The sequence below is a fragment of the Halichoerus grypus genome, chromosome 2 (genome assembly GCF_964656455.1).
Source record: "Halichoerus grypus chromosome 2, mHalGry1.hap1.1, whole genome shotgun sequence".
NCBI lineage: Eukaryota > Metazoa > Chordata > Mammalia > Carnivora > Phocidae > Halichoerus > Halichoerus grypus.
In genome coordinates this window covers 173,443,108-173,586,827 of record NC_135713.1, presented here as the reverse complement: position 1 = coordinate 173,586,827, position 143,720 = coordinate 173,443,108, and the positions used below count along the sequence as shown (strand labels likewise).

The 143,720-nt window shown below is 44.7% G+C and overlaps 2 protein-coding genes across 3 annotated transcripts; both read left to right on the top strand.

Moving 5' to 3' along the window:
- Positions 1-27,838: 27,838 nt before the first annotated feature.
- LHX1 (LIM homeobox 1) lies at positions 27,839-32,926 on the top strand. Its single transcript, XM_036104753.2, has 5 exons — positions 27,839-28,020; positions 29,959-30,185; positions 30,281-30,558; positions 31,910-32,075; positions 32,417-32,926. Exons 1-5 carry the CDS (start codon positions 27,851-27,853, stop codon positions 32,794-32,796), a joined length of 1,221 nt encoding a protein of 406 aa, XP_035960646.1. The 5' UTR covers positions 27,839-27,850; the 3' UTR covers positions 32,797-32,926.
- Positions 32,927-38,629: 5,703 nt separating this feature from the next.
- AATF (apoptosis antagonizing transcription factor) lies at positions 38,630-139,512 on the top strand. 2 transcript variants are annotated; one of them, XM_036104780.2, is made up of 12 exons: positions 38,631-38,884; positions 39,836-40,027; positions 42,212-42,643; positions 43,088-43,225; positions 72,474-72,588; positions 74,616-74,817; positions 75,766-75,930; positions 77,668-77,751; positions 105,214-105,281; positions 107,132-107,212; positions 115,995-116,066; positions 139,180-139,512. In XM_036104780.2, exons 1-12 carry the CDS (start codon positions 38,800-38,802, stop codon positions 139,241-139,243), a joined length of 1,698 nt encoding a protein of 565 aa, XP_035960673.1. In that variant the 5' UTR covers positions 38,631-38,799; the 3' UTR covers positions 139,244-139,512. The 2 variants fall into 2 exon arrangements, with proteins under 2 accessions (XP_035960674.1, XP_035960673.1); XM_036104781.2 differs by lacking the exons at positions 105,214-105,281; positions 107,132-107,212 and having other exon boundaries at positions 38,630-38,884.
- Positions 139,513-143,720: the final 4,208 nt, after the last annotated feature.

The window sequence follows — 143,720 nt, the reverse complement described above, 5'->3', positions numbered from 1 at the left end:
ATAGCCCCTTCTGAAATAAAGTTGGGGGGGGTGGGGATGCTCTGGGAAGGCTCCTGGAGAAGCGAGGACTGAAATTGCAGGAAGGGAAATAGAAAACTTCCAAGCTGGGGCACCTGGGTGGCCCTGATTTCGGCTCAGGTCATGATCTCAGGGTTGTGAGATCGAGCCCAGCGTCAGGCTCCACACTTGATTCTTTCTCTCTCTGCTCCTCCCCCCAGCTTGAGCATGCACACATGCTCTCTCTCTCTCTAAAAAAAAGAAAAGAAAAGAAAGAAATTTTTCAGGCTGATGATAAGGGAGTTGGGAGAGAGGGAAAGGTGTTCCAAGCGAAGGGAATGGCATATGCAAAGTTTCTGAGTCTTGGAAGATCTTCCTGTCTTCAGATACCCAAAACAGATCAGAAGGGCTTGAGTGCAAAATACCGGGGTGGTGGGCAGCCAGGCAGGAGGTGGAATTGACATCCAGGCTTTTAGGCAGGACCTACCAGGTTTCCAGATGAATGGGGTGTTGGTGTGCACAGGATTTAGCAGGCTTAGCAACCTTCTTTCCCAAAGCCGTGCCCCAGATTGAGAGCTGGAAGAGAAAAGTGTGAGCCATAAATCCCCACCTCCTCCTGCTGTGCCCAGCGCTGCAGAGCCGGGAGTCTCCATGGCTCTCCAGTCCCACCGCTGCGACCCCGGCTAATCCAGCCTCCTGGCCCATCTGACACACACTTCCACTTAACATTTTGTTAGCGACTCTATAAACGAGCTCTCCCTGACCTTCAATCCCTGGCTAATTGCTGGTTTCATGTACAAGACTAGCTTAATTTTACGTGATAATTACCTGAGAGTGGTAATACATATGGCATTGCATGTTGGAAATGTCAGGCCTGGGAAACTACCAAGTGGCCATAGTCGGGGGCAAAAGGAGAAGGCAGCTGGGTGGCGGGGGCCTTGGAGAGGCAGCCAGGGAACGAGGCCACGGGGAGAGGGAGGGAAGACGCCGGGTGCAGTCCGAGCTCTGGAGAACTGGGACCCCCAGGCTGCAGTAGGGCCCAGAACCCACTGCTGGCCCGGCACACCCAGGGGCACAGGCCGGAGGAGCTGCTCCTGCAGTGCTCAGTCTCTCTCTCTCTCTCTCTCTCTCTCTCTCACACACACACACACATCGTGGACAAGCATGGACCAGATCAGAGACACCACTCCTCCACGCTCAGTCACCCACTCAACAGATGCTCACGGAACACCTACCACGTGCCAGGCAGTGTGTGGACCCTTGCACTTGGAGGAGGTTGGAAACAGGTGAAGGGCTTGTTTGGGTTGTCACAGTTATTTGGAGATGGGCTCCTGGTATTAGATAAGCAAGCCAGGAATGCTAAAAATGCTTGCACCTCCCAGTAGCGTCCCATTCAATAAAGAATTGGCCCACCCCAGACCCAGTTAGGAAGCCCCACAGCTAAGCCAGGGCCACAGCCCTGAGGAAGAAGAAGGGCCCCCGCCTTCTAGGAGTTTACAGTCGGGGAAGCACAACCTTCGCAAGGGGCTTGCTGTGCATGAGCTATGAGTCAGGAAAGACGACTCAGGGCGTCTAGCAGGTGAACTCACAAAGTCCAGGGCTCAGAAAAGACGTCCTTCAAAAGGTGCCATCCATGCCCCCAGGGTCTCCAGTTTGTGCCTAGAGCAGTGCCCGGCATAACAAATGGTGTCTCTGTGCACGTGTCTATACCGCAGGCCCGGCTGCACGCACCCAGGGGGTGTGGCCTGGGTTCCTTTTTTCTCATCACCCCAGGGTACGGGGCAAGGCAGGTGGGCTCCAGGGCCCTGCGGTGGTGGGACAGGGGAGTATAGGCCTAGAAGGAGAAAGGGTGCCCCTGGTCAGCTGGAGGGGCCCTTCCACAGGGGGCACACGTGCACACCCACTCATGTGCACACCCACTCACGTGCACACTCAGACACGCACACAGGCCACAGGACAAAGCGAGAAGCACACTCCCCAGTTTAAGGCGAGTTCTAAAAACCCCTTTAGCCTCCTCACCCGTAGAATTGTGGACTCCTGAGCTGTGTTGGAGTAAATTACTTGCTTAATGAGATTTCAATTAACAAAAACAAATTGAAATTACTTTGGTAATTAAGCTGCTGTGAACCTTGTCAGCAGCCCTCCCTCAGACCTCAGATTTCCACGGGGAGGGAGCTGGGAATGAGGGGTCCACTCAGCAACGCTGCTGAGACTGAAGCAGGGCCAGGAGCTCCCTGCCCTGGGGACAGCACCCCAGGGGCTACAGCCTCGTGGAGCCATTCTATGGGCACCAAAAATGCCGGTGGGAGGAAGGGGCGGCACTGAGCAGCCGAAGTTCAGTTCAGATTGTAGTCCTGCCACTTGGCTGTGTGAGCAAGGACACATACTTGACTTCTCTGAGCCTCAGTTCCCTCATCTGTGAAATGGGGCTAATAATTGTGCCCGTATCATTGGGTTATAGGAGAATTAAGTGAATGAATGTATGTACCCAAAGGCTTTTAATTCACTTTTCCCTGTGTGGGGGCAAGCCCTCACAGGGCAATCTTTCCAACCTTGCATTTGCATTGTCCCGAATCCCAAAACGCCCCCCGCAGCTTCCCAGGGCAATCCTGTTTCTCTGTTCAGGTAAGGAAGGATCTACCACCCAGGTCCCCTGGGAGGTGAGGATTCTGCGAGGTTCTGCCCCATTCAGGCCCCCATCTCTTTCCATCAGAGCCAATAGCTAGGATCTGGGAGCTAGAGAGCCTTTTCTTCTCAAGTGGCCTGGAGAATACTCCTTTCCTGGGGTTACAAAATCACCCACACTTCCCACATGAGAAGCCTGGAGAGTTAGTGTAAGTACCCGTAGCCACATTGCACAGATGAGAAAATTGGCTTCAGGACGTACCTGGTGGTTGAAAGAGAAGAACAGTTCTCAGTGCTGGCAGAAATACACATATTTAGTCTCGTGAATTTTTAATAATAAACTTCTGGTTTTAATTTTTGAGTCACTGTTTGCTACTGCCATTCAGAGGGACTGAAACAGACATTTAAAATTTAAAAAGTATTATTCAAAATTCACAAAATTAAATTAAGGCACAAGGGATGTAAAAAAAGTTTTAAGTGATTTCTTTGGTTTTTCAAAGTTTGGAACACTTATACTTTTGAAGTTATTAGAGCAAAAACAGCATTAAGCTTTTTGGGATAGATATTCATGTTACATGTGTGCATTTGATATATATAACATATTTTATTTATATATAAATGTAAGTATACACACGCACACACATACCACACAAATGTTGTTTCCTCTGTGGTGGTTGAAATTAAAGATGGCTTTGTTGTATGTGTTCATTCATTCGTTCAACCAATTTTTTTCCTCCCATATATTATTTAACTCAGCAGCAGCTTTTTCAGTGCCCTTGAAGTGCCAGAGTGAACAAGCCAGCCTCAAACCCTGCTTTCAGGGAAATTGTGGCTTGTTGAGGAAGATGGACATCAGACATGATGTAGTAAGGTGAATATTGCAGAAAAGGAAAGGCAGGGCCTTGGAATCTTAGATGTGGGGGGAGAGGGGCAGTCTGCAGTAAACATTTAATTTTTTGTAATTGGACTAAAAATAATTTATATAGATATTTTAATGAATCCAAGAGTCCCAAGGCTAGCTAGTAACAGAACTGAAAGTAGACCGAGAAGTCTTCTGGTTCCCAGGCAAATGATTATTTTTTTAAAGATTTTATTTATTTATTCATTTGACAGAGAGAGACACAGTGAGAGAGGGAACACAAGCAGGGGAAGTGGGAGAGGGAGAAGCAGGCCTCCCGCTGAGCAGGGAGCCCAATGCGGGGCTCGATCCCAGGACCCCGGGACCATGACCCGAGCCGAAGACAGGTGCCCAATGACTGAGCCACCCAGGCGCCCCATGATTTTTTTTTTTTGATCTGACACACATCCTCTGGATAATTTGAAGAGCATCCCTGTCTTCAGTGAGAAACATCCTAAGATGGGCAAAGGAGATCTCTGACTGAGATGGTCCCACCATCCATGCATCTGTCAGACCACGGAGGTATCCCCCTTCGCACATCAGTGTCAGATAGAGGAGGTCAACATCGACATAACTTTGTCAGATGGAGGAGGTGTGTGTGTGTGTGTGTGTGCACCAAATAGGACTCAGGCTGATGGGTGTGTCACCCTCCAGCATCTTTGAAGGAGGAGGCTGAACACTGCTTGGTCTCAGCAGCCGCACCCTCCCGGCTAGGCTGACCTCTAGTGTGCCCTCTCAACCCACGCTGGGAGCCAGGCCCAGAGAACCTCCCAACAGTCAGACTCTCTCACTCCCTGAGAAGTGCTAACCTCACAGCCCTGACCCCTGCATACCCCTCTGCCCTGGGGCAGGAGAGGACAGAGTGCCATCCTCCAAGCACCCAGCTTGGGGGCGGGCTGTCCCCAGAAGGGGAGTCCTCTCTCTGTCCAGACTTCACATGGTGTATTTTGCACTGACTTCAGGCAACCAAGGGAGGAGGACACAGAGTTGTACTTTCCAAGTAGCTGGAAACCCTTAATCAATGTTAATTGGTTCTAATTAGCATATGTTAATTAATGATATTTACTACAAATTAAAGGTATGAGTGTTCCCAGAGGGTTTCCTGTTCATCCAATTAGTGCCAATTAGTTGCAATTAACACGTGTAAATGAGATTCCATTGAACCCAAAACAAACAGCACAGAATCTCTCAGATTCCCTTTTGCACCTTTTCAGTCAGCTAGGGAGCTGGGGGTGGAGGGTGAGAAGTGAGGGTGGGAGTGGAGAGAGAGACCCTCAGGCTGACCTGGAGCAAGATGCCGACTCTCTGCGACCCACGGAGGAGAGAAGGAAGAGCCAAGCAAGCCGCGGGACAAGCCTGGCTCCTGAGGCACTGAGCGTGCTCCTGAGGCCATGGGCCATGCCTTGGGCCTCCCTGCACCTGCCGGGACCTAACCCAGTGCACGGCCTATAGTAGGTGCTCAGTAAAAATTGGCTGAAGGAAAGGTTGGGTGCTTTGCATCAGGGGCCGATATCTTTAGTCGTAAAATTAAAGGATGAATTGATTAGGAAAATGTGCAGAGCTCTCTTCTCCATAAGGTCTTCCCAGGGGCTCTCCCAAGGAGCAAGATGGTATTTCCCTCTGTGACGTCACTTGAATGTCTACAGAGATATTACTCTAACGCCAGTGTTGCCATTTCCACATTTTATTTCCTTTTTCCTTAACCACTGAGGCCCCAACCTCTGGCACGGTGGTAACTGGATATAAAAACAGCCAGAGGGCACCTGGGTGGCTCAGTTGGTTAAGCGACTGCCTTCGGCTCAGGTCATGATCCTGGAGTCCCGGGATCGAGTCCCGCATCGGGCTTCCTGCTTGGCAGGGAGTCTGCTTCTCCCTCTGACCCTCCTCCTTCTCATGCTCACTGTCTCTCATTCTCTCTTTCTCTCAAATAAATAAATAAAATCTTAAAAAAAAAATATTAAAAAAAAACAGCCAGAAGGGGCTCCCGTGAACAATGAAATGCTACCCCAAATTCTCCACCGTGCAGAGCCTTCTGTGAAACTGTGACGTAAGATAAAGCCCCCAGTAAGTTGTTTATTGCTAACTCGCTTTTGCTACACCAAACTTTCCCTTCAAGTTGACGTTCATCATTTAACAGTATTTATTCGTCGCTGTGTACCGGGCACTATTCCAGGGGCTGGGGATACCGCAGTGAACAAAGCATCTACAAATCCCTGCCCCTTGGAGAGCCCATATTCTGCTGTGTATTATCACCCTTTCACTTGGGATTTTGATGGATCCAGGGTCAGACACACCTGGGTTCCGATCCCAGTTCTGCCTCTCAGCAGCTGGGGAGAGGGGAGGGCTGGGTGGTTAATCTATCTGTGCCTCAGTTTATTTCTCTGTAACATGGGTAGAAGAATACCTATCGCCTATCTTGCGGTCATGTTATTAGGAAATTAAGCTTCCTCCCTTGTCCCATCTTGGTGGGGTGGGGGCAGAATTTGGAGTTGAGCCACAAGGAAGGTAGGAGAGAGGGAAGCAAAACTCAATCTGAGCCTACAAATCCAAGTCTGATTAAGTTTTCTCTACATCTGGATCTCTACACCCAGACAATAGTCCCTCCCACCTGTGCATAGGACATCACAGCTTACAGCCCCCCCCCCCCGGGCAGGAAAGAAACGGGTTCAGATAGGGGAAGAGCTTCCTGGGTCAGATGTAGCTGCTGAGACTGCAGCCCAGACCCTTGGCTCCTTTGGCATAATGTCCTTTATCCATGACCTTTCTGAGTGATGAGAGACACGAATGGGGCCCAGAAAGGGTCACTCCAGCTGTCCTGCCGGGACAAGCCTGTACATCCAGGCCCCAGCCCTCCAGCTCGGCCAGTCCCCCCGCCACACACACACCGGCCCAGAGACCGCAGCACCTGCAGCTTTTGTGCTCCCTCCCTCACGATCTCGACTCTGCACCCCCATGGATTCTCAGGCAGGGTGTTTGATCATTTCATATTGCCTCAGGATCCCCTTTATAAAGCCAGAGAGTCTGCCTAGATAGTCTCTAAAACCCTTGCAGACCTGCTGTTCTAGGATTCTGGATATCCTCTGAAGAATATAGGTCCCACGTCTACAGCCTGTGCCCTGACACTCACAGCTGATGGGCAACCAAACAAGCCGTGATTTCCCGCTTCCTTTGGGGTCCCTCTCACCTGTAATGGCCTAATGGGCCCCCCACCCCCAGGCCTTTGCCATCACTCTCCATCATCCTCCACCTCCACCCCAACCTTCTCCTGCATAGTGATGAACCACCAGACATGGTCCCCAAGACACCAGGCCTCGGAAAAAGTTCTCCTTCTCTCTGATCAAATCTGATGTCAATTTGGAGGCCAGTGGGAGGAATGCAACTGATTGAGTTTAATAAAAAGAGCTCAGCTGGGTTATCTTCCGGGAGGAGTGTGTGGAAATGGAAATCTGCACTGGGGCTTCCTGGGGCTCAGTATGTCTTTCCTACCACTGCACCCCACCCCAGGGCCAGGGGGGTATGTTGCGGGGAGGAGTTCCGGGGGAGGGGGCGCTCTGGAAGCAAGTGGAAAGGCCTTTTTTTTTTTAAATTTTATTTATTTGACAGAGAGAGATACAGCGAGAGAGGAAACACAAGCAAGGGGAGTGGGAGAGGGAGAAGCAGGCTTCCCACTGAGCGGGGGAGCAGGGGAGCAGGGAGCCCGATGCGGGGCTCGATCCCAGGACCCCGGGATCATGACCTGAGCCGAAGGCAGACGCTTAACGGCTGAGCCACCCAGGTGCCATGGAAAAGGCCTTTTTCTGACTGCCCTTCCTTCCAGCAAAAAATAAAAGCAGCACTATTGGATGCCCACCCTGTGCCCGGCACAGCGCTAGGTCATTTACTCAAATTATCGGCACTTAGAGAGGAGGGCATTTGCTCTGAGTGCATCTCCAGGTGCCGTGAGCATCTTGGGCGGGGTCCGGCTAGCTTTGGGACCAGTGATCAGCCAAATCTGGCCACGAAAGGCAGAGCAGGAAGGTTGCAGTGAAAGCTAAGGAAAGTGCAGCCGGCTGTGTCCCCACAGCCCTTGCGGGGGGGGGGGGGGGGGGGGGAGGCGCGGCACGCACACAGGCACGCGCAGAGGCCCCTCCTCTCTCTCCGCCAGGTGGATGCAGGTTCAGGAGCCAACGGAGGATATAGTCCCAGGGGAGGAGGCTGACGCTAGAAGTTCGGATGTAAGAAGCCAGAGGTAGAGCGAGGTGAGGTGAATTCTCGGCTTTCAAGGACAAGAAGGTGGCCTCCAAAGCAGAGTTGTGGGAGCCCCGGAAACTCTGGGCTGAAGCAAAGGGACCCAGGCACAGCATCTGCTCTTTATCCCACTAATACCTCTTGAGAAGTGATATCTCTCTAAAGCCAAAGTTCCTGCGATGAGGCTTAACATGGCCACTTTGGGGAAGAAAAAAAAAAGACCCAAAACCCTCTGCTCCAGGAATGTAACAACAGAAAATAATTAAGGTCTAATAAGGTCAGTGTTCCACCTTAACACCTTTTCAGTTCCAGTTAAAACCTCTACTAATTTGCCAAGAAAAACCAGCCTCACTGGGGTCTTATTATTTGAATCACGTCCTGTCTCTTAATTTAAACGAGAGACTCACATAAGGATTTTTTTTATTTTAAATTACAATGCCGACTTTCTTCCAGTTGATTACGGTATATGACTCTCTGTTGGAAGGCCATTATTTTTTGCTATGATTTACAAAGCATTTAAAGTGAAATCAATGTAATAAATATTGAAGTATTGTAATAGATAATTCTATATATTTAACCAGAGACACAGCACAGCCCTGCTCTGGGCAGCCAGGAGAGGAGCAGGGGAAAAAATGGGGTGGGAGAGTAACCTGGTATTAACACGAAGGGTGACGTCTCGGCTTTTCTCCTGGATTCATTTGGCAAGATTCACTGAGTGCTCCCTAAGGTCCTGCACCCTGGATGTGGGACTGTGGCAAGTTGTGGAGTGCCCCAGCCATGTCCTCCGGACCGCCACAGACTCTGGAGAAATTCCCCTGCAATGGAGGGGACCAGAAGTGGAGACCATCAGAACCTGTGTAAGGAGCTCGGGGATGGGAAAGGGGTTCAACAGAAAGAAGAGGCCTCTGGGGAAGGGAGTGGCGGGACAAGTCAGGAAAGGTTTTCCCTAGCTTCTCCCCTTCTTCCCCTCCCTTACTTAGCTCTTCTTCCCTCTCCTTCTTGGTCCTCGTCCCTCTTTGGGTTGAGCTGTCTCTAGACGTCTGGCTATAGCTCAGCTGGGAGCAAACAACCTAGCATTCACAGCCCTGAAATCTCACGATGGGGGGAGAGGTGTGAAAGGGGAGACGGTGCACCAGTGTGACCTCGTGCTCACCTCCTGGGACAGACCCTACAGCAAGGAGATGGCCACACTCTGGGCTCTTTACACATAGGGAGTCGGATTTGCAGCTTCTTCCTCCATCACTCCAGGGAGCCGGCTGGAGCCCAGCACCCACAGTGCAGGCCAAGACAACTTCCCCAACTGGGGCCTCCTTTACCCAGGGACAGGAGCCTTGATGTCTCTTAAAGGCAAACTTTAAACTGTCCTGCTACCTGCCTCCCCAATCGCAAAAAGTACCCAGAAGCAGGTTCCTTTCCAACTGCCCCATGCCCCATGGGGAGCCCCCTGCTTCTTCCCATCTACAAAGGTTGCATATGGGTCACACATCTCCCAGGACGGCTCTGCTCCCAGGTTCCTGGCTTGATTCTGAAATTCACACCCACCAGTAAGGGAAGCACACAGGGGGCACCAGCCTCTGGGTTGCTCCCCATCGCACAGCTCGAGTGCAGGCAATACACTGTGTCGCAGAGCCATTCAAGTGCCGTGGAGGTCTTAAGAAAGATTTTGTGGTCTATACACTGCGGGCTTGCGATGGAGCATGGCTAGTGCCCGCGCACACACACACACTCGCACGTTTAGCAGATCTCAGAGGAAGAAGATGTATTGTCCCTTGCCTTCCCACCCCAAGCCTGAACCCAAGCCCCAAGTCCCTAGCTCTGGACATTTTCCACCATAAATCCCAGGAGGGGACATGCAGAGGGAAAAGGAGCAGAGAGAAGAGATTTACAGCAAACTTGCTTCCTGACACCTCTTTGGCCCATCCCATAAAATAACAATATCACCAGATAAATCACACAGAGTCTCAGGGGACCTTACCCTTGTCCTTGTGGGGTCTTTGGTGGGAGTCAGTGGGTCATGGTCAGAGGATTCCACCCAGCTGGGTTCTCCCTGACAATATCAGTCCTGTACAGCATGGGGTGGTGGTGTGTGTGTGACTCTGATCTAATCCCTGGAGCATGGGGGGAGGGGGTAGAGAATAGAGTGAGGGGTGGAGAGCATTGTCTATCATCATCCAAGAGAGAATATGGCACGAGCAAATCCCAGCTCGAACTCCTAGCTGTGTGACTTCGGGCAAATTACTTAACATCTCTGGGCCTTGATTTATGTCTCTGTAAATGCAGGTCATAGAATATCCCCCAGACAGGATATGTGTGAGGAGTTATTGAGAATAATATATGTCAAAGTTCCTGGCATACACTCAGAATGTGGTTAGCTATTGTAATCACAAATGTTTTCCCTCCACTAAGATACAAAACACCGTGGCAGTGTTCCCAGCAGGGGGGGATCAAATGTTGGCCCTCTCAAGAGAGACACCAGGCTGCCCCCACTCCTCTTTGGCTATTGTTTCCATGTTAACCTGTGATATTAGAAAGGCAGGGCTCCTTTATACGCAAACAATGGATCACGGAACACTACATCAAAAACTAATGATGTAATGTATGGTGATTAACATAATAAAATAAAATTAAAAAAAGGCAGGGCTCCCCATTAACTCACAATGTGACTGTGAGCAAGTTTCTTCCCGTCTCTAGGCCTCAGTTCCCCATCTGTAATGTGAAGGGGTGGAAAATACTTGATCTTTAAGGCCCTGTCCAACATCACATCATCACCCAACAATTAGGACCAATTCCCAATGGGCACTGGAGCCAAGGAGGGGCAGGCAGGACAGAGGCTGCCCGCCGTGAGGCCAGCTGAGGTGGGCATGGGCATGTGGGCCAGGAAGAAGCAGTCACCATCCTGGGAAGGTGCCGACCACTGGCAGCCCCGACCACCACAAGCAAGAAACCCCCTGATTACAGCCCAGGGCACCGGTCTGGGTCTGTGGCCTCCTAGTGCTTACCCTTCAGCCAGAGGAAGGGCTGCGTTCCCAGAGGTAGAGCTAGGTGGGCAGGAGCCCCCCCTCCAGCATCCCACACACCTGGAGAAACCTGGGCTTCCCTGTAGCAGGTGCAGCCCCCCCTCCCCCAGCCCCCAGCCCGGTCTGGCTCCCCCCACCCCTTAAGTATCTCCCGATCCTCTGGCCCCAGCCCTCCCTCCTCCTTTCCTTCCTCTCCCTTCTCCTTCCCCATGGCCCCTCTTTTCCTCTCCAATGCTGCTTCTTGGTTTTATTTTTCCATCCTCTTCTCCCTACCCCCCCTTCATTTCTTCCATTCTCATCCTCCTCCTCCTCCTGGTTCTCCTGCCTGCTCCTTCCTCCTTCATTTTCTTCCCTCTAGGTCTCATTCCTGGAACAGAGGTGCAGCTGTCGTGAGGGAGTGACTATGTGGAGGGCTGGGGAGCTGGAAGGGGGCACGCTCTGGCCTGACCGACCCCCCCCCCCCGGGGTCTCTCCAGCCGCAGGAGGATCAGGAGTTCACCCGCAGGGCAGCTGTCAGGGACTCCTGAGACGGATGAGTGAAAGTGTAGGGGGTGGGGAGGCGAAGGTGCTGGGGAGGGAGCCGTCTTCAAATAAAAATGAAAGGAACATGCTGGATGAAATAATGGGGCTGTTTAATAATAAGCCCTGCGCAAGGCACCTCTGCCCTAAGACCCAGCCCTCCTGCCCCTGTCCCCAGCCCTGAAGTTTCCCTTAGCACAGAGGCCCATCAGTGTCCCCAATCCTTTGGGTAGGCCAGAGAGCAGGAGACACCCCCCCCACACACACACACACAAGTCCCCAGACCCCTGCCCCCTCCCAGCCTTCCCCATCTTCCACTGAGGGACGGGTGGGATTGGGACCCCTGGCAACCTGTTCCCAGAGTGATGCCTGGGAAGATTAGCACCCCAAGGCTGGCAGGCCTATTAGGAGGCCTTTATTGGGGAGGGGGTGGGGGGGTGAGGAGAAGCGGATTCTCCGTTCTCCAAGCAACTGGATTACACAGTCAGGGGATCAGGGAATAACTTGCTGCCTAAGCTGTGTCTTCACAGCCCAGCCCCTGCCCTGGCTCTCAGCCTCCTGTTCTCAGCAGGGATCTTAGCCAGCCTAGCCTTGCCTGCTTTTGAGGTATCTTTTTCGTGGTCTGAGTCAGCCTTGAGGGCAAAACCAAGTCTCATCTCCTCTTATCCCCAGAGCTATGACACCCCGAAGGAGCTCAAAAGGGACCACCTTGCCACCACCCCCACCAAGCCTCACCTTCCATGAAGACCTCAGGTCTGGAGATGGATCCCGAGGGTGTGGCTCAGAGAGGGGAAGTGACTTGCTCTGAGTCACACAGCTAATAAAGGGCAACCGAGATGATTTCCTGACTATGGCAGGATTTATGGGAGCATGTCTCTGCAAAGTCAGCCAGGTCTATGCCTGGGGCTGGAAGGAGCCCTAGACTCTGATGTTCTTACTAGAAGGGGGTTTGCTCCTGAGCTTTCCTGAGCCCCCACCATGAGCTTTCGAGGGAAGGAAGCCCAGCTCCCATTTGGTTGCTCAGGACCAGACCAAAGCAGGGGGGGAGGCGAGAGGAGGCAGGAAGGAGATTACATTTAAAGAATCCAAAGTCTTAAGGTCTAGTCCCAGCCTTACCAGTAACTTGCTGTGTGGTCTTGGGCAAACCACCTCCCCTCTCTGAGCTTCAGTTTATCCTATCTGCAAAGTGGAGATAACATCTCTTTCAAAATTGCTTTGAAAGTACTGGAAGAGCATCAGGCTTTGCACCTGGTATCTCCTACCTGCTCCAAATAATGGTGGAAGGAGAATTGTATTTCCTTTACCCAGAGCTGTGCCCACTCCCCAGAACAAGAAGCTCCACTGCACATTCAAGCAACTGGTTCTTCCCACTGGGAGGGCAAATCCATCATGTTCAGCAAACTATCGCCCCACCCCGTGTAAGGTTATTGGGGGGTCATGCCCCCACACCCTGTGTCCCCTTTCTAGAAAGAGGCCCAAAGCTCCCCACCCTAGCTCCATGTGGCACCTAGAGACCTCTTCCTGACAGAGGGTCATCTCTGACCTTCCTAATGGCCTATGTTCCTTCCAGCCAGAAAATTCTATGATCCCGTGACCCCTAAAAGCCCTGTCCTGCTAATGGTTTTATGATCTTCCCTAGGCATCCTCTCTGTGCCCTCCCTAACCCCCAATCCCCTTTCAGTAGGTCCTAGTCAAAATAAACAACATTTATGACCAGAGCAGGATTCAAGGTCTGCATTGCAAACAAATGTGAAGCCCTTTGAAGGTGCCTGGGGAATCCATCACGTCCTGGGGTGTGATGCTCCCCAGGCCCAAGGGGAGGTAGGCCCTGGGAAGGGGTGCAGGCGTGGGAAGCTGGGCTCTGGATCTAGATTTAGAATCGGAGGATCTTATGTGGTGTCTGGGGCTCCTAGCAACAGGCCTGCCCCTGTGCAGGAGAAATGAGGGGGAAGGAGGAATGGTAGCCCGGCCCGAGGTGGCCGCTGTGATCAGCAACCTTTCGTGCCCTATGTGCAGGCCTCCCTGGGGGCCAAGACCTGACTTGGCATGTCATCAGGGGCGCAGGGGACAAAATGAAAGAGAGGGGGAAAAAATCAAGAGGCAAATGGAGAAATAGCACGCATGGACGGGAGACGTAGGGCTGAAACCACAGAGGCCTTGGGCCCCATCACGAGCTCCAGTGCCCGCCTGGTACATTAGAGCAACTTCCCTAAAGAAAACTAGTCCAGGGGCGCCCGGGGGGCTCAGTCGGTTAAGCGTCTGCCTTTGCTCAGGTCACGATCCCGGGGTCCTGGGATCGAGCCCTGCATCGGGCTCCCTGCTCAGCAGGGAGTCCGCTTCTCCCTCTCCCTCTGCTCCTGCTCTCACTCTCAAATATATAAATAAAACCTTTAAAAAAAAGAAAAAAAGAAAACTAGTCCAAACACCTTCAGGAGAAAATCAACCCAGCCGAGCCTATCTTGTCAGCCGGCCAGTGGAGCTGAGGAGAGAGAGAGAGTGTGGGAGAGAGAGAGAACAGGCCAGTGCTGAGTTTCTCTGGGGGGGAGGCACCCCAAGCATCAACTCTGGGGAGTGATAGCACGGAGGCAGAAGTGGAAGCCCTCCATCTAGAATGAACCCTCGTCCTCCACCACCCCCCAGGTGGAAGGCAGAACCCCTGCCCCTACTCTCATCAGCATCCCCAGCTGGAGAAGGGGCCCACAGGCAGGCAGCCCACTCGTCCTGGCTCTGACTTCCACCTGCCACGTGGATGAGGAGCCCCAGCTGGGCTCAGCCTCCTCTGGCAGGTGCAGGGCCATGAGCCGATTTGTTTTCAAGGGGGACTGGCTCTGTCTGGGGAATGGTTGTTGGAGAATATTAAGGTAGGATTCCCAAAGGCCCAAGTCTGACAGCAGCTTTCTAGGACACGCAGCTCAAGGCTTTCTTCAGCCACCTCTCCAGCTTCCAGAACTGGGGCATGGGCCGAGGGGCTGCTCCCTGACTCAGAGCTGGGGGAGGGAGAAAACATTCCCCCCCCCCCCGGGGTGGGGGGAATGTGCCTTATCATTTACCCTACTGAAAATACTCTTCCACCCGCCAGGTTGGGTGGGGAGCTAGACATAAAATATGGGCAGGTAGCAAGGTTTCTATCACAGTGATCAGGCACCCGCCTATAGCATTTGCATATACGGCATATAATTAATGTTTGATGAGTGAGAGTCTGAGAGATGGCGGATTGGAACAAAGATAGAAGGAAACAAAGAGACAACTGGGAACACAGGCATGAGTTTTTCCAGGATACATATAGTTTGTGCAAAAATTATCCTCTTCCTAAACTGAAAGAAGAATGATTTTAGTGGCTTCGTAGGATCTTAAGCCGGTAAATCAGAACTTCCAGCAGAGTGCCCTGGTGCCCAGCATGGTGCTTTATATATAAAAGGTCCTCCGGAGCACAGAGTTTTAGGGCTGGAAGGGCCTTGGAGAGTATCTAGGCCAGTGGGTCTCAACATCGGTTGAATATAGAATCACCCGGGGTGCTTTTAAAAAAATAAGATGCTGGGCACCCACCTCCAGAGAGTCTGATCTAATTGGTCTGGGATGGAGCCCAGGTGTCTGTGTTTTTTAAAAAAGCTCCCCAGATGATTCTGTGTACCCAGGGCTGAGAACCACAGGTCTGGGTCAGTGCTTCATTTTACAGAGGCAGAAAGTGAAGTCCAGAGAGCAGGTTACCTAGGCTCACACAGACAAGTGACAGCAGAAACAGGATCACAAAAGCCACTCGGGTATCCTGACGTTTAAATGAGCAAATAAAAGATTGATCTTCTTTTGGAGGCATCCCTAGCTGCAGAGACCAGCTACCCAACCCCTCATCTCATCCCCCCCAGTTTCAGGTTATTGTCATCAGAAGCCAGGCAGCCTGGCATCTTGACCCCGTTCCTTCTGGCCTTCCATTCTGGAGGCCTCAGGGCTCATACAGGGCAAACACCCAATTCAAATACTGTCCCCCAGGTCTGGAGCCTCCGAGAACAACGGGGCAGCTGTGACACCGTGGCCATATGAAGTGTTGTCGGCGGACACCCCAGAGCAAGGGCGTCGGAGGACGTGTGTACAAAGGTGCACGTGTACATAAATGCACACTTATGTCGGAGGCTCGTGCATGGGGGCGCTTGCATGAGAATACTTACATATGTGCATATAAATATCCACCTGTGGGACGGTGTGCGTGTTCACAGAGGCATCCGTTTATGCGGTAGGGTGGGAGACCCTGTGGCCGAATGCACCAAAGACCCTAAAATGTGGGCATATGTGTGTATGAGTAGTTGTGCACAAGGGCAGAAAGCTGGATCTACACTTACAGCAGCGACGTTGACATCTCCCAGTGCAGGCCCGCTTGTGACAGTACGTGTGTGGCTGGCCGGCCCTGGAAATATGTACGACTGGCAGCCTGTGGGCGCGGGGGGCAAGTTTATGCGGCGAGAGAAGAGGTTTCTGCTCCTTCCATCACATTTCTTCCGAGTAATCACTGGGAAATATATGCGTTGGAAAACTCTATCTTTCATGCTTAAATATATCTCGGCATATATAAATGAAACATGATATTCTGCCAGCTGAGATGCTACACATTAATATTGTTTATCATTGATAGAATTAAATAACCCATGCAAGCCCTGGTAGCATTTCTTACAATTTTATTTAACACTGTTTTGGCCGAGCGGCATTTGGCAAATGCCGACCTATACACAGTAGATGACTACAACCGATGCGTAATTTGTGGGCCGTCATATACAACACGCAAGAAGTACCACAGAGGAGGGTCCTCTAACATTCCGACCGCCCCATCTTTCTTTTGAGCTCAACTTATTCCCTTTCTTTCCCCAAACCTGATTAAGACCCAGCCCTTCACACTTCCCTAGGAGGTCTCTGCATGTGCCGTAAAGACAGATAGCATGGAGGGTGAGGATTTGGGGTAGGCGAAGAGATAACGCTCTAAGACCAGGTCTCTGGAATGTTTCTGCTTCTCCCCGGTCTGTCAGAGGCAGCCCCAAGCCCCAGCATGTGTTAAAACCGGGAGACCAAAGGAAGCATTTTTATAGGTTCTGCAGACCCTCGGGGTTGACTGACAAAGTCTTTCGTTCAGAATGAATAAAAAAGAGCGTTGAACTTATCAAATTAGTAGTAAATTCTTCATTAAAAGAGTCACAGAAATGCTTCTTTTTTAAGGGGAAGCCGCTATCATCCCTTGAGCCCAAATGAAAACAGTAGTTACAGGCCTGCCAAACTCACCTTTCAAAATGTGTGCCGCCCCCTGGCCTAGGCTGTTGGCTGAATTATGAATGGCCTGAGGGAAAACAAAACTCAAGACCTGGGAAGTCCAAACTGGAACATGAGCAAGAAAATGGTAGAACCACAAATGAGGCTCATAGAGGACAAAAAGGCGTCTTCCCAGCCACTAGGCGGTGAAAAGAGGTTGCATTTACTTCCCAAAGCTGATGAATAAATGGAATTTGTAGGTCTTTCCACAACTTGCAAAGGCCTTCTTAATCTCCCAGGAACCCAGAGCCAAGATCCCACGTGGGACCTATAAGCCCTGCTCTATAGGATCTCTGCTTATCATCCCTGGGCTTCATTTTGGCGTGGCACCAAGATTGAGCCAAGGAACGCCCTACACCTGCTTTCCTGTGTCCTAAGTTTCTTTAACTTCTCCTGTACTGAGATCCCTAAGGCCTATAAGGTAAAGACAGCCAAAAGCAGTTGGAACAGCTATTCACGCAGCCCTGTTCCCCAAATCCTCTGCCACGCACAGTGAAGCCGCCATCAGAACTACATTTCCAGACAGCCCCCCCCGGCCCCTTTCCACCAGCAGGGATCTCAGCCGACCTGCTTGGGGGCAGCTGCATGCCAGCATCAGAAAGGATTGGGCCATCTTCACACCGCTGAGGTCAGGAAGCTGGGTCTCTGCAGCCTGGTGCCGTGGGCTACCTCCTGAGTACAGACAGAAAAAGAAGTTTCCTAATGTTTGGATTTAGAAGTAGGAATGGTGAAAAGCACCCATCAATGTTTGTGCCTCTCCCCAACACACACACACACACACACACACACACACACACACACCCTGTCCATACACACAAATCATGAATCATCTCCGTGGCTGAACATTTTAGCGTTCAACAATATTCTTGGAGGCCCGAGGTTTTCAGGCAAATCCCAGGTCTGTACACAAGGACACTGCATAAATCCCTCCCCTTATGAAAGGCCAGTCTGAGCAGATGGGACCAGTCTTAAGTAAACGGCAGAGCCCTCCCTTGGTCCACCTCAGGAGGAGCAGCAGGGGGCTGGCCCTACCAGCCCGGACAGCAGAAAGCAGCAGAAGCTGCTGGTTCTGGGGCTCGTGTTCTCATCCCCAACTTATCTCTCGGAGGGGGGCGTCTGTTTGACCACACAATCCTCCCTCCCCTCCCCCAAGGGGAATTCAGATCTTGAAGTCAGACTGGAAGAGGCCACCACAGACCAAGTGGTGGCCAGAGTTGAGAAAGCAAACCTGAGTGCTGGAGAGATGGGCCGGGGCTAGGAGGAGAGAAGAGGCAAAAGGACCCCTCGTACCCAAATGGCTCTGTGCACTGAGTGTGGGGAAAATGACCTCAGAGCTCCTCCACTTTCTGATAATCTGCTTCATTAATATTTATTAAACAAAAGATTAAAAAAAAAAAAAAGGAAAGGCCAGATAATTAAACACTCAGTGGCGGTAGGAGGATTCCTCCACTCTGTTGTCTTGCTGGGCCCCCCACCTGCAGCCTAGGCCAAACGTGTGCACTGTATCATCTCCCTCCCCAGCCCTGCCCACCTCCCCAGGTGTATCAAGAAGACATGAGGCAGGTGGATGGAGAGAGAGACAGACCCAGGCACCCCAGGTGCTCACCAGGAAATGCACGGACTGTGAAATTACACCAGGGCTGGACAACTTACCACCACACTGGCACCCTTGGGAGACTGAAATAATTAACTTGCTAATCAGCTACACCTTGCTCTTTCCTTTCTTCCTGGAAAAAAAACAATCGCAGATCGCCTTCACATCAGGTTCCTATGTCAGTCACTTGGAGACAAATGATGCTTGAGAAGAAATATACTCTCTGCCTCCATGTAGACTGCAACAGGGCGTACCAAGACAGGCCTCCTCTTCTTCCTCACCCCTTTCCACCAGGCCCCGGGGAGCACACAGAGACAGAATGTTTCTGGAGATGCAGGGGTTTTTTCTGTCCACACCACAGAGCTTTTCCATCTCTGCTAAGCTCTCTCGCTTTCAGCCCTCTTTAGCCTGCTTGCTGGTGCTAAACAGCCAAGATCCATGTGGAGAAAAGAGGATTGATTAGAATCGTAATAATAATCCTTGGCATTCGTCCGGCTTTAGCGTTTACAAAATGTTTTCACACATTATCTCATTCGGTTGGAGCTGGAAGGGACCTTAGCAATCACTTAGCCCAATACGGATGGGGAAACTGAGGCCCAGGAAGGTTAAATGACTTCCCCAGAGGCCACAGCTAAGGACAGTGTGGTTGGTTCCCCCCCATGTTCATTGTCTAGAGATCCAGTGCCGCCTCTCATCCCCTGGAAGGAGGAAAAGAGCAGAATCACCTTTTTGGTCCACAGTGGTTATAGACCAAGAAATCACAACTTAGAAGAGGAGGACCTGAGAATAAATACAACTCTTGGAACTCTTGGAAGAAATGGTTTGTGGGGTTGGGAGTAGGGAGACTAGTCCAAGTCCTGAACGGCACACATCAATTAACACACTTCCCTCTCTCTCTTTGTCCCCTCATCTCCCCCTTCTCTCTGGGTTCAAAAATATGAACATTATGCAGTTTGGGATCTAAGGCTTAATTCGGTCGTAGGTCCCAGAGGGAAGTGGGGAGTGGGGCGCGTTTCTCGGATTCCAATCTGGCACCTCCACTCCCAGGATTCTCAGCATGATGGGCTCGCGTGTGCATATGTGTGTCCACCCAAGACATTGGATTTAGCGGTGAAAAACAGGCTTCTTGATCCTTTTCACAGATCAGATGATTTGCAAATTAATAGCTCTTTCCCCCCAAGGCTCTGAGGAGGTGAAAAAAAAAGATTTCTGGTGAAGAGAGGGAAGAAAAGGGTGGAAAAATATAAAACGGGGAAAGGAAGCACAATGAGAGTGGATTCTATAGGAAAACACTTCCCCGCCAAGGTGCCCGTGTGTTTGGATGTGGGTCTCCGCTTTTCCACAGGGCCACCTTGCCCCACCCAACCCGTTGCCCCAGCCTGTCGGAAGGGAAGCGGCTCCTTTGTGTGTTCATTTATTTCTAAGCCCAACTCTTTTCCCTCTAAAACTCCTTCTTCTCCCTGTTGAGCTGACCATGCTTCTGGATTTATGAAGAGAGATGTTTTAGCAGAAATCCCCCAGAGTGTCCCATCAGCCCTAAATCCCAGGCCCGCTCACCCCCCCAAGACCCCATGACACACAGCATGCCAACACGGCCTCCTCTTGCCTATGCATTAGCCATCCATTGTGGCAACCTGACATCTCTCACACATAAAACCGTAAGAGAGAAATAAAATATCTGTCTCTTGGCGAAAATAAAGCTTTGCCTCCCTCCTGATGTATAGGATATAAAATAAAGCCGCGGCTCCAATAGTGGCTTTTCCTTATGCTGGAGTTGCCTTTGCACACACGGAGACAATGAAGACCGATGGTTTGGGACGAGGCCCAGCCTCCTGGGGCCGCCTTCACCCTTTTTTATTAGCGCGTCTCTCCCCACCCCCCCAACCTCTCCCTGCCTTTTTCTTTCTTCTTTACTTTCTTTCCTTTCTGGTTTGGATTTGCCTTTTATATGTCCTTCTCTTTCTTTCCTCTGGAACTTTATTCCTCTCGTTCACTTTCTCTCTACAGCGTGACAGAGACAGGGAGAGAAGAGCCAAGTTTCTCAGCTTCTCAGACATGCCCTCCATGTCTCCCCGCCTCCCCCTTCCCAAACCCCTAGCTCTCTCAGGACTGCCAGCCCCTATGACGAATTTTGTTGTTACTGCTTGGGGATTTGCTTTGGTTAAATGTACAAATGTTCCCAAGGGACAATTAAGAATGTGTTTAGTGGGGGGTGGGAGGGAAGTGGATGATTTTTTTTCTGGGGAGCCGCCCTTCCCTGCTCCTTCTTCTCCCTACGCTAAGCAGTTTATGGATCTCAGCAATTATTTTTTTTTAAAGATTTTATTTATTTATTTGACAGAGACAGACACAGCGAGAGAGGGAACACAAGCAGGGGGAGGGAAGAGGGAGAAGCAGGCTTCCCGCAGAGCAGGGAGCCTGATGCGGGGCTCGATCCCAGGACCCTGGGATCACGACCTGAGCCGAAGGCAGACGCTTAACGACTGAGCCACCCAGGCGCCCAGATCTCAGCAATTATTTATTTAGCCTCTGAGGAGGGCAACAGTGCAGAGTTGCCACCTCAAACGGGTGAGAGTTGACATTCACCTCCCAAACCCAAGCCTCAAAGCTGCATCATCAAACCAACTGTGGGCCTTGGGCCCCTTCTGGCCAGCTCAGCTACCAAGGAGTTGATCCAAGTCTAACACCCTCTCCCCTGCCTCTTTCTCCACTCCTGAGAACTGAGGGTGCTGTGGGAGAAAGTAAGAGGGGCCCCTCCCCATGCTTGCACTGTCCCCCTCACAGTCACTGAGACGCGGTCATCTGCCTGCCTTCCTGCACACTTGACACTCTCTCCCACCCTGCACAGTGTCTACCTTTTTTCTCCTCTGTCCCCGGAGGCCTCACTCTTGCCAGGTGCACGGCGCTCCTCTGTGCTTCTGTATCTCTCCACCTGTGTCTGAGTGGGTTTGTTTCTAGAAGCTTCTTCCCATCCTTGCCCTGGCCTCATCCCTTCCATTGTTCTCCCTCCATCTACCCAAGGCTGCTTCCCAGCCCATTCAAAACTTCACCTGCCCTACTAGGGGCTGCAAGACATCCCAGGCCCTGGGAAGACTAAGTCATGACTAAAAGAAGGGGGTGCAGGGACTGGGCTCCCAGGGGAACAGCAGGGGAGGGGGAACTTTGGTGTTGCCTGAAGGTAGGAAACGTCCTGCAGAGGGGCAGTGGGTGGCTTTCAGCCTCTGAGATTGATGAAAGGCTTCAGTGTATATGTGGACAGCTCCTGGGCACCCCTAATATGAGGAGATCTTTATAAATGCAAACATGGAGAGGCTGGTGAGGCAGCAACATCTATTGAATTCTGCACCCCCCAAAAGGAGAGAGGGGCTTAGAACTGCCAAGTCCAGAAAGAACTCAATCCCAGTCCCAAACGTGGTTAGCTTTGGGGGTCTCTCCCCCCATCTTTGATATCTCACCAGATATCTGCAGTGACCACTACCATTAGGTAAGGGGAGAGTCAATTAGTGAGAGGATTAATTACTCTGAGGCACAAGCCCCGTTTGTCTTCCTTACCGGGTGTGAGTGTGTGTTCAGACAGAGGAACACGGGCACGCACCCAAATACACATTGTTGTCACGCCGTCTTAGACGTTTTATTTATTTGTTGGATTCCTGCCCAGAGCCGCTCACATGCTTTTCCACGGGCGCTGAGTCGCCCACCAAACACGCCGCCTCCTTTTCTCCCGCCTACGAAGGCGACTGTCACACACCCTCGCACCCTCCAGTCCCGCCGGATGTCCCCCCTGCACCTGCAGGGTGCCTGGCTGCGCGCCTCTCCCACCGCCTCTTATGTCGCTGAGTGTCTTTCTGGGTCTCTTCTGTTTCTTTTCCTCTATTCCTCCACTCCTTTCCCCCAATGCATCTTCCCTCCTTTTATCCCTGCTTACTTTTCTGCATTCCTTTTCTTTCCCCTGGTTTTCTGTCCTTATTCCCTTTCCCTGTCCCTCTCCCCTCGATTTCGTCTCTCTCCTGCCTCCTCCACTCACCCTCTCCTTTCCACGATTACCCACCACCGGTCTCCGCTCCGCAGCGCTGCCTTGCATTTGAGATCGCCACGCTTGACCTTCCCCCCCTTCCAAGCCCAGAGTCCTCCCCCCGCCCCCAGTCCCCATGGGAAGCCAGCCTTGTTTACCCAGCCCGAGCGCACACCGTGAAGCCCCGGCCGGATGCTGCCCTTTCCCGGCCTCGCCGTCCCCCATCCCCTCCCATCCCCAACTTGGAAACTACCGCTGGGGCAAAGTACACAGCGGTGCAAGGTGACAAGCCCCCACCCCAAATTTCTCACCTTCCATAGTGCACTGGCCCAGGGATCTCGGGCCAACCTCCTAACTTGGGTTTCTTTCCCGGGAAAAAGGAGTTAAGACTAATCCCCCCTCCCCCACTATGTGGTTCAGGGGAGATAGTGATATAAGCTGTAAAATGGTGCACACAAGTAGGTCATTTCCAGGAGTGAGTGATGGAGTGAGATTAAGGCAACCTGAGTCAGGAGCAAAGGCGAGAGAGAGAGGGAAAGAAGAGAGCGGGAGACTTAGGATCAGATCCAAGGGCCCCAGGCCAAAGTTTCCGCCGTCGCATCTGCGGCGTCCTGCCGAGTCCGTGCGGAGTTTGTGCGGCCTCTCGGACCCCTCCAGAAGACCCGCTCGCTCCCTCCTTCCTCTGCCTGACCCTGCGAGGCTGGTTGCGCCCCAGGCCAGAAACCCTGCGCTGTTAACCTCCTAGAGTCCGCTCCTCCGCAAGCGCCTCTTTTCACCGCCTCACCGCGCTTTTCTGGGGGTGTCGGGCTGCACGGGAGCGCGCTGGGCGAGGAGGGGAGCCGCCAGGGGCTGTCGCCACTCTCGCATCTACAGCAGCTGACGGTGCCGGGCCGGCTCGGGTCCTTGGGCCACGCGAGCCGCTCGGGAACGTTAGGAAGCAAGGCGATCTGGGGCTGGGAACCACGGAGCTCACGGGAGGAAAGCGGATGCAGGAGAGGGCGCCATCAATCCCCCCAACCTGCAGGGCGTCTGGGGAGGACTAGCAGAACCCGCTCCGTCCCCAGTTCCCCAGCGGGGTCCCGCCTCTCGGGACCCTCAAGGCGCTTCTCTGGAGGAAAGCTCGTACTGTGAAAGCCGCTGCCTGGCCCCTGGGGCCTTTTCCAAGAGAACCTGGGGATGCGGTGGAAAGAATTCCGCGGCCACTGAGCGAAGACTTGGCAGCGAAATTGACCCTCACAGCACCGAGCCTAGAGCTTCCGCGCCCTGGGGGCGGTGTGCGTGGTTGTGGGCCTGCGCTACTTGGAGGTCCTTGCGTAGGGAAGCGCTGTGTACTTCAGGCCGCTGGCAGTAAGTGTGGCGGTGAGGGTAAGAAGGGAATGTTGGTGCTCTTCGCCGAGCAGCCATTGGTTTAAATGCAGAGCTGGGCTGAGAGCCTTCAGAGACGGCTAATTTGGAAAGCTGGGTCAGTTTTCTCTCCATGACTGTGCGACCAAATATATTTTAAAATAAAAGCTCAATGGAAACGAAAAAAAAAAAAAAACACATTAATATGGTGTGCTGTCCCCGTGGAGGCGTTCAGTCTGGACTTTAAACCTAGAATCAGGAGCTAAGAGGCGCGCCTAGAGCTGCGCTCCGGGACTCCCTGGTAGACGCTGGGGTTGGTTCCCGCAGACCTATTTACTGAACCATCTGGACACAGGGACAAGCAGAGCCTGATGCCCCAGAGCCCCCGGCCCGTTCTCGTCCTCAACTCCCCTATCCCGTTGGTCCGCCCGCAGGGAGGGGCCCTCTTTCCCCCGCGTCGAGGTCCCAAGATCATAGCACCCCCAAACGGGTGGAGCAGCCCCCTCCTCTCCACCCGAGAGAAGACAGGGGGCCTTGGGTTCAGGAAGGGCCGGCAGCCGGGTCCAGCTGTCGCCCCGTAGGTCTCCGCCGACCGCCCTCCACCCCCGCGGCCCCTCTGCTTTGCATGAGAAGGAGCCCAGCTGGGACAGGGGCGGGGGTTGAGCCACTCGGGACTCTGATGGCTTTAGATTCCAGAAAGGGGCGGTTGGGTCGAGGGCGCTAGCGGGGAGAACCAGGACAGCTGGGGGAGGGGGGGAGCGTGGGGGACCGCTCGACTGGACCAGCCCCTCCCCGCGGGTCTCACCCAATGCAGAGGGCTGGGGAGGCACCTCGGGCTCCGGGTGGAGGAGATGGGGTCCCCTGAGCCAAGCAGCTCCTAGCGCATCCGCGGGAGCTGGAGTACTGGCTACGGATCCGCTCGTTCCTGAGAGCGTCGGGTCGGCAGGAGGAACACAAAAACCTAGTCGGATCTCACGAAGCCGGCCTGCTGGGTTGGAGAACCGCCCTCCCCATCTTACTCCTGACCTGAGCGGGCCCTGAGAGAGGCCCATGGAGGGGGCTGATGCGAGAGAGATAACTAGCCCCAACACTCCGCCCTCCCCGCAGCGGGAACCCCAGCCCAGGTGTTTTTGGAGAGGGTGCGGAGAAGATGTTAGAGGCCCCGCATTTAGAGGTCAGGATGGGCGGAGCGCCAAAGGGGTGCACGCCGGACCTCGGCTTTGGCTTCCAATGAAAAGGTGACGCGGGAGGCAAGGTGGAGGCTGCCGGCGGCCTCGGGGTTGCAGGGTGGTGCGGACAGAAGCTTGAAGGAAGGAAAGGGGCGTTGGCAGAGCCCTAAAACTCCACTCCCGCAGAGCGCAAACCAAATTTTCTGTAGCAGCTTCCCGGTTCGTCCGAAGAGGGTATTCCATTTGCAGAGACCTGGATCCCGGGCCGGCTCAGGTTCATTGCAATTGCGTTTCAGCACGCATTTTCCCCAACTTGGTCCCGGGCCCTTGTGTGGGATGTCTGAGTCCCGCACCATGAGTGGGATCGAAAGGCCAATTCCAAAATACCAGCTAGACCCGGCTAGCTGCCCATCCTTATTTTCTTCCACACTAGGGTTGAATGCGCCTTCTTAGCATCCCCCCCCCAAAAAAAAAACAAAAAACGAGGAGCAAAAACAGGACTGGCCAGCCCTGCCACCTTCAGACCTCACGAGAAATCCCAGTTTGGCACAGAAATGGTGCTATCAAAACGGAATTTGGTATTTGACTGGCGTAAGCCAGGAAACCAGAGTGACTCTTCGAGGCTAGGGTTCTCAGGACCCGGACCTGAACCCCACGTTTGGAATAATCTGCCTCCAGGCAGCGGTCCCGAGGTTTTATTCGGAATTAGGGAGGTAAGGGCTCCCTGAGGGGTGAACTACAGGGGGTGTGGTCTGAGGTTGTCTCGGGAAGCTGTTGCTAGCCCGGAGCCTGGAACAGGGGAGGAGGAGAAGCCGGGCCCACTCAGCCCGTGCGCTGCACACCCGAATCCATTGCAGCCTCTCTGTGGAGCCCCAGACGTCCCTGCTCCCCACTGCCACTACCACCACCCGCCAGCCGCCACTGAAGCCCCGTCGTTTCCCGCCTAGTCGTTTGTTTTTGTATGTAAAAGGTGTCTCCGGATCACAGTTTTCTCACAACTTCTCGCCTGGGTTGCAACTCCTCACCCGAGGCGCTTCCCCACCCACTCCTTTCCCCCTCCCCGGCGCCGCGCCTCCGGTCTCCCCCGCCCCCACCAGGAAACCGCCGGAATCAACTTTCCAAGACCGCGCTGCGGGGAACAGACACCCAGATCTCCCGGAGACCGAGACCCTGTGGACTTTGGATGGACTGGGGGAGGAGGCAGAGAGAGGGACCAGAGGAGGAAGATTCTGTGGCCCTCCCTCCTCCACTCCCGCTAAAACGCGCGCTGTGCTCGGGACCAACTTCTAGGCCAAGAAAGCACGAGGAAGGGAAAAAGGAAAAAAAGAAAAAAGAAAAAGCCCAACACCCGCTGAATTGCAAAGTCAAACAGTTCACCAGGGCCGCCGGGGTTCCCGGACCCTTCTGCACCCCAACCTTCAACAAGGCTCCACCTTGGATTAATCCCACCTTCCAACAGTACTCTGCCCTCCGCCTGCGCCTACTCCCACGCTCTCTCAGTCCTTCCCATCGAAACCGAGGCCTTACCGGAGCAGGAGGGGCTCGGGCACCTTGCTGCCCGCCGCCCGCACCGCGCGGGGCCGCGGATGCGGCCGCCACTGATCCTCTAAACGCGGTCTCCCGGCACTCTCCCCGGCCGGGGGATGCAGAATGGTTTACAGAGGGACCGCGAGCCGCTGATTGGTCGCAGGCCGCGGTGACGTCGGCGGGCGCTGCATTAAGGCGAGGGGGCTTCCAGAGCTCAGCCAACAGCCAGGAGCAGTGACCGAGCCGCCGGAGCTGGGGAGAGACGCGCCAGGGCGGCGGACTGGGCCAGGAGACCAGGGACAGAGGGACGCTTGTCCGGGGACAGCCAGCAACGAACTGCGGCCTGGGCGGCGACAGCAGCGGCCCTTGCTGAGCTGTTCCAGCCGCGCAGAACTGTAGCTGCTGCACCAGGACGTTTTTTCAAAGCTCTCCAAGCTACTCCCCCTCCCCCCGACTCCTCCCGCTGCAAAAGAAAAAAAAAAAAAGGAAGGAAGGAAGGAAAGAGGCTAGAAAGGAAATCCAGATTTGCCACCACAACGAAAAAAGGGGGAAAAGGAAAAGAAAGTCAAGCGACTGTGGGGTTGGACGCAGGCAGCCGGAGCGCGGGCCGAGCGATGCGGGGCTGCGCGCCGGGGCGGCCGCGAGTTGTGACTGGAGCCACGATGCACGGCCAGGCGCGGTGAGGAGCCAGACCGTATCACCTCCCCGAAGGAGTCCGGGAGCAGGGAGGGCCGTCCCGAAAACACGGAGGCCGCCAGGCAGGCCACGGGCCGAGGTGACGGGTCTGGGGCGGTGGGGAGCAAGCAAGCGCACCTGGCTGCATCCGCCTGGAGTTGTCCCTCTGCGTTCACGATTGACACAAACACTTCTCCAAACGGGGGGAATCTAAGCAGCAACAACAATCAACAACGAGATCTTCCTCCTGCCTTCCCCTCCCTCCCTCCCTCTTCCCTTGGCCTGCCCCCGCCCCCTCCCCCCAGGCCCACGGCGGGCGCCCTGCCCGTCCGGACCCGCTGCGCGATGCCGGCAGTTTAGGATCCAAAGCTTCTCCACTCGTTTTGTTCTTTTCTTAAAAAAAAAAAAAAAAAAAAAAGAGGAGGGGAAATCCCGGTCGGTGGCAGGCAGCCCGGCACACACACACCCGCCCTCATACCCCGACAAAAGCAGATGCACTTTGACTTCTGACAGCTCTACCTCAAGCCCAAGAGAACTCCACGGCGCTTTCCCTGCAACCTGAGCTCGCTGCGTCCTCCTCTTCCTTCTCCGACTCCGTTTTATTTATTTCTGTTCCCGTCGCCGTTCTCGGTGACCTTCACTCCTCCGCGTGCTCTGGGCAGAAGAGCCGCTTTCTTGCCGCCTGAGACTCTTCCTCGCCCCAGGAGCTGCAGCGGCGCTGCTGTGCCCCAGGGCCCTGGGACTCCCAGGCTGCACACTCCATCGAGGTGCCCTCCGCTCCCCATCAGCCTCATTTTCACCCCCTTTTGATTTCCTGGTGGGGGTTTTGGCTTGCACCCCCTGTGTGTCTCCTCTTTTTGGAGGGGCTGGGGAGCTCTTGCTGACGTCTTCGGGAGTCATTCCCTAGGCTCTACCTGCTCTTCTCTCTCCCGGCCTCACCCGACCAAACCAAAGACCATGGTGCACTGTGCCGGCTGCAAAAGGCCCATCCTGGACCGCTTCCTCTTGAACGTGCTGGACAGGGCCTGGCATGTCAAGTGCGTCCAGTGCTGTGAATGTAAATGCAACCTGACCGAGAAGTGCTTCTCCCGGGAAGGCAAGCTCTACTGCAAGAACGACTTTTTCCGGTGAGTACTTCCCTGGCGCGCCTCTGCTGCTTCCTCCCTGCGGGCTTTTCCCCGCCAGCTTCGGATCAGAGGTCAGCGTGGCCGAAGCAACCGCGGTAGGAGCAACCTTGGAGAGGGCAGCCAAGTCCCACGGGCACCCGCCTCTTCGCCAGCTGGCGCGCTGGGCGCCCCTGACGTGGCCCTGCTTGCGCCCTGGAAATTGTGGGTCCCGGCTTAGCTGCACGTGCCTGGGAAGAAAGGGTGTGAGTGCGCTTGAGCCCAGAAGCCCCTCCAAGCTTAGAAGGAGGCAGCACAGCCCGGGGCGTTGTAATCCCAGCTCCTGTCTTTCCCTCCCTGCACAGAGCTCTCCAGCAACGGCATTCTCCGAGCCTCTTAGGTTGCTCGCTCTCCAGGCTGAGCTTAGAAGCCCGGGCTAGATCCCTGCCACTGCCTTTTCGTCTCCAAAAGGTCTTGGCGGGAACCGCCGAGGCTTTTGCGTGGAGTGTTTGAGTCCCTTGCCTTGGCGGCGAAAGGGAAAAACTCTGCCCTAATGCCTATGGTGCACATTCCAGGGTGTTCCTGAAACCCCGACCGGCCTGCCTCCAAGCGCCGGCCTGGGCAAACCGCGCCTGCCTGTGAAATGCCCCAAGGCTCCAGCCTCCGGGACGACCTTTCCCCTCCGCTTCCCGGCTGCCTGGGTTGGCGGGAGGATCGGCCTCCGCCCAACACGAACCTCGGCTTTGTGGCGCAGGCTCCGCTCGGAGCTCTCCCAGGCACTGCCCGCCATCCCCTTGTCCCACCTCCTTGCCGAAACCGGGAAAAACCAGGCCCGGCTCTTCTGAGCCGGGAGACTTCTCCAGACGCTCCCTGCTTCGTTTAGCATTTTAATTTATTCTCTTAAACACACTATCTTGCCATGAAATCCACACAAACACAAAAGTCAACCGAGAAGAACAGGAGCAAATGCGAATTTTAATTCCTCTGTACTGGTTTGAAATCTCCCAGTTTACTCGGTTGACTTGGTCTCTGCTCTCCTCTGAGTTTTTGGTGACAGATCAAACTGGGAGCCGGGGGTGGGGGTGCGAAGCCATCCGGGTCGCTTTGCTTGGAGGCCCAGAACGCGCTGTCCCCAACGCTGCCCCCGGAAGCGTGTCTCTGATTGCCGGGAACCATGGAGAAAAGCGCTGTGCAGGCTGGTATCGCCGGGAGCAAACGCAGGCTGAGCCTCTGAACCCCGGCCGGCCGCGCCTGGTGTCCCCAATACTGGCTGGAGCCGAACTGGAGAACGGCGAACGGTGCCTAGCTGCCAGTGGGCCCCAGTGGCCTGGCTCCTGCAAAGCGCAGCCCGGCACCTAGAGCCCCGCGGTGGCTCTAGCTTGCGCCAACCTGCCGGGCTTTGGGCTTGAACGTGGCGGCGGCCCAGCTGCAGCCGTCTGCGCGCTCCGCGGCTGTTTCTTTACCCGCGGCAGGACTGGACCTTGCCAACCCTCGGCTTAAGCGCCCCTTTCTGCAGTGAAAGGCGACACTAGGAGAGAAAAGCGGTGCTCGGGACGCGTTTACGTGGAGCTCTAATTAGAATTCGACTGTTCTCTGAATCTAATAGGAAAATAGTTGCCTCCCTCCCCCTTCCAATCGCCGCCTTGCCGCCTTCTTCCGCAGGCGCTCTTTTCCTCTGGGACAACACTGGGCATGAGGCTGGGGGGGGGGGCGCAGCTCGGGCCCCTCGCTCTCTCATTCTAACAGTGTGTATCTCCTCACTGACTTTTCACTGGTGCCCCACGTCCTCTCCTGCCTTCTTGACTGCTCAGTCGGCATTCTGCCTCTTTTTGGCTGTCTCTCTTCTTTTCTCTCTTCCTCCTCTTCTTCCTCCACTTTCTATTTCTCTCTTTCTCTATCGTCTTTTTCCTGGCCTCCGTTCTCCCCTTGCCCCTCACCAACCCGTCCTCTCCCATCCCGCAGATGTTTCGGTACCAAATGCGCAGGCTGCGCGCAGGGCATCTCCCCTAGCGACCTGGTGCGGAGAGCGCGGAGCAAAGTGTTTCATCTAAACTGCTTCACCTGCATGATGTGTAACAAGCAGCTCTCCACTGGCGAGGAGCTCTATATCATCGACGAGAACAAATTTGTCTGCAAAGAGGATTACCTAAGCAACAGCAGTGTCGCCAAAGAGAACAGCCTCCACTCGGGTGAGGCCCCAATTCCCAGCTCGCTAGGGGCGGGCGGGTCCTGGGGGAGAAGGCCCACTGAGGCCACTGCTCATCTGTCCCTTCCCTCTCCCCAGCCACCACAGGCAGTGACCCCAGTTTGTCTCCAGACTCCCAAGACCCGTCACAGGATGATGCCAAGGACTCAGAGAGTGCCAACGTATCGGACAAGGAAGGGGGCAGCAATGAGAATGACGACCAGAACCTAGGCGCCAAGCGGCGGGGCCCGCGTACCACCATCAAGGCGAAGCAACTGGAAACTCTGAAGGCGGCCTTCGCTGCTACTCCCAAGCCCACGCGCCATATCCGCGAGCAGCTGGCTCAGGAGACTGGCCTCAACATGCGTGTCATCCAGGTCAGGGCCTGGGCATGCCACTCATCCCCCCGCCCCCCATCCAGACCGACATGGCTCCTTTAAGCAGGCACCCAGGCCAAGCTGGGGAAACCCAGCCTCAAGGAGGGGACTGAGTCCTGGGAGGGTGACCTGTGCTATATTGCCCCATTTTATAGGGCATCTGGAAATCCCTAGGCTCCCTCCATTTCCCAATTGGAAGCTGGTGACGGTAGTGACAGAGGGGGAGGGATGGGGAGTTCAGCATGAGGCTGGAGGAGGGGACATTGTTGGACACCGCTAGGGAGTTGGGACCCTTTCTTCTGCACCACGCACCTTGTTTGGAAGGAGCCCAGAGGTCTCTGAGCATGCCAGAATTAATCAATTTCACCGGCTTCTCCACAACATAGATCTCCCTACTTTGTGGATCTCTTGCCTCAGTTAGACAAGCCCCAGAGCAGAGACGTCTTCTCCAAAGAGAGATAGGGCATCCTGGTTTGAGGGGGAAAAGGTGCGGGCTGGAGTCAGCTCAGCCTCTGGCGGTCTAGAGTGGGATAGGGAGGGGAGGTGGACATCTGAGCATCTGTGCCAGTGTGTTGTGAGGACTTGGGGCTGCGTGTGATTTGGGCCTGAGTCTCCCGCCCAAGGTTAGGTTCACCTGCGGGGGCTCTTCGAGGATGTGGTGGCTGTGCCTGGGAGGCTGAGTGTGCATGGGTACACATATGCAGGCTGACCTCCACGGGAGGCCTTGTAGCACCCGGGGGGCCGTGCCGACGTGTGCTTTGTGAATGGAAGCTTGCATGTCTGTGTCCTTGTCAGCGAGAGGCTATGGATAAGTATATTTGGCACTGGGAGATTTGCGTGGATGTGAAAAGGAGATTGTGGGTTTTGGTGTCACTATCCTTGGTAGACTGAGTGTCAACAGGAGGCTGTTTAGTTCTCTGTCACAATCATGCCAGGAGGGGGCTGCCAGGGACAGTGAATTGGAATCTGCGTGTGTCGCACACTATTGGGGGAGGTTGAGCGTCTGTGTGTGGAGAGGCCCCAGGAGCTGTAATTGTGATAGTGTGACTGTTGGAAACAACTCCAACTGCCTCACGTCGGGCAGGGAGGCTTGCCCAGGTCCCCAGTCGAGAATCCCGTAGATCATTGGCTCCAAGGGCCGCCCTGCGCGGCCCTACTCAGAGACACACCCCCACAACACAACACAACACAACACAACACAACACAACACAACACAACACACACACACTCGGAGCCCTGAGCCGAGCTAGCGGTTGGAGGGGTTAGGGGCCGATCAGCCACGCACCCGAAGTGGGGGATGGGGGAGTGGGGAGGATCGTCGGGGCCTCACCTCGCCGCGTGTGTGCTTCAGGTCTGGTTCCAGAACAGACGCTCCAAGGAACGGAGGATGAAGCAGCTGAGCGCGCTGGGCGCCCGGCGCCACGCTTTCTTCCGCAGTCCGCGCCGGATGCGGCCGCTCGTGGACCGCCTGGAGCCGGGCGAGCTCATCCCCAACGGGCCCTTCTCCTTCTACGGAGGTGAGTGTGCTGCCGAGTGGCAGGGCGCGGCCAGCCGGGGTTGGCTTCGTTGGAAGCGGGTGGCAGCGCAGGAGGCGCTCCTGGTTTTCTTTAGAGAAGTGGCGAGTGGGGGAGAGATGGAAAAGGCTGGGGAGTCAATCAAGGGTCGGTAGTCGAGACCGAGGGCCGAATTCCCGACGGTGAACGAGGCGGGTGGGCTGGTAGGGAGCAGCTCCAGTGTTTGCACCAGGCTTCCCTCCGCAGCCAGCCCCGCGGGGGAGCCCCCCAACAGCGAGTTCCCCGAGTTGCCTTTCTCGTCCTTCCTCCTCCGCCCTGACCTCCTCCTCCCCGCTGCTCCGCAGATTACCAGAGCGAGTACTATGGGCCCGGGGGCAACTACGACTTCTTCCCGCAAGGCCCCCCGTCCTCGCAGGCTCAGACGCCAGTGGACCTGCCCTTCGTGCCGTCGTCCGGGCCCTCCGGGACGCCTCTGGGCGGCCTGGAGCACCCGCTGCCCGGCCACCACCCGTCGAGCGAGGCGCAGCGGTTCACTGACATCCTGGCGCATCCCCCCGGGGACTCGCCCAGCCCTGAGCCCAGCCTGCCCGGGCCTCTACACTCAATGTCCGCTGAGGTCTTCGGGCCCAGCCCGCCCTTCTCATCGCTGTCGGTCAACGGCGGGGCGAGCTATGGGAACCACCTGTCTCACCCCCCCGAAATGAACGAGGCGGCCGTGTGGTAGCGGGATCTCGCACGGTCCGCGGAGTGCGTGGTTGTACAGAAATGAACCTTTATTTAAGAAAAATAGAAAAAAGAAGAAAAAAACCATAAAAAGCAAGTCACCCCCCCAACACACACACACACTTCTTCAGCCTCGGGGACCATTTTCCGTCTGGGGAGTCCGGATGGGAAAGGGGGACAAGAAACAGGATCCAAATCCGCCTGGAGGTAGAACTGGGATCCGTGCGCTGGCTGGCGAGGTGCAGAACTGGGGCTCCCGAAGGGAAATGCAGACCTCTCCCCATCTTCCACCTGGACCCGGATGCGGGGACAGACTCCACGAGCGTGCGCGCCCGGCCAGAGGGCGGCACAGGAACGCCCACAGCGGCCGCGGGGGCGCACAGCCGGTGGTGACGCCAGGAGCCGCAGGGAGGGAGGCCGAGAGGCACAGCCGGGCGAGGGAGGAGAAGCAGCCCGGGGCGCTCCCGGGCCAGCCAGGAGGGTTCTGGCTCTGGGAAATCTCTCACTAGTGTTGTCTCAGTGTTCAGGAACAGCGACAACAAACTCTTATAGCTTCAGAAACGCCGACCTGCTGTGCATCAGGTGGGACTATATATATATATATTTTTTGTCTATCTGGGTTTTTGGTTTTTGTTTTTGCCAAAATTGCAAAATTCTAAATGTAAAGCCCTCAGTATCAACTCTTCTACCTTCACAAAGCTCTACACACCCACACACACACACGCACACGCACACACATACATATACACACATACACACACACACAGATACATGCAGACACCCTGGATAGGATGGTCTCCAGCCAGACCTCTCAGTAAAATGACTTGAACATCAACTGTACAAGAAAGTATTCTACCTTCACACATACAAAAAAAAAAAAAGTTTTAAAAAAAGACTATTGAACTAAAAACAGTCAACTGTTTACGTATAATGTTAAATTCAGGAGTTCAGTGTTTTATTAATATATCCTGTTTTGAAACCTCTTGTTCAAAAACAAAATGTTTTGAGCAATCAACCAAAATTGTTCATTTTCTTTTCCTGTAGATGTTCTGACAGATTTGCAGGGCTCGCAGCTCACTGTGCTAGTATGTAAAAAGGTGTTGTTTACACAAGGCAAAGAGAAAACATGATATTCAGACACTTGCCAAATAGAATAATTATAGCACAAATACTGTAAAGGTGCCTAGCACCACAACCTGAGAAAGTGTTAAAAAAAAAAAAAAAAAAAGTGTTACAAGGTTTAAAAAAAAAAACATCTTTGCTAATTTTTAGTCCTGTTGAACATTCATGGAATTGTTAATATGACTTATATAGACCCACACAGGTTTTATTTTTGTGTCTTTAAAATAAAAGTCCAAAATATTTAAATTTTATGGTCAAATATGCAGTCAACAGCTGCTACTTTTTTCTTTATATATTAAATTTCTCATATGTCTTTTATTGTTCTGATAAACCTAAGCTTGTGTGACCTCCAGTGCATATTAGACCATTCACTGTATGAAAGAAAACATGTTGAATAAATTTGTGAGTTTTTAATAAAAATAGAAAATCTGATGTTTAGATAATTGGTGTGTTATTTGATGTTTTAACAAGTAGAGGGGAGACCTGATGGGGAGCTGAATGGTCCCTCAGAAGCCAGGAGGAAGAGAGGCAGGACTGGGGTATCTTTTTACCTTGACTGTGGCTGAATCCCCTTGCTAATGCCAGACTAGCTTTTCTCCGTGGCTTCCTGCCGTTATTAACCACAGATTTGCATTCTGTGGGTTTAAGTGATATAGTTGAAGAGATATTTGCTGACAAGTTAATATAGAATTTGAAATAGAAATCAAATCCAGGGCTAAAAATGAGTGCTCCCAGTATGATTAGGCATGCGATCCCATGCACTTTCTCTATCCCCCATTCCGCACACATGAAACTGCACTTGTGAAAGTCAGTTACCTGTAAATATATAGTTAGAGGCGGTCCTTTTCAGTTTCAATTCACTTCCCATAGATAATCCTGCTCTCTAATTTGGCGGTTTAAAAGATAATGTAAAATGAATGTACAGTAGTACAGCTAGAAATTAAATACTTTAATCCCTTTCAGAGAACCGACGTGAAGTAGTTGTTTTATAGTGTTTGTTACATTTGAAGTTTCCTAGAGGGAAAACTATTTTGCCTTGCACAAGATACATACTACCTTTTTCTGAAAGATGAGCAAAGAATAACCGATATAGAAATCAAATTTCACCTGGGGATTGCCAATATGTTCTGAAAAGTACTTCAGTCCCTTCCAAGCCTTCATTAAACATGGAAGGAATTTAAATATTTATCTACTATGGAATACGTGTGTGTTTTTAATATTAGATGCCACTAGAATTCCAGAATTTCTTTTCTATATCACCTAGATTCCAGTCTGGATTATTTATTTCGTTTTAAAAATCAAAGGTTTTACATTAAATGGTATGTAATTTCCATTGTCGTTTTCATATTTTGTTAAGACACAACCAAGTGTATCTTTCCTGCAGGGAAAGCTTTAAAATAAGCAATATTTCACTGCATCCATATGACGGTTTGTCTGATGGGGAGGACTATCAGGGAGGAACCTGACAGTGTTCTTTCAGAAATCCAAATTTATGAAATACGGAGACTTTTGAAACTCCTAGCCTCTGCATGCAGCACAATTCTTTATCTGCTTTGTATGCAATCCCTGGATCGGCTGTTTTTGCCCTTTTAGCGTTTATATACATTAAATCACAGCCAACTTATTCATTATAGCCACCCCCCCTTTAAAGACATTCATTTAACTGAACGTACGCTCATGGGAAGCTGCATTTTCCTATCAGGGCTGCTGAATTATTTAGCAGCTTTATTGTGGAATCGGGTACTTGTTAAGAAGGGGTTTGAGTTGGGCGCTCAGTGTGGACTTATTTCCTCTCTCTGACTCCGTGGCAGCAGGGCAGTCTTTCCCTCCTGGCTCTGTATACTGAACCCTAAAAATACCTGAACAGGTGGCAAAGCGTAGCAGTCAAATTGGGAGGCGCCTGAGAGGAGGAGGTCTAGAAATATCAGGGACTATTCTCCTTCCCATCAGAGCAGCACTGTCCACCTCTGGCCCTAAGGTGCAGAGAAGCGCTGCACCATCCGCAGGTGGCCGCCTGGGAGCTCCCAGGAGAGGCTCAAGGGCCACGGGGAGCACCACGGCGTTCCCCTCCTTCCTAGGAGGGCAGTCTCCTCTCCAGTTAGGCTTGGCAGTTAGCTTTCTCCCTGCGGCCATCTTAAAGCTGCCACCTCTGTGCCTCTGGCCATCTGCCTTCAGGGTTCCAGCCTGCCCTGGGCTAGGGAGCCGAAGCTCACCCACCCAACTTCCCCAGGCTGGGGGAGACTGGGGGCTGCTTTAGGGCTAGACAAGGTCGGGGAGAACTAGGCATGGAGAGCCAGGACAGGCATTGGCAGGGACCTGGGACCTGGGGATTGATGGCATCTGAGAAGAGAGGCAGGATTCCTGGTCATAGGAATAGTTGATTGGGACAATGGGAGGGGTGGTAATCTAATGTCACCCCTGCCCATCTTCTGCTATTCCTACATCTGCCTGACACTTTGCAGCCCTTGGGCAGCAGCAGAGAACTGTGAACCAGGAGACCCTCTGACCTCCTCTGGAGAGGACTGTTCTTTTTGAAGAATGCTCCCATTTATTCCCATCCCTTTGGTCATCAAATCTGCTCACATCTCCTAGAGCAGTCAGAGGCTTAAGTTTCTTCTAGGAGGTATAGTCTTTGAAATATCCTCTCTTGTAGTCCACCCTCCATCTCCAGACCCATTCCCAACAGGAAACCCCTCCTCCCTTCTCAAGACACTAGAATGCAAGCAGGAAGGGCCCCCTAGAGAGAGCATTTAGGAGGGTGCTCCCCTGCCCCGTGCTGTGCCTCAACTTCTCTCAGCTGTATGTTAAGTCTTAGAATTCTTTCCTCTTGCCTCCCCTCCCTACCTTCAGTATGGGGTAAGAAAGCAGGAGGAGCATTTTGGGGGCCCTGGGATGTATGTGACTGGAGTAGAGTAGTCTTGATTCTTTCCTCCAAAGGCTTCCCGAGTCAGTGGGGACCAGGACAGAGAAGGGATAGTAGGTAAGCAGAACTCGGGCATTTTCTGCCCAGAATCATCCACCAGTGTCCTGTTTGTATGACAGTTTAGAGGTGGTCTCTGAACCTATCTTGCCTCCCTCCCCCTTTTCTCCTTTTTCTTTACCCTGAAGGCAAGGATTCTAAGCACTATTGTTCAAATAGGAAGGGAAGAGGATTGGGGGAGGTAGTTTCCTAAATGTGGAAACATTTTTGTCCTTTTGAAGCCCAAGGTGATGGCTCCCCGTTGCAGCCTGAGGGGCAGGCTTTTGTCCTGGAGGCCCAAGACGCCCGCACCAGACTGCAATTGCAGGGGATATGTTAACAAAAACAAACAACGCTGTTTTCTAGCCTGAATTCTCTTGCTGCTGGTAAAAAGCAGTTTTCTTTTGCCTTAGTCCCCTGCCTAGGGTGCTCCTTTCCTAGCCTGGCATTCTTTCCCTTTCATGTTTGAGGGGGTCTACCCTACGATAGGTTCTCCTTCCCCTCTGCAGTCACCTAGGAAGGGGACATGAAACAAGCCTCACTAAAGGGATGGCCTCTCATTGCTCTTGACCCTGAGGGCGTATTAAGACTGTGAAAGTCGGGGACCCTCACTTCTCTTAAGTTCCACAGGAAACACTGGTGAGCTGAGGGTTCCTAGGCTGTTCAGCTGTGGGATCCAACTGGCCTGGAACCCTTAACACTCTTCTGGACTCTTTTGATGCAGTTTCTGTTTACGGGGTTCTAGGTTTCTACAGGTAATCTCAAACAGATACTGGAAGGATAGACCATTTTGAACTCACCCTTATCATCCCTTATTGCCATTTCTGTTTACAAGTTTGTCTGCGCGCCGCCCCCCTCCCCCCCCTCGGGGGCTGATCACCTTCAGGAGAGAATTTAACTTACTCATCTTTGTATCTCATCTAGCAGTGCCTGCCACACAGCGGGCAGTTAGGGAATGCTTCATGAAGGAAAGAGAATATAAAGGGATTGTATCTTTCCATGTGACTGGGTGTAATTAAATTGATCCTATTAAGTCTTTATATTCTGAGTCTACCTGTACCCCTCTAACGTAGGCGTGAGTTTTTCTGCATTTGTGCACCAGTTTCAAGTGTCTGAGTATGCCTTCCCCTTTGAATAGATATCAATAACGAGGGTATGAAGTAATCATCACCACCCCCTTTTCCCTAATTCAAGGCTACTTGGAGAAACTACAGAATCGATCTTTATTTATGAACAGTCGGAGCGACTTCTAATTATTCCTATTAATAACGACGCCAAGAGTCCGCCGCACACTTACACATGCACAGCCCTGACGTGGGATTCTTAAATCCTGACCACCACGGGGTCACAAGCGTGTGCCCGGCCCCCAGACTCCTCCAAATTGTTAAATGCCAAACCTGTCTTGGTCCCAGTCTGTGAGTGCCCGAAAGCGCACCTGAGGCTGGAGATGCTTACCCTTTACTCCCCCTTCTTTTTCAAATCAGCCACCATAGGCCACGGCCACACCACACTTTATTTCTAAGCGAATCTCGGACAAATCTTGAAGCATATTCTATGCAAGGGGACAAGGGCCGCGCGCACTGCAACGTCTGTTCCGCGCCAACGGCGGCCACGTGCCCTCGCGCGCTCCCGGACCGCCCCACACACCCCCTCCACGCACGCGCACGCGCGCCGGGACCGCGACAATCCCTACAGCCTTCCGCGCGCTTCCGCCTTCTTCCTAGCAACGCCCGTAGAGACACGCAGGCCCCGCCCCCTCCCACGCACCTCCCGGAAGTGGCCGGCCCCGAGCGAGAGCAGGGTACTGCGCGGTCCCTGGCTGTTCTGAGAGGTAGTCTCCGGGCGGCAGGGCCCGGCTGGGAGAGAGCGTCCGGGCGGGGGCTGCACACTGACGAGCGCGGCGCGGAGCGAGACCTGGTGACGATGGCGGGGCCGCTGGCGCTGCAGCTGGAACAGTTGTTGAACCCGCGCCCGCGCGAGGCAGATCCTGAGGCCGACCCAGAGGAGGGTGAGGCCTGACTGGGAAAAGGCCACGTGCGGAGCGGTGGGTCCGGCCCAGGGCAGACCCTGGCGGCGCGAGCGGGGTCGGCAGCCAGGCCTCGGCGCCTGGCCTACTCGGCTCGCCCTGGCGGGGAGGAGAACAGCCTCCCGGCAGGGTTGCCCCGGGCTCGGGAGGAGGGCTTCGGCTTCTTCCTGACCCGCACGCTAGACTTGGTGCTCGGGTGGGCGGAGCATCCCGGCCACTCAGTCTTCCAGGGCTGTTGCAGGGAGCTCGGGTCTGGTAGCTGGCTGGAAGTTATCTTTCAGGATGCCCTGACTGGTATTGAGTTAGAAATGAGAAGGAAGTCTCAGCCGTTTTTTAAGTCGGCCTGCCCCTAAGAACTTACTTGGAGATTGAAGGAAGAAGTGGGTTTCCGAGGTGCTGTTTAAGCCCCCTTAGGCCTCAAGACACTTGCTCAGGGGCTGACTGAATGAGACTGCTGCTCTGTAAGCTGGTGTTCAAGGTCTAGTTGGGAGTAATCCTGCTTTAGACTTGAATCAGAGAAGTGTGAGGAAGGAAGAATAAGGAAGGATAAATATGAGTGCTGGATCGTGTCTTAGGAATATCAGTTGAAGGAGCTGGGGCTGTTGAGGCAGGATAAGCAAACTCCCTTAGGGATGGGATGGAGTGAGGATAGATGGCTGACTTACAATATTTGAGTGACTGTCACAAATGAAGAGGAATTAGGTTCGTTTTTATGATCCAAGGCATAGAAATATGTCCTACTAGTAGTGCAGAGGTCAGCTTTCTGTTCAGGAACAGCAGTAAGGTAGTGGTCTATCTTGAGAGGTAATGAGTTTCCTCTTCCTGGAAGTTGGTTGGGGTTTTGTAGAGTATGAGTTAAAAGGGTTGGAGAGGGTTACCATTAAAGTTCCTTCTAACCTGGCGATTCTGATTACTTTCCCCCCTCCCCTGCAGCCACTGCTGCCAGAGTGATTGACAGGTTTGATGAAGGGGAAGATGGGGAAGGTCATTTCCTGGCGGTGGGTAGCATTAGAAAACTGGTATCAGCCTCCCTCTTGGACACAGACAAAAGGTATTCTGGCAAGGCTACCTCTAGAAAAGCTTGGAAGGAGGACCATTGGGAGCAGACTCTGCCAGGTTCATCTGGTGAGTAGACATTTGCATGGTACTTTTTCTTTCCTACTTTTTTTTTTTTTAAGATTTTATTTATTTATTTGACAGAGAGAGACACAGCGAGAGGGGGAACACAAGCAGGGGGAATGGGAGAGGGAGAAGCAGGCTTCCCGCTGAGCAGGGAGCCCAATGCGGGGTTCGATCCCAGGACCCTGGGATCATGACCTGAGCAGAAGGCAGATGCTTAACGACTGAGCCACCCAGGCGCCCTGACTTTCCTACTTTTTTAAGGTTAAAGTTGTGTTTCTTTGTGGGGTGTTTTTTGTTTTTTTGGATTATCTCTGCAAGGCTAGTCTGTGTGTGTGCCCCCACTTACTGTCTCAGAAGAGACCATGATTTTGGCATTAGAAAGGACCTTAAGAGGTACTTAATTTCAGTTCATAAGCAATCTAAAGCTCAGATTATTAAGTTTCTATAATCCTTATATTTAGCCTAATGGTTCACCCTAAAATGGAGAGGAAAGGCAATGCATATTGGATATTGGAGAGGGCTATGTGTTGGAAAAGAATTGCATCTGATGAACATGCTACTCATGGATTTTGACCCTTTTCTTTTGGTTTTTCAAGTCTTGCATTGGGTCACTGTATAACAGTAATTTGTGAAGCTCAAAATGAGCTTGCCATTGTAAAAATAGCATAATCCTTCCCTCTCCCCTGCAAGAGCCTTAGGAGGATGTGAGGACATGAGCTTATAGTTTTAAAACATTGTAAGTTTCTCAGTGAAAAAAGGGAGGGGCTGGATATGGTGATTACTGAGTGGATGCCATCTTTTTTTTTCCTTTAGAGAGGTTCCATGTTGAGAATCCACAAATAACTATAAAAGAAACTATCATTCATCACTATGATTTGGCCCTTGATATAGTTCTGGGGGCTCCTGATAAGTTCATTTCACATTCTTTGCCTAGAGAGTGATAAAGGGACCAATCATGAGACAAATGTTATATTTATTGGGCTTTCAGCATATGTCAGGCATTGTGGTAAGTTCTTTAAGTGCTAAGAGACTGGAACACAATAAGTCTTCAAAAGATGTTGTTACTGTTATCATTACATGTATCATTTCATTTGACACTCCCAATAGTTTATGAAATTGGTAGTATTTATCCCCATTTTACAGGTAAGGAAATTGAGGGACAGATTGGTTATGTAACTTGCTCAAGGTCATATAGCTAGTAAGCAGAAGAGCCAGGATTCAAATAAGGCAGTCTGATTCCAAGATCTATACTCCTAACTACTACTCTATGAATATACCTTAATCTGAGAAATGGCACACATTTAAAGAACTTAAATGATTAATTCTGCTTACTATTTTTGCACTTAGTTTTTGTATTTATATTTTGACAGCCCTCTCCATGTCTTGAGTTTATATGTAGTTCTTTAAAGAAGTATTGAAGACCTATCACATGAGTTGTTACTTATGTTTAATCAGGAAAATTATGTCTCCTTCACATGAAGCCAATTCCTCACCCTTTCAGGAGAGTTAGATGGATCCTTTTCCATACACTGTGTACTAATGACACTATAATAATAATAATGATATGAATGTTGGCATGCATATCTACCACTCCCACCAGGCTATGGACCCCTCCCCACAGGTATTACATTCTACTTGTCATTTCTTAGCTTTTATCTATACCTGGCTCATAATAGATACTTAATAAGTATTTAAAAAATAGGGTACACTGGTGTGATGGAGATTGTACATTTGGGATAGTTAATGTTAAATTATATTTTTTCAGATGTGGGTTTGGGAAAACTTAATTCCCAGTTACCCAAAAATCTTACCATTCTCCAAGGTCCAGACCAAAGGCTACCTCTTTCTTAAAAGCCTTGTTTAAATCCACTTGCCCCACACTTAAAATTTCTCCCTTCTCTGGGTTATAAAACTTTGTCAAGTCTTGTCTGTGTTACAGTTTCAAAGGGTCTGTTTTTCCCACTAGAACCTTTCGTTAGGGTAAGACCCGTGTTTTGTTCATCTTTGCTTCTCCCTTTAGCATTTGAGAGACAGTAGATGTGCAATAAATATTTGAATTGAATTGAGTACAATAATACATTTTATTTTTTGGATGGATACTGTAGTCCTTTATTCGAAATGAAAGATACACCCTAGTATTTGTCTCAGAGTGACATCTCTTTTTTCCTTCTTTCGTCTCTTGTTTAGACAAGGAGATATGTGATGAGGAAGAGTCTAGAGATGGAGATTCAGACGGGCTGGGTCTGGAGGGATCTGATGAGGATGTCGTGAGTGCTGCTGAGCAAGAGGAGTGTGATAATGACAAGGACGGTAATCCGGCCTGGAAGAAGAGCCGAAGCCGCCCTGGGAAAACACCAGGTTTTAGTGTCCAGAGCATCAGTGACTTTGAAAAATTCACCGAGGGAATGGATGACCTTGGTAGCAGTGAGGAGGAGGAAGATGAAGAGGAGGAGGAAAGTGGCATGGAAGAAGGGGATGGGCAGGAAGACTCCGAGGGTGAGAGTGAGGAAGACAGGGCTGAAGACAGGAATAGTGAAGATGACGGTGTAGTGATGACCTTCTCCGGTGCCAGAGTTTCTGAGGAAGTGGAGAAAGGAAGAGCTGTGAAGAACCAGATAGGTTTGTACACGGTTTTGCTGTTGGCTTATTTTTCACAGTGTCTGCATTGGATCTCCTGTTTGTTTTGGCTGTCCCCTCGCTCCTGTGTCATTCCAGTTAATTTGTGATATGCCTCACCTACCTAGAGGCTTAAAGCCCCATTCTTCTCTGCTTAGCCAGTCATTTCTACACTGAGCTGCTTAGCTGGTTCTGTTCTAGTCCTTTCACAGCTATGGGATATTAAAGAGAAAACAGTTTTTTCTTTGGACTTTAGCATTCCCTCTCTCATATAGCAAATATTTGCTTCCAAGATACTGAATTTATTTCTTATAATGGCAAGTATTTTCATGGCAAGAAGCTGTGATAAAGCCGTGCTTCGTAGAGACTGCTGTGATTTCCTATCCCCCCCACCCCCAACCAGGAAGATTTTGTAACTGAGGAATGAAATTCTTTTTTCTTTCTCAGCACTGTGGGACCAGCTCTTGGAAGGAAGGATCAAGCTACAAAAAGCTCTGTTGACCACCAATCAACTTCCTCAACCAGATGTTTTCCCTATTTTCAAGAACAAAGGTGGCCCAGAATTTGCCAGCGCTCTAAAAAATAGTAAGAGTACTTATACCATCTGGGGATACTTAGAGCCACTGGGGTACATTGGGATACACTGGGATTGTATTTGTAGCACCACCGAGTTGAGGAAGGGAAGATTTGATTTTAGTGATAATATGGTACAGAATGGTATTTACCTTTTTTTAAAAAAACAATATAACTCTTATCAAATGAGGACAACTTTGATTGAAATGGATTGGGTGCTTGCGTCATGTCTATTCCACTCTTCTTTCTTTTTTTTTTTTGAAGATTCTATTTATGTATTTATTTGAGAGAGAGAGGAAGCGGGGGGAGGAGCAGAGGGAGAGGGACAAGCAGACTCCCTGCTGCGCATGGAGCCCATCACGGGACCTGATCCCAGGACCCCAAGATCATGACCTGAGCTGAAATCAAGAGTCAGACGCTCAACTGACTGAGCCACCCAGGTGCCCCTGTTCCACTTTTCTCTTACCTGCCTTCACTTCCATCCTCCTCCTTCCCTTGGCTTTCTGAGTTACTTCTTTAATGCTCAGAGGATTCTATTTGCAAACCCGCTGGTATAGAACAGAAGAGAGACAATGAATGGCTGATCCCTGTTCATTTTGGTAGTATCATGCTTACAAGATGCTTTTCTTTGTTGGGAGGTTTCTAGAAAACATGCTAAGGCAGTCTTATTTATATTTCTTTGGGTTGCATAGAGTGAGGAAAGGTGATGACTGCAGAGTGAGGAAAGTTTTGGGAGAGAATTGCTGAGCTATAAAGCCCAAGAATTGTAGAAGAGGGATTTAGAAATTATTTGGTTTGCAGTCCCCTCATTTTACAGATGAAAAACCAGGGCCCAGAGAGAATGAGTTGCCCAAAGTTATAGAGCTTGCTCATGCACAGCAGACCAAACTCTGGCTTTCCTGCCTTACTGTTGAGAAGTCTTCCTTCTGCACCGCCTTACTCGCTGTGGGCTGTGTGCTGTGTGCCCAAGGGCACCAAAGGATGGGGGCAGAGGGAGATTTGGGCTTAGTGCACTGTGGTTGGAACTGCTATTCCTATTTGCATGCTGAGACCTAAGTGTTTGCATTTACTCTTTAAAACTTGTTTTTTGTTTTTTTTTTTAAGATTTTATTTATTTGAGAGAGAGAGAGTGCACAAGCGGGGGTAGGAGGGGCAGAGGTAGAGGGAGAAGCAGACTCTGCTGAGCAGGGAGCCCGACGTGGGGCTCCATCCCAGGACTCTGGGAGCATGCATGATCCAAGCTCAAGGCAGACGCTTAACCGACTGAGCCACCCAGGCGCCCCAAAACTTGTTTTTATAGTGTTGTGGAGTTAGAATTGGAAGGGCCCTGAGGAGGACATCTGCCTCCAGGTAGAATCACCTCAAACTTCAAAGTAAATATGTAGGATTTCTAGGGTGGGGGATTCTGCAAACCTTTCTTGTGGGAAAATACCTGCTTTTTTTTTTTTTTTTTTTTTTACATGACCTCTATGCCGCACATGGCGCTTGAACTCACAACCCAGAGATCAAGAGTCACATGCTCTACTGACTCAGCCAGCCAGGGGCACCAGAATACCTGCTTTAATTAGGAATTGCTTCTTAGGGTCCAGCCTGTAGATTTTATGTCCTGCCATACTTGAAGTCAGGAACCCTGCAGATATTGTGAGGGTAGAACTTTTATATCCCCTCTATTAGATTTCTCCCCTTCTTCCCTTAAATAAATGATGGTTGGCAGTTTTCAAAATTTTTGAGATTTTTGGAGCACTTACCTGCTATTTTCTTTTTCTTTTTAAGTAAATTCTTTGCCCAACATGGGGCTTGAACTCACGAAGCCAAGATCAAGAGTTGCATGCCCTACCGACTGAGCGGGCCAGGTGCCCCTTTTCTCTGCTGTTTTTAATGCCCTGGTACCCTAATTCTTGGTATGCTTTGGAGAGACCTACACTGCTCTAGGTTAAATGTCTGAAGTGTTTCATGAGACCTTTCCCATTTTGTTATTTATTACTCTTCTTGCTTGATCCTTTCCTTCTTTTTTGGATTCATTTTTTTTTTTTTTTTTAAGATTTTATTTATTTATTTGACAGAGAGAGACACAGCGAGAGAGGGAACACAAGCACGGGGAGTGGGAGAGGGAGAAGCAGGCTCCCCGCTGAGCAGGAAGTCCGATGCGGGGCTCGATCCCAGGACCCTGAGATCATGACCTGAGCCGAAGGCAGACGCCTAACGACTGAGCCACCCAGGCACCCTTTTTTGGATTCATCTTAAAATACTGCTATTTTAAGGGTTAGTCCATGTCAGGTTGACACATTCTTATTCTTGGGTACTAGTTTCTTTAGCTACTTTAATATTATTTGCAAGTGTTCTGATCTTCTTAATCTTTTTTTGTACTTAACCAATTTCCTCTTTGTCTCATGGGTAAATTCTAGTTAATGTGACAGATGTCTGTTACAATCTGACAGGGTGGGTTGCAGTGGAGGAGGGAGAAGAAAGGCATGTTTGTTTAGTGTCACATATTCTAAGATGGGAGAGTGGAGAGTATTCTAATAAGTAGGATTTCTGCACATCTGAAGGGTGGCTAATTTTTTTTTTTTTAAGATTTTATTTATTTATTTATTTGACAGAGAGAAATACAGCGAGAGAGGGAACATGAGCAGGGGGAGTGGGAGAGGGAGAAGCAGGCTTCCCGCTGAGCAGAGAGCCCGATGCGGGGCTCGATCCCAGGACCCTGGGATCATGTCCTGAGCCGAAGGCAGCCGCTTAACCAACTGAGCCACCCAGGCGCCCCTTTTCAGATTTCTTTTTAAAGATTTATTTATTTGAGAGAGAAAGCATGGGGTGGAGGGGCAGAGGGAGAGGGAAAGAGGGTCCCAAGCAGACTCTGCGCTGAGCACAGAGCCCAATCTCACGACCCCGAGATCATGGCCTGAGTGGAAACCAAGAGTCAGACACTTGACCAACTGTGCCATCCAGGTGCCCCTGAGGTTTTATTTTTAAGTCATCTCTGTACCGAACAAGGGGCTCAGAACTCATAACCCCAAGATTAAGAGTTGCATGCTCTACCAACTGAACCAGCCAGGCACCCCAGGGTGGCTACTTTTTGTTTGTTTTCAATCTTCTTATGACAATATGACATAATATATTGTATACCTCCCTGTGTTGGTAAATAGTTTAAGAAAAACTGGGCTGCATTACTCTGGATGCACCATTAATACTGTGCTCTCTGGCTGGTGTGGAACCTAGGCTGAATTTATACTGACCCCAGAACAGGCACTGGAACTTACTGTCTTTAATTAAATCTCTTGTCAGTTCACTGGGTCTTAAAGGAGTTAAAGTTAGATCGCCTGGCTTTAGATTCCATCTCAGCAGTGGATTTACCTCTGTGACCTTGGGCAGGTTACTTAACTTCACAGCAAGAGGGCGATAGTATGGTTGTGAGGATTGAAGGACATGGTCAGTATAAAGCATTGGCACAGTGGCTGGCACACAGTGCCCCACAGATGTTAGGTGTGGGTATTTTTCTGCTGAAAGAGGCGTTTGGTAATAATCAGCCATGTGAATGATGGCCATCAATGTAATGACCATCATCCCCACGGTCTTCAGTATTTTTTGACTTTTATTAGTATTCAGATGTCCCATATAACTTAAATTAAGCATTCATTCTGGAAAGTGTAGTGTTACTTTCTTCTTTAATGCTTATAATTCAGCTTTTGTCTTGTAACTATGAAAAGATGACCAGAGATTTCTTTGCCACCAAAGCCAGCTGTTACCTCCTTGAAGCATTCAACCTTTTTCCTTGAAATATTGCCTTTGGCTTTGGTGACACTATGAAAGCTATTTGGGTTCTCCTGCCTTTCTGATTTCTTCTGGTTTCGGACACCTTTTACCCTCTCAACTTCAGTTTCATTGTGTGTGGGATCCTGTTCTCAGGTTGCGTTTTCTTGATACGTTCTCTCTTGTCACTGCTGTTTAGTCTAATAGTCCTAAAATAGCCTCTAGAGCAGCAGATTTTAACCACAGTAAACTGATGAGCAGCATGCCATTCTAACGTCAGCACCCTAAACTCTGTTTTTCAGAAACTACATTATCTCCTTCCTTCCCCAACACACGTGCACTTAAGTCTCCAGTCACCTTGGTGTTACGTGTTGGTAATTATAACTCTTGAAGTGTTAAGTAGTTTCAGACATTTTTTGATATTTTAGTAGTTGCATAATTGGTAAGTCATAAAGTAACCTTAGCAAAATTAAGGGATTTTTCTGTGCCAAAAGCATTTCTCTAAAGAGGTTACCTTTTCCTCTCTGATTTTCTTTTTAAAAAGTTCTACAGATTTAGGAGGCAGCAATGTATAAGGAAGAAGGCAAGTTACTTAAGGAAACCTGAGTATATCAAACTTATATAAAAGCATGGAGAATTTGAACCCACATACCTTTACCAGCTAAGCAGTCATCAATTCCTGGCCAATCTTATTTCATCTGTATTTATACTTGCTCTCCCTCTATTTCTGGATTAGTTTGGAGCTAGGAGTTTGGAGTAGACATTCTGTCATTTTATCAGTAAATCAGCATGTATCTCTAAAAGGGTTTCTTAAAAAATCACAATACTGGGGCACCTGGATGGCTCAGTCAGTTAAGTATCTGATTCTTGATTTCGGTTCAGGTCATGATCTCAGGGTCTCAGGCTCCCTGCTCAGCAGTGAGTCTACTTGGGATCCTCTCCCCCTACCCCTACCCCCGCTTATGTGTGCATGTATACTCTCTCTCTCTGTCTCAAATAAATAAATCTTTAAAAAAGAAAAAGAAAAAAATCACAATATTGTTATTCACGTAAAAACATTAACGGTGATTTCTTGATAAGCGTAACTGATGTTAATGGATGGGAGAATTGAGAGAGCATTTCTGTAACAGGCACTCTCTACTATCTTTTTCAGAGTTTGCTCTATAGCTTTAAATGAAGTGATTAAAGGAAAGCCAAATTTCAGCCATAATAAGTTGACCTTTCAGTGAAATGCATGTTATTAATGTATTTAATGAGATGCATTACAGACTGCAGTGAGCACCCATGTTTCATTACAGGTCTAAAATGCAATATCATTAAAGACCTTTAATAGAAACAATGGTTGACATTTTGCTATTTCCCATAAGCAAAAGAACCCAAGAACACAGTATAATGTAATATAAATATAGAGGAAGTGTTGAGATTCTTTACTTGCCTACGAGTATAAAAACAGATTCCACTATTAATAAATTACATTGTATTTGCTCCCCTCCATCTTCCCACTTCTAGCTTATATTCACCCTCGCCTCATTCTTTGGCCCTTCCCCCAGCCCTTCAACTATTTTGACTTTTTTGGGTTTTTTTAAAAGATTTTATTTATTTTTTTTGAGAGAGAGCGAGCACAAGTGGGGGGAGCTGCAGAGGGAAAGGGAGAAACAGGCTCCCTGCTGAGCAGGGAACCCGACGTGTGGCTCGATCCCGGGACCGTGAGATCGTGACCCGAGCCAAAGGCAGACGCCCAACCAACTGAGCCACCCAGGCACCTCTAGACTACAGTTTTTAATGCTAATTTGATTTCAGCACCAGTAAACATCTTAAGAGTGACTTTTCTTTTCTTTTTTTGATTATTTATTTATTTATTTATTTAGAGAGTGCCAGCAGGGGGAAGGGCAGAGGGAGAGAGAGAATCTCAAGCAGACCTCACACTGAGCATGGAGCCCAACGTGGGGCTCGATCTCCTGACCCTTAGATCCGTGACCTGAGCCAAAATCAAGAGTTGGACACTTAACTGACTGAGTCACCCAGGTGTCCCTTAAGAATAACTTCTTAAATTTTGAGTAAGTCATGGGCAATCATGGAGTGTTTATAGATGATGTTTCTGTTTTGTTTTTAAAATTTTTTTTTAAAGTAGGCAGTAGATTCACAGGGCTCAAAATGCAAAAGATACCAAACTCTTATATAGAGAAAATTTTGTTTCCTCCCCTTGTGCTACTCAGGAACTGCCACCAGTTCCCTATTCCATAGACAACTAGTATTATCAGTGAAATGCTCCCCTTTTTAAATTACTTAGCTGCCTTAGGTGACAAATGCATGAACATCTATTTCTGTGTTCTCTCATTTAATACCTTATGGGTTCATGGCAGAGTTTTCACAAATGATATGTAGAACCTGGAAACATTCTTAATTACTTGGGATAAGTTTAAGTATAGCTTGGGACAGGTATTTGCAAGCTTCTCCTAGTGTAGGATTAAGGACACTTGTTACTATAGACTTCATCTAGCAAAAGTGATATAAGATTGATCTTTTTGTTTTAGCTGATGTCTCATTTTTAAGAATATCTTTACTATTTTAATTATAAAATTATGTCATGCTTACTTCAGAAATTCAGAAAATACATAAAGGCATAAAGAAGAAAATAAGGATTACCTGCAGTCCTACTGCCCAGAGGTAACCACAGTTGTCATTTTGATGAATAACCTTTCAGACCTTTTTCTGTGCTTACAAACACACACACACACACACACACACACACACACAAACGTGCTCCTTTTGAAAAAAAAAAAGGAATCTTATAAATATGTACTATTTTTAAACTTATATTTTCTACTTAATATATCATTTCATGTCAGTATATTTAGATGTACACAGCATTTTCAGTGGCTACAGAATATTCCATTTTATAGATTTACTGCAATTTATTTAACCAATCTGTATTGATGGATGCTTAGGTTTATTCTAGCTTTTCACTTTTATAAAGCATGCTTTGATAAACATCCTTGTACATACATATTTGTGCAATTTGTCTAAAAGTAGCCCTTTGATAGAAATATAATGTAAGCCACACAGGTAATTTAAAATTTTGTATTAACTACATGAGAAAAAGTCCAAGAAAACACGTAAAATTAACTTGTAATATATTTTAAACCCCATGTATCAAAAATATTTTAACGTTTAGTCAATATACAAATATTAGTGAGGTATATTATATATCTTTTTTTCATGTTGAATCTTTGAAGCACAGGATATATCCTATGTTTACAGCTCATCTCAATTTGGACTAACCACACTTCGACTGCTAATAGCCACATATGGCTAGTGGATACTCTATTGGACAGCACAGATCTCTATCTCCTGGAAATGCAATTGCTGGGAAAAAGGGATTGTGCCTTTTTTTTTTTTTTTAAGACTTTCGGAATATATTGCCAAATTGGTCCTTAGAAGAATTGTAACAATTGAAATTCTCATCTGTGACTGTTGTTTTCCTACTCTCCTGCTACCTTAGAGCATTATTGATCTCTTATTTTTCCTAAACTGTAGGTGGGAAATGAAGACAGTCATTTTTTGATAACTTTCTGTTTGATATTTACATAATACCTGTTGATTTAGCATTGAAATATATGCTTTGTTTTGTCTGTTTGTTAGAGGATGAGTTTTGTGTAGGAAGACTTTTGGTCCCTGTTGAGCTACTTAATTTGTCCAACCTGGTTAATTAGGCATTTCTACTATGAAGAGAGTAAAACTGGATCACAGAGCAAGTGCTTTCCCAAAGTAACTAAGTGGTAGGACAGGAGGAGAGTGTCAGATTGTCATGCTGTGATTCCACCTACCTTGAAGAGATGAACCCTAGGTCAACAGAGTTGTGGAAGCATGAAAACAACTGAAACCAGTTTAGTCAGAAAATTTGTTTTATTGGTTTGGGTTTCTTAGGAATTAGGCATGTCTGGGGCTACAGAAGCAGGACGCAGCCCTGACTTGGAGTAGCTGGTAATAGTAGTGGTTCCCTAATAAGATTACTCAACCTGTTGTGTTCGTGGGGAAGCTGTGCGCATCATTGTTATGTTGGCGCCTCATTATATATTTTTTAATATATTTATATATTAAATATATTTATATATTTATATATTTAATTAACCCACCTTTAACTATAGGTGCCTGGCCAAAAAAAGAAGAGGGAGAGAGAAACCGCTTCAGTAGTGCAGAACTTCTGCCTGCCATTGTATTCAGTGAGCGAGGGCCCCCGAGGAAGCCTGCCTGAGGTGGTGGGCAGGAGCTGTAGTGGCTCTGGGGAGCATCTCATCAGACAGACTGGATCTGGTGTTTAAACTTACGGCATAGGCCCTAACTGTGGTAATTTGCAGCAGTGTTTAATGGTTGAACTAGCTGTGTGCTCTGGAGTTTGAGGGGAGGAACTGCCTGGGTCCAACTTGGGGAGAGACAGTACAGTGCTGAACTTTATAGGAAGTTTTAGGGATTTTTAAGTTTCGTCAGAACTTGATTTTTGCTTTATGCTCAGGCTTGAGAACCTAACCACTGCGTAAGATACTACTCTCCTTTATTACTGTTATTCATGTCTTAAAACCTGTGCTTAAATCATTTTTTTAATATCATACAGGAATATAATAAGTAGCACCGAAGCATTCAAGGAGACAGCAGTAATCCTTTGCCTTACAGTTAGTCTCATTCTATTTCTGTTTTACTTCTATAATTGTAGGTAGCTTGTTTATATCTGTTTTTTGACTCATTGATTCTTTGGTATGAAAGATGGGAATGCTCCTGACAGGCTAAGTAAGCTGAGAATTGACCATTTAATTTAGCAACGTGGTGGTCAGCTGTGACCTTGGTGAACAGTTTTGGTGGAGTGGGATATAGGCTGGGCAGGAATGGGTTTGGATGAGGATGGGAAAAAGGGATTTGAGATCGTGAGTGTAGACAACTCTTTGTAAGGATGTGGCTTTAAAGGGGAGCAGAGAGATGGGACATTAGATGGAGAAGGATGTGGAGTCAGAGAGAAGTGTTTTGATTATTTTGAGACGCAAGGAGTAAGCTGTGTGTTTGTATGTTAAGAATGATCATCTGCTGTAGCAATGTGCTTGGGTAGGTAAGTGGACATGGGACAAGAAGGGTGGCCTTCGATAGCAGTGTGGACAATTTAACTGTCATGACAGCTGGGAAGGTAGTGTATAAATAGACACCAATAGGTAGGAGCCTGTGAAAATTCTCTTTTGATAGTTCTATTTTCTTTGAAATAGAAACCAAGGTCATAAATTGTGAATGAGGAATAGGGGATGAGATAGCAGAATTTTGAGGAAGACGTACGAGGTAGTCATCCCATCTTCTTTCTGCTGCCGTTTTAGCCTGCCCTGCCACTACTGACCAGGAACCCAGGGCCTTACCCCTGTGTTGACCCCAGGAGTTGAAAACCTATAAACTGCATTTACACAGTGTTATTACTATGTAAATAAGGTATAATAGCAGGATGGGGAAGAACTGGAGACTTACACTTCTTTCCTCTGTGTTCAGAGTCATGGTTCCTGGGCCACTAAACAGAGAATGTTCTTAGTGTAGTTCAAGTTCCTAGTTCCTGGTTCCAGTAGATCTTTTATTAACAACCCTGCATCAGGGGGCGACTGCGTGGTACAGTCGGTTGAGCATCCGACTCTTGGTTTTGGCTTGGGTCATGATCTCAGGGTCTTGGGATCAAGCCCTGCCTTGGGCTCTGTGCTCAGCGTGGAGTCTGCATGAGATTCTGTCCTTTTCCCTCTCCCTCTGCTCCTCCCCCTGCTGAGCCACCCCCTTTCTTCTTTTAAATTTTTACCCAAGTTTTATATGTAATAATTTAAAGAGTCAAATAATTTTATAAAGCATTATTGGAAAACCAGTATCTGCTGCCTGTGTACCACCACTCCCTTGCCAGGACCTACTATCCAAAGCAACAATTTTATGTATATATTTAAGATTTATTTATTTTTTGGAGAGAGGGAGAGCATGAGTGAGCATGCGGAGGGGAGAGGGGCAGAGGGAAAGGGAGGGAGAGGGAATCTCAAGCAGACTCTGCACTGAGTGTGGACCCTGACCTGGGGCTCGATCTCAGGACCCTGAGATCATGACCTGAGCTGAAGTCAGGAGTTGGACATTCAACTGACTGTGCCACCCAGGTGCCCCTAAAGCAGCAGTTATATTTTTAATTATTCTGTTGTATTTTTTTTTTGGAATCCATGGATTTCTGTCCTTATCTCTAATAAACAAGTTTTGTTTCTACTTGATTTTTCAGTTTTAGGCATTATCTATTGGTGCTTCATTATGAAAATGAGGATTTAGCTCTTGTTCCTCCTACATTCATACACAGTTTCTATCTCTTCATGGTTGTATATTGTAATTTGGTTAGATCAATAGTCAGTATTTACATTATTGTCTATGTAAACACTATTCACAGCTGAGCCGTGTAGTATATATACTATGATTATTTGTCCTTTCCCACAGATCATTCTGTTTTGTAGAGTTAATAATTGTTACATTTCTGTTTGTATTTTTTCTGTGCAGTTATTTAAGCCCAAACTTTTCTCTAGTTGTCTAAATCTCCCTTTAAGATACTCAGTTGCATCAGGTATTCTGCCAATTTATTTTCCTGAGTAAGTCTGTTCCAGAGCCTTTTGACCTGCTCCAGTCTGGACTGTTCACCTTCTCTGGTGCCCAGCTATCATGCTGGCATCTCCCTTCATCATCCTGGGGATTACCTTAGCTTCTCACTTCTGTGCATCTCCTACTCCAGGATCTTCCTTGGCTTACTCCCTTACTTTGATGAAGTATATCCTTTAGTAGTTTGCTGAGAAATGGTACAGGAGATGTAAACTATTTAGACCTTGGTTATCTGAAAATATCTTTATTCTGTCATCACGATTGATTGTATAGAATTCTATGCAATATAGAACTGTATAGAATTCTATAAAACATTCCATTGCCCTCCACCCTCCAAAGTTGCTCTTGATAAGTCAGAAGCCATTCTGATTCCCGATCTTACTGTTTTTTCCTCCCTTTTTGGAAGCTGGGGACTTCTCTTTGTCTGCAGAATTCTGAAATTTCATAATGCTGCACCTTGGCGTAGATCTGCTATAGCCACTGTGTGGAGTACTCACGAGGCCTTTTCTACCTGGACACCCATCTTTCAGTCCTGGAAATTCCCTTGAAATTATTTTGTTCATGATTTTCTCTCCTCTGTTTTTTCTGTCTTTTTTTGGAAGACCTATCATTTGATGTTAATCCGTCCTTCTGATTCCTTTCTTTTTTCCTCTTCAATTTTCCATTCTCTCTTTTCTTTCTTTTCTTTTATGGTTCTACTTTTTTTTTTTTTTAAGATTATATTTTTAAGTAATCTCTATACCCAACTTGGGGCTCAAACTTTCAACCCCAAGATCAAGAGTCACATATTCCACTGTCTGAGCCAGCCAAGGCACCCCAGTTCTACTTTCTGAGACATTTCCTCAGCTTTATTTTCAAACCCTTCCATCCAGCATTTTTATTTCTTCTGTCATTTCAATGTTACTTCTCTGGGGATATACATGATACATATTTTCTTAAGTGTACTTCCTACATAGTTTGTTCCCTCCATGCTTGCTTGCTTTTTTTTTTAAGTTTATGTATTCTTTTTTTTTTTAAGTATTTGAGAGAGAGAGAGAGAGGAAACATGAACAAGGGGAGGGGCAGAGGGAGAGGCAGACTCCCTGCTGAGCAGGGAGCCAGACGTGGGGCTGGATCCGAGGACCCCAGGATCATGACCTGAGCCGAAGGCAGACATTTAACCAACTCAGCCACCCAGGCGCCCCATTCCCTCCATGCTGTCTTTTCTTTTGTTTTAACCCCTGTAGAACATGAAAGATGTTTTTCTTAGATGTTTGGTAATCCTTTTAAGAGTAGGGTACTGGGGCACCTGGCTGGTAGTTGGAAGAGCATGCAACTCTTAATCTCAGGGTCATAAGTTTGAGTCCCGTGTTGGGCGTAGAGATTACTTAAATAAACTTAAAAAAAAAAAAAAAGTAGGGTACCAAAAAGTTGATTAGAAGTTTTGTATGTTTAGATAGGGCTCTTTTCTGTGTTTTCCATTGTGAAGTGGTCTATGTGGGCCATATTTGGGGAACCCCAGTGTCAATATCTTTAGATCTTTGCACTTTATGGGATCATAGTTGCTAGAGGAATGCCAGCCTTCTAGCAGGTGGGCAGGCGGGCAGGCTGGGGATCTGAGCATTCAATCTCTGAACTTCAATTTATTTCCTCTGTTTTTAATATTATGGCCTTTGCCCTCCACTATGTCTGGTGTCCTCCTGTCTAGAGACACTATGTTTACCTCTCTTCAGAGGATAAAGCTCTTAGCTTCGGCCTGTGGGGAAGGATCTGGTATACTGACTGCTTTTAGCCCTGTCTTGCTCTCCTCTTCTAGAGGTGCCCAACACTGCCAGTTCCTGAATCTTCTGGGGTTTTGTTCATGGACTGTAGGGGACTGCTTCTCATTCTTCTTCACTGCTAACACAAGAGTCAACCTGCTGAGGTTTGTTACGTCAGTTATTAATTTGTCTGCTTTTTAAAACCTGGTTTATTGCGGTGTAGTTGACATATAGTAAACTGTATATGGGTCCCATCTCTCTGCTCCCCTTTAAAGCCACATCCCTAGAAAGAGTTGTCTGTATTCATTATCTCAGATCCCTTTTTCCTATTCTCTTATGAACCCGTTCCAGTCAAGCCTGTATCTACCATTCTACCCAAACTGCTCGCTAGGGTCACAGATGACCCCCCAGATTGCTAAATGAAATGGTCTGTTCTTAATCCTCAGCTTACTTAACCTGTCAGCATTTGTACAATTTGACATGTATACACCCATGAAACCATGATCACAATGAAGACAATGAACATATTCCTTATCCCCAGAAGTTTATTCAGCTTCTTTATAATCTTTCCTTCCTGCTTCTCCCTGTCCCTAAGCAACCACTAATCTGTTTTCTGTCACTATAGATGAGTTTGTGTTTTCTGGAATTTTATATAAATGGAATCCTACAGTTGTATTCTTTTTTTATCTGTCTTTCACTCAGTGTAATTATTTTGAGATTCATACATGTTTTTGCATATGTCAATAGTTCATTGCCTATTATTGCTGAGTGATACTTCATTAGGTGGATATACACAGTTTGTTTTGGTCCTGGTTTTCGGCTATTACAAATAAAGTTGCCGTGAACATTTGCGTGCATGTTTTTATATGCATGTACTTTCATTTCTCCTAAGAATGGAATGGCTGAGTCACATGGTTAGTATATGTTTAACTTTTTTTTTTTTTTAAGATTTTATTTATTTATTTGACAGAGACACAGTGAGAGAGGGAACACAAGCAGGGGGAGTGGGAGAGGGAGGAGCAGGCTTCCTGTGGAGCAGGGAGCCCGATGTGGGGCTCGATCCCAGGACCCTGGGACCATGACCTGAGCCAAAGGCAGACGCGTAACGACTGAGCCACCCAGGCACCCCAACTTTTTTTTTTTTTTTAATTCTTTTTGTTTTTTAAGTAATCTCTGCACTCAGTATGGGGCTCAAACTCACAACCTTGACATCAGGAATTGCATACTGTACTGACTGAGCCAACCAGACACTCTAGTATATGTTTAACTTTTAAAGAAACTGCTAAGCTGTTCTCCAAAGTGGTTATACCATTTTATAATCCCACCAGCAGTGTGTAAGAGTTCCAGTTGCTCCACATCCTAGTAAACACTTGGTGTGGTCAGTCTTTTTAATTTTAGGTATTCTTTTTTTTTTTTTTTTTTTTTTTAGGTTTTATTTATTTATTTGGAAGAGAGTGAATGTGTGCAAGAGAGCACAAGCAAGGGAACGGACAGACAGGGAGGGAGAGAAAGAGAGAGAATCTCAAGCAGATTCCATGCTGAGTGTGGAGCCGGACTCAGGGCTCCATCCCATGACCTGAGTCGAAACCAAGGATCAGACACTCAACCGACTGAGCCACCCAGATGCCTAATAACTATATAATTATAATAATAATAATAATATATAGTTCTAATAACTATATAGTTCATTGACTTTTTAGCTTAAGAAACTGAGTTGCTATCATCTCTCTCATACTTTGTCCTTTCTTTGTAGGTTTATTCCCTTAAAAGTTACTTTAATCGGGGCGCCTGGGTGGCTCAGTCGTTAAGCGTCTGCCTTCAGCTCAGGTCATGATCCCAGGGTCCTGGGATCGAGCCCCGCATCGGGCTCCCTGCCCGGCGGGAAGCCTGCTTCTCCCCCTCCCACTCCCTCTGCTTGTGTTCCTTCTCTCGCTGTGTCTCTGTCAAATAAATAAATAAAATCTTTAAAAAAAAAAAAAGTTACTTTAATCAATGGAATAGAATAGAGTCAGAAATAGATTGACACAGATACGGACAATTGACTTTTTATAAAGGTGCAAAGTCAGTTCAATGGAGAAAGGATAGTCTTTTCAACAAATGGTGCTACACCAGTAGCACATTTATTTGCAAAAGAATGAACTCCAACCTGTAGCTCACACTTTATACAAAAATTAACACAAAATAGATCAGTGACTTAAAAATGAAGCAGAACTATAAGGTGTTTTGAAGAAAACATGGGAGAAAAAGCTTCATGACCCTGGGTTAGACAGAGAGCTTTTAGATATGACATCAAAAGCATAATCCATAAAAGAACAAATTGATAGTTGGGCTAACTCAGAATTAAAATCTTCTGCTCTGCAAAAGATGTGTTCACGGAATGAAAAGACACGTTACAGACCTAGAGAAAATATTTGCAAATTGGACACATCTGACAAAGGATTTATGTCCAGAATATATAAAGAACTCTCAAAACTGAACAATAAAAAAAGAGGACAAAAGATTTGGACAAGAACTTAGCCAAGGAAGATATATACTGGCAAAGAAGTACATGAAAGGATGTTTAACATAATCAGTGTTGAGGGAAATACAGATTAAAACCACAATGAAATGCCACTGCATACCTATTAGAATGACTAGAAACAAACACCTGACAACACCAAGTCACACCTAGGATGCAGAGCAGTCAAACTTTCAGGCATTACTGGTGGGAATGCAAAGGAGGACAGCCACTTCGGGTAAGAGTTGAGTGGTTTTTTATTAAGTTAAACATATATTTACCAGATGTCTAGCAGAATGACTTAGATGTTTACAATAGAGAAATGAAAGCGTATCTGCACACAAAGACTTGTACATGCATGTTTATAGCAGCTTTATTCATAATCATCAAAAAATGGAAACAGCCCAAATGCCCTTTAGTAGGCAAATAGATAAATTGTGGAACCTTATTCAGCAATAAAAAGGAACAGACTTGATAAATTCAAAAACATGGATGAATCTCAGAGGTCTTATGCTAAGTGAAAGATGCCAGTCTCAAAAGATTATATACTTCACAGTTCAATTTATGTTGCCATTCTGGGAAAGGTAAAACTACAAGGATGGAGAACACATCAGGGGCTGGCGGAGGTTAGGGGTGGATGAGGGGTCTGACTGGAGAGGGACAGCCCTGCTCTCTGTTCCTGGAAGTTTCTATTTTCCTCTTCAGTAGCCTGATTTCCTTGGAGTGTTTCCCACCTGTTTTTCCACAGTGGTTCACCACTGAACCCTAACAGCTTGGCTTGATTGTGGACATTTTGCTTGGATTGAGGGGGTGGGGGGAAATAGTTGTGTGCTTATTCCCGGATAAGTCTGGGAATATTTCTTGTGGTAATGGATACATGATACAGTACTTCTAGGGGATGGAGGAATGGGCTACATCAACCTATAGTGTCATTTTTTTGCTTGAAAAATATATCTTTGGCACTAAAACCTTACCCAGAAGAGAATAATAGATTGCACAGAGCTTCTAGATTTTGATGTGGGTTAGAACTGAAAAATGAGATGTCTTTAAACTCTTTTTCCTTCTCTCTTTGATAAGTGATATAATGTGGTTTGGACACTCAGAGATTCCTGAGATTCCAGGTTCTGGTTGATGATTTACTGCAAAATTGCTTATAAATTGAAGTAGAAAATGTTTTGCAGACCTGGCAGCTTTCTGGCTTCACACCCATTTGTCACCCAGCATTTCCCTTTGTGTATAGAACAAGAATTAATTAGGCTGCACTGCAGGAAAAGTTTATGGCTGTAATTTATATAGGATGAATTTCTTTTTAAAGAGACAGCATTGTTTTGTTATACCTATATACATATAAGCGTGTATATATATAAAGTGATTTTTTTCTCTTAAAGCAGTGTCTGTGAGCTTCCAGAGTAAGCCTTCATTTTTCTGCTTAATGCAAAGCATTGGTAGACTAGACGCTTTTATAGTGATTGCTTTCTGATCAAACTGTTGGTTTTCTGTTTCTTGTTTTTAAACACATTGTGTGCTAGTGAGCGGCACTCAGTTGTAGGTTTGCATTTTAGACATTGGTCAGACTTGTCTGGCTTCCAGAGCTTTGTATTCTTTTGGTCTCTTCGAGGACTTAGGATTCTGTCTTTTTTTTTTTTAGGGTCTGGCTCATTCAATTAATGTTTTCATAATCAATGCAAGTCAGAACTTGCAATTTGTTCCTGATTTGCACATTAAAGAGCTCCATTAATTAAGGATCCTGGTGTTTGGCATGTTCCCGCAGGATCTGTGCATTATTTACACGGTGAAAGTGCAAGATGCACGCTTCCCAGTTGTAGTGGCAATTGCAGTTAATCCTGCTTTTTCTCTTTCTTTCTTCTTCTTTTTTTTCTTTTTTGCTTGTGAATAACAATTAATTCACAACTCATTGAAACTCCTAAGGGATACATTGGACCAAAATAGGAACAAGTGATCCAAATGAGGAGGCTACAGTGGAAGAGTAGAAAGTAAATCCTTTGTTTAAAAGGGGAAAATCCCCCTGGAAGACATAGAGAATTTATGTGTTTGGTTTTTGTTGGTTGTTGCACTTGGCTGAATGTAGGAGGCATAATGGTGTTGAGTTGTAATTCTGTTTACTCGGATTTTCCAGATTTTTTTCTTCTCCATAATAGTAGTTGTACTGATAAATGAAATTGCCTTTCAGAACCCAAATGACCCCAGAGATTTAGACAAACATGCTCCTATGCTTATGTCAAGTAAGCTGTTTCACAATATTCCTATTTTTAGTTGCTTTTTCATGGAATCACTTTCCAGAGTGTTTGGGTTCCGTTACCATTTCTTTTGGAAGCTTAGTCTAAGGCAGAGGTTGTGTAAGAGGGTGTAAAAAGCAGTTGGAAACATGAAATCAGATCACTGGTTCAGCAGGTTCCTCCTTTCTGGTCTCAGCCATGGCTAATGCTTATCTGTTCCTAATGCATTTTCCTAATAGTAGCTAGTCTGTCTTTAAAAATACTATGAGAGGGCCGCCTGGGTGGCTCAGTCGTTAAGCGTCTGCCTTCAGCTCAGGTCATGATCCCAGGATCCTGGGATCGAGCCCCGCATTGGGCTCTCTGCTCAGCGGGAAGCCTGCTTCTCCCTCTCCCACTCCCCCTGCTTGTGTTCCCTCTCTCGCTGTCTCTCTTCTGTCAAATAAATAAATAAAATCTTTAAAAAAAAATACTATGAGAAGCTGCAAAGCATTTTCAAGAGTGGAGACATTTTTTCTCTGATATTTATGAAATTTGCTAGGGATTTTGTGGGACTTAATTTGTCCTTATGTTCTTCTGCTACTATATATATAGATATAGATATATAAAATCCATATATATTTTTATATAAGTGTGTGTATATAATATTCACTGTAAAAATATATATACAGTATCAATGTATGTAAAGGAAAAAGTAAAATTTCTCTCACTTTCCCAAATCCCTGTACCTTCTTCTCAGAGAAAACAATATGAAGTGGATTATCCCAGACATTTTAATATGTATATATTTTTTTCCATTAAGTTTTAGTGGAAGCTTGATGAGGGGATGGGAAGACCAGTTTGAGGAAAAAAAAAATAGGCTATAAGGTTGCTTGAGAATTATATTAGAGAAAATTTGAATATCATGATACCTTTAAGACATAATTCTCTGTTATTATAATTATTATATTTATAACCTGACCCCAAATAAGTTTATCCATATGATTAGCTTTGAAAGTTTGTTATACTTGGACTGCACTTGAATTTAGCTTCACTTCTTTGGTCATTTTTAATTAACTTTCATATAATATTGATTGTTTTGCTTGGTGTTTAGTTTCAGGTCTATCACAGTCTGTTTTTCTTGAGGCAGTTGGATAAATTTGCCTCTGGATAATACCCGAAATGCTACTATTTTGAGAAGAGTTCTTACTAGCTATTCATACTATTTCATACAAGGAAAATTTTTTAATTTATTATTATTACTATTTTTTAAGGAATCTCTGCCCAATGTGGGGCTCAAACTCATGACCCCAAGATCAAGAGTTGCACACTCTACCAACTAAGCCAGCCAGGTGCCCCCATACAAGGAAAATTTTTATGTGTAGACAAGCTATTTAGACAATCTTAAAGATTCTTACATTCTCAAGAAGGTACATGAGTGTTATGTGGTGAGGGTTGGGGGGAAGGGCAGAGACAGACATTCTAACTCAAGTTCTAATTAGAAAGCATTTCTGGTGTCCTCAGTAAGACTCATAAGATAAAAGAATATGAGTGAAAAGAAATTAAATGTGACAATTTGAAAACCGAGATGATCAATTATCAATTTACTTCTATCTTGGTATTTTCATTGTGCAAGTACATTGTCGGATGCCCTTATACTTAATAACTAATAAAAATAGCTCCAATTTGGTACTTGTGCGCTACTGTCCAGGCACTGTGTTAAGTTCTTTACAAATGTCTCGTTGAGTCCCCACAGTAGCCTATGAAATAGGTGCCACTAACTGAATGTGCCGGACATAGGAAGACGTGAAGCCTTGGAGAGGGTTAAGGAACTTGCTTAAGGTCACAGAGGCAAAGTCAGTGTGGAAACTGGGGTCTGCTGCGCTTCATAACCTCTGCTCTTGGCCACACCACCCAAGCACTGTGCATGCAGTTGAACTCTTGTCTGTTGGGTTTTGGGTTTTTGTTTTTTTAAGATTTATTTATTTATTTGAGAGAGAGCTCACATGAGTCAGGGGGAGGGGCAGAGGGAGAGAGAGAGTCCCAAGCAGATGTCCCACTGAGCGCGGAGCCCGACCCCAGTATATATCTTTTCCAAGTTTTTTCCCCACCATGGGCACATAGTTAGAACTAAAGTGGAACCATATTCTATATTCTGTTTTGCAGTGTTTTTTTTCCCACGTAACAAAGATTATGAATGTTTTTACATGTCATTAAATACTGTTCTATAGGATTATTTTTAATGGCAGCATAGACTTTCCATCATAGGGATAGTTTAACCAGTTCTTTATTGTTGGATATTTGGATTGTTTCCATGTTTTCATTTTTATAAATAATGTAATAAACATCATTGTTATTAAATCTTTACTTACATCCATGATTACTTTGTTGAGTAAAATAAATTTCTAGATGTGGAATTAGTATGTGTTCTAAGGATATGTGAAATTTTAAGGCTTTTGATCTGTATCACCAAATCGCCCTCCAGGAAGGTTGTATCACTTTACATTCTGACCTTCTTTATATGAATGTCAGTTTCCCTTATCCTTGTCAACACCGGACTTTATAATTTTGTTTCATCTTTGTCACTTTGATAAATGGAAAATGGTTTCTGCTTATTTTGGTTTACATTTTTTTAAATTTACACTTCCCAGTGTTTAATGAGGGTAAACATTCTTTCCCTTACATTTATTGGTCCGTGGCATTTCTTTTGTGAATCACACAGGGGAAATTTTAAACTAGCTCTAGGGATAGATGATCTCCTTATCAGTCAAACTTATGGCCACCTCTAATTTCTCCTGCCTTTGGTTTTTTTTTTTTTTTTTAAGATTTTATTTATTTATTTGACAGAGAGAGAGAGAGAGAGAGAGCACAAGCAGGGGAGTGGCAGGCAGAGGCAGAGGGAGAAGCAGGCTCCCCACAGAGCAGGGGGCCCGATGTGGGACTCGATCCCAGGACCCTGGGATCATGACCTGAGCTGAAGGCAGTCGCTTAACCAACTGAGCCACCCAGGCACCCTCTCCTGCCTTTGTTTTAATCTGTTTCTCCTTGTTTGATTTTCTGTCGACAGGCAGAATTCTACCTCAGAAGACCTCTTTGTATTATTGTATATATTTAATCTTAATTACTTTTTTTGATAGTCATAAAAGTAAAATGTGTTTGCAGTAAATTTTTTTTTTTTTCTGAACAGTATTGTTTCCCCTCCTCCCCAACAGTGCTGAAATGTAACCTGGATTGTGAAAGTCTTCTTTTTCCCTCCCGTAAATAACCATTTGTAGCAAGTTGGTATATATCCTTCCGGATACTTTGTCAGTTTAAACTTTTTTAAAACGGTAAATGGCATCCCACTTTACATCTTCCCATGTTAATGAATATAAATCTACCTCTTCTTTCTTAAAAAAAAAAACAAAAAACTTGGCTATCTTTGTTTTCTTTTTCTTTTTCCTGAAGTATTTTATTTTACTTTATTTTTAAGATTTTATTTATTAGAGAGAGAGAAGGAGAGAGAGAGCATGAGATGGAGGAGAGTCAGAGGGAGAAGCAGGCTCCCCACTGAGCAGGGAGCCCGATGCGGGACTTGATACCGGGACTCCAGGATCATGACCTGAGCCCAAGGCAGTTGCTTAACCAACTGAGCCACCCAGGCACCCCTCCCGAAGTATTTTAAAGTAAATTACAATCATCATGCCAGTTTGCCTCTAAATACTTCTGTAAATGGCACTTAAAAAATGAGAATATTTCTTTACGTAAACACTGTCATCTCACCTAACCAAATTAATACTTCCTAATAATCCTAATGATATGTCCACTCCATATTCCAATTACTTGAGTTATCCCAAAAAGTATTTTATAGTTTATTCAAAACAAGTTCTGTTTATAATTACCCTTTCCAACAGCTGCACAGAAAGTTATCTGGCTAAAATAAATTCATTTAACCAATCACCTATAAATGGGCACTTAATATGTTTGCAATTTTTACCAGTTATAAACAATGCTAAAAATAATGTTTTTGTACCTGCCTCTTTGCTTTCTTATCTGATGATTTCGTTAGGATTAATTTCTAGAAATGGAATTGTAGGGTCAGGTGATATGCATGTGCAAACCTTTGATACATTTTCCAGATTGCTTTCTGGATATGTCGTGCTAATTAAACTCTTATCGGTTGTATATGGAGCGTGCCCCTTTCCTCACATTCTTGCCAGCATCAGGTAATATCAGAAAAATATCACATTGTTTTAGGTTTCTTTTTCTTTTTTTTTCTTTTCCTTAAGTGAGGCCAAACATCTGTTCTGATGTGTTTGGCCATTTGAATTTTGGAGACTATTAAATCATTTCTTACCATTCTTTTTTTTTCATCTTAAGCAAATATCCCTTCATTTTGCCTTACCAGGCCTGCCTTCTGTCCCTATAGATTTGGGCTTCCTTTATTTTCTCCACTTTGTTTTTCCTAGTGTGGGAACCAAATTTGAACATAGCATTTTAACAGTCTGACTAGTATTGTGTTTTTTGTTTTTATCATGTAGTGGTATTAGGGAGGGAGGGCAGTTTTGTCATTCCTTTTTTTTTTAAGATATTATTTATTCATTTGAGAGCGAGAGAGAGAGAGAGAGAGCGTGGGACAGAGAGAGAGCATGAGCAGGGGGGAGGGGCAGAGGGAGAGGGAGAAGCAGACACCCCGCTGAGCAGGGATCCCGATGCGGGACTCGATCCCAGGACCCTGGGATCATGACCTGAGCTGAAGGCAGACGTTTAACCAACTGAGCCACCCAGGCACCCGTGTTTTGTCATTTCTTATAACTGGAAATGTCATTATACTTTGCTTTCCAGATTGTTTTGATACATGACTATTTAAGGATACATTGATGGAGAAAATGAACAATGTGTAGTTCTTTTTAAAGCTTGTAGTAGTGTTTAATTTTCTTCATCGGTATGATGGCAGTATAATAGTACCCACCTCCAAGGGTTATTGAGAAGGTTTAAATGAGTTATGTAATACATATAAAGTGCCTAGGCTAGGGCCTGCCACTTCGTGGGTTCTTCCTGATATCACTGTTAATAGTGATAGTATGGTCTTCTCTTAGGCTGTAGCTCTATGGCCGCAGTATCTGTTTCCCCATTCTTAAAAGGGTTATGTAATGTATGTAAATGAATACCAATACTATACTTGCAGTTACTTCTTTGAAGACTTGAAAGGCACCTCTGTCCACAGAGCTGCCCCCTCCTTGACATTGTGTGGTGAGGATGCAACAGAGTTTCCGGGGAGTAAACCTCACTTTCCTGTGAAGCCAAGAAAATTATTAGGATGCCGTTTTTATTCAGTTACTCATTCAACAACCTGCCATTTGCCAACACCAGGCATACCAAGGCGAATTGTTCACAATCTCTGTCTCAAGGAGCTCATAGTAAGGTGTGGAGAAAGGTAAACCACTTCCAAGGCATAAATATTTAAGTGTTTTCACATGAAAGCAACCTCCCAAAGTGTTTTCATTTCGGGTTGGCAAATGAATAATGCTTAGTCTTACTAATATTAAAAGAAACACAAAAACAATCTTATTTTCTGAGCCTCTTTTATCCATCTAAGTGGTAATGATTATTATGTCTTCATGTGAATGCATTGTAATGTTTGTAAGTTCTTAAATCTGGTAAGATGGTTTTGAGACTCTTAGGAGTAGCCTATACATCATAACAGTTACAGGAAAAAGTTAAGTTTGATTACTTTGCTTTTGTTAACAAAAGTCAGTTTGTTGAGGATACATACTTGTTGAAGTTAGCGAATATGTAGTTCACATTTTGTTTGCTTGTCAGCATTTACGTTTGGAAATGATAGTGTAATTAGATGTTCTGCCATGTGGCTGAGGCATCATTTCTCTGGAACGAACCTATATTTGTAGAATACCTTTTAGGGCCTAGGGGATGTGTTGGATGCCAGAGTGACAGGATGAGGTCTGTGCTCTCAAGTAGCTTGTTACAACATAGCGAAATCAGACTCAGTACAATATGACAAGTGCTATAGCAGTGATGCGAATGATGCTGAGAAAGGAGTGATCGATTCTGCATGGGAATCCCCATTTTTCAGACCCATACTATAGAGAGAATTGGGGCATTTAGGTTAGGAGTAGTTTCACATTGCCTAAGAGGCTGTTTGTTTAAAGGCTTTTTAACAAGAAAGGATCAGGCTGTCTTATATGAAATAGAGAGGGTTACTTGGGTTGTGGTTCTAATTTTATTTTGAGTAGGTTTTCTTCAAAGTTTACTTTAAATTTTAGTAATATTTTAAATTATAAAAGTAATATATGCTTATATTCAAACCGTTCAAAAGTATATCAGATAAAAATGAAAGTATCTCTTCTCTCCCTGGGTAACACTTGTTAGACAGTTTAAACAATTACTTGTAAATAAGCTTGGGTTTTAAGCACTTCATATGCTGAGCATTTATTCTTTCTGTTCAAAGGGGAAAAAAACATTTCCCTTTTTAGGGAAGTACTGTGGAGCAATGGAGGTTGTCTGGGGCCTGTGAAGTGGAAGGGAACTGTAGTGGATTTCGGGAAGTACATTGATCAGTTAGATTGCTGTGTCCTATAGGGCTTTTTAAGGATTTATTGACACACTTCATCAAGGTATTTGAGGGAGTATTCAGGGAAACCTAAGAAGTTCTGCAGTTCTTTTCCCTTCCTTATAAATTCATGCCTGGTCAGAAATTACAGCTTGAGTGGGATGTCCCTTCACAGAACTCAAATGCACACTATCTATCATGTTACTTAGTGTGGCAGTAATGTAAAATGTTAAGGATTTTTTTTTTTTGCTTTTTGCTTTTTGCTTCTCTCTGTGAGGGGGCTCACCCAACATATTTTATCATATGTCTCTTCATCTTTCCCTTATTCCAACTTCCACTTACTCCCCCAATTCCCCACATCATTCTCTTAAGAGAAAAAAATAAGTTTTGTCCACCGAGTCCTCTTTCTTACTTGATTTAATATGTCTTGGGTTGAATGTTTCTCACAAAAACACTTTGCATTCAGAATTAGCCTATCAAACCGTTTCCTCCATGGGCTCCTCCATAGACTGCATGCCTCTACTGTGGTGCCCCCTGAGGTATGGAAACCCAAGGCTGCTTTTGGCTTTAGCCATCATGACTTTAGAATATCAGTCCCCATGCTCTGCTTTGAAAAGTTATCCTGGTGGTTATTTTGTACCATTAAAAAAATTCTGCTTTCGGTCCGCGGAACCAACCAACCAACACACGGAGGTAGAACTCCTTATCCTGTTCCAGTTAAAACCACAGTCCTCATAATAACACATCCACTTATCCAGATCTGGGAATACGTATGTGCACACACCTGTATATGTGTATACATACGTGGATATATAAAAATTCCAGTTGGACACACATCGGAGGTGATGGCAACTCATCCGTATGGTTGGTGTTCAGGAATTTGTAACCTGCAGTACTTTCTTACTGGTAACGCCATTCTGCTTGGGGAATATAGAACAAGCCCAAACAGTAATACTGACAGAATTCGGAATTATGATACAGTGGAGCCTTCACGTAATTCTTTGTTGAAGAAGTTAGGGCCTAAATGTTAAGGCTTATTGTTATTCTGAGTTGATAATCTCTGCCTTGCTTTAATAATTTTTCCTCATGCCTGGGTAGCCCGCGAGTTGCACAATAATCACTCACACAGCTTTGTAATCAATGCCCAAAGTAATAGGATTCCTCTGGCCACCGGCAATTAATAAATTTGTGTCTTTTTTAAAACACTAGCAAGTCGGGCCTGAAATACGACTGACTGGCTCTCCTCATTTGCATATTTATTGCAGTGGAAAAATTCTTACCAGATGATTGATGCTGAGCCTGCCTCTTGAATTCCAAGCAGCACATTATTATGAAATGAAAAATGCCGGCCATACAGTTGATTAAAGTTGAAGACAGTGGAATCGGTGTTTTTTAAGATTGTGGGAGAATTAAAGGCATATTTTAATAGATGTTGACAAGAAGTGAACTAACAAAAGCAAAGCAAAGGATTTGCTTGAAAAGATTTAATCAAACGTCTTTCTTGGGGGATTAATTGCCGGGGATGACTAGTGCAAGTGGCAGGCTTGTGTGGGTTTGAATGAAAAGTATTGTTTTCAGGCCAATATATCGTGTGTCATTTTGACCTATAGTTTAGCTCTGGTTCTAGAGTTACTTTTGAAGGAGAAAAAAAATGCTCTTGTAATCCATACATTCTAGTCTAGTATTTATCTGGCGTAATAGGAATGTGGGAATTTATGTATACTTGTACATAAATTATTGTATGTTTTCATGTTTATTTTAAAGATAACTGTACAGATATTTAAAAACTGATAAGGTAAGCTTTATTTTAGTTATAAATTCACTGTCTGCATTCCCCCTCCAATCCCCTTGCCAGAAGTTGTACTTATTGGTTTATAATCTAATTAATGAACTGTGCCTATGTCCAGACTTATTCTCTGCCTACAATTTTGTTTATGTTGAACAGCCAAGATGAATCAGGGAGAAAAATAAAGCTGTTAGGTGAAAATGGTTTTTAGATTGGTGACATTTTATATATAGAATGCTTGCATATGGGTAGCGTGTAAATGAATACTTAATACAGGAATCTATGAATACTAGTTCAGTCCTAGCACTGTCGATCAGTGCAGGCAGAACTTGGGATTTTCACCACGTGAAAGATGATGATTTTTTTGATCATGATAAACTTTCTATATCCACAGCATTTAAAAATTTATGAAATGCCTTGATATGTAAAAAACACGTTTATTATTTTTCACCTAAATTCTGTGCGATACACAGGCACAAGATTATCTACATTTTACAGATGAGAAAATTGCGACTCAAAGATTAAATTGGTCTGCTCAGTATAAAATGACTAGTTTGTAGTAGTGTCAGAATACAGGGCTTCTGACCCTTAGTAAAGCCCTCTTTCCATTGATTGTCTAGTTGGAAAATTATTCCTAAAGCTGGTGCCCAGATGCTGAGGTTGTATCTTGATAATACGGTGAGGCCTATGTCCTTCGTAATCTCCTCTTAAGGGAAAGGCCTCGGAAATGGACCATGTAGGACAAAATAAACATATATATCCTTGACAGTCTCCATTTGTTTTGTGGCCACGTGCCAAGACGGAGAGAGAAGAAAGTATATGCTTCTCTGCTGCTTTTTTTAACTTCTGTAACTCTGACAGTAATTAGGAGAAATATAAAAGGTGAATTAGAAACCATTGGTTCCATTCTCTTCATTTTTCATAAGGTTGAACAAATAGAATTTGGTCCTATATGAGTGATAAAAAGAAGGTTGGCTTTGGTTTGGTTTTGTATTTTGGCTGGGAAGAATCCACTGTTGGAGAGAGTCTTTCCTCACTCTTATCAGATGTGGCCTGTTGTACCCCAGCAAAGGATTGTCTAGTCTCTTCAGATTTTACATAAAATCTTAGTGGAAGGAAGTGTGGCCCTAATATTGCAAAGAAATGAGAATTGGGTTCTTTCTTCTATATCTCTTTACAGGAAACTGTCCATGTGTTGGTCACTGGTGACTTTACTTTGATAAACACTTTTTTTCTTTTTCTTTATTTCTTCTTCTTCTTCTTCTTCTTCTTCTTTTTTTTTTTTTTGTGGTTAGAAGCACAGAATTGCAGATTTCATCTCTGGTGGGTCTCTTGACACTTTGATGCATGGTGGTGCTATCCCTGAATGGAGCTTAAATACTTCAGGGCTACTTTCTGACTGGGTGAAGGGGTGTATAAAATGAGAACATATGAGAGAGTATTAACAGAAAGGCACACTTTGATTTACTGATATTGGCTCTCTGCTTTCTTGTTGGATTGATATGCTGTCTAATATATCTGCAATGGATTTTTTTAAACTGACTTGAACAAAATAAAAAGGCTTGTATAGCTACTTGAAAGTGGCCCTTAAAAGTAGTAGTCTTTTCGTTGGATGTTTTCACAGTTCTTGGTTATGCTACATGTGAGAGTCACATTATGACTTGCTTGCTGGGGGCAAGCAGCTATGAACATTACAGACTGCTCTGCAGCTTCCCCCCTGCATGGTTCCTGATTTCCTATTTTACATCATGGACACATGGTACCTATAGGAAGTAAGGGACAGGCACCTGCTTTTCTTGTTCTTTTAAATTTTTTATTGTGAGAAAAAACACGTAACTTAAAATTTACCTAAGATAAAATTTCTTTCCTGTATAGTTAACATACAGTGTTATATTAGTTTCAGGTGTACAATATAGGAATTCAAAAATTTGCCCTAACCATTTCTAAGTGTACAGTTCCGTAGTGTTAAGTATATTCACACTGTTGTGTTACCAATCTCCAGAACTTTTCCGTCTTGTAAGTCTAGAACTCCATAGCTGTTAAACAAGTCTCCATTCCCCTCTCCCCCAAGCCCTGGTAACCCCCATCCTACTTTCTGTCTCTATGAATTTGACTACTCTAGGTACCTCCTATAAGTGGAATGATATAGTACCTTTTTATGGCTAGCTTATTGCACTCAGCATAATGTCCCCAAGGTTCATCCATGTGTTGTAGCCTGAGTCAGAATTTCTTTCTTTTTAAAGGCTGAATAATATTCCATTGTTTTTTTTCCTGTTCTTTTGACTAGGCTCAAGATTGAAGGGCTATAGATGATTTTTTTCTGTACAGAGATGAACTGGGATGGTAGAATTATTCATTATGCCCTACTTTGGGAACATTTAAAGGGTTTTTTTTTCAATCGTGTTAAAATATACATGACATAAAATTTACCAGCTTAACCATTTATAGATATATAGTTCAGTATCAGTTAAGTACATTCACATGGCTGTCCCAACATCCCCATCATCCATCTATAGAACTTTTTCATCATCTCAATCTGAAACTCCGTATCCGTTGAACAGGAATAGGTGTCCATTCCCTTCTCCCTGGACCCCCGACCGCCACCGTTCCGCTTTCTGCTTCTGTGAATTTGACTGTTCTAGGTCCCTCGTGTAAGTGGAATCACACAGTACTTGGGCTTTTGCAACTGGCTTATTTCACTTAGCATAAGATTTTCAAGGTTAGGTCTTGGGAATTTTGAAAACTACTTTGCAAATGCAAAATTGGTTTGTGGTTTCACTTTGGAAAACATGGGCTCTGTCTCTTAAGATATAACCTTTTCTAGAAAAGGCACTAAAAACCATGGTTAATGCTAACTGAAGTTTGTGTGGGCTGAAGTCCCTATGGAATATAAAGTAACAATGAGTGTAGGGATTGCTAAATGAAAGTAGGGGTGCTTGTGAGGTTACATTTATTTAAGGGAAAGAGGGAAGGTGTGAGAGAAGCATGGCCAGGGATGAATGGACAGCCATTACTGATAATAAGAATGGAAAATCACACGATTTAGCAATGGATTAAATATATAGAATAAGGGCACCAAAATGTCAGTGATCGCCTAAGAAAACACATTAAACAGAGAAAATCAGACAAGGGAGAAATATTAGGTAGGAAGAACAAAGTTCTGCTTCTGACATGGTATATTTGGAGGAGTGATGGAGCATCCATGCGAAGATTTTCTTGCAGTTAGTGGAAATGTGGAAGCTCGATAATAGGAGAAATGTCTGAGCTACCAACGCATAAATAGTGATTATCAGTGTCTAGTTAGCCCCTTTAACAGGATTAGGCTGATAAAGAAGGTAAGAGTTCAGTTCTCAGAGGGCCAGTTTTTATCCGGAAAGTTCTTAGCGGTAGATTGTATACTTAATCCTGACTAGCTTTATTACAAATGCATCCTGTCGCCTATGTGGAGAACCAGGTAAGAACATGTTCTCGATGTGCAAAATTTTAATACACAATACAGTACTGCAAATAGTAAGTCATTAACTTGGGTTTTCATACGTGAACAAGAACTTTTCGTAGGCATGTGTGCGGGGAGATTGTGTGTATGAGGTGGCAGCTCAAACCAGAGGCCAATGAGATCTCCTGAGGGAGGGCGGCAGCAGTGATGGCAGTAGGGAGCCCAGGACAAAGTTGTGCTCTTGAGAAGAGGAGGAATTGCTTAAGGAGTTGATTGATAGAGGGATAATCCAGGAGGTCGGTGGGTTACCTGTACGAACTAGCACCATAGGGAAAAACGATTGGTTATGATGACAGGCAGGGAAGGAGTTTGTCAGTCTTACTAAATTTGAGAACTCACAGTATATTGCAGACCCTTTCCTACACACCTTACATGTGTTACCTCACTTGTTCCCCACAACAAGCCTGTGAAGGAGGCACTGGCATTGTCTCCTTTCAAGAATTCTGTGTTTCAGAGAGTTCTTAGTCCCCAGCTGCCCTTTGCCTGCCCCCCTACCCCGGCCAGAACTGCTTGGGAGTCCTGAGTTACAGGCATTGCCTACTTTGGAGAATTGTAGATAATTGATTGTTCCTTCTCTGTGCTCTATTTCCCAGGTCACAAGGCCCTTAAAGCATTATTGAGGTCATTGGCAGATCTTCAGGAAGAGTTACTTTTCCAGTACCCAGACACTAGATATTTAGTAGATGGGACAAAGCCCAAAGCAGAAAGGTAAGGAAGGAATGGAGCTGTGGGGTTGCTTATTTTAATCTGAGTAGTTTCCCATCATTTTTTGAAAAAGAAAGCCAAATCTTCTGCAGACTCAGTAAACAGAAAGACCTTCTTACATTTAACTGGTGGCCAGGATGGCACATAAATTGGGAATTAGGTTTTCCATTTTTATATTTACTTGTGCCTGCTTTTGTTTGTGGGCTTCCGTAAAAGGCTTGCCTTTTCTTTAGACCTATTGAAATTAGGGGATGAGGGGTGCCTGGGTGGCGCAGTCGGTTGAGTGTCCCGACTCCTGGCTTTGGCTCAGGTTGTGATCTCAGGGTGGTGAGATCGAGCCCCGTGTCAGGCTTTGCACTCAGCATGGAGTTGGCTTGAAACTCTCTCTCCTCTGCCCCTCCCCACCTCAAATAAATAAATAAATAAATCTTTAAAAAAGAAATTAGGAGATGAAAGCACATTTTGTCATTTTAAATCTTTTTTTTTTTTTAAGATTTTGTTAAGAGAGTGAGCGCATGGGGGGTGGGCAGAGGGAGAGGGAGAAGCAAACTCCCCTCTGAGCAGGCAGCCAGATGTGGGACTCGATCCCAGGACCCTGAGATCATGACTTGAGTCGAAAGCAAGCACTTAACCGACTGAGCCACCCAGGCGCCCCTTAATTTTAATTCTTTTGGTTTTTTTTAAGATTTTATTTATTTGACAGAGAGCACAGCAGCACAAGCAGGCAGAGGGAGAGGGAGAAGCAGGCTCCCTACTGAGTAAGGGGCCCGATGCAGGGACCCGATCCCAGGACCCTGGGATCATGACCTGAGCCGAAAGCAGATGCTTAACCAGCTGAGCCACCCAGGAGCCCCTTTATTTTTTTCTTCTTTTTCTTTCTTTCTTTCTTTCTTTTTCTTCCTTCCTTCCTTTTTTTTTTTTTTAAGATTTTATTTAATTTGTCGGTGGGGGAAGGAGAGAGAGAGAGCACAAGCATTGGGGAGCGGCAGGCAGAGGGAGAAGTAGGCTCTCTGCTGAGCAAAGAGCCCGATGCGGGGCTCTATCCCAGGACCCTGGGGTCATGCCCTGAGCCGAAGGCAGCCGCTTAACTGACTGAGCCACCCAGGCGTCCCTTAATTTTAATTCTTAATTAATGTTTGTGAAGCACTTTGTGCCAATACCATGGAATTGCTGGTCACAGCCATCTCCTTTTCAGTGAGGAAAGGAGTTATTTTGAAGGGTGGAAAATTTTCAGAAAAGCATGGAATAAACCTGTTTACTTTTTCTGAAGTTGTCACATTTGACGAAGGATTTCCACAGCCCCCCCGCCCCCCACCCGTTGTTTGAACCTGCTGTATATGGTACCTGCTTGCATTTTTTTCCTTTGGGCTTATCCTTTGCTCCATTCTTTTTTACTGAATTAGTTGGAAGGACAACAAGTAAGCTCAAATTTATTGAGCACCTACAATGTGTTAGGGTCAGTAGTCCAGGGAGTATACGTGGCTTGAGAGAGGCTGTATTACTTTCTCTGGGCGGTTGCCTTTATTGCAATTTAGTTCCCATTCTGTTGCCCACCGCTTTGAGTTTTCTTCACATTCAGCTCTCTTCCTTTGATTCAACTAATATTATTCGGCTTTCCTGAACAATTGGTTACAGGGAGACACATTTCCCTTATTGATTTGGGGATTAAGGTCATAAAAGTGTGATTATGTGTTTAATTTTTAAAGACCCATCTTGTAACAGTATAGGCCTGGTTCATATGCATTTCTAATAATGTTTTACAACCTCATTTATTTTTACGGTTTGCTTACCTTTTAAAAAAATATCTCTAAGCTAGTAGTTTTTATATTTATTTGAAAAGTTACAAGAGTTTTTGATTGACCTCACGAACATTCTTTTCAAACAAAAAAAGCCACCCTCACATCTATGGTGTTTTTTAAAATGTAGACAGAATAGGGAAGGCCTAAATACTCTCGACTTCATGTGAGCCTAGCTTTTTACTTAGGTAGTGTTTGTGCCCATTAAACTGAATGTTCTTACTGGCTTTTTAGTGAGGAGGAGATTTCCAGTGAAGATGAAGAGCTAGTAGAAGAGAAGAAGCAGCAGAGAAGGGCCCCAGCAAAGAGGAAGCTGGAAATGGAGGACTATCCCAGCTTCATGGCAAAGCGTTTCTCTGACTTTACAGTCTACAGGAACCGCACACTTCAGCAGTGGCATGATAAAACCAAGCTGGCTTCTGGAAAACTGGGGAAGGCAAGTGTGTGTGTGTGTATGTGTGTGTGTGCATGTGTGTAACAGAGTTTGGGGCAACCTAAAAAGAAATTGGAACTACAGGGGCGTCTGGGTGGCTCACGGTTAAGCACCTGCCTTCAGCTCAGGTCACGATCCCAGGGTTCTGGGATCGAGCCCCGCATCGGGCTCCCTGCTCAGTGGGGAGTCTGCTTCTCCCTCTCCCACTCCCCCTGCTTGTGTTCCCTCTCTCGCTGTGTCTCTCTCTGTCAAAAAAATAAATAAAATCTTAAAAAAAAAAAAGAAATTGGAACTACATCTCATTGATATGGATAATGTCATGATGTAATAGTAATCAGTCATTTCCACAGAAAAATTTACTGAGCTCCTGCCATTCAGACCTGGGATTTTAATTTTATTAGAAAGAATATTTTGGGGGCCCCTGGGTGAGTCAGTCGGTTAAGCCTCTGACTCTTGATTTCAGCTCAGGTCATGATCTCAGGGTCATGAGATCGAGCCCCGTGTCAGGCTCCATACTCAGCATGGAATCTGCTTGGGATTCTCTCTCCCTCTGCCCCTCCCCCTGCTCGAGCGCTCTCTCACACGTGCCCCCTCTCTCTCAAATAAATAAATAACGTCTTAAAAAAAAGAATATTTTGTTCTAGAAATTGTGGCCTTGTAAGTGTTCAAATGTTTGGGAATACAAAATACTGAAAGAAATGGATTTTTCAACAGTTACGAAAGGTGTGGAAGTTAATCTCTGGGTATAGGAAAGTAACAGACCTGCCTTAGACTAATTTTTTTTTTCCCTGAGAACAATTACAGCCATTCACAAACTCAGTCTGTAGCACGAAGTCCCTCTGAAAGGAGGATTGTCTGTTTCTCTGCTGACACAGAAAGATAGAGAAACCAACGTAGCTGCCTTCAGCATAGACTTTCTGTATTATCTGACACTGGTAAATGTTGTTGCAGGGTTTTGGTGCCTTTGAACGCTCCATCTTGACTCAGATCGATCATATTCTGATGGACAAAGAAAGATTACTTCGAAGGACACAGACCAAGCGCTCTGTCTACCGAGTTCTTGGCAAACCTGAACCGGCAACGCACCCTCTCCCAGAGAGTTTGCCAGGACAACCGGTAAGAGCTCTGGGATGCTGGGTGATTACAGGGAGCAGTTTCTGTGAGGCTAATTAGCTGAAAAATCTGATCACCTGCTTGTAGGTATTACTCTTGGTATAAGAAGTTAGTGAAAGAAAGGGAAAAAAGCACTACTTTACTAGATTGTAAATTTACTAGAAACAGAGTTTATGGGAGGAGAAAGTTCTGTTAAAATGGAGCTATTATTAACTTGTGTGTAGTCTTCTCTTATTTTTGAGTTTGACATGAGTTTGGTAATGGAAGCATTTGTAATCCAATTTTTAAAAATTCAATTTTAGGGGGGCGCCTGGGTGGCTCAGTTGGTTAAGCGACTGCCTTCGGCTCAGGTCATGATCCTGGAGTCCCGGGATCGAGTCCCGCATCGGGCTCCCTGCTCAGCAGGGAGTCTGCTTCTCCCTCTGACCCTCCTCCCTCTCATGCTCTCTGTATCTCATTCTCTCTCTCAAATAAATAAATAAAATCTTTAAAAATAAATAAATAAATAAATAAATAAAAATTCAATTTTAAAGCTGCTTCTCTAGAAATGTCAGTACTGAAAGAAGTGTGTCCTTTGGCTTTATGTCCAACGTTTAGATACTATAGAAAAGGATCCGTAATTGGAACACATTCTTTTGTTTAAAGGAAACTTTTACTTATAGAAATATATACTTAATAATTTTTTTCAAAGTTCAGAAGAATGTAAAATGAAAAGTAGGGCGCCTGGGTGGCTCAGTTGGTTAAGCAACTGCCTTCGGCTCAGGTCATGATCCCGGAGTCCCGGGATCGAGTCCCGCATCGGGCTCCCTGCTCAGCGGGGAGTCTGCTTCTCCCTCTGACCCTCCCCCTTCTCATGCTCTATCTCATTCTCTCTCTCAAATAAATAAATAAAATCTTTAAAAAAATAAAAAAATAAAAAAATAAAATGAAAAGTAAAATTCTGCTTCTCTGATTGAACCAGTGTTCATAATTATAACAAGGCATTTTCTATTCATATAACTATATGTACGTATATAAAAACATGGTTCTATTTTTTTTAACTAAATGGGATGGATATATGTGTTTATATATACATAAAATGTTATACACTCTATATAAAATCTTATAATTTTTTAAATTTAATTTTTCCTAGGCACTTTTCCAAATCATTACATAGAGATTTATCTCATTTTTCCTAATATTAGGCTACGGGGTATTCCATTGTGTGGGTGTGTACTATAATTTATTCAAACAGTGGATATTTATGTTGTCTCCAGCTTTAGACACAGTGCTATAGGAAACATTCATGAGCATTTATAATACGTGTATTTGTGTGAACATATTTCTCAAAGTGGAAATGTCACATCAAAGAGAATACACATTTTAAATCCTGATAGATGTTACTGACTGCCTCCCAAAAGGTTGCATTAATTTCCATTTCCACCAGCTCTGTTTTCTGGCACTGAATGTTGCCAGTTTTAGAGCTGAAAGATGGACACCGTGTCTTCTCATTTTAATTTTCATGTATTTAGAATGAGGTTAAACATATATGATTATTGACGATTTGTGGTTCTTTTCATGTCACATGCCTAATTAATGTCTTTGTCCACTTTTTTATTGGAATGTTTTTGTTGTTTAATTTTAAGAGCTCTTTATATCTTAAGGAAAACTGCTTTGACTGTTACACACATTATTTATAGTAGCTACATTACTTCGATAACCCTTTTGGATTCACTCCTTCCTTTTTTCTCCTTGATATAGGAGATCCTTCCTCAAGCCCCTGCCAATGCCCACCTGAAGGACTTGGATGGTGAAATCTTTGATGATGATGACTTTTACCACCAGGTGTGATTTTTACACTCTTTTCTTTTGTTACAGATCAGGTTTTAGCATTTTAAAACACCTCATAGAATTCTCTGACCAAAAGGTAGCTTACTTTGCAAGGAGGATAGAGTCAGGGAGTTAAAACTGCTGTCTATAGAATTGACTTACTATGTAGTTCTGAGTCTGTGTTTTTGTTGTTGTTGTTGTTTTTAAGAGTTAATTTTTTAAAGTAATCTCTACACCCTGTGTGGAGCTCGAATTCACAACCTGGAGATCGAGAGTCTCATGCTCTACCAACTGAGCCAGCCAGGTGCCCCTGTTGTTCTGCTTCTATGTTGTATTTTCCCTTTTGAAATGAAAATGACTACAACTACTTTGTTAGTTGCTGCAGAGTATAAAGTATCTGTAAAATAGCTGCAACTTCTTTGAGTCAGGTGGTTTATTCTTTCTCAGCCATTTTTGCTAATGTTAATAGAGGACATTTGTTAGTTATTTGGTTTCTTGTCCTACTGCTATTAGATTGGGATATGGAGCTAAAGGGCCGGGATCCCAGAGTCCTTGAATTGCACTTCTGGTGCTATTGCCCATTAAGTGTCTCGTCTTTGGGGGCGGGGAGTGTGCACGCGCACATGCGTGTCTCTTCAAATCAGTTAAGTATATATCGAGATTGTCTGCTACTGTTGATTATAATAATAATGTAGTGTTTTGAAGACGGACAGAATTGGTAGAAGTTGAAATATGGCCCAGTTCTTGAAATCTCTCCCGAATGTCCCCCAGTTCTTTCGCTGACATTATTATCTGCTGGCATGCTGCTCTTTTTAATGATGCTAGTGACTGTAAAGGGAGACTAAACATTTGGGCTGTTCTAAAGAACTAAAATAATTTCCTGTAATCCTGGGTCTCCTGATAAGTCATACTTAATGAAATGTGCTTTAGGATGTCCCCTTTCTAGCTCTGGAGAATCAAGGATGCTGTTCAACAGTGATACACCAGCTTTTGTTGAGCCATTATTTATCGAGATATTCTTTTTTTTCCTCTGCTGAATTTTTAGCGTGTTAACTTTTGCCAAGGAATTTGCAACTGCTTCTTGAAGGTTTAGCCATGATGACTATATTATGTATTTGGAATATGAAGGAAGGAACGTGGGACAATTACACTACGAGGCCAGTAGAACAGGTGATTATGTAAAGGGGATAGCTCTGAGTCTTTGCCCTAAGAAGAGAAATAATAATCTCTCTATTCACTCTGGAATGTTCAATGAAATTATTGCCATAAGTGAGCCTTAAAAGTAATGATGAGAGGGTATAGGAAAGAGGATTGGTGTGTCCTCAGGTGTTCCTAGTCAGAGGCCCTGATTCTTTTTTCCTTTTCTTCTCTTATTATATCCATTTGTCAGAAGAGTAGGGAACTCTATTTTGTTCTAGAGTGTCTAAGGAAGTACCTGATATGGGATATTAATGCTGTATAATTGTGTGAGATCATGGGAGACAATCAGAAATGCTCCAGTCTTCATTAATTGAAGTGTACATTGTTTGTTGGAAAGTGCATCATAAATTAAATAGGCTTAATAAAATAAACTGAAATTACTGAGAAGTTGCTTCCACTGGCAATCTTAGTCTGAAAGATTTTTTTATTTTTTTACCTTTTTTTTTTTTTTGCCTGGAGGTCTGTTTAAAAAGAAATAGCATTACTTGATTGGCCCTTCATCCCAATTAATAATTTTACCTTCGATAAATTCTGATTTCAGAGTTATGACTAGTCACATCTTAGCTTTTCCCCTTGCTGGTTAATTGGGGTGCTGGGGTTAATCTAAATTAAAACTTAAACTAATAGAGGTCAGCAAGGCAGCTGAAACACCTGAGTGAAACAAATGGGGCTGCCAGGCGCAACTTTATCTTGGCTGTTTCCCAAGAGGGAAGTGGCAGCAAATTGGAGTTGTTTCAGCCTTCTGTAAAGGTGAATGATGGGTGACACTTGTTAATGTACAGCATCTCCGGAAGCATTCCAGATTGCCTTGCTACTGTACCAACTGCTGCCATCCATGCACAGTCAGTAGGAAGTGGACCAGTTGCCAACATCTGGCAGCACAGCAAGGAATGGGTGCAAGTCTTGAAACCCCGCAGATTCTAAATATGGTGCTTAGAACTGTGCAGGCTTTAATCACTTACCGCTCTTTGGCAGCGGGCTACGACAGCTTATCCGAGCCTCGTACATCACATCCCGACATCTGCTGAGCCGCAAGGCAGCTGCGCATTCATTTTCTTTTCTTGCCTTTTCTCTTTGCCTCTTCTTCTTCCCACTTTCCCCCTGCCTCCCTTCAGTTTTCCTCTCCCACCCCAATATACTTCTTGGGAGAGATGATCTGTAAAGATTACTGCTTCATTGTGTGCAAGTAATTGTGGTGATGCCAGGCCCTTGACAGACAGAGCGCAGCACCTGTTCTGCTGACCTGGTTAATTTCTTCTGTTGAGTGGGATTTGCCCGAGATTGGAGCTGAAGCCAATTCAATGATAAGGCTAAAGAAAATGGCTGTATGTTTTCTGTCACCTCCCAATTAAATTGGCTTCATAAAGTGCTTTCCTTTATTTGTCAGAGTAGTAAGCCTGAGCTAAGTGTTGCATTCAGAAGTGGTACAATGTATTACAATGGGCCTGTGAGTTTTCATTTGTGTTTTTTTAATGTGGTCATATGGAAGAGCTGGGTGGTGAATATAATACACTTCGCCTTTTTTTTTTTTAAACCATACTTGAAGCCAGACTCTTTGGGTCCATGTTTTGTAAGGAAGAGATTATAGCCACATTGAATTTTAATGTTTCATTGTAAGGGTTTAAAGGCTTACTTGGTTAATTCAGGCTGTGTAAATGCCCTAACTACTGAGAATGATGTTCAGGGTCAGAATACCCAACATACACATACATTCTCCCTCTCTCTCTCTCCCTTTGTTTCATAATGGCCCTTAAATTACTACAACTTTGAAAATATATCTGTATTATTTAATAAAGGTACATATGTATAGGTATGTACATGTGTGCACATATACATAGAGAGGGGGCACTGAGGGGTATCAGATATCATAAGTAATCATATCATTTTTGGGTTGAAAAGAATCTTACAAGAAACTGCATCCCTGAGAAGTTAAGTAACTTCCTGGAAGCCATATAGTAAATGGCAACACAAGTACTTGATCTTAAGACTTTTTAGACCAAGTCCTGTTCTTTCTGCACCTCTATTTCTTAAATATTTCATTCTTGAGCCATAAAAAGACTTCACTATGGTATTACACACCTTTCAGTTTGTAAATAAGCTTTATTTTCTTAGAACCGGAAGAAATATTATTTGTTAGAAAGTCATTTTTTGGGCGCCTGGGTGGCTCAGTTGGTTGGGCAGCTGCCTTCGGCTCAGGTCATGGTCCCAGGGTGCTGGGATCGAGCCCCGCATCGGGCTCCCTGCTTGGCGGGGAGCCTGTTTCTCCCTCTCCCTCTGCCTGCCTCTCTGCCTACTTGTTCTCTCTCTCTATCTCTCTGTCAAATAAATAAATAAAATCTTTAAAAAAAAAAAAAGTCATTTTTTTTTCTTAGAAGGCAAATGATTTATTGAACTCCTGTTACTTAACAATTCTAATGTAAAAATTAGCTTTATAGGTGTGCTACCGGTTTGTTTGGAAACTGGAATTGCTGAAAGCTTGAAGTATACCCAGTGGGAAGATTTTATAAGAGAAACTGTTCACCTGCTGTAGGCATTTCTGAGTTTCCCTCTCAAGTGGAATTAGTTTGCGTTTGGCCTGTTTCTTGTCAAAGCTCATCCCTAAAGACAATTTCACAAAACAGGAAGGTTGTAAATGACCACAAAGGATGAGCCATTGAGAAATGTTTTCAGTATCTGTTTTTCCTTTTCATTATCCTGTTTGCTGAGTTCTGTGAGATGTGTTATCTGTATCACCATGTAAGGTTTTTCTTTTGTTTTGACTTGCTTTTTTATTTTTTTTTAATTTTTTAAAATTTTTTAGAGATTTTATTTATTTATTTGACAGAGAGATAGAGAGACAGCGAGAGAGGGAACACAAGCAGGGGGCAGTGGGAGAGGGAGAAGCAGGCCTCCCGCTGAGTGGGGAGCCCGATGCGGGGCTCGATCCCAGGATCCTGGGATCATGACCTGAGCCGAAGGCAGACGCTTAACGACTGAGCCACCCAGGCGCCCCTTGACTTGCTTTTTTAAACCATCAGTTGATGTTTGACTTGATAAGCCTGTATTCTTAAAGATTTGAGGAAGGACTAACGTTTACTGAATACTAGTTATGTGTCAGCTCCTTGGCTTAGTAGATCGGTATTTGACATACATCTTTATTTAATCCCCACAAGATCTCCAGGTTGAGATATGACTGCACTTAGCAATGAGCAATATAAAGTGACTGCTTTTATTCTTTTCATATCCCAGACCTCAAACTAGTTTCTTGTCACTTCATGAGGTACTTTGTTCTGAAAGGACTAATTGAGCTTAGATATTGACAAATCGATACCTGGGTTCTAAGGGTTCATTAGGATTTTGTATGTTGCTTCTAGCTCTGTTTAGTTTTGATCTGGTTTGTCCTGTCACTTTGAATTTAACCAGGAGTGTCTAGAGAAAGGGATAATAGGTTTTGCTCTTTCGATGACCACTTTGATGGGTTAAATTTCTCCTTTCACATGCCATCAGGGCATGTCTATAACTGACCTTGCCACATGCTGGACTTAGATATTTGATAATGCCATAAACAAGTAATTACTAATTCGGTGAACTATTAAAAGTCGATAATGTTAAGAAATAGGGAAGAGGCAAGCTTTCTGACAAGATGGTTTACCTTAATTAAATTGGTGAGTGATTAATATGGACAGTTGATGTGCTGGCTTTAATTGCATACACTTAGATCTTAGTGTGAATAAGATGTTTCAAGCCATTCCTGTGGTTAATGGCAATACAGTATTCTTACTGTTGGCATATGACTCTCCAGTGGTTCAGTTGATGGTTAATAATATATTTTAAAGTTTGATTTGAGCCTGTTCCTTTTAATTCGTTGTCAAAAAACAGGTACCTTCTGGTTCAGAGCAGTATTTCATTTTTAGTTTTACTTTTAAATGTTACTGTTATTTGAGATGTGGGTTGTGTTTCTTAAAAATTTGATGAAACTTATTACACATAGACCTATATGATGATTTTAGAGAGGAGATATATATATATATATATATATATATATATATATATGAAGTACATAAACTTGAAAATTGGAATTATGGCAAAATACAGCAGAGAATTAATCAGTTAGGTTTCTTGAGGCGTAGTATAGGTTTAAAAAAAACCAACAAAACAACCTGGGGCACCTGGGTGTCTTAGTTGGTTGAGTGTCCGACCCTTGATTTTGGCTCAAGTCATGATCTCAGGGTCGTGAGATCAAGCGTCAGGTTTCGCGCTCAGGCAGGAGTCTGCTTGGGATTCTCCCTCTCCCTCTGCCGCTCCCCCCCCCCCCACGCATTCTCTCTCTCTCCGCCCTTTCAAATAAATAAATAAATTCCAAATAAATAAATACAAAACAACAACAACCCACACCAAATACCAATGTCCAATTAAACTCCAGTTTTAATAATTACAAGATTATTTTGTGTACCATGTGTAAGAATTTTATTTGAGGTACATTCTAGCTTCTGTGCTGCCATTGTTGATCTGTCAATGTTTAGACCCAAATTCAGCATCAGTATTGGCATTTGATTGCTAGCATGGGCTTGCTGTTGGGAGGCTGCATAGGACAGGAGGCCCAAAGCCACATTTTAAATGCAAGGTCCAGAAATTTCATCTAACAGTAGTGTCCGAGGGAAAGTACGTGCAGCTGGCCCTCATTTGTTTCCGTTTCTTTGCTTTAAAAAACATCAGAGCATGACTTCAGTACTACTACCTCGTTTAATAAAGGTAAAACCTCAGAACAAAGCCTGAAACAGTACATTTTATGGAGCCAGCTAGGAAAGAGACAAGAATTGGCTTAGAACTGTTGAAGAAACTTTTTCAAACACAAGTGGTACCTTAGGAATTTACTAGGCAAATATGTGGCCAAAATGGCCTTTTCTATACTAATAAGCACAGTGTCAGCCAGCTGAGTATAAATCAAACATAGGACCCCAGCAGTATTTTAGTGGCCCCAAGTGAAGAATTTGGTACTTCTCAGGAAATGGGGAACACTACCTGTTCCCTAAAGTAAATATGATCTCTTCTTATTAAATCATACTCAATGTATAGCTCCTTTAAAGTAAATTATAGGGAAGATGATTTGGCATAGAAAGGGTAAGTTAATAAGCATCTTTAAAAATTTTTGTGTATTGTGGATCTAGAATAGAACATAATTGCTTTAAAGTTAGATAGCATCTTTGAAGAACATCAAGGCCAAACTGTCTTTTTACCAACTGGAGCCTAAAGCAAGTACATGACTAGTATAGGATCACCCCACTTAGTGAGTCAGGACATTGAAATCCAAGAATTCTTGCTCCCGGTTTGATTTTCTTTCCAGCATATTAAGCTGCCCTTTGATCTGGCATGTTTGAAAATCCATTTGAAAATTTCCTTTTCAGAATATATCTGTTTAGGAAATTGGAGGTCCAGTGAGTATGTCTGTTTGCACTCTGACAATTCATATGTATCGCTTTTATGCAATTATGAACTTCATTCAATTAACATTTATTATACCAGATGCTAGGTTTATAAAGACTAAGAAGATGGAATCCCTGCCCAAGGAATTTGTGTCATCCAACAGGAGTGAGATTCTCTCTTAATTTGTGTGGTCACATAGTTTCTCCTTAAGAGTGTGACTTCATTAAAATTCGTGTGGGGAAAGTCAATGGTGAAAGAGAGTAATCGGTCCTTGATACAAAAACATACATGTAGTTTTCTGGTGTCTGCCTCAAGCACTGATTTGCGTACCAGTTTTTCCCCCCAACATATACCTGATCTGATTCCTAAAGTCATTTTTGTATAACTTCTAAAAGACCCTAAGAGGGGTGCCTTGGTGGCTCAATCGGTTGAGCGTCTGACTCTTGGTTTTGACTCAGGTCATGATCTCAGCATCCTGGGATGGAGCCCTTCATGGCGCTCTGCACTCAGCGGGGAGTCTGCTTGTCTCCCCCTCTCTCTGTCCCACCCCCAGCTTGTGTGTGCAGGTGCATATGCGCCCATGCGCGTGCGCTCTCAAATAAATAAATCTTTAAAAAATAAAATTAAATAAAAGACCCTAAGAGATGCTGTTTGATATAAACTCTGGATAATATAAAATCCCTATTTTCCAAGAATGTAGTAATTGTTACAAGCTGGATTGAGATGCCGATATCTACTGAAACTTATTTCAGGTTAGAGGAGCCTTCATGTTGGTGATAGGTATTGGAGGGTTCATTTAGCTATGGCCTACTTTTGTGTATTTCTGAAATTTTCTATGATAGAAAGTTAAGGAGAAAAAAGCCTTCAGATTTCTTTCTTCCTTGCATCATTCATTCAATAAATATTTGCATACCTCCTGTCTTTTTGAGTAACTGCTGTTTCAGGCTGTGCTCTGCTGTCTAATGCAGTAGCTGCTAGCCACATGTAGCTATTTAAATTTAAATTAATTAAAATAGATTAAAGTTAAAAATTTAGTTCCTCAGTCATACCGGCCACATCTCAAGTGCTGCGTGGCCACATGTGCTAGTGGCTGCGCCCCTGGACAGTGCAAATATAGAACTTCTCCTCATCCTAGAAAGTTCTCTTGGAGCTCTGTTAGGGGCTGCAACAAAGCAAAGTTCTGTCGTTGTGAGCATCCATTCTAGCTTAGAGCTAGGGGAGATGTATTGTGACTGTACAATAGGAAATTCTAAAACCAGGTATGGGTGAAGGGAATACTAGGGTAGGGAGGGGATGGTTACTATTTTTATGTAGGAGGTTCAGGGATAAGGCTGTATTTGAGCAGAGACCTGAAGACAATAAATAACAGCCATGGAGGTATCTGGAGGAAGAGTTCATGGGGCAAAGGGAATGGCAAGTGCAGAGGCTCTGAGGCACAGTGGTGGCTAGCATGTTCTAGGAAATTCAAGGAGGCCAGTGTCATTGGGGTGGAGTAGGCAAGAAAGAGTGATAGGAGAAGAGGAAAGAGAGGTAATGGAGGGCCAGGTACTGTAGGACTTTGTAAGCTACTTACAGAACTTTGGCTTTGATTGTGACTGAGATGGGAAACCACTAAAGGGTTTTGAACAGAGGAGTTCCATGATTGGTCTAATATTTCAAAAGAATCTCTCTGCTGATTCATGTTGAGAATAAACTGTAGGGGGTAGGGTGGCAAACAGGAAACTAACTAAGAGAGTCTAGTGATAATCAGGTAAGAGATGGTGGTAACTGGGACTAGGGTGGTTTTGTAGAGTGCTAAGTGGTTGGATTCTGAGTTTATGTTCAAGGTGAACTGACAGGATTTGCTGTTGGATTTCATATGGGGCATGGAAAGAGAGGAGTCCGGGATGACTTTAAGGTTTTTGGCCTGAGCAATTGGAAGGACAAAATTGCCATTTACTGAGATGGGGAAAAACAATGAGAGAAGCTAATTTGGAGGAGAAATCTGGAACTTAGTTTTGGTTTTATTAAGCTTTTTTTCCCCTCCATGGACCTGTCTTAGCTTTAATGATTTTGATCAATTATATTAAGTTTAGGTTACCTCCAAAACATTCATATGGAGTTGTTGAAGAGGTAGTTACAGCTATAATTTTGGAGTTCATGGAAAAGTTTGGGCTTGACTCAATTTGAGAGCCATCAGCATATAGATTGTATTTAATACCATGAGACTGAACAAGATTACCTAGAGAATGAAGCAAGAGAAAAAAAGAATTGATTCAAACCCTGAGTCCTGGGACATTCAGACATTTAGAGGTTGGGCAGATGAAGGGCAACCAGCAAAGGTGAGTGAGAAGGAGCAACTGGTAAGCTAAGAGAGTGAGGGAAGAGTGATTTCCCAGGTTCCATATAAAAGTGTTTCAAGAAGGAAGAGATACAGTATCATCCTGATACCAAAACCAGACAAAAGCAACACAGGAAAGAAAATTACAGACCAATATCTCTTATGAATATAGATGCAAGAGTCCTAGCAGACTCAATCCAGCAACACATAAAAAAGATTATGTACCATAACCAAGTGGGATTCAGCCCAGGAACACAAGGTTCATTTAACATCAAAAATCAATTAATGTAATACGCCATATCAATAGAATAAGGACAAAAACCACATGATCACCTCAGTAGATGCAGAAAAAAACATTTAGCCCTTTCATGATAAAAACACACAGCTAACAAAAACAAAAATAAAAAACAAACTGGGGATAGAAGGGAACTTTTTTACTTGATAAAGAACATCTGTGAAAACCCACTTTTACCTACTCAATGCTGAAAGACTGAATGCTTTCCTCTAAGATTAGGAACACGGCAAACATGTCTGCTCTTGCCACTAACACTCAACATTGTACTGGAGGTCCTAGACAGAACAGCTAGGCAAGAAAAAGAAATAAAGGCATCAAATTGGAGTGGAAGAAGTAAAACTATCTCTTATGTGCAGATGGCATGATCCTATATATATATCCTATATATAGAAAATCCCAAAGAGGGCGCCTGGGTGGCTCATATGATTAAGCATCTGCCTTTGGCTCAGGTCATGATCCCAGGGTCCTGGGACTGAGTCCCGCATCGGGCTTCCTGCTCAGCGGGGCGCCTGCCTCTCCCTCTGCCTCTGCTTCTCTCTCTCTCTCATGAATAAATAAATAAAATCTTAAAAAAAAAAAAAAGAAAATCCCAAAGAAGCCACCAAAGAACTATCAACTAATAAACGAATTCAGCAAAATTGCAGGATACAAGATGTACACAAAAAAATTCAGTTGTGTTTCTGTACACCAGCTGTGAACAATCTGAAAAGAAAAACTATTCCATTTATAATAGTATCCAAAAGAATAAAATACCTGGTAATAAATTTAACCAGGGAGGTGAAAGATTTGTACACTGAAAACTATAAACACTGTTGAAAAAATTTTAAAAGACCTGAATAAATGGAAAGTCATCCCATGTTCATAGAGTAGATGAGTTAATATTCTTAAGGTGGCAGTACTCCCCAAACTGATCTTCAGATTCAACACAATCTCTATCAAAATCCCAGCTGCCTCTTTGTAGAAATTGATAAACTGATCCTAAAATTCATATGGAAATGCAAGGGACCCAGAAGAGCCAAAACCATCTTGAAAAAGAACAATTGGAAGACTCATACTTCCTAATTTCAAAGCTTACTACCAACCTACAATAATCAAGATCTTGTGGTACTGGCATAGAGTTAGGTGTATAGATCAATGGAATACAATCGAGAATACAGAACTAAACCTTTACATTTATGGTCAGTTGGCATTCAGCAAGGGTGCCAAGACAATGCAATGGGAAGCGAACCGTCTTTTCAACAAATAGTGCTGGGACAAATGGATATCCACATGCAAAAGAATGAAGTTGGTGCCCTCCCTCACACCTACACAAAAAATAATTCAAAATGGATCACATACCTAAATGTAAAAGCTAAAACTGTAAAACTTAGAAGAACGCATAGGAGTAAATCTTCATGAGCTTTGGTTAGGAAATGGGTTCTTAGGACTTCAAAAGCACAAGTGACAAAAGAAAAAATAGATAAATTCGACTAAATTGAAATAAAAAACTTTGGTGCTGCAAAACAGGAAAGTGAAAAGACCCACAAATATTTGTGGGAGAAAATACTTGCAAATCATGTATCTGGTAAGAGACTGGTATCTAGAATATATAAAGCACTCTTACAGTGTAATAATAAAAGATAAATAACCTAATAAAAAATGGCAGGGGCGCCTGGGTGGCTCAGTTGGTTAAGTGTTCTCGGACTTTTAACTTCAGCTCACATCATGATCTTGGGGTTGTGAGAACGAGCCCTGTGTCAGGCTCCACGCTCAGTGGGGTGTCTGATTCTCTCTCTCCTCTGCCTCTGTCTCCCTGCTCTCCCTGTCTCTCAAAAATAAATAATTTTTTTTAAATGGCAAAGGATCTGAATAAACATTTCTCTAAAGAAGATTTTTTTTCAAGATTTTATTTATTTGAGAGAGAGAGTGAGCATGGTGGGGAGGGGCAGAGAGAGAGGGAGAAGCAGACTCCCTACTGAACAGGGAGCCCAACGCGGGGCTCTATCCCAGGACCCTGAGATCATGACCTGTGCCAAAGGCAGACGCTTAACTGACTGAGCCACCCAGGCACCCCTCCAAAGAAGATATTTAAATGACCAGTAAAAAGATGCTCAACATTATTAGTCTTTAGGGAAATACATATCAAAAGCACAATGAATGCCACCTTACACTACTAAGATGGCTATAATCAAAAAGATGATATAACAAGTATTGACAAGGATATGGAAAGTATTGCTGGTGGGAATATAAATTGGTACAGCCTCTGTGGAAAACAGTTTGGCAGTTCCTCAAAACATTAAACTTAGAGTTCCCATATGACCTGGTAATTTCACTCTTAAGTGTATATCCAAGAGAAATGAAAGCATATGCCCACCCATCGTACATGAATATTCACAGCATTATTCATAATAGCCACAAAGAGAACAGTCCGAATCTCCCTTAACTGATAAATGGATAAACAAAATGTGGTGTATCCATGCAATAGAGTATTATTCAGCTATAAAAAGGAACGAAGTACTGATAATTGCTACAACATGAATAAGCCTTGAAAACATTATGCTAAGTGAAAGATCCAGTCACAGAAGACTACATATTTTATGATTCCATATATAGGAGATATCCAGAATAGACACATCTGTATAGAGAGAAAGTGGAATAATGGTTGCCTAGGGTTGGGGGTCATAGGAGGGAAATGGGAAGTGACAAGTAACGGGTAATGGGTTTCTTTTGGGAGTGATGAATATATTCTAAAACTGATTGTGGTGATGGTTGCACAACTCTGTGAATATACAAAACCATTGAATCATATAGTTTAAATTGGTGAATTGTACCAGTTTGTGAATTATATCTGAATAAAACTTTCTTTTTAAAAGAAGAGTGTGACCTATGTCAGTTGCTGCAGATCAAGTGACATACAGACTGAGAATTGACCATTGGTGTCAGCATGTGGGAGTCATGGTGACCTTGACAAGAACTGTTTTGGTAGAATGATGGAATGGGTTCAAGAAAGAATGAAAGAAAAATCGGAGATACTGCATATAGACAGCTGTCCGGGGGGGTTGCTGTAACGAGAATAGAGAAATAGAGCAGCTGGAGGGGGGAGGGGAGGTTTGGGAGAGACTGTATTGTTTTGTTTTGTTTTGTTTTAAGATAGGAGATGTACTTTGTATGCTGATGGAAATAGCTCAGTGAGGGAAAGTGGATGTTTCAGAAGAGAGGCAAGAATTGCTGGGGAGTATTCAGGTCAAGAGGGCTTGGTCTGACGGACACTTCATCCATACGTATTAGAGGGAAGGCAGAGTATATGGGTACATTTGCAAGTAGATACAGTGGAAGCATGTGGAAATTCTCATCTGGGTGCTTTTGTCTTGTTTCATTGTACTTTATGAATTAAGAAGCTGTGAGTGAGAAGATGTGGCAGGGGCTGGAAGTTTGAGAAAAGAGGAGGTATGGCAGAGTCCCCTGACAGAGTGGGAGAATGAGTGGAGCAGAAACCCACTGGGGAATTGTCAGGTGGCACTGAAGTCAATCCACGTGAGGTCAGTGCTAATGACTTACAGTGGGGGACACCAGTTCCCATGGTCTTGTCTTTTTCTCCAGCCCTGCATGGATGCAGGTACTGAGATTTAACATGGTTGGGGGTTTTGCCAAAGGAGTACAGGTACATAATCCCTTTACTGCATTTCTGAAGTTTAAAAAGTTCTGAAAACTCACAGTTTTTTGTTTTGTTTTGGTAAGTTTGGCAAACTTTTGTGGTGGCAACATCTGATCTGGAAGGTCACGAAGCTATTATAAACCTGTAAGGCTTTATTTATCCCACCTAGTGGGGAAGATTCATATATTTTGCTGCAGCAATATTCATGTGTTTGACTTTAGGGTGCTGTCCCAGACTCTGCTGGGGCATTTGTGTTTTATTTTATTTTTTTTTAATTTTTTTAAAGATTTTATTTATTTATTTGACAGAGAGAGAGAGAGAACAAGTAGGCAGAGAGGCAGGCAGAGGCAGAGGGAGAAGCAGGCTCCCTGCTGAGCAGTGAGCCCGATGTGGGGCTCGATCCCAGGACCCTGGGATCATGACCTGAGCCGAAGGCAGCGGCTTAACCGACTGAGCCACCCAGGTGCCCCGGCATTTGTGTTTTATACTCTGTCTTATCCTCCTAAAATCCTCAAAATTCTGAATTCCAAGACCCATCAGTCCCCAAAGGATCATGAATCTGTTTGACAAAGGGATATCACATCATGCAAGGGAGTTGAGAGTGTATACCAGGAGTGATTATCCTGATGGACTGTGGAGTCACTTCCACCTGAGGAAGGAGGAGAGTAAGCACATGAGGAGAAGAAGCAGGATGCTGCAAAGGTGCCAGGATCAATGGGTTATTGATCCTGGTGGGGCCGAAGAATTATTGGAGTCTAAATGCTAGAAGGAGAATGTTGGAAAGTCAGGGAGAAGTTTGTTTCAGCTGGGCTTTTCATCCCTTAAGGACATCATTACAGAGCACAGGTTAGTACTACCCTTCCAGTTTCTTCCTTGTGCATCCTTTTAGTAAAATTTTCTCTAGTTCTGAATGACTTCCTCCTTATTCTTCCAATACAAAAGATATATTGTTTGATGCCATTAAAAAAAACTTTGCCCAGGAATGCCCAGAAATAGTCAGTGACTGAGCTGGGGTCCCAAAGGATATATAACCCTTCTTCCCACCTTTATTAAAGATAGAAGAAAAAAAAAAAAAACACACCAGGATAACCATCTGGTGTTCAAGGGGCAGAATACTGGAAATGAGGACTGCTGGAAATTCTGAACAATAGAACTCTCTGTACATTGTTAGTTTGGTATGGATTAGGACGAATGGCTAAATCTGTCACTTGATTCTTGTAAAATTGTTTTTATTTGTAAGAAAAAGAAAGGAAAAGCAAACTGTCAAAAAAAGAAGTTCTTTAGCATTCGAATTGCTTAATTCTTACCCTGTCTGCACATATCAGGGCCTAATACTGATAGTGATTTACTTACACTCCCAGTTAATAATTAGACATTGGGAGACATTATATATCATGCCTAATGGAATATATGGGATCTGATGAGAAAGTTTTCTGTTTTGACTAATAAATTTTAATCCAAATGGCCAAGCCTAGTGAAATATTATGGCCTTTGAAATATTTTAGAACTTGTGCTGAGAAAACAGTGTTACTTTATTCAGTGAATGAATTTATCATCCCTTCCAAATCGTAGGCCTTACTTGGCTCTCGCTCTGGAGTGGAGGCATGATGCAGCACTGAATCAGAAAGTGGAAAAACTAATCAAATCCTTAAAGACCAAGGGCAGCGAGGCAGAGTCAGGCTGACTTTCAATGGTAGCCTCTAGCTATACGTTTTCTTATTTTAGTAACCAAAGGTGGGTTATTTGTAACGTCAGTATTAAGATGCTTCTTGGATTTTATTCACACATCCTGATTTCTCTCCATTCTTCTCTATACTACTCTTCCTGTAATTATTGTACTTTCCATTGCAGAAGCTAGATGCTGTTCATCCCTGATCACCAGATCTAGAAGAATGCTTGCTACATAACTGTCATTTTAGAAATGGTATTGAATAACCGCTGTGTGCACCACAGCATGCAGAGTTCTGGGGGAGGTGAGCATTTGAGTCAGACTATACCCTGCCTTCGGGAAGCTTACAGCCAGGCACAGGAGATGACAGAAATATAAACAACCAGCATGCTTGGTGAGGGGGTATGAAAGAATTCAGAAGAGAGAGAAATAAGAGTTTGGGGGAGTTCGAGAAGGCTGCAGGGAGAAGGAGATGGCATTTGATCCGGACCTTCAAAGAAGGGTGGACAGCGCATTAATAGAGTGAGACTGGGGTGGGGTGGGGCTACTAGGTGGAAGGGATCTTCTGATCAGAGGATAGTGGCCAGAGTTGCAGGTCATGGAAAGGGAATAGCAGTTAGTTGTTCAAATGGAATAAATGATAAAGGAAAGGGTCACTTTTGCTCTAATTTATCATGGTCCAGTTTGGAAAAGTCCTACAACCAAGAGCATACTTCTCAAGTATTGACTTACCATTTCTGTGAATTTTCTGTGCTTTTACATTTTCTTCATTCTGCTTTTCCTTCATTTTATATCTAATCTACTGTCAAAAATCAGTAGAAAGGAAAACTGAATAATTGTACTTGTTCATTGTTAGCATCTGTGGTGGTGGTGATTTAGCTATGGAAGGTGTTGAATTTTTTTGCCCAAATGGGGTTTGGGGGTTATTATTGTTATCTGATGTTGACAATATCTCTATTTATTGAATACTTAAATTTTGCTTAAGTGCATTACCTTTATCATCTTCTAAAATACCAAATCAGCTTTTATGAGATAAAATTATTACTTCCTTATGGTTGAGGAAACTGAATCTCTGGAGAGGTCAAATAACTTCTCCCAGATTACACAGCTAGTAAGAGGCATAGCTGGGATTCAGAACCCAGATCTGTCAGACTCCAAGGCCATGGTGTTATACTGACTCATGAGCAGATATTTACATTTATACTGAATTATGCAGCACACATATTCACATAATGAAAACTCGTATCTAGAATCATTGCATTTTAGAAAATGGGAGATGAAAATCCGAGATTTGGAATTTGAAAAACGTATTTTGTAAATAAAAGATGTTTAAATAAAAAACACTATATTGAAATTAATTCAGATTTTTATAATAAAGATGTCAAGACACCTTTTTTTGCAATAAAAGGACCATCTCAAAGAGACTGCAGAAAGAGGGTATAGATGGATTAGAGGAAGCACAAAAGATCTGTTCCCTCTCTTCTTTTTCTGAGAAGAACCAGCTTTTTCCTTTGAGAAATGAGATCCAAGAGGGAGGACAGATCTACATCATTTTAACATTAAAAGAATGAAAAGTGATTGAAGATCTTTTAATTCATTTGCATTAATTTTTTGTTTTTGTTTTAAAGATTTATTTATTGGGGCGCCTGGGTGGCTCAGTCGTTAAGTGTCTGCCTTCGGCTCAGGTCGTGATCCCAGGGTCCTGGGATCGAGCCCCGCATCAGGCTCCCTGCTCTGCAGGAAGCCTGCTTCTCCCTCTCCCACTCCCCCTGCTTGTGTTCCTGCTCTCGCTGTGTCTCTCTCTGTCAAACAAATAAATAAAATATTTTTTAAAAATAAATATTTATTTATTTTAGTGGGGGAGTGTGAGAGGGGGAGGGGCAGAGGGACTGGGAAGGGGAGAGAGAGAGAATCCCAAGCAGACTCCCCACTGAGTGCAGAGCCTGACGCAGGGCTCAATCTCATGATCCTGAGATCATGACTGGAGCCAAAAATCAAGAGTCGGACACTCGTAAAGAAGATGTGGTGTATATATATAAAGTGGAATACTACTCAGCCATCAAAAATGAAATCTTGCCATTTGCAACAACGTGGATGGAACTAGAGGGTATTATGCTAAGCAAAATAAGTCCATCAGAGAAAGACAGTTATCATATGGTCTCACTGATATGTGGAATTTAAGAAACAAAACAGAGGATCATAGAGGAAGAGAGGAAAAAATAAAACAAGACGAAACCAAAGAGGGAGATAAACCATAAGAGATTCTTAATCATAGGAAACAAACTGAGGGTTGCTGGAGGGGAGGGGGGTGAGGGGATGGGGTAACTGGGTGATAGACATTAAGGAGGACACATGATGTAATGAGCACTGGGTATTATATAAGACTGATGAATCACTGACCTCTACCTTTAAAACCAATAATACATTATATGATAATTAATTGAATTTAAATTTAAAAATGAAAAAAAAAAGTCAGACACTCAACCAACTGAGCCACCCAGGCACCCTGTTTTTGTTTTTTTAATTCAAGTACTCTTGGGATGGTTTTAAAAAAGGGTAATTCTTTTTTTTTTTTAAGATTTTATTTATTTATTAGAGAATGCACATGTGCACACAAGCAGGGGGAAGGGGCAGAAGCAGAGGGAGAAGAAGGCTCCCTGCTGAGCAGGGAGCCCAACACAGGGCTCGATCCCAGGACCCTGGAATCATGACCTAAGTTGAAGGCAGACGCTTAACTGACTGAAGCACCCAGGTGCCCCAAAAAGGGTAATTCTTGAGATGATGCAAGGAAATGGATCAATTCATATTTGCAATGCTGAGGTGCATTGCACAAAGAAAGCTAGTTCTGTAGCTCTGTAGGAAATAAACTCTCATGGATGTATTCATATCTTCAAGGATCTTGGTTTTATTTTCCTAATTCATGCACGTTGACTGTTATTAATAAATCAATGAATAAGTGAAGAACAATATATTAAATGAAGGAGAAAAAAAGGGTAATTCTCACCCACTTAAAACAAACCACCCACTTCTCTGGGCCCTACTAAAACATGTGAGAAGGAGAGTATTGTTTGGGAAGGAGGTTTGCTGATAATGGTAATGACATCAGTTGCTTAGGTAGATTTTGGTACTCTGGGTTAGAGGAGGAGATAGGCATTAATCAGGTAATCCACTAACAACATGTAAATTAAATACAACAAAAGCCGTGTGTGTGTGTGTGTGTGTGTGTGTGTGTGTGTGTGTGTGTGTGTGTGTGTGTGTGTGTGTAGGGTGCAGTTAAGAAAGATTTCCCTAAAGAAGAGATGATTAAACCGAGATTAACAAATGAGTAGAGAAGGATGTGGGGTGCAAGCAGGTAAATGGTTAGGGAAGCATGCCCCCAGCAGCGCCTGTGCACAAGGGTTCTGTGATGGGAGTAGGTCTGGGAGCGTTTCAGGTGCAGAGAGAAGACTGTTGAGACTGGAGCACAGAGATGGAAGGTTAGCCTGGAGAGGGTAGATAAGGGACCAGACAAGACTGTTGAGCCTTGGGGCTGCAATAAGAATTTTATCCTCTGGTGTATCTGCATTTTTAAAAATATTACTCTGACCAGGGCGCCTGGGAGGCTCAGTCAGCTAAGCCTATGACTCTTAATTTCAACTCAGGTTCTGATCTCAGGATCGTGAGATCGAGCTCCACGCTGGGCGTAGAGCCTACTTAAGATTCTCACTCCCTCTGCCCCACCCCCCAACTCTTGTGCGTGTGCTCTCTCCCTCAAAAAATAAAAATAAAAATATTACTCTGACTATAATTAGGAGAGCAAAATGGAGGAGGGGCAAGAGTAAATATATGGAAATCATACTAAGTCAGGTGAGACCATGTCTGTTTTATTTTTCATTATTTTCCCAGCGTACTCAATACATATTTATGGAATGAACAAAGATGATGTTAGCCTATAGTAGGATATAGGCAGTGGAGATAGATAAAAATGGACAGATTCATGAATGAGTGGATCACATACACAGGACTTGGAGACAGATTAGATATGGAATGTAAAGGAAAAGGAATTCCAGCGATAACCCTTAGGTCATTGAAGTCTTGAGAACAGAATGAAACTCTTGGAGAAAGCATATGGAGTGAGAAGAAAAGGCAGCTTAGAACTGAGTCTTGAGGAATGTTAGCATGTAATTTTGGGCAGAGGAGATGGCTGATTGTGGAATAAAACCAGGGAGATGCCTCAAAGATGCCAAGAAAGTGTTTTAGGAAGGTGAGAATGTCTAGTGTCACTTGCTGCTTCAAGAAATCTAGTAGGATGAGTCATGACACATGTCCATTAGACATGGAGATCTTGAGACCTTGGCTTGAGTTGTTTCAGTAGAACAATGGAGGCAAAAATTTTAGTGTTATGGAGTTGGTTGAGGAGTGAATAGGCAATGTGGAAAGAAAACAGAGAAAAATTAGTTACCTATGGGGAGTGGGTTACTTTATGGCAATTTTATACTATAGGCATTTATAGTAACTCCTTCCCAACTATTTGAAATTATACTATATGTAGATTTATTTTTTTACATACTTTAAATATAGTATATAAAAATTGAAAGTGACTCATTTGGGGGTTAATTTGAAAGACTGGGAAGCTGAGAAGAAAAAAATGTGGTAAAGCAGGAGGCAGAGCAGAAAGATATATTTTCACGAGGATTTTTCTTTTTTTTTTTTTTTAAAGATTTTATTTATTTGACAGAGACACAGCGAGAGAGGGAACACAAGCAGGGGGAGTGGGAGAGGGAGAAGCAGGCTTCCCGCCGAGCAGGGAGCCCGATGCGGGCCTCGATCCCAGGACCCTGGGATCATGACCTGAGCCGAAGGTAGACGCTTAACCACTGAGCCACCCAGGCACCCCTTCACGAGGATTTCTTGTGGGAGCTAGAGAGGAAGCTGAAGGAAGAGTAAACCCAAGCCTTGTGAGTCTGCTTTTCGTATCTCAGTGACAGAGGGACTGAAACACATGTAAGAGAAGTTGACTGCACTTGCTTCCCATGTGGTCTATGTATTGGGGAGGGAGTTTGAAAAATTCTGACTCAGCTAGACTAATAATAAGTAAGTTAAATAGAGGGTTGCCCCAATCTTTTTTCCATCTCAAGCATTTGTGGTTATGAACCATGGAAGACTGAAAGGTTAGGAATCAATAACTATAGGTCACAAATTCAGAAAGCCAGGGAATATGTGGCCGTAAAACCAAATGCTTTAAAAATTACTTGGTTTTGGGGCACCTGGGTGGCTCAGTTGTTAAGCGTCTGCCTTCAGCTCAGGTCATGATCCCAGAGTCCTGGGATCGAGCCCCGCATCGGGCTCCCTGCTCGGCGGGAAGCCTGCTTCTCCCTCTCCCACTTCCCCTGCTTGTGTTCCCTCTCTCACTGTCTCTCTCTCTCTCTCTGTCAAATAAATAAATAAAATCTTTAAAAAAAAAAAAAAATTACTTGGTTTTTTTGGCAAGAGTGCCAGAACAGTTCAATGGGAAAAAGAATAGTCTTTCAGCAAATGGTGCAATTGGATATCCACATGCAAAAGAATGAAGTTGGATCACTACTTCACAGCATGCACAAAAGTTAACTTAAAGTGGATCATAATATAAGAGCTAAAGTTATAAAACTCTTAGAAGAAAACACAGAAGTAAATATTCATGGCCGTGGATCATGAATGATTTCTTAGATACAACCCCAAAGGCACAAATGACAAAAGGAAAAATTGGACTATGTCAAAATTCAAAACTCTTCTACTGCAAATGATACCATCAAGAGGGTGAAAAGACAACACACAGAATGGGCATTGATAAGGGACTGGTATCTAGAATATATAAAGAACTCTTACAGCTCAATAATAAAAAGACAGCCTAATTAAAGAATGGCCAAGGCATCTGAATAGGCATTTCTCCAAAGAAGATACACAAATGATCAGTAAACACAAGAGGATGCTCAGCCTCATTAGCCATCAGGGAAATGCAAATCAGAACCACAATGAAATAATATTTTATACCCAGTAGGATGGCTATAATCAAAAAGTCAGATAATAACAAGTGCTGACGAGGATGTAGAAAAATCAGACCTGTCCAACACTGCTGGTGGGAATGTAAAGTGGTGCACCTGTTTTGGAAAACAGGCTGGCAGTTCCTCAAGATGTCAAACATAAAGTTACTATGTGACCTAGCAATTCCACTCATAGATATTTACCCGAGAGAAATGAAAGCACACGTCTGCACAAAAATTTGGTCATGAATATCCATACCAGCATTATTCATAATAACCATGAGGTGGAAATAACTCAGATATGCCTCAATTAATGAATAGGTAAAATATGTATCTATACAATGGAATATCATTCAGCTGTAAAAAAGAAGGAAGTACTGATATATACTATAACATGGATAAACCTTAGAACACATGTTAAGTGAAATAAGCTAGTCATAAAAGACCGTAAATTGTATGATTGCATTTATATGAAATGTCAGGAATGGGCATATCATAAAGACAGGAAGATTAATGATTGCTTAGGGCTATGGGAGTATGTGGGTGGGGTTTACTGGGGATGGTAACTAATAGGTTTGGGGTTTCTTTTCGGTGGGATGAAAATGTTCTAAGATTAAATGGTGGTGATTGCACAACTCTGTGAATTGACCAAAATACACTGAATTATATACATTTTGCATGGGTGAATTATATAGTAAGTGAAGTATATCTCAATAAAGTTGTTAACAATTGCTTGACATTATCAGCAAATCAAAATAAGTGTTCTTGGTATTATTTCTAGTGTGTTGCCATATTTTGTTTTCGGGAGCAGAAAAATATTCCTAAGGGCTTTAATCAATATATCCTTGATCCTCCTTTTTCCCCTGTGGGAATTACAAAATTTCTCAGTGTGAATTTGCAGACTGGCAAGATTTTTCAGAATACCTATAGTGGTCCGCCCCCGCCCCCCCCCCAGCTACAGGGTATATGATCCAAAACTCCCAGTGGATCACTGAAGCCATGGATAGTACCAAACCCAAAATACATATTTTTCCTGCACATACATACTATGATAAAGTTTAATTTATGAAGTAGGCTCAATAAGAGAATAATAACAATAGCTAATAATGAAATAGAACAATTATAACAATATACTGTAATAAAAAATGTGAATGTGGTCTCTGTCTTATTGTGCTGTACTCCCCCTTCTTGTGATGATGTGAGATGATAAGATGCCTGGGTGGCTCAGTCATTGAGCGTCTGCCTTCGGCTCAGGTCATGATCCCAGGGTCCTGGGATCGAGCCCCGCATCGGCCTCCCTGCTCGCGGGAAGCCTGCTTCTCCCTCTCCCACTCCCCCTGCCGGTGTTCCCTCTCCCGCTGTGTCTCTCTCTGTCAAATAAATAAATTAAATCTTTAAAAAAAAAAAAAAAGATGCCTATGTGATGAGACGTAGTGAGGGGAATGACGCAGGCATGTGACATAGCGTCAGGCTCCTGTGGATCTTCTGATGATCCGTCAGAAGGAGGGTCATCTGCTTCTGCACCGCGGTTGGCGGCGGGTAACTAAAACCGGGGATAAGGCGGGGACTACGGTATACTCTGGACATTGCCAAATAAATCCTGACCAATTCTTGGGTCATGCAGTATCTAAGAAATGGTAAAGTATGTTGCTGAGAAGTTTTGGAGGGCAAAAACTTCCAATACTTTATACTTTATTTAGGTTTCAAGTAGTATGTTTATATTACTATTGTATCAATTTCAGTCATTTATCAAATCATCTCTTGACTTCCCTTAACGGCAGTGAGGTGCTAGCCGTTTTGTACTTTCTGTCTCCACACTTCTGTTCTCCGTTCTCCTGGTGTACTTATTGTCACAGTTTTGTGAAAAGTCAGTGTTTATAACATTATGACTAAGTAAATGTACTATGATTATATTTCCTTACACGCTTGTTTTTTCCTAGAGCGAATAATGCCTGTTTTCAAAAGATATGCTTAGTGTTCTATGTACCTCCTGCTATTTTTTCCCCACACACACACCGAATGCCTTGAATACATAAACTAACCTATCATTTACCCCCTCCCTCTGCCTTTTTCCCCTGGTGACCTTATTTCTAGGGCTCTTGACTCTGTTCCTTTTTGGAACAGTTGCTCTCTGGGCTTCTGCCATCAGTAGTCTTGGGACCTGCCTTTGCTGCTTACCTGAGTTAGACCTGTTTTCTGACATCTCACGTCTTTCTCCTTCTTGCTGTATGCACTCATTTTACTGAGGCACAGCTTCCTGTGAAGGAGCACGTGGAAAGTAAATCGTTGAGTCTCTTTACACGTGTGAAGATGTCTCTATGTAACTCTCATACTTGGTTAATCCTTTGTGTATGGAATTTGAGGTCGAAAGTCCTTTTCTTCAGAATTTTGAAGGCGTTGCCCTGCAGTCCTCCGCTACTTGTTATTGCTATTGAAATGTCTAGTCCCGCTTAGTTTTCATTTCTGAATATGCAGGGTGACTGTGTAATTTCTTGCCAAAACTGGGACATTTGAGGTACTAGCCTGAAAGAATACTAGGACAACAGGCGTAAACCAGGACTCTCTGGGGTAAACTGGGACATACGGTCACCCTCTTTATATGTGACCTATTTTTTCTGTAAGTATTTAGGATCTTCTCTGTACTTCCAGTGTTCCACATTTCATGCTGATGTGTCTTGGGAAAGGTCTTTTTTCATTCATTGTACTAGATTTTTGTAGGCTCATTCCTGTCCTTCTATTTGGGAGATTTTCATTACTGTTTCTCTAATTATGTCCTCCTAGCCTTTCTTAGTCGGATGTTTGACATTCTGGATTGTCCTCTAGATTTTTTTCTTCTCTTACAAATAGGCAAGGGCATGTTATCTTTTTGCCTTTTTGTTTTATGGCTGAAGGATTTTTGTACATTTATTTTCCAGTTCTGTTGAAATTTAATTTTTTTTCTGTTTTGTGTTTAATTTCTTGTTTTACTCTTTTCTCACATCCTCCTGTTCTTATGGGAGTGTATCTTCTTTTCACTTCTCCAAGGGTATCCATTCTTCTTTCTTTCTTTTCTCAGGTTTCTTTTGTTTTCCTCATTGCTTTCTGCGGTCCCCTCTTCTGTCTGCTTTGGTCTGTCTGAGCCTTTCCTCAGGTGCCAGTGATCCTTAACTCTCTTCATATTTAGTAGTAAAATATTCGGAGTATCTCTGAAACCTGAGCAGAGCTTTTTGGCTCCTTTAACTATAACTGCGCTGTGAACTAACGTCTTATTTGGAATACTCTTCAAAGGGCAGAACTTGGAGATATTTTCCGGGGAGTGGAGGGATCAACCATGCAGTTTCTCCGAGAGACTCCTCTGCTCTCCTGCCTGGGAGATTTTGTGTCAGGCTGCTGGCATTCTGTGGGTAGGGTAAGGGAAGGAGGCAGAAGTTCCCAGAGATTGGCATGGCGCCTTTCCCTTCTGCCTCATCCCAGCCTTCTGTGCCTCCTAGCCCTCTGTCTGGAGCTTCTGGGGCTCAGTTTTTCCAGAGAAGAAAACTTCTTTTCTCCTGGTGGGGGGGGGGGGGGTGGTCACTGGTGGGATAGTGGAGAGGCCCAGTGGCGCTGTCCCTCCCACTTCTCCCTTTTCGGTGGTAGCCGCCGCTGCCAGAGCCACTCCTCACAGGGACTCTGTGGGCCTAATTAGGTCCCCCCTCACCTTTATTCCCTCTGGGCACTTGGGTGATAACTGCCTCTTACTCTTCCATCTCCTGACTGTCTTTGAAAAATTTATGAAAATCTGCTCTCATTAACTCTCCCTTGCTCTTCTTTCTCGTGGGTTAATACATTTGTTTTATTCCTCTCCTGTCTTTTAGAGGGGTTGGGAAGGGAGAAGAGATAAACTAATGTGTTCAATCTGCCATTTTTAACTGATTCTGGCATGCATTTTTCTAGACAAAGTATTACAAATGCTGATTAGATGCTGAACAGTACCATCAGGGCTATTCCTCATGTATGTTGTTATGGGTTAGATAGGTTTTTGTGGGCTGACCTGGAGACCTAACATCTATGATTTTCCCCTAGAACTAGAGAAACAATCAAGCTTTTGTGAGCTGACCCTGGAATTAAAACAGACTAGAACAAAAAAATTTCATGCGTGTCTCCATTTTCCGAGTCACAAAGAAAATTACAAATATTGTGTCATTATTGTCGAAAAATAAAAAGCTCCAATAAGTGTAACAGAAACCTGTATTTTAATGGAAAAGTTTATTCATAAAGTTAAGCTATAAAAATTGAACCGAGAAGCAAAATTAAGTTCTTCAGCAATATTCCTAAAGCTTAATTTTTTAGTAACTTTTTTGAAAGCAGTTTTTCTAATTAAATTAAAACCCACTGATTGTGTTAGCTGTGGGAAATAGCAATAGCCACAGGAATAGTTTCTTTACTTGTATTTTCTGGCTACTTTCTTATTCCTACCTTACATACAACAGGATCTGCAACACTAGACTGAATAAAGTAGACTTGGCCAGATTGACCAGTAAAACCATCTTCCTTGTCACGAATGACTAAGAGTAGCTGTGCAGGGCACTTGGGTAGTGAAAATGCAGCCCAGGGTGCCTGGGTGGCTCAGTTGTTGGGCATCTGCCTTCAGCTCAGGTCATGATCCTGGGGTCCTGGGATCGAGCCCCACATTGGGCTCCCTGTTCAGCGGGAAGCCTGCTTCTCCCTCTCCCACTCCCCCTGCTTGTGTTCCCTCTCTCACTGTCTCTCTCTCTGTCAAATAAATAAATAAAATCTTTAAAAAAAAAAAAAGATAATGCAGCCCAGAATATGGAAAGTACAGAGTGCTTGAAAGTAAATGCTGCACCAACTCGGTGTTTGAATCGCGGGACCGCTGCAAACATAACAGACCCACGGTGGTCGTGCGGCTCCAGTTTCCAGCCTTCCGGAAGGGCATATGGGGCTTTCTTGAAGAGGATCACCCCTGTTGTGCTGGGGCAGCCTTCCGTGAGCACTTGCTCCCAGTGGCCTTGACAGCCCCAGTCTCAAGGGATCAGAAACGATTAGGAAAACCAGGAACTGTTGTTCCAATTTCTTCTGTGGCTGGAACAAGGTAAGGGCAATGAGATGCAGCCACTCCATTGTTTCCCGTCCCTTTTTGTATTTTCTTTTTCTTCTCTTTCTTCTGTTTTTCTTCTCCACCTCTCCCCCTTCCACCTCCCCCCCCCGCCCCCGCCATGCTTCTGACAGAACATTGACTGGGAACCAGGAGCCCATTTTGGCTCAGCCTTCAGGGCAGCTGTTTACAGAGGAGCAGGGCTACACGGGTTTACTGTGTTGTATGTCTGTGTAACACTGGATTTGGATCTTGTATTTAGCTGCCAGAAGTGACTGTGATGAAGTAGCAGAGATAAACTGATAGATTGGCTGCCAGAAAGATGTTGGGAATCAATCAGATAAACAGGGTAGAGAAATAGCTGGCTGTTTTCTAGTGATAATAAACCAGTGGCCTCTGGTCCCCGCATTTTTAAACGTAATTGCTGTAGTAATAATGTCCAAAATAAGCAAATGAAGAAACATCATAGGAGGGTTTTTAATTGCGATTGAGATACCCTTTTCCCTTTTGCAATAAAGATTCATCTTATATGGAAATGAACATTTCTGTAAATTTGTTGTAGTTCTTCCAGTGCCTACTTACATAAACAAATGAAAATTAGAGAGTGAACTACTTTCATAGGAATTTATTCTTCCTTCTCTATCCTCCCACAGACTTCAGCTGTTTAATTTGGTGAAATACAGCAATACAGATTGCTACCATGCCTCACCTACAAAATCATTACCTTTTTTTTGTGAAGAAACAAGTTTTAAAGTCAAATCTGTATTATTGACAGATGATGAGCAGGATTATTTTAGTGTCTCCCCTTAGAGTTCTCTCAGAAGACTTTTGGGATTTTAATCTCTGTTGCTATTTCCCTGCCCAAAGCACTTGTATGGGAGAGATGTATCCAGTTTTATTATCATAATTTAAAACTGTCTTCCTTTAATGTTTAACCTTTCTTTATTTTTAAGCAGGCTCCACACCCAACGTGGGGCTCAAACTCACGACCCTGAGATCAAGAGTCACATGCTCTACCGACTGAGCCAGTCAGGCACCCCTACCTAATGTTTAACTTCTAAACATTACTTCTCTTCACCAAGGACTTTAAGATCCAGTGCAAATTCTTAAGTCTGTGTAAAAGGTATAGATTTACACTCTGGTCGTATGCAGTGGACCGCCCAGGACTAAGAGGAGAGTAGGAGAGTAATTCAGAGTGCCCATGGAGTTCGTTGTATGGGAAGAGAGACTGGTTCTCTCTGTTGTATTTGCAGCACACACATATGATTTCTGTCAGGATCCCTTTTAAAATTGTCGTGGCTGTGAATGTGTTGGTGTCATACGTGGTTAAATCTCTTCATAGTAAGCATGGTGGAGTACCAGCCATGGAAAGCAAGAGAATGAAGTTCACACTTTTAATTATATGTAATAAAGGCTTTTGCCTGAGGAAGACCTTCCTGACAATTGGAGGTTATAGGTCAGAAGTTAACCATGTACCATCATCCTATTGGTGAGAAGCTGATGCATTTTCCTTTTTGCCATACAGCCTTTCCCACCTGACCTTTTAAAGATTCTCCAATGGTATCGATGAGGTGGACAAAACTAATCATAAAAACAGTGAAGGGAATGTTGCACACTCATTGATCCATTTGAAATGAACTGCAGTACAATAAGTCTTCCAAATGGACTTCTGTTCTCAGCTATTGCTATAGCCACCTTTTTAAAGATATATAAATATGAAAGGGTTAATGGGAATTCAGTCATGCTCTTGTCACTGGGTTGTCCCTTATTGATTGTAGTTTTAGAGCTGTCACTATGCCATTCAGAATTCCTCCTGTGCCCTTTTAAAGTCACTTGGTGCTGGGAGATGATAAATAAATCAGTTGCTTTCCTTTTTCCCATAGCTCCTTCGAGAACTCATAGAACGGAAGACCAGCTCCTTGGATCCCAATGATCAGGTGGCCATGGGAAGGTAATTTAGATATGGCTTTCTCTTCATGAAAGCAGCCTATATAATAATTTCTCCCTTTGAGTCCCCTTAATTCTGCCTCAAAGGCAGTGATTGGTCCCGTAATTATAAAAGTTAAGCAACAACAACAAAAAAAGTTAAGACAATAAGAGCTAGAAAGACAAGGTGATGGAAATCCTAACTGTTTACCCTACACCTTGCCTTAAGTGCAGTTGAATAAGAGATTATAAAACACCTCTATGTCTTTGTTTTAGGGTTTGTTTTTCAAAGTCCTTCTTATGCTCTTTGCTTTCTAATTTGGGCTATGATTGTATCTGTATCAATCTCTGACCACTGGATAAAAAGCAACCACCCCAATGTGTCTCTCAGCTGTCCGAATGTGGCACGGGGCACAACAGGTTCCTTGCTCATAGCTGAATCTGCTTTGTTTGAGTCTGCCCTAATTTAGACCTGCACCCCTTCAGTAAAAGCCTCGGCACAATTAGAAGTGGAACGTGGCAGCATTACCCAGATGTCAGGGTAGAATGTAAAGTAGTGAAGGAAGGCTCTTGTGTGTATGCTTCCTCCTGTGGTTGGAAAATAAAAAGCGCATTTAGAGTGCTACCTAATGAACAGTGTACATGTAAATAGCCATGAGCCATACTTTGCAAAAGCATGAAAGGAAACAAAAGCTGCAAGTGCCAGAATGGGATTGCGGGCAAAGCGGCATTCTGAGAACGCAATGAAAAATTTGTGTTGATGAAATAATTTTATTTGAGTAAAACATTATTTGGGTTTTAGGATAGGATATTGTTGATATTTTGTGTATCTCTGGAATGCAATAGAGAGCTGTTCACTATAAATTTAATGTGATATAGCAAATTGCATTTAAGTGGTGATTATATTGTACATTTATCTGGCTTTACAATAAAATAGATTATGGTAATTAAGATTATATTAAGATTACAGTAATTGGATTTCCCTAGATTATTTTTTTTCTGATGCTGAGTTTTCGTTGTCTAAGTCAGGTAAGATGACTAGCTGCTGCTGTTTCTCCTTTTTTTCACATTTGTTCATATGAGGAATTTATGAAGATTTTTCTTAGCTAGTATCCATTATTTGAAAAATTAATTCCTTTTCATCTAAAATGACTGCAGAATATGTGAATCTTGTTTGGATCCTGATTCAAACAAACTAACTGTAAAAGTGAGATGATCTGGGAAATTTGAAGACTGACTCAGTATTTGGTAGTAAAGAATTACTGGTAACTTTTTTGTAGGTGTGACAATCGTATTGAGACTATATTGGGAAAGAACCCTTACCTCTCAGCAGCACATTCTTAAATACTACAGATGAAATGAAAATTAAATAAATAAAATGGCCGCAAAACTAATGTCAGTAGTGGATAATTATAAAAAATTAGCAAACATTGGAAAGTGCCAGAAAAAGCACTTCGGTATTAACAAAGGGAAAATTGAAGGAATCCTGTATTCAAACCGAACAGCAGTTTTAATATTAACAATAGAACATCCTGCACAGCTAAAACGTTGAAAGCAAACTCAAACAGCTCTACTCAGTTTGCTGGCTTTTCCTGTGGACTGCGAGATTTAGTGCCTGTCACAGCAACTCTAGATACTAAGGAGCATTGTTAACCAAATTCGCTGTAGAATTTCCCAGCTGCTATTTGTTTTTTTTACCATTGCACAGATCCTTTTCAATTGATTAGTCGCTTTGGCCCCAGACTATCTTGAGGAACTTGATGTGGGTTGATGATGTCTTTCTGCAGGGTTGTTAGTGAGAAAAATTCCAATTTGTCAATAGGTATAACTATTTCTGTTAGTGATGATGCATAACATTGCTTGTGAATTTCCCAGGCAGTGGCTTGCGATCCAGAAGTTACGAAGCAAAATCCACAAGAAAGTAGATAGGAAAGCCAGCAAAGGAAGGAAACTCCGGTGAGTTACTTTTTAGAAAAGATTTTAACATGTTACAGCTCTTATATTTTGGCTGTTATGTCAATTCTCTATTTCTTCTGATGATTCTGTTTTTGAGGATCAGAAAAATAGGGGTGCCTGGGTGGCTCAGATGGTTAAGCGTCTGCCTTCGGCTCAGGTCATGATCCCAGGGTCCTGGGATCGAGCCCCACATCGGGCTCCCTGCTTGGCGGGGAGCCTGCTTCTCCCTCACCCTCCTACTGTTCCCCGAGTTTGTGTTCTCTTGCTCTCTCTGTCAAATAAATAAATAAAATCTTAAAAAAAAAAAAAAATCTTTCTTTTTAAGGATCAGAAAAATAACGATAATATCTGTGGCTTTTGGGAGACTCAATTTTTCTTACTCTAAAATGGAAATACTATAGTTTCAGTTCCTTTTTGTTCTGCTGTTGTAAGAGGATGGGTTAAATAACACCTGCATTTTCGTGAAAGAGAAATAAGAAGAAAATAAGATGGTTTAAATTGTCTTAGTTTTTTTTTTCTGGTTTTTTTTTTCCTAGAGCGAGAGAAGGTGGGAGTGGGGAGGGAGAGGGAGAGAGAATGCTAAGCAGGCTCCACGCCCAGCCTGGAGCCCGACGCTGGGCTCGATCTCACGACCCTGAGACCACAACCTGAGCTGAAATCAAGAGTCGGATGCTCAACTGACCGAGCTACCCAGGAACCCTGAAATCGTCCTAGTTTTAAAAAGCAATTTCTACAGAACAATATAACAATTTTACTTTGGATGCCTATTTAAAATAGAATTATATTGGTCCATTTTCATGAGGCCATACATGTACATGCTATGCTAAGAAGATATAAATGAAGGATTCCAGAGAATGTTAACAATGTGCTTAAATGAGATGAGAAATACAATTTTTTTTAAGACTTTATTTTTAAGCAATCTCTTCACCCAACATGGGGCTCAAACTTACAACCCCGAGATCAAGAGTCGCACACTCCACCGACTGAGCCAGCCAGGCGCCCAGAGAAATATAATTTTTATGAGAAAACAGATTTCTGACTATAGGAAAACCCTCAATCCTGTGTGAGTATTTTGTGTGGTATACAGATAGATAATATTTTATTATATGTCTGTTATGTAATATCATTTGCACAAAGCCTCCATGTCAAAGAAACTACTTATAATTGAGGTGCACGTGAAAAAAAAAAAACTCTTAAGCTCATTGTGTTAGGACACTTTAGACGGATAGCTAATTCCACATCCTATTAGAGCCTACCTGTCATTGAATTCCCTTTAGACAAATGTGGATCTGCCTCATACTTAAGTAACTTCAGAGAAGCAGATTTCACAACTGCTTTAATTAACCTGTTTTTGTTTTTAACAAACTCACCAAGAAATGTGTATTTCTCTCTTAACTTTGCAGAAGTGCAAAGCAGCTTTTCACCATATTTTTATGCAAAGTCACTTTCTTAAATCTCAGGTTAAATTGTTATAATTTGTTTAACTTTTTTCATATTTGGAATTTCCAAGTTTTCATACTTCTCCAGGTTTGTTTTTAGTGGGATGGTTAAGAGCATAGACTTGAGAGCCAAACTTACTCTTTAATGTTGAGATGATTTTTCTCCAGTGCTGTGTTTTTAAAATTGTGGCTTTATGAGACGATAAATGTTCTCTAGAGGGAGGACCCTGGAATCCTGGGAGGCTTGGGTTCAAATTCTGGCTCTGTCTGGCTGTATGATTTTGGTTGTTCTTTTATCTCTGTAGCTCACTTTTCTCATTTACAAAGTAGCGATAATAATCCCTACTTGATAGATTTGGTTTGAGGATTAAAATGATGTGTAAATGTCTGGTACGTAGTAAGCATTCGAAAGTATTAATTTCCGGGGCGCCTGGGTGGCTCAGTCGTTAAGCGGCTGCCTTCGGCTCAGGACATGATCCCAGGGTCCTGGGATCGAGCCCCGCATCGGGCTCTCTGCTCAGCGGGAAGCCTGCTTCTCCCTCTCCCACTCCCCCTGCTTGTGTTCCCTCTCTCACTGTGTCTCTGTCAAATAAATAAATAAAATCTTTAAAAGAAAAAAAAAAAGCAAGTATTAATTTCCTTGGCTTCTCTTGTGTTTACCTATTGGTATTGCTGTTGCAAAGATACCATCTTCAAAAGAATTGAGAGAGGAGAAAATCCCTTTTCTACATTATTGTTACGAATTTTGTATTGGGACAAGTAGTTATATGTGTGTGCCCCTGGAGGGCAAGAATTGTGCTCCCTTATTTTTTAAGACAATTCCAACCTTACATTAGTCAGCCAGAAGATGTTTTTGAATGATTATGTCATTAAAACTAACATGCTCACCAGGTAAGGAGAAATGGCTATAACCTTAAACATAAAACAGTGTTAGAAGTCTGGGTGAGTGTTGGAAAAGTGAGTACTTTTCTAGCATGGCAGATAACTTAGGAGGACATGAGTCTGTTGTTTCCCAAATCAAAATATACTTATCATGGTTATTATTTATTAAGTTGAAAGAAAAAAACCAGGATTTTGTTTTAATAGCAAGTGTTTTTCTTATATTAATTTATTAAACTAACTTCATTAAACTGTTCATTAGAGGTATAGTCACTGCAAGTATATACATCTGGTTTTGTAGCATTTTGATAGTGATTTAGATTCACACATGCCCATAAAACCAGAGGCATTTAAAGTCTTATTCTGGCAACAGGCAAGTGAGAGACATTCTATTTAAATGGGACTAAACATTAAAATGTAAGATGTGGTTAATTAAAATTTAAAAAGGAGGGGCGCCTGGGTGGCTTAGTCAGTTGAGCTTCTGACTCTTGATTTCTGCTGGGGTCATGATCTCGTGGGTTGTGGGATTGGGCCCCGAATCGGGCTCCCTGGTCAGAGGGGAATCTGCTTGGGATTCTCCCCCTCTGCCCCTCCTCCCTGCTCATTCTCTCTCTCTCAGATAAATCAATCAATCTTCTGAAGTTCTAGGAACCGTATTAGGTGCCAGTTAAGACCCACTCTGCCCTTGAGGAGTATTGTCCTCAGGAGAGGATGGCAGTGGGCGCCTGGGGTGCTCAGTTGGTTAAGTGTCAGACTCTTGACTTTGGCTCAGGTCATGATCTCAAGGTTGTGAGATCGGACCCCCATGTTGGGCTCCATGCTAGGTGTGGATCTTACTTAAGATTCTCTCTCCCTGGGGCGCCTGGGTGGCTCAGTCGTTAAGCGTCTGCCTTCGGCTCAGGTCATGATCCCAGGGTCCTGGGATCGAGCCCCGCATCGGGCTCCCTGCTCAGTGGGAAGCCTGCTTCTCCCTCTCCCAGTCCCCCTGCTTGTGTTCCCTCTTTCGCTCTCTCTCTCTCTCTCTGTCAAATAAATAAATAAAATCTTAAAAAAAAAATAAAATGGTCTGAGGACAGCTGCCAAATTCTTAAAAAAAAAAAAAAAAAGATTCTCTCTCCCTTTCCCTCTACAGCCCCCTCCCCATTTGCCCATGTGTGCTCTCTTTCTCTTTAAAAAAAAAAACGGAGAGGCTAGCAAGCAATAAGCAGACAGTGATGCTGTGTGGGAAGTGCTGTGGTGGAGGTCCTCCTGGTGGAGGGGTCACCTGAGTGCCCTTGAGGGAGTGCAGGCTGCTCAGGAAGACTTCGTCTAAGACACCATCCACACTCCACACTGAGCAGACTAGGAGAGTCAGCCCAGCGAAAGGCCAAAGAGAATAACGTTTGCAAAAACACAGACTTGAGAGTGTACATGGCCATTTTGGGAACTGTAATTTAATTTGTTTTGGCAGAAACTTAAAGTGAATGGGGGAATGGCAGGAGATGAGGCTGTATGGGTAGGTGAGTGCTAGGTCGTGGCCATGCTAAGAATTTGGACTTTATTTTGTAGACTGTAGTGAGTTATGGAAAAACAAAGGAAGACTGAGGAACTGTCACAGAGTGAAGGAGACTGAGGAGACATCGCAAGTAGGTACAGTTTGGGGTTCTAGATTGGATCTTGGAAAAGAAAAAGGACACTAGGGTAAAAACGGGTGAAATTTGAAAGCTGTATAATTTGGGTAGTAGTATTGTACCGGGGTTAATTTCCTGATTTTGATCATTGCACTATGTTTATGTAAATTGTTAACTTTGAGGAAGCTGGGCAAGGGTATGCATGAACTTTTTTTTTTTTTAATTTTTTTTTTTAAGATTTTATTTATTTGTGAGAGAGAGAATGAGAGACAGAGAGCATGAGAGGGAGGAGGGTCAGAGGGAGAAGCAGACTCCCTGCTGAGCAGGGAGCCCGATGTGGGACTCGATCCTGGGACTCCAGGATCATGACCTGAGCCGAAGGCAGTCGCTTAACCAACTAAGCCACCCAGGCGCCCTGAACTCTCTCTTTTATGCAGTTCTACGAGACTAAAATTACTACAAATTAATTATTGAATTAAAAAGTTTGGGCCTGGGGCGCCTGGGTGGCTCAGTCAGTTGAGTGTCTCTTGATTTTGGCTCAGGTCATGATCTCGGGGTTTTGAGATGGAGCCCCACATTGGCTGTGTGCTGAGCATGGAGCCTGCCTGGGATTCTCCCTCTCTCTCTCTCCCTCCCTCCCTCCCCCCCAAAAAAGTTTGGGGCTCCACACTGGGCTTGGAGCCTACATTAAAAAAAAAAAGTTTTAAAAAAAGGTCATATGTTTTGCATTGTTTTGCAGTTTTGTTGTCCATATTCACCTGGCTTTCCTGTGACCATGAATGTGAGGGATGTGGTCAGAATCAGAGAGTGATCTTTATTAATAGCAATAGTGATAACATTTATAAAACTCTCACTGTCAGGCACTGCTAAGCAGTTTACGTGCAGAGAGAACAAAAACCACAGACTCTGGAGCTTCCCTGTCTAGGTTTGAAGCCTGACTCTTTAACTTACCCACCTGGAGACCTTGGGCAAGGTAGCTTACGTCTGTGCTTCAGTTTCCTCAGCTGTGAAACACATATATTCATAAAAGTCACATCTCGGAGGGTTGATGTCAGATTAGATGAGCTGATTCCCGTGAAGTGCTTTGAGAAGAGAAGTAACTCGCGCAGCCTGTACGGAGTCAGGATTTGAGCTAATTGGTCTGATTGCAGAGCCCGTGCTTCTGACCTGTGGCCTCTTGTTTCTCTGGGCAGGACTTAGTGGCCTCTGCAGGCCCCAGAATGACATGTTGCATACTTTAGTGTTCTGCCCCGAAGGATTAAACAAGTGGCCAGGCTAGATGAAAATATTATAAATAACTTCCTTAAGTGAGACCTCAAGAAGAGCTGGTAGGTGTGCCAGCCGTCATCACCGATGCTGGGTTCCACTAGTGAGCAAGTTCTGCTCTTTGTTTGCAATAGAGTTGAACAAAGGTTTCCAGAAATGTCATAGCAGAGATGACGTTAGTTTAAATGATAGCAGGTTAATGGCATCAGCCTGGTCAGACTGGACATGGCAGCTTGTTAGTTGGTTGCTTGAAAATAATTTATTTAAAAAAAAAGGAATATTGTCCCGCATCGGGCTCCCTGCTCAGCGGGCAGTCTGCTTCTCCCTCTGACCCTCCCCTTCTCATGTGCTCTCTCTCTCTCTCTCTCTCAAGTAAATAAATAAAATCTTTAAAAAAAATAATAAAAATAAATAAAAATAAATTAAAAAAAGGAATATTTGGGTTTGGGGAAATAATTATAACTGTTGATTATTAGTATTTTTACTCAGCATTATATTTAAGTAGATTTGATCGTGATTTAATCAGAATTCATAATGTAAGTGAATTAAATTCAGGCTTTTACACAGGATGTCTTACTGTGTTTGTCTGTTCTTCTGCAGCAAAATGACATTTATCTTTTCTTAGTATGGTTGTTAAAAGGTATTTTAATACTAAAACATGCATCCATCCTCAGCAGCACTGAGATTAGATGACATCTATTGCATTAAATACACATTACTAAATCGTCTTTAATGTGATTACTTCTTAAAAGTCTGTCTTTTGTCATGCTGTTAATAGTTATTGAATATATTGTATTATAATGTAAAGGTATTCCACAGAGCAGCACCGTCCAATAAAAACAGGCATTACATATGTAATGTTAAATGTTCTAGTGGCCACATTTCAAAAGTAAAAGGAATCAGGTGGATTTAATAATATATTTCATTAGGGGTGCCTGGGTGGCTCAGTCGGTTAAGTGTCTGCCTTTGGCTCAGGTCATGATCCCAGGGTCCTGGGATCGAGCCCTGCATCAGACCCCCTGCTCTTTGGGGAATCTGCTTCTCCCTCTACCCTTCCCCCTCTGCTCATCATCCCTCTTTCACTCTCTCTCTCTCAAATAAATAAATAAAATCTTGAAAAAATATTTTATTTAACCCAATATATCAAAAATATTATTACCCAATATTTCAACAATTTATTATTTTAAAATTATTAATGGTATATTTTACATTCTTTTTTTTAATCTTGAGTCTTCAAAATCTGGTGCACTTCTCATTTTGGCACATCCGCAGCAGTCAGACCAGCCACGGTTTCAAGGGCTTACGTAACCGCGTGTGGCCAGTGACTACTGAATTGGACAATACAGCTGTGGAGTAGAGCTCATAGTCTTTGTCCAGAGAGTGGATTAAACCTCTCTTTGGAGACAGCCAAGAATAGTATTCCTTTTTTCAGATGGACACCAAAGTTTGGTGAAGCCTAAAGACATTAAAATGCATTTATTAATAATATTTATGTTTTATACTTAAGTAAGAAGGTTATGTGAATATTTATATTCTCATATATTAACATAACCTTTGAGAGGGTATTTTGGTTCAGTCTTTCAATTTTCAATATGTGTGCCTTTTGATTCACCAGCAATTTCACATTTCAAAATTTATCCCGAAGAAATATGTGAACAAATATGCTATAATTTATGTATAAGAATCTTCACTTTAACACTGTTTAGTATGGTTTTTAAAGGGGAGCAGTCTATATAAATGCCCATTAATAGATTAAATAAATTATAATATATTGACACAATGGAATATTTTGCAACTATGAAAAAAATAGAATATGACTTGGTTCAGTGGGAAAAAGTATAATGTAGAATATTAAGTATATTACAGTCTCCCTTTTATGTGAAAAGTGTGTTGTTTATATTGGTCTTACATATGGAAAATGCTACAGCCACACTTAAGAGTTTTCGTTAACAGTGATTATTTCTGGGGGATAAGACTGCAGATGGCTTATCAGTTTTCTATACATTTTTGTATTTGAATCATTTTTATAAGAATTATATATTACTTTCTATAATTAGGAGGTAGCAGACATTTAAAAAAACAAGTACGCACAGAGATTTTGTTTTTGCATGTTATGAAACATGAAGAATGGGAAGCAATAATAAATGTTCAAAAATGTATTATAGTATTCCCGCTCCTGGGATTGTATATAGCTACCCAGATATTGTTATGGGACAATGCTTACAATGCAAAGTGAAAAAAAGAGAATACAAAATTGTGTGTGTGTGTGTGTGTGTGTGTGTGTGTGTGTGTAAATAACAGGATGACTATGAAACACAGACATAACTAATCAATGTTAACAGCTCTCTGTAGGTGAGGGACGATGCATTTTGTGTGTGTGCTTTGTTGGTTTTTTTCCATATTTTCTATAATGAATTTATACTTTTTCCATTACTCTTATAATGGGGAAAATCTCATCACTATTATTATTGTAAGATTCATTTGTTAAAAAAAGAATGAAATTTGGGAGGCTTAGCTCTGGGTGGTACCATAGGGAATCAAATTACTCGATATGTGTAAAAATGTTTGTAATACTGTAAAGCTAGTATTATGTACATGAAAATACCATATTTTTGTTTTGTTTTGCCCAAGTAGAATTTTGTGGGGTTTTTTTTAAAGATTTTATTTATTTTTTAAGTAATCTCTGCCGTCAGCATGGGGCTCAAACTTAACAACCGGGAGATCAAGAGTCACGTGATCTTCTGACTGAGCCAGCCAGGCGACCCCCAGTAGAGTTTTTTTGGTTAGAATTTTATAATATGCATATTGTCATACAGCTTCTTCTATTATAATGAACAGAAAGGGCTACCTCCTGTGAATTCTCTTTGGTATAATTTTGTCTGTATAAGGTCATATAGTTGTTCAGCTCCTTTCATCAGAGGATCTCAAAGCACTTTGTACAAAAATACCCTTTTTTTTCTGTTGGTGGGAAATGGAAGTGATATAATTTAAATTTCCATAACACCATGACTAAGGATCAAACTTGTTATGTACTCAGATGTACTCATTCATTTAAAGATGGGTGAAATGAAAGACTGGATCTAGTGAATAGAGATGATGTGGAATTCTAGAAGCCTTTTCTGACTCAGGGAACCAGTGCTAATGAGTGATGGTGGTGTGAGGCATTTCATTTGGGTTTCTACCACTACTGTGCTTACTACCTACTAGTAATGACACTGAAAAATGATTAAGATGTACTTAGAGGAGGAAAATGGGGTACTCAAGTCCTCCTCTTCTGTCTGGAGTAGTGTTTAAGGGTTAGTATATTGCTCAAGGGCACAAGTGTGTCTACTCTTTTTTGAGACTATGATGTAAATGGATCTACTGTCATTTACAATGCATTGTTATGAGACTTTTTTCCTGTAATATTAAGGAAAAAGAGGGAAATACATTTGTGATTAGTGTGTGCCTATGAATTGTTCTCCATTCCACTCAGGAGTCACATGCTCCTGTGATCAGTTCTGGAGTTTGTTAACTCATGGAATGTGTTTCCTTTTCTAGGTTAATAGTTACTAATGTCGCTGCCTGTTTGTTTCCTGCTTTATTTAGGTTTCATGTCCTCAGCAAGCTACTGAGCTTCATGGCACCTATTGACCATACTACAATGAATGATGATGCCAGGTGAGTAATAGATTAATTATGTGTCTCAAATGGCTCCATGACAGCCTGATATTGACCTGTTCTACAGCCTGTCCATTTCTTCTTATCAGTTAACCATTTGTCATTGGCATCATAGCAAGGGTCCTTGTCACATTTCTTCACCCCATAATTACTGTAGAACCAAACCAAAATTTCCGTAAATATCAGTGCTGCCTCTGGTGGGTTTTTTTTTTTTTTTTTCCTGTTTTGTTTTTAACTTTAGCTACTTGCCTAGCACATCTGGGCTTTTCTCTAGAACAGAAAGGTGGGTCAGGACAGCACATGTGCTTGCTTTCTGTGGCTGGGGGTTTTGTGTGTATTCTCTCCTTTTTAAAAATGTCTTTAGAGACTGCTCTAGAGATGTGCATTATGTTGTGTTTGTTCAGGCTGCTGTTGAGGATTTTTTGTGTGTGTGTATTTTTATAAAAGAAGTACATGCTCATTTTATAAACTGAAACAAGATAGAAATGTATGCAAACAATGTATCCTTATAATATTATAATTAATAGATAGCCATTTTTTAAAGACTCATTCCTTCTATATTAGCTAGCGTTCTACTATATTGTAGTATTTCTATATTACTTATTTAGCCATATTCCTTCCCTTTCACTTATTTGCCATTCATTTATTCATTTATATCAGTATGAACTCATGCTTTCCTATTTTATCCAATGAATTATAACCTATTACTGTCATTATTTTTTATTTGAAGTTGTTCCACGTTAATGGAAGCCCTTTCAAGCTGGCTTTTGTCCTCTTGAGATGTCCCCATTCCTTGAATATGTTCTTACTTTCTGGCATAATGGGGTGTTCTAGGCTTATCTTAAACTTTCCTTGTTCCAGCCCTAGAGTCAGTCTTCCTCCAAGGAGCCCTGATTCTTTTTTGTGGATTGTGGTATTTAGAAACCAAGATCTGTGTGCTAAGGGTGTTCATTGTCACTGGGTTTCACTGTTCCTGGGCTCTCTTCAGTGTAGGGAGCTAGGAGATGTGTGTGTGTAAATATATACACATGTAGGAGACAGCCACTTGTGTAGCATCTCTGAATGTTTCCTTTCAGTCTTTTTTTCCCCCAATTTTCCTAAACATTTTATTTATTTATTTATTTATTTATTTATTCGTAATCTTTGCACCCAACGTGGAGCTCGAACTCATGACCCTGAGGTCAAGGGTCACATGCTCCACTGACTGAGCCAGCCAGGCACCCCTCCTTTTAGTCTTTATGAGTTTCCTTTGAGAATGTTCTTGTTTTTCTTTAGAATATAATTAAAATTATATTCTATTGTGAATTTTTTCTTTAAATATTTTGTATACTACATTCAAAAATTTTTAATGACTGTATAATATTTTTATATTGCTTATTTAAGTCATTCACTAATTGTTGGACATTTAAATGATTTTAATTATTGTAAATAATGCTGTGGTAGACATTTGTAACCATAAATCTTTACCAAGCGAAATTATTGGTCCTAGGGTAAGCACATAAGGGTTTTGCCAGCTTTATGTTTCAAAGTACACTTAACCTTTTTATTTGAGAGTATTTTGTTTGCTATTAAACCTCATGAGATTTTCTATCCTGGCCTAAAAAGTAGTAGATCTGCAAATTGAGGTGAACACAATGATTACTTACTTTTTGTTTGCTTTTGTTCAGTACTTTGAGTACAAAAGAGCTTATGTATGTAGTTCTTATGTAGTTCTGAGTCTACTCAGAACTTTGTGACTTCACATGCTCTCCTGTGCTTTGCAAGTGAATGCCTTCGTCTGGCTGGGGTTTTTTGTTTGTTTCCACTTATTTCTGGATCTAGTCTGTTTTTTTGAAATTACAGAGTAAATTGAGTGCAACTTAAAATTCCTGTCGGGACAACGTGGAAGATTGTATCAACAGGAAAGGAAAACTAGATGCTCAAAAACTAAAACAAACCCATTACGGAAACATTATTACCCCAGGCATAAAGTGTGAAACCCAGTATAATATTAGTGGCGTCTTTTGAATACAGTATTACTACTAGATCATTTAGAAACAACTTTTTGTCCTTCGTAGTTGGCATTTTTCTTGAATCACCTAATATCCCAGGGGCACTTAGTTTTCCTGAATCTTATTTATCACTTGTAATTTCTGAGGGTTGCTACCAAATGCTAGCCAAAGATGATTTGAAAATGACTGTATTATTTAGGATTATGTTGGACTTGGTCTGCAAGAATCTTAAAACCTGCCTACAGAGGCATAAGCAAATGAGTTTACGTTTCTGACAGAAAAAATTTAGGGGCAGCATGCAATTATTGGCAGTGGTTTTCCCTTCTCTTCTCAGTGATACAAGGGCCAGTTTCTCTTAGTCTTTCCCTTGTGGTCCCAAGATGGCGGCTGCAGTTTTAGCCATCAAACGTGTTCATGGCAGGAAGAAGAGAGGAAAGAAGTGGTGTCAGATCTGTCTGCTTTTGTTTATCAGAAAAGTAAAAGCTTCCCCAGAATCCCCTCCAAACGTCTTATATCTCATTAGTTAGAACTGTGCTACGTTGCTGCTTCAGGTAGAGCAGGCAAGGGAGAAGGGGTTGGGAATGTTTGTTGGGTAATAGTCCTTCTGGCATTCAGTGTTTGTGGGGGGGAATAAGGCTGTCCCTTGTAGACTGATTGCTTATTATCAGCATTGTTCTTCAGCTCGTTTAGCCCATTAACAAGGAATTTAATAAAAGTCTTGTAGCTGGAGAACTGAGCATGTGTTTTTACCACAGTGCACTCTATTCCCATTGTGTTTCCTAAGGAGAAGAGGCATTTATCCACATTACTGCTCGTGCTGCATAGTCTGAATAAGCCAGATTAACTGTGGGTAAAGGAACTGGGCATTAGCTTTCTCTGCTTCTCGTATCCAAATTCTCAGGGCAAAAGAAGGCAGTCGTAGCTTGACTTACTTCGTTTTTCTTTAGGTAATTCCATAACTGGTGACAATCTGCTACTGTACTATTTTGTCTCCTACTTTGTGTACCACAAAATATCACTGAGGAATTGGAAACTTTCATAGTTGTTAAAATATCAGTATCAGTGTATAGTACTTTTCCTCAAATGAATAGTTTTGGTTTTGCTAAGTTACAGATATGTCATTCTTGGTATGCATGTATGAATAGAGAATTTTTTTATGATTTTGAGATAGAGAAGGACTTTGTAAGCATGACACCAAGGCCAGAAGCCATAAGGAAACATAATTAATAGATCTGACTACCTGAAAGTCACACTGAAAAAGACATCGAAAACAAAGTGATAAGTAAACGACAGGGACGCCTGGGTGGCTCAGTCGGTTAAGTGGCTGCCTTCGGCTCAGGTCATGATCCCAGGGTGCTGAGATTTAGTCCCACATTGGGCTCCCTGCTCAGCGGGGAGCCTGCTTCTCCCTCTGCCTGCCGCTCCCCCTGCTTGTGCTCGCTCGCGCTCTCTGACAAATAAATAAATAAAATCTTTAAAAAAAAAAAGTAGGTAAATGACAGACTGACAAGAGAAAGTTCAATATATGACATTTTTCTTTACTATGTAAAATACTATGTGTAAAGAGTTTTTACAAGTCTCTGAGAATCCCAGTAAAAATAATGGGCAAAGCATGTCAACAAGTAAACTTAGAAATCATAAAAAAAAGTCTCAAATAGCTAAGAAACAGACTGTCAACCTCATTAATCAAAGAAATGCAAATTAAAATGAGATTTCATTTTTTTCCCTATTAAATTATAAAACTTAAAAGATTGGTAACCTCCTGTGTTGATGGTGTGGGGAAACAGAGACTTCCATATACCATTGTTGGGAATGTATTTGGCAAAATGATTTTGGAGGGCTATTTGGCAATGTGTGTCAGAATTTTAAATGTATACTTAACTGATGACCTAGAAAAATCTACTTCTAGGAATTGACCTAAGGAAGTATAGCAAGTCAGCAAATATATTTGTATTAAGAATCTTTATAGTGTGTGTCAACTATACTTCAGTAAAAAAATAAATAAATATGATCTCGTGGGTTATGAGATTGAGCCCCACATCCGGCTCCATGCTCAGCAGGGAGTCTGCCTGAGGGATTCTCTCCCTCTGCCCTGCCCCCACTCTTCCCCCCCCCTCAAATGAATACATCTTAAAAAACTATTTAAAAATAAATAAATAAGTAAATAGGAAATATAGAACAAAACAAGAATCTTTTGCAACGTGGTTTATAATGGGGGAAAATAAACAATCTGAATGACCTTCAATAAACAACTTGTTAAATAAATCACAGTAAATTCATTCAATGAAATTATAAACAGCTGTTGAAGGATGAGGTGGTGCTGTATAACATAATGTTCAGCTACGAAATACTATCTTATAATCCACCTTTTGAGTAAATAGGTATGTATGATAGGAAAAAAAGTGATACCTTTATTTTTTTTAAGATTTTATTTATTTATTTGACAGAGAGAGACACAGCAAGAGAGGGAACACAAGCAGGGATAGTGGGAGAGGGAGAAGCAGGCTTCCCGTGGAGCAGGGAGCCCGATGCAGGGCTCGATCCCAGGACCCTGGGATCATGACCTCAGCCGAAGGCAGACGCCTAATGACTGAGTCATCCAGGTGCCCAAAGTGTTACCTTTAAAAAATCGATTATACTGGGCGCCTGGGTGGCTCGGTTGAGCGACTGCCTTCGGCTCAGGTCATGATCCTGGAGTCCCTGGATTGAGTCCCGCATCGGGCTCCCTGCTCAGCAGGGAGTCTGCTTCTCCCTCTGGCCCTCGCCCCTCTCATGTGCTCTCTCTCTCTCTCTCATTCTCTCTCTCAAATAAATAAATAAAATCTTTTAAATAAATAAATAAATAGAATCTTAAAAAATCGATTATACTGTCAGATTTCCACGTTATTTTGTTAACTAGAAAAAGAAACCGTGCTTGTAACTTGATCCACTTATGTTTTGAAGATAGAGATTAAACAGGCATATATGTACACATATGTATGTATATGTTACAGTGGTTAGGGAAGTGTCTGGGAAGACCACACATCATAATATTTACAATGTTTACCTGTGGGGAAAGGAATGGCATGAGAGAGGGGGTGAGGGAGACTCAGTGTTTTACTTTTTATGCTTTTATTTTGGTCCAATCTTTTGCCATGAGAATGCATTCATAGAAGTTACATTTAAAAAAAAAAGTTACATTAAAAAGAAGCTCTGAAACAATGGGCATCAAACACCACATATTTGTTGCTGGGTGGAGGGGAATAGAAAACACATTTTACTTTCTAGTCTATGTATTTCCATAGTGTTCGAAATTTTTCTACAGTTAGCTTACACTGCCTTTTATCAACAGAAAAAAAAAGGACGTTTTCAATTTGAAAATTATATATATAATGTACCAAGGAAATGGGAAGGTGCTGATTATTTCTATATTGAAGTATATGAATGAAAGATGTCTTCCTTTTGGTTTCCGCCCTGTGGACCATATGGATAAAACTGGCTTTTTAGTACCGAACTAGTGTCTCTTCCCATTACCCTCTGCCCCCTTTTTTAATTGTGATAAAATACACATACATTTTCTAGCACTTTTGATTTCTTATTCCCAGCGGCAGCTCCACCTGTGGTTCCTACCTTAGCCAGGTCTGGAGAAAGAACCCTTTCTCTTTGTTCCTTGGTTCCAGTGTATTGTTCTACACGTGCCTAAATTCCCCAGTGCTTGGGTTTTTTTGGAGGAGAAGCGGGACAGAATCTGAGTGCTATTTACTTGTTCTTGAATCCCCAGCTAAAATCATCCAATTTGAGCTAAAAAAAATTTGTACTTGGTCAAATTGAATTGTAACTGGAACATAGTGCTCATTAAGGGAGAGGATAGAAGAGATCTTTAACATGGGGTATTAAAATATCCTTAGTGGAGAGAGAAGTGCTATCTTTAAAAGGATCTTTAAAAAGGCAATGGCATCTTCATTTCGTTTCTCTTGTGATGTGGTCTGTGTAGTGTTATCTGTTTAATTTCTGCTGATATATATTCTTTTCTCATGCTAGGAATTTTCTTCAAGTGATCTATTTTTTTAAAAAACCTTTTACATGCAGAGTAGCCAGTTTGTGTCCCCATGTTACCACATTTCCCTTTGGGGGCACTTTGGATACTAATTTATGTGCTTTCAGGTTGCCCATGTTAGTGAAAGTCTCATGGAACCCCTGATACTTTATATGTGCTGGGCCAGTAGATCTTTACTCCATTAGGAGGTAGGCGGGTGGTTTCTGTTGCAGGCCTGCTGAACATCCCCAGTATTGAGAGAAAACCAAAGAAATCCTGCTTTGCCCATGTGTTACATGTTTGCATGCAAGGAAGGAGATTACCAGGAGCCTAAAGATGACCACTGACTGCCAAGCCCTTGATACTCTTGGCACGTGGCAGCTCAGCTCCAGAGTGGCTGCTGTTTGCCCTTTGGGGTCATCTTTGCTAAGAGGGCAAACTGTCGTGTGATACTATAGAGACAGGGTTATTAGTGGGCTAAGGGGGAGAAAAGGCTTGGTGTCTCTTTGGGAGAGAATCCCTCTAAGCATATTGTTACCACCAAGAACAGGTCAGTGTGATATTTACATGGTTAACAGGAGGATTGCTGTTTGCTTCTCTCAGGACTGAAGTTATTCTAAGCTTATCAACATTTTATTTTATTTTAAAGATTTTATTTATTTATTTGAGAGAGAGAGAATGAGAGAGAGCACATGAGAGGGGAGGGTCAGAGGGAGAAGCAGACTCCCTGCCGAGCAGGGAGCCTGATGCGGGACTCGATCCAGGGACTCCAGGATCATGACCTGAGCCGAAGGCAGTCGCTTAACCAACTGAGCCACCCAGGTGCCCCGCTTATCAACATTTTAGAAACAGAACTTACTTTACATGGTGTGAATCCCCTGGGGTACTATTAGAGCAGAGAAAGTCTGAAGTAATTCAGATGATTTCTTATTATGGTTCTAACCAAATGAAGAATTTGGAGGTTGTGGAAATAATCATCTGGGTTTTTTGCCTGTTTCTTTTTTTTAAGATTTTATTTATTTATTTGAGAGAGAGAATGAGAGAGAGAGAGAGCATGAGAGGGGGGAGGGTCAGAGGGAGGAGCAGACTCCCTGCTGAGCAGGGAGCCTGATGCGGGACTCGATCGCGGGACTCCAGGATCATGACCTGAGCCGAAGGCAGTCGCTCAACCAGCTGAGCCACCCAGGTGCCCCTTTTTGCCTGTTTTTGAAAGACGCTCTGAGGCAAGACTTTTAAAGAGGTTAATTCTTGGGGCACCTGGGTGGCTCAGTCGTTAAGCATCTGCCTTCAGCTCAGGTCATGATCCCGGGGTCCTGGGATCGAGCCCCACATCGGGCTCCCTGCTTGGCTGGAAGCCTGCTTCTCCCTCTCCCACTCCCTCTGCTTGTGTTCCTGCCCTTGCTATCTCTCTCTCTCTGTCAAATAAATAAATAAAATCTTTTAAAAAAAAAGAAGTTAATTCTTCCTCATTTGTTGTGTTGATGTAGGTCAGATATAAAATGCTGGTGTGACAAGCAGGAGAAGCAAATTCTGAGTAAGACCTGAGACAGGTCAAAATATGTTCCTAACTGGTGGCCACTGCTTCTGATTTGGGAAGGGAATCCACATGCACCACGCACTCTGTCGGGGGGTGGGGGGGCATGTCCCCCCCCAGAGCATTTTGGCTGTCGGCCCGGTAAGGGTCTCCGCGGCAGCTAGCGGCCGGAAGCGCACCAAAGAAACGTGGTGTCCACCTTACACCCACTGCTGCTTCAGACCACGGCTCTTACATAAACCCAGTTCGGGGACCCTCCGTTTTGAGGCTAGCTTATTAAGTTTTCCTGAGAAGCTTTGTTCCTTATTACAAAAATGATAGCAGTATTAACACTTTATAGGTACCCCATTCCTTTGGAAAGAACTTGAAGAAATTCTCAATAGAAACAGTAAGAATTTCCATGTTAGCCCCCCATTTTCTCCCCCACACTAAAGAACCACTTTTCCCACTCCTTCTATGAAGCTGCTGGTGTTAAAAAAGAACAAGGAGAGGATCCTTTAATGATAACCAGTAAGCACCAAATACATTATTGTTTTACATCTGGAGTTTTAGAAAGGAAATGTACAAAGGTAATCCAGCCCTGTAAAGTGCTTTGTCAACATCACTGCCACGTTATTCTTGAGGTGCCTTGGTATAATAGAATTCGTACAGGCAATTTATCTTCGGCTTGCCATTTTTGTGTGTGGGTCTGCACCCTAAACGTGGGCACATTCTACCAGTCTCCTGATGATATTCTTTTTCCCCCCAGTTGATAACCCAGAGGTTAACTTAGGCCATTTTTTACTCCATTTGCCTACTTTACCCCTTTATTTAATAGCAGTGTGTACTGTGTCATGGTGAAGGATTCTGGTGTAGTTTGCTCGGCATTTGAGAGCACATCAGCTAATAACCCCAGAAGTACCCTCCACGGAGCATCTGTCGTTGGTTAAAAACTTGCAAGCAAGAATGGTTAAGATACAGATGCTTTCTCTGAGGCTTCTTATCTCTTAAAAAGACACAGGTTATTCTGACAGGTGAAACAAGCCCGGGCAAATATGCAACATTGATCTAATCAGCAGGAACGAGAGCAATGTTTTCACTGGTGCTGCCTTTTACCATCGTCATTAAAGGCTCCCATTACTCTTTTATTAGAGGTTCCCTCTCTTCCTTATCAGATTACAGAATGAACATAACTCACAGCAGTGATTTGATCTCTTGTTAAAGAGGATTACAGCTTTGCATTAACTCGGATTGACACAGTTTATAATTCGCTTGTTGATACTCTGGCGGGCGGCATCACGTTTGACCCCCCAGCAGTGCTGAAGGGAAAGGACCCCCATATATCATCATTAAAGATGGCGTCCAGCACAGAGATAGGAGGCATGGGGCCTTCCTCCTCCGGTAATGTCAGAAAGGACAAAGGAAACATTCTCAAGTTCAAAGCTGAGACGTGGGCCAGAGTTTTAAAACTGGATTAGGAACTGTGATTGTTTTCTTCTGTTTTTCCTGATTCGCTGCTGTTCAGTCTTACACAATTCTAGTGAATTTGCATTCTCAAATTGAAGCCTTGGTTCCAAGCAGGATGTAGAGTGATAAAAGCGCATCTTCTAGAAAGAGATTGTAGATGTTGAACAGATAAATCTTTCCTCAAAATGGGGCTTCTTGACTATAGTTCTCATTTCGGTTAAATTCCTATCATTTCTTCAAAGGATTGTGAATCCTTTTTTTCCCGCAAAGGGATCTTTCATATTCTTTAAAGTGGATGTGAATGTTTCTCTTAAGGACTTACTGTTTTTAAGTTCTGGCATTTTATTATTACTGTCTTTTAAAATACAGTATCTTATAATATTGTATTAATCACAGCTTGCAAGTGGGTAGGCAATAGCTAAATGTTTTTCACCTTAATTTAGATTAAGTCCTACATTTCCCACAATGATCACTGAGCCAACGTTAGGTTGCTAAGATATGTAGACCATTTCTGTTTCTAAGTGCATTCATCCTGTGCTGAGTTATCTGCCCTTAGTCTGCTACCCTGTTTCTGATTGGCAATGAAATGACACAGAGTAATAACATCATATTCCACTTACTATGTGCCAGACACTGCATTAAGCCCTTCATGTACCTTTTCATTCAGTCCTTAAAAGAAACCACTGAAGTGCTTGACATTGTCTGCCTTTTATAAGAATACTGAGGCATAGGGGCGCCTGGCTGGCTCAGCCAGTAGAGCATGTGACTCTTGATCTTGGGGTTGTGAGTTCGAGCCCCATATTGGGTGTGGAACCACCTTCTAAAAAAAAAAAAAACGGGCACCTGGGTGGCTCAGTCAGTTGGGCATCTGCCTTCGGCTCAGGTCATGATCCTGGGGCCCTGGGTTCAAGCGCTGAGTTGGGCTCCCTGCTTAGCAGGGAGTCTGCTTCTCCTCTCTCCTCCCCGCTCGTGCTGTCTGTCGCTATCTCTGTCTCTCTCTCTCTCAAATAAATAAATAAGATCTTTAAAAAAATGAAAAAGAATATTGAGGCATAGAGCTATTAAGTGACTGGCCCAAGTTAAATAGCAAGTAAGTAGTTGAGCTGGTCTGTGCATTTAGGAATGTGAATTCAAACCTGCTGTTATTTCCAGGGCATCAGCAAGCTTTTAGAAATGTTTGGGAATGATGTGCCAGAGGGAAGCTGCTTCTCCCCATCCTCAATATACATATAAGAACCTTTCTCTCAATTTAAAACTTGTTTGGGGGTGGGCGGGGGAGACTTGTTTGGATTAAAATGATTTTTTCTTTTCCTTTTTTTCTTTTAAAATAGAGATGCTTTGGGGTGGGGGGGAGTGCCTAACAAGTCATTCACATCTTAGTATGAATCACTGAATTTCCAGACCTGCTCTTATGCTTATAGCATTCTGGTTACAAAGACCCTAAATCTTATAATCAGCTTTGAAACCTGAGTTAGAGTATTCAGTCAGCTTGCCCTTACAGTTCTACATCTTCCATATTCGGGTGCTTGTCACCTACTTTCCTTAGGACAATATCTTTTTTTTTTTTCCTGTAATAAAGACAATACATGTGTATGGAAGAAAATTTGGAAATACAGAAAGAAAAATTCATCTGTTATGTGCTAATGAGAGTTGAACATTAATACTTGTATAGGTTTTCTTGCAGATTTTTTTGTGTATGTGTTTTATAAAGATATGCATATATGTTTGAATCCCTTTTTCTGGTTAACTTTGTAAGCATTTTAACACCATTAAGTTTTTAAAAGACATTATAATAATTTTATAATATCCAATTATGAAATACTGTTGGACACTTAGGTTTCTGATTTTTATTTCTCTTTAAGTAATACTGCAATGAACATATTTGTACAGAAATCTATATTTTAAGTCTTGCTGTGTCTTTAGAATAGATTCTTAGAAGGCTAATTCTTGGGTCAGAGGTGTAACTTTCTAATGATTCTTGATAGGTCATACTAATTTACATGCCCCTGCTGCCTTACCAGCTGAGGTTTGTCATTACGCCTTTGGTAATATGGAGGGTTATGTTTTAAAAGTATTTTCTATTTTGATTTGCTAAAAGTTATTTATTTTTTTATAAGTTGATAACAAGTGACACTTTACGGACCTACACTGTGTTAGGCACTGAATTAAATAATTAATGTTTATTTTCTCATTTAATAGTAAACTTGAAGAGTCTGTGTATTTATTAATCATTCATACTCCTGCTTTATCCTTTCATTATTTTTCTTTTGGGTTTTAGTTTTTCTTTGCCATTTGTATGAATTCTATCTGTTATGGTTATATACTATATTTCATATTTTTTGCAGATTTTTTATTTTGCTCGCCTGTTGATAATATGTTCAGTGGCCTCTACTGTCCGTCTCTGTCTCTTTTTGAGTCAGACTTTTTTTATACTTCCCACATGGACTATTGTACCAACAGTCTCTTAACCACCCTGTCTGATCTAATCAGGGCTGTGTGTCTTGCCAGATGAGACCTTCCTAGTATACCGCTTGGAGCATGCTAGTCCTCGTTGCCTATAGAATCAAACAGGTACTCTTGACCCTGGCCCTCAAGGCCTTGCTCCCTTTCTCCCCTCATCACGTTTCAGTATGTACACCCTTGTGCTGTCCGCATAATACCCCCCCACCTCCAACCACTCCTTGCACTCCTGTCTCTTCATTCTGCTCACTTAACCCGGGGCGTCTCTTCACCCCTTCCCCACCTTGGTCCCTGCCCGTTGGGATGTTCATAGTCTTTGACCAACACCAGCCTTTCCAGGGAGACTTATGATCCCCCTTCCACACTGAGCTGGGGGGCTTGATCTTCCTTGAACCCCTACTAACCCCTACTTTATTTGTTCTTTAATGCTATTTATTACAGCTCACAAAAGCACTTGATGGGGATTTTCTTCTTGCTTAGAACACTTAACTTATGGGGTGCCTGGCTGGCTCAGTTGAAGAGCATGCGACTCTTGATCTCAGGGTTGTGAGTTCGAGCCTCATGTTGGGTGTAGAGATCACTTAAATAGGTAAACTTTAGAAAAAAAGAAAAAAAAAAGAATGCTTAACTTGTAAGTCAAAGTTTACTGTAATCTTGTATTTGGTTTTGTATCAAAGTTCTATGCTCATACATTTGGAATAATATATTTTGATTCCAGTTTTTATTTTTAATTTTTTTTTAAAGATTTTATTTATTTATTTATTTATTTGACAGAGAGAGAGACAGCGAAAGAGGGAACACAAGCAGGGGGAGTGGGAGAGGAAGAAGCAGGTCTCCCGTGGAGCAGGGAGGCCGATGTGGGGCTCGATCCCAGGACCCTGGGATCATGACCTGAGCCGAAGGCAGATGCTTAACAACTGAGCCACCCAGGCGCCCCTTGATTCCAGTTTTATCTTGCCTTATTGTATAACATTTTGTAGCACAGGTATTATTTGCAAAGCCATATAATGTCTTTTCCCAGTTGATGTCAGCCTCTCCAAGCTAGAGAACTAATGCAGGAGGACACCTGAGCATGTTTTGCCCCCGCGCTCATGCGGCACGACCCAGAGGAGGCTTCCCTCTGTGGCTTCGTCTCCTTCTTGACAAAGCCAAAATAGTCCTTGCTCATGAGAGTCTTGAGAACGAAATGTTCTTTTAAATTTTTTGTTTCTGAGAAGGACTATTTTAAATGTAATCTGTACAATTATCTAAATAAAGAAAATGTATGTTTTCAAGTGGGTAAATATTGTATTGTCCTTTTACCTGCAGCACAAACATATCCATTTCTGTGCAAACCTGAAAAAAGTTGGCTGTAGGTCTCCGTCTGAAATGCCTTTAATAAGGCTTTCAGCTTATAAGTCTGTTTACAATTTGCTGGTAGGACTATTTTTGCAAACAGTCCTATAAGATAGGTGAACAAACATTTTTGCCTCTTTTACCAAAATCTCCAAATCCTCTAACTCCTTTAATATCCTTTCCCTGGCTCCCCTAGCACTTTGTACCTGTCCAGATGGCATACTGCATTCACGTCCCACTCCCAGCAGCGCCCCCCCCACCCCCGGTCGTGCCCCTAGTTAGCTGTGGGTTCCGTCTCCAAGCCAAAACACAACACGTGAGCGTCAGCTCTGTATTTTGTTCTTAACTCTTGGCCGTGTTGGAAGATCCCCAGAAATGAAGAGTCCAGCTCTGGGACTTCTCGTTCCCAGCCCTTTACTTAGAGAGTTTTTGAAGTCATTTTTATGGAGGATGAACCTTGGGGAAAGATCTTTCAATTGTATTTCTATCACTTCCAAGAGAACACACCATGAACTTTGTATTCTGTAGGAGGTTTCCTCCTGTCCATCTTGGCTGTGGGATCTACACGGGGTTTGGTTTCTGGTGGCCCTCCTACAAATTATTAGTTACTATGGAAACATGGAGAATATAGACAGAGCTTTGTGATGACCAGTTACAGCTTTAGGTCAGTTTTTTGGACTGCTTTCGGATTTGTTTGGTTTAAGAAGAGAACAGTGTGGAATGGATTCTGGACCTGCATTAGCAAGGCGTAACAGTCCCTGGTTACCTTTTGTTATTTTTAGTGTTGGTAGTAAGTGTCAAACCAAAAACGGATATTTAGATAAGGGGCATTGCCTCATTGTACTTTGAGTTCAAGGTGCTGGGAAGCGCTGCATTTGTAATGGGAAGCTATTACTAACTACCCTGGAAATGAGGTCTTGAATGAGCCATAACCACACCTTGTGTTTTATCCATTGTCTCCCTCTGGGGAGCAGAACACTTTATAAACATTAACTCTTTTGCCCTCTGGGCACCTCCACTTAAAAGGTAAATAAGACTGAAGGCTCTTTCTTCTCCCATATAGATGAGGCAGCGTCAGCCCAGTGAGGGAAATTACTTGATCAAAGGCACGGGAGGCGTTAGTGGCCTGAGGTGTTTGGAGTCCCAGCAGTGGACCTGGACAGCGTGGTGGCCGCTGACACCCAGGGGACTGCCGCTCTGTGTGGTTCCCCTTTCTGCTTCTCAGCCTGATGGGGGTTGGGCCTTTGTCTCACGTGGAATGTGAAATGCTGCAGAGACGCGCAATTGTTCTTCAGCGCTTTGTGCTCCTTTATAAGAAAGAAGAAATCGATACACATTTTCTCCTACACGCACTTGGCAGCGCTCCGTCTCCTCGCCTACCTCCCAGTCCTACCAGGAGGCACAGCCATGCAGCGGAACAGATCCCCCCCCAGCTGCCAGGGGCAGGGATGCAAACTACTCCTTTTGCACTTAGCAGTGAGGCTTTTTAAACCGAGTCTTCTGGCTGGCCAGGGTCATCAAACTGCTGGCTTCAGCGGCTGGTTGGTGACCCAGGTTGGGGGAGATGCCCTGTTGCGGACACCCGGAGGCTACGGGGCCCCGGTTGCTACTCCTGGGGAAAGTTGACGTGGCAGATGTCTGGGACAAGCCTTTTTTTTCCCCAAATTTCCAATTTACAGAGAAGAGGAAGAAGTTCTTTGAAGGATCCTACTAAAAATCAAAGAAGATTGACAGATGGAGGGCATCAGTTTTCATTCTATCAGTTAATATAAGTAAACTGTCCAAGCCAGAGCTCTGTCTCAGGGTGTATTTTATTTTTTAATCAGAAAATGTGATATCGATACCTGTAACTTTGGAGCTTCCTGCCATTAAGCACCTAAGTGTGGGACGTGAATGACAGAGAATTTGCTGCCATTATTAACAGACGGTAGTTCAGGTGACAGCCAGCGTAGCCTTGCCAGGGGCACAGTGCCTAGGTGAGGGCGTCGGAGCCCGGCCTGGAGATTGTTAGAGCTGAGAGCATGGATGAGGTTGCCAGGGGAGGGTGGGAGAGGCAAGAGAGGAGGGCCAAGAACAGAAGCTGGGAGAAGGTCTACACTCCTAGCCAGGAGGAATATGAAAAAGACAAAGAGGGAGGAGGAGCAAAGGAGACCACAAGATCCTTTCACCCCAGGGCGGAGAGTGTCAGGACTTGGGGGTCAGCAGCTAGGAGCCTGGCCCTGAGGGCCCCGCTGGTACCTTCCACCCTGCCCTCAGGACAGCCTCGGTGGGGTTGGTGCCAGGCGTTTGTGTGCTCTGTGGTCGCTGCTTTTGTTTGGAGTGGTATTGGGCTCCTAGTTAAACGAGTCCTCCCGCTGATTACCAGGAGTACTAGAAAGCCTTGCTGAAACTCTGTGGGTTGCCAGTAAACACGCTCACTAATTTCCGTGTGTTCTGACCCCCAAAAGTAGGAGTTAAACTGGAGCTGAGAGATGCAGCACATGCCGCCCCCCAGGCCTTGGGTTGCTGGGCAGCAGCCTTGATAGGGACACAAACGTAACTCGTGTGTCAGTCTCCCCTTCAGTGCAGCCGGAGGAAGTGAGTCACGTCTAAGCAGTGAAGCATCCCCAGGCTTTTAACAGGAGCTGTGAGAAGAGCTGCTGTTTGAACAAGGAGCTTCATCTTCCTGAAGCCAGCAGTCACCAAACCGTAAACACAACACCGGCCAACTCTATTGCCAGGATCGCGGGGTCCTGCCGTTAATATTAAACATCTCCAGCAAGGCAGAGAGCTCTGCAGCCCAGCCACAGAATAAAAATAAATAAAAATAAAGAGAAAACCCTGCTAAAAGCGGTGAGATGATTTGTCGTCTTTCCTGAGCGAGGCCATTTGTCTTCTCTCGCATCAAATCTGTTATAAAACAGTCAAACTGTGAAAGTGGAAATCATCCCAGGAATATGGAATATTAATGCACAGGAAAGGAGGCCACGTCCCTTTTGTCTAGAGTGCCAGTGTCGTCCCCCACCCCTGGCCACCACGACCGTTTTTTTTGCTAATCCACCAAGGTAAATTATTTTTCTTTAGAAGAATTTGGGAGACTCAAAGCTAGCAGTAGGGATGACAGAAGTTTCAAATATTTTTCGTCCTTTGTTCAAGCAAAGTGAGTGTAGCTGACTTGGGAACCAGGAAGGAGCTCGAGCGAGGAACCCTGTGCCGATTTGGCCCTCATTCCGTCTCTCCCTGGCCCTCTTCCCTCTCCTTCCTTTCCCGAGCCTTTCAGTTCCTTTGTTTGGGCCCTCAACCTGCTTCTCTGAACATTTATAAATCTCAAGTCTGTCTGATCTTTGGGAGTCAGGCCAGAGGCCACGTGTCACCATCTGTAATTTAAAGCTGCGGGGCTAAAAGCATTTGCAGAGGTTTGAAGGACCTAGTTCTGACCCGACCAAAAGAGTGAATTGGAACAGACCTTCTAGAGTCTCCTTCAAGCACGGGGAGGATGGTGATGAGAGCAGACACACTAGGTAATTTATGGGCGCAGTTTGCTGGGAACCACACCGCTGCCCGAGTCCTGAGAACCGCGTCGTCTACCGCCACCTCGTGGCCGGTTCGGGCGGCTGCGTGGAGACCGGCCTTGTCTCCAGATTTAGGTAATTAGTGGTGGATGTGGGCATCCTTGGAGTCCTGGTTGCTACTTTGCTAACTTGATCCTGTTAAGAAATAAGTCCTAGGTAAGAGAAGGTTGCTTTCTTTTCTTTTTACCATATTTCTTGGGGGGATGTGTGTGTGTGTTGGGTTTTGGTCTGGAATTGTGATGAGATTTCAGGGAAGGAGGCTGTGATCCACTTTTTGTTGCCAGGGGATGTTGGGAGGAGAGTGAGGGAGCGTTAAGTGCTGACCTCCTGGCTACCTTCAGGAATCCTAAATTTTCTGCTGTCATAATTTCTGTATGTTGTCCAAAGAGCTGCATGTGTCTCTTCACTTGGTTCGCGTCCCTAACGATCCAGTCTTGGAGACGGGTTCCAGCACGTGTCTCTGCCTCAATCCTGTGACGTGCTAGGGTTTACCCTCCGCCACAGCCCCCAAAGAGCACAGGGCAATCGCTTGCCATGTGGATCGATATATTTCCCCTGTTAGGTCACAGAAGCATTTCTCACACAGCTTTCTCTCACCTGTGAAGTCACTGGTACAGAGTAGGATGGATCTGGGTCAGAGGAAGCAGAAGGGATGAAAGATTAAAGGAAGGTATCATTTTGTGTCTCATGTTTTGGGGAGCTGACCACAAAGCATTCAGAGGGTCGGGGTCCGGAGGATCCCTTTGTTTGGGGTCACTGGTATGTGTCAGGCAGTAATTGGCAAGACATCTTGTTCAGTCACTATTAGGAAGAGAGCCGAAGCTCCGTGAAGGCAGGGGAGGTGTGTGCTGAGAACGGCGGAGGGAAGAGAGCCCCGTTCTGCCCACTTTGGACCAGCGAGGCCGCGTGTCAGGATTGGCGTGGAGGGCGTGAGGGCCTGAGCGTCGGGGGGTCTAGGCTTCCTCCTAGCAGGAAGGAACGGTTTCTCTTCACCTGGCCAAGAACAGGTGTGCTTAGGGGAGGACCTCAAATCACTGAAATGCTGCCGCAGGGAAGGGCAGTCGGGGGCTCCGGAGGGCCAGGGGCCCGTGGGTGGCGGTCACAGAACGGCGGAGTCGCGTTCAGCGTGAGGAGGAGCTTCTGCTGTCGCCTGGCCCTCGCAGCCTTCCACGGAACCTGCCGAGGGTCGCGCGGGCGCGCACACGTGGTGCGCACGGAGCAGGGGCCGCGCCAACCCTGTCGCGAGCTTCCGCAGCCCCGGGAAGTACTTTGTTTTCGGAACGCAGGCGCCAGGAACGTGACCGGTGGTTCCCCAGAGCACGTGTCTGGCCCCCGAGAGCCTGGCGGCCAGGGAATTGCTGTTCCGGCGCTTCCTGCACTGACCCCTAAGGATTCGGGTTGGATCAGGAAGGCGCGGGCCGGGAGGAACCTTCGCCTCTCTTTCCCTTTGCGTGCTTCTTCCGTGGCTCCGCCAGGGCCGGAGCGAAGCGGGAGCAGGTGCTGCGCCACCTCTGGGGGCCGCGCGGGGGGCCGCGGGCTGTGCGGGCAGAGGGAGCCGATGGAAAAGCAGGAAGGGCCACGACGCACTCTGCGACGGGTCCGGTGTGTCTAGGAAGAGCCCCCCGCGCACCATGAAGCAACCAACGAACAGGTTCAGATGAATCAAGGGCAAACCGTTGGGTATAATTCTCGTCAGTCCCCGCGGCCCGTGGCGGGGACTGGCTCCGAACTCCGGGCGCGGAGCCCTTGCCCCGAGAACGCCGCGTGCTCTGGGCGCCGGGCCGGCTTCTTCGGGGAGCGGCGGCCTTGCTGCTTCCTTCCCGCTCTGCGCCGGCCTCTGGCCGCAGGGACAGGCCGGGAGAGCTCAGGGATGGCTCGGCAGCCTCGGGGCTTCCGGGACGAAGGAGGGGGAGTGCGGCGGCCGGCCCGGTGCTGCAGGCCCCCGACCTAGCGCGGTGAGAGCCCCGCACAGATGCCGTGCCGGTGTGACGGCCCCTCTGTACCCACGGGCCCAGCAGCAGCGGGGAAGGCGCTGGGTTCTGTTGCGGTCCGCGGGAAGAGCACGTGGAGGACTGAAAGGAGCGCGGGCCGGGGGGGGGGGGGGGGCGGTGACAGGCGGGCTGCAGGCTGCTTCCGCGCGCCTCCCGCCCCCGGCGCCCTGAGGGGCCGCTCGGGCCTCTGCACCCCACGGCTCCCTCAGCTGCGGGACTGCGAGTCCCTTCAGAAGAATCAGGTCATAAAGAAGCCGAATCCTAACACACACACACACACACACACACACACACACATTCTGTCTTTATGGAAAATGGCTGCTAATCCATGATCATTTTTTTTCCAGAAACAGGTTTTGTGATAATATAGTAAAAATATTAAATTAGAAAATGCCTCACTAAGGGTTATAAAACCTTACTACACTAGAGATAGGTAATTATCCCCTCTACAGCCTAAATGACAGTTTAAAAGAAATAAAAATGTTAGTGCTCATTACTTGCTTTTGTAGGGTGCAATAAAGGGTAAGTTAAATTTTAATTCAAGGAAGGGCCCCTGCTATCGACCTTCTACCTTAGGTCCAAGTCTTGTTAATTACTCCGTAGGTTATTCTCCTGCATGATAGGAACATTAATACATTTTCCACAGTGGACGTTCCCACTGGCCAGTGAGGCCGGGAGTGTGGGGCAAGGGTAAGAGGGGGGAAGGCGTTTCAGCTCAGTGATTCAGATCTTGATTCTTGAAGTGATAGGGAGCAGGAATTAAGGTGTTTTTTTTTTCTTTTTAAACCAACTTCATTATGCATAGCCTTAAGGGGACCTCAAGTATTAAACTATACACTTACCCTAGAGAATCAGATGGAGACAAGGTTAACCTGAAGGATTGATAGTCGAGCTTCTCCGCATGGCTAAATCCTAGTTAGGAAAGATGCTGCAGGGGAAAATGTTCCGTGCGGCAGAAGGCAGCCTGACCCTCTGTCCCATGGTGCCTTTTTATTACTCAGTTTTATTTTTAGTTTTGTTTTCCTTGGGATGGAGAAAGGGATATGGACAGGTTCCTTTTCTTTGAAGATGCCTTTCCCTTTCTCTCAGTCCTGGCACCACGTCCCATGCGTGTGTGCCTGTGGGGGAGACGCAGTGCTCCCTGGCCCTGAGTCTTCACGCTGGGGTGTGCAGAGACTTCCCCAAGGGGAAAGGACACACACATTTTTTGGGAATCGATTTCCAGATGTGTGCTCTTTGCCCGAGTGGGGCAGCTGGAGAGTGCACCTGGGCCGGGGCTGGGGTCTCTGGTCTCGCCTGTCACCGTGGTCCCCCCACCTGCTGCGCAGCCCGCCGCGCCCCTCCTCTCTCTGACGTGGAGGGTTCCCCCTCTGGGGCCCCGAGAAGGAGCGTGCCTCACGGCATGATGCGGGGATTGAGAACTGGTAACAAGGCCCCGGGGCTCAGAGAGTTCCAGGGCTTTATTTCCAACAAAGCTGCAGGACAGCCTAATTGAGCTGTCAGCTGGCACATCTCTAAAACAAATTTTTGGTGGTAGATCACTATGTGATTTTGGGGGGCATGTAATTCAGAAGGAATCAAAAGAATTGGGGGACACTGCTGTCACAAAACTCCCCTGTCCCCGTCTGCTTGTTCACGTGACGAGGTTTCTCTGCGCTTGCATCTGCAAACACCAACAGACAGGAGTAGCCTGGATGCTGAGCGCTCTTTCATTCCGGTGATAAATGCTGTTCACCACGGGCACGTGACAGGCCCCATCCATATCACGAAGACATGCCGTTCCAGTAACGTTTTACACACTTAGGTGTAATAAATTTTCACCAAAATTATAATATGTTTTATTATACTATTGTTGTATATGTTGATTGTGTCCTGATAATAATTGTGTAATAATGACACAATCCAGAAGTACTTTTTTAATTACTTAGAGCCTTATGGCGTCAAGAAATGAAAATATTTTCATTTCAACTTCTGAAATTTCAAAAAGTGTTTCAATTTACATACTTATTTTTTGTGGCCAAGAAGTATAATAGGGTGATCAATAAAAGACTTTCAAGCATAAAACAATTAGAACAAAAATCTGTAGGGAAAAATCAAATGGAAATACAAGTTTAAAAAGGAGAGAAAGCTGTAAAATTTCCAAGTTTAAGAGTATGTTTATGTGTTATTTAAATGAATGATGATGGGTATCAAGTCAGTCTGGCACGTACATTCCATTGGGTGCTTTACAAAAGAAATGTGCGAGTTTTATTCCAAAAGGTAGGGTTCACAAGATTCTGGTAATTATGTCCTTTGTGACTATTAAATTTATTGAGAAAAATTCCGTGTGTGAGGGGGCTGCGTGGTTTTGTAGAACTCTTGCCGGAGGAGGGCAGACAGACCCCCGCACCGCCCGCCCCATGGGCCACCGCATAGAGCCTCTGCGGGGAAGGATGCGCCAGGGCCGCGCTGAGCAGAGCAGTTGGTGCTGGGCGGGGTGGGGGGTGGGTGCTTCATCCTGGTGGTGCCCCGGGTGTGTGCGTGCCCCGTTGGGGCTGAGAAACAGCGCGGGGCCGGGGGGGGGGGAACGGGAAAGTCCGTTCGAGGCTGCCACCTTATTCTTGGTCAGCGATGGTGAGACTGGAATCGGGTGTGGGGGCGGCCCGGGGAGTTTGAGATGCCGTGAGGGTAGAGCCGGTCACTGAGGAAGGCCCCGAGCTGCAGTGACACTGGGACAGTGACGCTGGAATCATCCCTTCCTCTTCGTGTCTCTCTCTCTGTCTCAAACTGTTTTAAGATCCCAGACCCCTCAGCCTTCCAGGTTGCTTTGCCACCAACAGCTGCATGTGTTTGTCAGCTTTGTCCACCAGAGTGTGAAATGATGTTCTAGCAAAACATGGGTTTCAGCGTTTCACTGGGCGCTCCTGACGTGTGTGACGTGTGTCCCCGCTGCGGCCAGTAACTGGCGCGGCCCGGGCTCGATCCGGCGCTCGCGGGCGGTCCGAGCGGCCTGGACCAGCGAGCGGGGCCCTCTCATGGGCCCGCGCAGCCTTAAAGCCACACCGCCCTTTCTGCCCTGGCCCCTCTGCCCTCCGTGCTGTTGCAGTTCGCGTGTGGAAACGACCGGAGAGACTTGCGCTTATGGGCAAATGGGCTGCGGGAGCTCCTGTCCTGCGGGTGATGGAGCTGGTGATCTGGAAGCCACCGCCTCTGGAAGTGAGGCCCAGCCGCCTGCCCCTCGTCTGCATCTGCTCAGAGGCGCCTTCGCCGCCTGTGCTCGCAGGGCTGGCACTGGCGGGCGGGCAGGTGTGCGCGGGAAGGGAAGAGGGAAGGGAAGAGCGCAGCTCCCAGCTCCCGGTAAGGCTGTGGCTCTTGTCTTGAGGCCGCTGAGCTGGTCCACGATTCAGGGGCGGCTGCTGGCGAATTCTTAGGTCACATCCCTGCCATAGTACAGGAGACCCGCCGTCTCCCCTCCCCCCGCGCCCCTCTGCCGGCCCTGCGCTCCCCAGCACGATAGGGTCAGGCTGCATTCGGGGCTACTGCAGTTTCTTCTTTAGGATTTTTCCTTTTTTAGAAGTCTTAATAGGCTGTCTTTATTGCTGGACTTTCTAATGATGGAACCTCTGTTCCTGCGCACCACCCTCGCGGGATGACTTCAAACACAGACTCGTAAGTTTTTGTGTTGAAGTCTTGTTAAACCAAAATAGCTGTTTGAAGGGTGGTGGTTTGGTGTTTTGTTCTGTTTGGAGAGTCAGATTTGCTGAAGATGGCTCTCAGGTGGGTTTTTCTTAGCCAGGATGGCGGGCTGTCTTTTCAGGTTAGATCTTGAAAGTATGAGACAGCAGGCACAGCTTTCCCGTGGGGTCGTTCGTGGCTGGCACGTGACCGTACCCTGCGCGCCCGGCCTCCCTCCGTGAGGTTCAGTGGCCTGACCTTCATGCAGAGGCAGCTGTGGGTCGCCTGCTCCGGCCGCCGTGTCTCCTCCGTGGCTCACCACCCTCCTCGCATCTCCGCAGGGAGAACCTGCGCTCCGTGCACCTGGGACTGTGTTCGGGAGCTCCGGTGACGAGGGCGGGAGGGACCCCAGCCCACCCCTTTTTGCATTTCCAGGCCTTGACAGAGGACTTTGGCGGGTGGGGGTGTGTGTGCCGCATTTCACAGCAGAAACAGAGGTTGGAAGGGATACTTGATTTTCAGGGACCCAAGACCCCGGCCTACTATCATTTTCTAAATTTCGAAGCCCCGCTCTAGAAATAAATAAGCCAATCGAATTATTTATTAGATTGAAACTAGATAAAAGGGGCCAGGGGAGTGGGGGAGAACCTTGGTCCTACCACCAAACAGCTGCACATGTGGTAGTAATTGGAATCTTGTTTCTGGGTCATTTTCATTGTTTTTCAAGTACTGCCAAGTCCAAGAAAATGTATGAAAACTAAATCATATCCCCCTACATCCCATGTCTGATTGAATCCTCCTCATCGTGCGGTGGTCTCATACATCCTATTAAAATATTCAATCTTGTTTTCTTACTTGAAGAGCCTGTCTGTAAAGGGCAAACTTATAGAAAACTCATTCCCTGGAGACAGGTATCCAGCCACACCGGACTATTTACATATTTTACTATTTGATTGGCTGCTTCTAGGTTCTTCCTTCCTTTGTATCTGTGAGTTAGGGCTGTGGGATGCATTTTTAATGACACGGCTGTGTTGGCCATTGAAGAAACCGAGGGGGCATTTGCCGGCTTCTCAGTTCTTGTTGAGCCTTGAAAAGGGAACCAGTGTGTTTACCAATTTGTTTTGTTTGTCTTCTAGGACCGAGTTGTATCGATCTCTTTTTGGGCAGCTCCGCCCTCCTGACGAGGGCCAAAGGGACTGACCGCACCCGCGGCTCTTGCTCCAGGCCCGAGAGCCTCCGGACCCACGACACGCCGCGCATCGCCTCGGCCAGCCCCAAATGCGGGAAGCCGTCGGCCCACGGCTTTGGGCTAGTTGGGGAGTCCTGGGAAGGTGTGGGGTTCAGAGCACGTGCCTAATAAGTCCCGGGAAGCCTAGAGTCAAGTGTGCATGTCCCCCACGCTTCAGTCTGCCAGGGACCCGCGCCCCACACTCGTTCACCGTCACAAATAAACCATGTTCTTACGGCCACTGCCGTGCGTGCGTGATGTCTTAAGCAGCATGGAGTAAGTTGGCTTAGAGCTCTGGTGGGGGGACAGGTTTGTGGGGAGGGTTTTCACTTTCTAGTCACACAGACTCCTCTCACGATACAAAGTTCACAGAAGCCAGGATGCTGCTTGCTGGGCGGATCATGTTTGGCGATGGATCATGGCTCTGAGGAGCAGGGAATCCCCAGAAACCTCTGAACCGTGCCCAGGAGACTCTATAACTCGGAGGCATTTGCCCATGTGTCACAAATACAGATCCCTGACTTCTTTCTCGTTTCCTCTTTGCCCCCCATGGATTCTTCCAGAGTCCTTTTCCATTCTCACCATTCCTAAATCACTTTATTGAAATGAGCTGTGGTGTAAATCTAGCAGGGGGAAATGATTCACTTGTTTTTCATCTAGAGGTCAAAAGCTGGAAATTAAATCCCCATAAGGGGGATTTATTGGCCTGCTGTGGTCAATATGCAATGAAGATTATCTTGCATAAGTAATGTGTGCGTCCCGGCGTCTGCGACTGACCAGGCCCGGCTCCTTTGCCCACATCTCTATGTAGAGCTGTGGAATTCGAGAAGAAACGTACATTCAGTTGTAGTGCATAAGTAGTCACTGTTGTTAACGTCCGGTTCCGATACTGTTTTGAAATGTCAGAACCAAGTGACAGATTTGGGTGCCTGGGAATCCTGCCTGTCACACTGCTGGTGTCTGGGGACCACGCACCGTGCCTACAGGCTGGGCTCCGGATGAAGTGAGTCCTGCATGTGGTACGGGCATCAGAGTGCCTGCTGAGCTCAGGATGGGGTGGACGGGGGGAGGAGGGTTTTTCCACCTCACATTAATTGGACCTTGGTACGTGGTGATTTGTTTCTTTTGTCTCAGTAGTTACCTCTTGGGCTTGACTGTCAGGGAAATGTTTAATTTTCGGTGTGTCTCCAGTTACCCAAAAGATCAACAGGAATAGAGTTCCCCCACATTTACTCCCTTCAGAATGATCACTTTTTAAAAGTAGAGAACATCCAATCCTGTCCACCTAGCCTGAGGAGTCCGGATCATGCACATTAGAACAGCAGTAAGTAACCTCCTAATACCGAACTTCCGGGGAGCCTGATGCTGACCTCCGTTTCCTAAAGAGATCGAATCTTTGTCACAGTCACTGGTGACATGATGAAGAAAAAGATTTAAACAGGTACTTCAAGATATTTAGAGTCCAACGTGTTTAATTAAAATGAATTAAAATCCAGAGAGATGAGAAAGGACAGAATTTTCAGTAGAGAGAGGCTTGCATTTTAAAATTCAGAAGACCACCCTCCTTCCAGCCAAGAATAAATTGGAAACTATTTTAATTGACACGGATACTGCAATTCAACTGTTACTAGAAAGACAGATTAGTTGATTGATTTGCATTTTAATAAAACTAATACTTTACATTTTGGTAGCTAATGCTGATTTTCAAATGAGGTGAGAACTGTTATCACGAGTTTCAATCCAGGGCCCTTTTTCAGTGTTGACTGAAGCATTCCTCCCTTTTGTGTGGAGTTTGCTTACTTTCTTTTTGCCCAGCTGACTACCGCACACACGACACGCACAGCCACAGACCTCGGAGAGCTCGCAGAACAGCGAGGCGGCGAGCTGCTCCCGGCGGGGCTGCGAAGCGGGCAGTGGGCCCCTCCCCTCACGACAGCGGACGGAGGCTGCTTTCTTGCCTTACATTATTTACACCAACAACTAACTACAGAGAAGTAGAAGGGACAAATAAGTCTCGGCCGATACCCTACCACCCAGAAATATCCACCTCTCGGTATTCACAGTTCCGTACTCCAGAGCCGTCTTTCCTAGATGGGCACCACCAGGTAGAGTGGTCCCCTCTTCTCCCCGGGGGGCAGCTGGGGGAGGCGGGGGGAGCCTTAGTTTTTACTTCAGACTATCTGAAATTTTCTACTCACTCTTAACAAAACTATCCATGCGGCCACACCTCCCCGTCCACATAACACACACACACCCCCCGTTGGGAACCATTGGTACATACATAGTATCCTGCATGTTAATAGTACAGTAAAAGAGGGGCATGTGACTCGATCTCGAGGTTGTGAGTTCGAGCCCCACGTTGGGTATAGAGATTACTTAAAATCTTTAGGGCCACCCGGATGGTTCAGTTGGTTAAGCGTCCAATTCTGGATTTCAGCTCAGTTCAGGATCTCAGGGTCCTGGGATCAAGCCCTGTGTCAGTCTCCGTGCTTAGCAGGGGGTCTGCTTGAGATTCTCTCTCCCTCTCCCTCTGCCCTCCTCCCACTTGCACTCTCTCTCTAAAATAAATCTTTTAAAAAAATAAAACAAAATAGTACAGTAAAAGATTATTTCCGTGTTTTTACAGATACCTTTTAAGTCATTTAATTGCTAATTAATAATTCTATTTGGGGCTGTATCTTCAGCACTTAGCCAAATCCCCTGTAGTTGAACATTTAATTGTTAACCATTATTTGCCATTATGAATAATGTTACTGTCCAATATTTGTACATAAACTCGTTTATTGTCTTTTGGAAATAATTTTTTTCAGGGCGCCTGGGTGGTTCAGTTGGTTAAGCGTCTGCCTTTGGCTCAGGTCATGATCCCAGGGTCCTGGGATCGAGCCCCACGTCAGCCTCCCTGCTCAGCAGGGGGTCTGCTTCTCCCTCTGCCCCTCCCCCACTTGTGTGCGTGCTCGCTCTCTCCCTCTCAAATAAAATCTTAAAAAAGAACAAATTTTTTTCCTTGGCATACATTTTTAGGAGTAAAGTGAGCCAAGGGAAAGAAAGAGTCCAACTATTTGGGAGGCTCTTGGTTTGTATTATGGAGGCTTATTTTAGCACCCTGTTCACTGCTCACTCGCTGTAGGCCGGGCCATTCCCCAACAAAAGGTGTGGAGAGGCAGAGAGGAGACTGGCCCAGGAGCCTGATCCTGGGGTTTATTTCTTGCCCCCCAGGGAACCCTGCAAATCGGCATCCCCCTCTGGGAGGATTAAAGAGCTGCTGCCTATAATGTGTTTGGAGAGGCTCCCATGAAAGATGGCGGATAAATAGAAAGTGACACCACCATCTCCCTCCTCGGCCCCCATATCTTTTTTTCTGGCTGCTGGATCGCATATAATTTGCTCTCCACTCTCCCCTCCAGCTTTCAGGTTCTTGCTGCTTTCAGGGTCTTCATCCTGGGGACCCCTCGGGTGGGTTTCCCTCGCCTCCCTCGGCTGTGCGTTCCTCCCCGCTACTCTGTCCGGCCCTTGGTGGGTCCACAGGTCGCCATCAGGAGCATCATTCGGAAACCCCGAGAACCAACAGAACACTGGGAAAAGTCCACTCCAAGCAGTTCACACCACGCTCTGCATCCCCCGCTTAGAAACATCGTTTCCTTTGAGAGGTTGGTTTTCCTGGTCCCCGTGGACTTTGCTAAGAGCTCTCCAAGATCACCGCCTCTTCACCTCTTACCGTTTCATCAGGAGGGAGCTGAGTTCGAGGCACAGAATGAATCCAAACGTGACATTCGTCATCAACTTTGGAACCACACTCCCCAGGGGCGTAGCAGTCACTCACTGTGTCCATGGGATGCGGTGATGCCAAGATCCAAGTCTCCCTGGGCCAGACTCACAAATAAGGCACCTGTCTCAGCAAAACTTTGCAGACAAGCCGAGGTAAAGGCCAGGAGGCCCGCGGTCGCGGGGGTGTCACGGCGGGGCTGCAGGCCACCCCTCTGCCAGGCCCTGCCGCTGCGGCCCTGTGTCCCCGTGCTTACTAAAGGCAAATCCAAGCAGTGAGCCTCGTCTCTAGCAGATGAACCTTGTTTCCTACATGTTCTTACTTTTTATTTTTATTTTTATTTTTTTTTTTAATTGAGGCTCAGACAGATTTATTTATTTATTTAAGATTTTAATTTATTTATTTGACAGAGAGAGACACAGCGAGAGAGGGAACACAAGCAGGGGGAGTGGGAGAGGGAGAAGCAGGCTTCCCGTGGAGCAGGGAGCCCGATGCGGGGCTCGATCCCAGGACCCTGGGATCGATCATGACCTGAGCCGGAGGCAGATGCTTAACAACTGAGCCACCCAGGTGCCCCCTGTTCTTACTTTTTAAATGTATGTATGTGCTTGTGTCGTGGGGGCACTTGTGTGAGGAGTCACATTACGCTTTTGCCTTAGTCATTTTTTTTAAAGCTCATCTACCTC

Excerpts from the sequence above, each read along its gene's own strand:
- LHX1 (XM_036104753.2), top strand. The coding sequence starts at position 27,851 with ATGGTGCACTGTGCCGGCTGCAAAAGGCCCATCCTGGACCGCTTCCTC. Across the intron at positions 30,186-30,280 it reads AGAGAACAGCCTCCACTCGG|CCACCACAGGCAGTGACCCC; the intron begins GTGAGGCCCCAA and ends CCCTCTCCCCAG. Across the intron at positions 30,559-31,909 it reads TCAACATGCGTGTCATCCAG|GTCTGGTTCCAGAACAGACG; the intron begins GTCAGGGCCTGG and ends TGTGTGCTTCAG.
- AATF (XM_036104780.2), top strand. The coding sequence starts at position 38,800 with ATGGCGGGGCCGCTGGCGCTGCAGCTGGAACAGTTGTTGAACCCGCGC. Across the intron at positions 43,226-72,473 it reads TGCCAGCGCTCTAAAAAATA|GTCACAAGGCCCTTAAAGCA; the intron begins GTAAGAGTACTT and ends TCTATTTCCCAG. Across the intron at positions 77,752-105,213 it reads ATGATGACTTTTACCACCAG|CTCCTTCGAGAACTCATAGA; the intron begins GTGTGATTTTTA and ends TTTTTCCCATAG.